This window comes from Rhamphochromis sp. 'chilingali' (genome assembly GCF_963969265.1).
Source record: "Rhamphochromis sp. 'chilingali' genome assembly, chromosome: 12".
Taxonomy (NCBI): Eukaryota; Metazoa; Chordata; class Actinopteri; order Cichliformes; family Cichlidae; genus Rhamphochromis; species Rhamphochromis sp. 'chilingali'.
The window spans coordinates 7,553,370-7,665,766 of record NC_137939.1 but is presented as its reverse complement, the minus strand read 5'-3'; the positions used below and the strand labels follow the sequence as shown (position 1 = coordinate 7,665,766).

At 40.5% G+C, this 112,397-nt stretch overlaps 7 protein-coding genes and 1 long non-coding RNA gene across 11 annotated transcripts; 5 read left to right on the top strand and 3 right to left on the bottom strand.

Moving 5' to 3' along the window:
* Positions 1-3,643: 3,643 nt before the first annotated feature.
* On the top strand, positions 3,644-9,747 carry actr5 (actin related protein 5). The gene is made up of 9 exons (XM_080899140.1): positions 3,644-4,029; positions 4,225-4,463; positions 4,578-4,747; positions 5,001-5,218; positions 5,815-5,979; positions 6,390-6,494; positions 6,723-6,862; positions 7,076-7,208; positions 8,304-9,747. The coding sequence occupies exons 1-9, from the start codon at positions 3,646-3,648 to the stop codon at positions 8,622-8,624; spliced, it is 1,875 nt and encodes a 624-aa protein (XP_080755266.1). The 5' UTR covers positions 3,644-3,645; the 3' UTR covers positions 8,625-9,747.
* Positions 9,748-18,706: 8,959 nt separating this feature from the next.
* On the top strand, positions 18,707-24,340 carry ndufa4l2a (NDUFA4 mitochondrial complex associated like 2a). Its single transcript, XM_080898843.1, has 4 exons — positions 18,707-18,875; positions 22,183-22,268; positions 22,971-23,031; positions 23,133-24,340. The coding sequence occupies exons 1-4, from the start codon at positions 18,831-18,833 to the stop codon at positions 23,187-23,189; spliced, it is 249 nt and encodes an 82-aa protein (XP_080754969.1). The 5' UTR covers positions 18,707-18,830; the 3' UTR covers positions 23,190-24,340.
* Positions 24,341-29,953: 5,613 nt separating this feature from the next.
* On the bottom strand, positions 29,954-37,409 carry LOC308407284 (serine hydroxymethyltransferase, mitochondrial-like). The gene is made up of 13 exons (XM_080898849.1): positions 37,286-37,409; positions 36,114-36,317; positions 33,942-34,021; positions 33,118-33,318; positions 32,870-32,951; positions 32,641-32,763; positions 32,318-32,457; positions 32,021-32,183; positions 31,759-31,858; positions 31,321-31,347; positions 31,068-31,196; positions 30,625-30,732; positions 29,954-30,375 (listed from the first exon to the last, which is right to left on the bottom strand). Exons 1-13 carry the CDS (start codon positions 37,316-37,318, stop codon positions 30,248-30,250), a joined length of 1,518 nt encoding a protein of 505 aa, XP_080754975.1. The 5' UTR covers positions 37,319-37,409; the 3' UTR covers positions 29,954-30,247.
* A 120-nt stretch (positions 37,410-37,529) lies between these two features.
* On the bottom strand, positions 37,530-39,639 carry LOC308406604 (neurexophilin-4-like; the record flags this gene model as incomplete). The annotated part of the gene is made up of 2 exons (XM_080897684.1): positions 37,530-38,760; positions 39,622-39,639. 2 exons carry the CDS (start codon positions 39,637-39,639, stop codon positions 37,936-37,938), a joined length of 843 nt encoding a protein of 280 aa, XP_080753810.1. The 3' UTR covers positions 37,530-37,935.
* Positions 38,627-72,513, bottom strand: stac3 (SH3 and cysteine rich domain 3). 2 transcript variants are annotated; one of them, XR_013973598.1, is made up of 14 exons: positions 72,230-72,513; positions 71,533-71,573; positions 70,994-71,072; positions 70,420-70,573; positions 70,213-70,310; positions 70,019-70,079; positions 68,306-68,403; positions 67,889-67,958; positions 67,748-67,797; positions 67,534-67,616; positions 67,357-67,408; positions 67,132-67,269; positions 65,021-66,539; positions 38,627-38,760 (listed from the first exon to the last, which is right to left on the bottom strand). XR_013973598.1 is itself a non-coding variant. In XM_080898130.1 (13 exons), exons 2-13 carry the CDS (start codon positions 71,538-71,540, stop codon positions 66,432-66,434), a joined length of 999 nt encoding a protein of 332 aa, XP_080754256.1. In that variant the 5' UTR covers positions 71,541-71,573; positions 72,230-72,513; the 3' UTR covers positions 63,896-66,431. The 2 variants fall into 2 exon arrangements, 1 of the variants encoding a protein (XP_080754256.1); XM_080898130.1 differs by lacking the exon at positions 38,627-38,760 and having other exon boundaries at positions 63,896-66,539.
* LOC308407738 lies at positions 60,913-61,700 on the top strand. Its single transcript, XR_013973714.1, has 2 exons — positions 60,913-61,010; positions 61,147-61,700. It is a non-coding gene; the product is annotated as an uncharacterized lncRNA (long non-coding RNA).
* Positions 72,514-73,072: 559 nt separating the features above from the next.
* mbd6 (methyl-CpG binding domain protein 6) lies at positions 73,073-89,630 on the top strand. 3 transcript variants are annotated; one of them, XM_080899502.1, is made up of 13 exons: positions 73,073-73,295; positions 74,264-74,481; positions 75,477-75,610; positions 77,372-77,474; positions 77,931-78,111; positions 79,837-82,263; positions 82,948-83,957; positions 84,486-84,594; positions 84,742-84,887; positions 85,652-86,419; positions 86,611-86,663; positions 86,841-86,907; positions 88,944-89,630. In XM_080899502.1, exons 3-13 carry the CDS (start codon positions 75,495-75,497, stop codon positions 89,013-89,015), a joined length of 5,052 nt encoding a protein of 1,683 aa, XP_080755628.1. In that variant the 5' UTR covers positions 73,073-73,295; positions 74,264-74,481; positions 75,477-75,494; the 3' UTR covers positions 89,016-89,630. The 3 variants fall into 3 exon arrangements, with proteins under 3 accessions (XP_080755628.1, XP_080755629.1, XP_080755627.1); XM_080899503.1 differs by having other exon boundaries at positions 73,073-73,630; positions 77,931-78,102; XM_080899501.1 differs by having other exon boundaries at positions 73,073-73,630.
* Positions 89,631-91,414: 1,784 nt separating this feature from the next.
* On the top strand, positions 91,415-109,354 carry kif5aa (kinesin family member 5A, a). The gene is made up of 29 exons (XM_080897863.1): positions 91,415-91,996; positions 94,670-94,757; positions 94,848-94,921; positions 95,133-95,237; positions 95,433-95,481; positions 95,613-95,668; positions 95,759-95,846; positions 99,342-99,466; positions 99,622-99,726; positions 100,431-100,579; positions 101,269-101,417; positions 101,583-101,761; positions 101,979-102,047; positions 102,246-102,452; positions 103,732-103,878; positions 103,973-104,161; positions 104,358-104,475; positions 104,590-104,651; positions 105,216-105,325; positions 105,527-105,628; positions 105,760-105,820; positions 105,919-105,990; positions 106,519-106,623; positions 106,898-107,114; positions 107,207-107,381; positions 107,586-107,665; positions 107,834-107,873; positions 108,150-108,235; positions 108,699-109,354. Exons 1-28 carry the CDS (start codon positions 91,868-91,870, stop codon positions 108,226-108,228), a joined length of 3,129 nt encoding a protein of 1,042 aa, XP_080753989.1. The 5' UTR covers positions 91,415-91,867; the 3' UTR covers positions 108,229-108,235; positions 108,699-109,354.
* The last annotated feature ends 3,043 nt before the right edge of the window (positions 109,355-112,397 follow it).

The following is a 112,397-nucleotide window of genomic DNA, read 5'->3' as shown; positions in this document are numbered from 1 at the left end:
CTATTAAACAAATGACTAAGTAATTTAGATTTTAGTTTATTTCAGCCATATTCCATATAAATCAGGTAAAAATAAATAAATAAATAGAGTCATGACAATAAAAGAATATGACTTTAAGAACTTAACAACATTACTTCAGTTATACTGCACCAACATCTCTTACACATTAGCACTAAGGGAACACTGAATGACCTGCTGGTTTTTGTCCATAAAACCACCAGGTCTCTCAGCAGAATTACGCAACATTTTAGCCACACTATTGCCCCGATCAAATCAGTGAGCTGGGATTTTTTATTCTGAACATGAACTACTATTACAGCAACAGACATGGACTACTGGTGCCCCACACAACAACTCAATGTCCACTATGTGAAGGAGGCAAACACATGCCTGCTCCTCTCGTTAACTGAGATAAACTGCTGGCATACTTGTTTTACATCTATACTGTTCAGTCTCTCCTGGTGGACATGGCATACAGCAGCATTGTTTAATCTCATTTGAGTCATTGTTAACTTTAGCCATGCTTTTAGTCTTCTGAGAGCACTGAAGCTTCTTTAGCTTCAGTGCTCTCAGTCTCAGTACATGCGTTTTATCCTCAGATTAAAATTATTATTATGTGCTTGATGTGCCTCACCTTTGGCCCTGGCTCTTCCCCTCTGACTGCACTAGGACATACTGCCACCTGATAAAATAACACATTGATTCACCTGACAAATAGGACATACATGACAATAAGAGTAAAATGTGTAGCTGCTTCAGTGTTTCTGTCAATTTGTGCAGATCTTGACTCATCAGTAATGTTTGTACGGTGAGTGCATTTTTAAAACAATTTGTGCAAGCTGCACTACAAGGTGGAATATTTGACTACCTCATGATATTTTGTCTCAAAAATATGAATATGTCAGTACCACTAGGAGGAAATTATTGTGTCACCAACATTTTAACATTAGACATATAATTTTAACAGCCTCTGTAAACTAATATCCTGGCTTGCTCGAGGCTGCCGTTTTCCCAGACAGTTTCAATCAAAATTAGAAATGAGACTGAGAGAACTAATAGTGCTGCATGTTGTGCAGTTAGTTTCCAAAACACGTTATTCATGGTTACATACAATTTTAGACTGATGTGGGCCAAACCCTAGCATAGCCTGTAACGTTATTATGACGGACACATTTTATGAGTGAACTTGACTTTAAGTGACTTACAGGTTTCTTTGAAAATAACTTTCTTATACCCAGGTTCTTCCTTTTTGCTGCCATCCTCCTCTCTTCCTCCAGGTTCTCGCAGCGCAGGCTTGGCGCTGCTAAAACTAAACAGAGCTCCCTGAAAGGCACAGCCAATCACATTGGCCATATTTGTCACATGCGGTAGGACTCCAGTGGAGGACGTAATTTAACTCTTTCTGCACCGCTGGGTGAATGAGACGTTGACAGATCGTTTTTTTCTTTCTGTCTGGCTTGTTTTTCTTTACTCGAAGAGATCAAATTATTGGTGGGGACAATTCAATAATCGCCGGATATTGGTGAGGACATATCCCTTCCGTCCATGCCAAATCTACGCCCTTGCCCATTTCTCATTCCCAGCTGGAAATTAGGGATGGGACATAACAAATACAGCTTTACATATGCGGATTATTATCAATGATGAGGTCAAAAAGACTCTCCGCTCAGGGAGCATCGGTTACATTAGAAGACAGGACGTTTTGGAAGATGATGAAACGTTTCAGAACATGATCCCTTTTGGCTTTATTGGACAGGACAGTGCTGACAGGAGACAGGAGGGTGGGGAGAGAGCAAACGCGGGATGACATACAAGAAATGGCTAATAGATCTAATAGTAACAGAAGAGAAGACCTGTAGAGTGTGTGGACCCAAGAGGGATTGGAGGACACAGTAGACATAAAGTTAAAAATGCAACACAGAGAGCAAAATTGTGCAGTCTAAACCCGAAAACGTTAGCAGAACTTAAAAAATAATGCAAAAGATTGCCTCAGTTGCATTCGGTACTGCTAAATTTAAAAGCTTAAGTAGATTCGTTCAGTTCAACAGCATTTTCTTGGCCTTCACCAAAAACGCACTGCACTATTATATTCAAGAAATATTAAAAATAATTCTCTCAAAAAGAATATAAAATGCTAAAGACATGATATGTACTTTTGAATATCTCAGTTGCAGATTTGATTAATCAAACTGTAAACTGTTAAAACTGTAAAATTCTAAATTGTACATATACCACTGTCCTGGTTCTGTTGTTGTTAACGTTTATATTCCAAACAATGACTATCAGAAATTTCTTGTAGTCCAGTTATTGCATCAAAAAATGATATAAAACAACAGCCCAAAACAAAACTAGACACTGTGCTCTGATACAGTTATCCAGACTCTTGAGTTTCTAAGTTAGGGAACAGTTGACCAGCTCCAGACTTCTGTACTCTAAATGAATACAGTGTTATTCAGTCCTTTGCTAATAACTGAAGTAGCAGATGTAGAGCATAGATCACTCTAAATACTACCAAGAAGTTCATCAGCAGTTCTTGCGAGGTCACTTTAAAGGATTTCAAAAAGGAAGGAAGGAAGTCACATGATAGGGTGAGGCAAGGTCTCACCCGAAACCTCTGCTGATAATGATCCACACCCCTTTTCACACCTTGGCTCATGTCATGAGGCACATGGTCAATAGTGGGTCAATGACCATCTTAAGGGACAACTCCCACTAGGGCTTAAATACCTGGGAATCTCCATTATTTGTTCTTAGAGCTGAAGAAGCTGTTTGGATGAGAGGTGAAAATTCTTCAAGAAACTCAAAGAAGTCCAGTTTCTTTCCAAGCTCCTTAGATTACTGTGACCTGGAACTGAGAACCTACACAGATGTGATGGGTCTTGGTGTTTACCATACAGCTCTCTGAAACTCTATACGGGGTCTTTTTTGTAGATAAAATAACTGCATTTCAAAAATAAATTGGTGATCAGGAATTAAAAATAATTTAAATGTTTTAATTGTATTTTGTTTAAATTAGCTAGACAAGCCATTTTCAAAGTTAAGAGTGCTGGGGCTCACCCAATCTTAAATCTTCACTCTAAAAAGAAATACAAGAAAACGTGATGAATTTACTTGAACATTTTATTCAAAATATATAACTAATATAGGGTTTTGGCTATAAATTGCTCATACTACCCAGTCATATACACAGTTTTAAGGCTAAAGTGTGACCCACCTGCCACTGGGACACGAACTTCGAAACAAGAGCAGTAAATAAGAGTAAAGAGTAATATCGCAAACTAACCACGGCCTATTCTCAGATTTAATTAACTTTGTATATAAATACAATGGATAGATGGAATGTAACTGTACATAAATGGGGCCCACCTGCAGTACCTTGCTAGCCCACCAGGGGGGTCGTCTCATATTTAGGGAATCACTTAGCTGGAATATTAGTCTTATGCTTATGCTTTTCTCCATTCGGATTTGTCATGTATAGTGTGCGTGTGTGTGTGTGTTTTAATCAATGTTTGTTTCCAGTTCGTATTGCTAAAATCACACACATCAAGGTTATATGATAAAAGTGATTTAAAAATCTGTCAGGAACTGTAAATCTGCGACACCGAGCCTCCAGTCGGCTGTATTTTGCAGTTACACATTTTCAAAATGGCTTCCAAAGAAGGACCGGTGTGTCAGATTTTCTCGTTCCAGGACTGGAAAGCCTCCCCTGATCCAATTCTTGAGCTCCCCGTACAGTATCTGACCCATACACCCTCTCCTATAGTGATAGATAACGGCTCCTTCCAGACCCGGGCCGGCTGGGCGGCTCCGGGGGCCGAGCTCGACCCTCCGCGGCTCCTGTTCAAGTCTGTGGCGGCGCGAAGCAGAGGCGCTGCCCGCAGTGAGACCCAGATCGGTAACGACATCCCCAATTTGGAGCCGCTGCGGTGGCTGCTGAAGAGCCAGTTTGACCGAAACGTGGTGGTCAACTTTGAAATCCAAGAGCTCATCTTCGACTATGTGTTTACACACCTGGGCATCACGTCAGAGGTGAGCGGAAGTTAAATCAGTCATTTGTAAGTGAAACGTTGGTCGGTTTGAAGGTTTTGTATCTGGAGTTCAGGATTAATTGAACAACTTAACTCCCGGGATATTTTCTGCTAGCTGTTTATAGTCATGTAAGTCACCTGGACACCCAGACAATACATCAACACCACTTTATTATTATTATTATTATTTTTGCAGGGTAGTGTGGATCACCCCATTGTGCTGACAGAGGCGCCCTGCAACCCACTGCACTGCCGCCAGATGATGTCAGAGCTGCTTTTTGAGTGCTACAGCGTCCCATACGTCTCCTATGGTGTGGATTCCTTGTACAGTTTCTACCACAATAACAATCAAAGGAAGCTCCAGTCACCACACACGGGAATCATTCTGTCCTCAGGTTACCACTGCTCACACATCCTGCCGGTTATTAATGGCAGGTGAGGATCAACATGCACAAACGAATGATTTATATACAGCTTTTACCGTTTGCTCTGTTTTCCTGATTTTTATCACACACCGTAGTTTTAGTTCTTATCTGGTTTTTGTTCGAGGTTGGATGCTGTGAATTGTAAGCGTGTGAATGTGGCTGGGAGTCAGGCAGCGTCCTACCTGCAGCGCCTCCTGCAGCTGAAATACCCAGGTCACCTTGCTGCCATCACACTCAGCCGCATGGAGGAGCTGCTGCATGAGCACAGCTACACTGCTGTGGATTATCATGAAGGTACAAATATATCCATGGACATGTAACTACGCATTTGTTTTTTTTATGGGACAGCAATTAAATGCTTTAGATTTATGATAGCTGAAGAATATTTTAGTAACATCGGTAGATTGCACACAGTGAGTTCCTCCTCAGAACTACTAGAGAAACAGATGACTGTGAATAAAAGGAGTGAGGAGTCAGCACAGAGGTGCATGCATGTGCTCTCTCCTCCCCTTGACTTTGCATTTCCTCTATGCTGTGTTTTCCGCAGAGCTGGAAAAGTGGCGCAGCCCAGAGTTTTATGAGCGGGAAGTTCACCGTATGCAGCTTCCGTTTTCGAGTAAGGTGCCGGGCGGCTGTGTGAGTGTAGAGGAGCGGCAAGAGAGACGAGCTCAGCAACTTCGACGACTTCAAGAGATTAATGCTCGCCGCCGAGAGGAGAAGCTGCAGCAGGACCAAGAGAGGCTGGACAGACTCTTAGCAGTACAGGCAAGGACCTTATTGGACCTTTTAAAGTTCACAAGCACAAGAGTTGTCTCTCTGATGGCGGATTCCTGTCTTATCAGTTAGCCTGTTTGTTTCTCTCATCTTTTTCCATTTTTTTAAACGCCTACCTTTCTATATTTCAATGGAACTGTCATCAGGAGGTTTGGATCTTGTTTTTAGGCCGGTACATGCATGCATACTTATAGTAGTTGTAACGGTAGTGCAGTGTTGACAAACAACATGATTTCTAACATAGCACCTGATTGGCAGATAAAATTTAATTAATTTAATGCACTTCCACTGGGATTGCGGGAATCATTTGCAACACTATGGGTGACCAAGCAAGAGCGAAAGAGAGTCACAGAAAAGAAATGCATAATTTATATGTTGGCAGTTACACTGCGAGTCAAAGACGATTGATTGATTGTTCCAGCTGAGGACGGAAGACAAGATGGAAATTGGCACTCGGTAATAAACACATAAAACAGTATTTCACCTACTGATCATAGAGTTGTGTGTGTGTGTGTGTGTGTGTGTGTGTGTGTGTGTGTGTGTGTGTGTGTGTGTGTGTGTGTGTGTGTGTGTGTGCGCGCGTGCAGGAGCTGCTGGAGGACGGCCTGCTGGATCAGTTTCACAAGAGTCTGGTGGAGCTTAACATGGATTCAGCCGAGGAGCTGCAGTCGTACATCAACAAATTGCAGCTCGCTGTAGAGCAGGGTAGACAGAAACTGCTGCACAGTGATGGAGCAGAGGGAAAGGCGGAGGTAGGTGTTCTGCCATCAAGTTTAAAAAATAGAATTCGGTTGTACTGACTTATTTTTGCATGTGCTGTGCCCACATTTCCAGGCTCTGTGTCTGAATCAGTATTTGGATAAACAAATCTGCAACTGCTTTTTGGTAGAAAACAGTTAATAGAAGAATGCTGAGCATATGACAGTGTTAGCACTGTATCTATAATGAGATGGTTATCTAAATAATAAGAGCTCAAGTTGTCAAATTACAGTGAAAATGACTACAGAGCACAAGTGAAATTGAAATGATCCAATAATTAATTAGGTGTAAATGTCATTATCACGACTGTGCTGCGAGGCTCTACAGCATCTATGCTTGATTGCTGCGGTGGATGTAGTGCTCCTGACACAAAGCCTGAGGCTGTTCTGTGGCTCTCTGTCAGGTGTCAGAGCTGGAACAGCCGATGGACGAGACAGATGGAGTGGCACTGATGGATTCTGACTTCCCCGAGGACTCGCTGCCAGAAAAACCTGCTAATGTGGTTCAGGTAATGGCACAGGATACCTGAATGTCTCAGAGACATGTAGAGCCTCATTAATGCTGTGCAGGGAAATACCTGCTGCGGTCATGTGTGGCAAAATGTGTAGAAAAACTTCCAGTAGTTTTTGAGCATAACTTTGCTATTGCAACATTTGAAACATGTGGTGGTGTCAGTACTGTCATAACTTCACGTTAATGAAGGAGAACTTTTTTTTCCCCGCTCCTCCTCCTCCAGCCCGTGTTTAACATGGCGGAGTACCACCAGCTCTTTGTGGGGACGGAGCGTCTGCGGTGTCCAGAGATTTTGTTCCAGCCTTCGCTGACTGGAGAGGAGCAGATGGGACTGATGGAGACTCTGCAATATGTTTTGGCCAGGTAATGATGGGATGTAACGGTTGTACACAAAAGCACGAATATGCAGAGAAGTTGTATAAACACATAACCTCATCCTGATGAAGTTATTACAAGGAGCCAGAAAATGCTATGTTATATAAACATTCTTTTATTATTATTTTTTTATTAGTTTTTTACTGATGGTATTTATTTTTTTGTTAATGATGTGAACTTTGATGCTTTAATCACAAATAGGTACACTCCAGAGCAGCAGGAGGCGCTAGTGAGCAATGTATTTCTGACCGGAGGGAACATGCAGTATCCTGGGATGAAAGAGAGGGTAGAGCGAGAACTGCTGGCCATGAGACCCTTCCAGTCACAATTCAAGGTACAGCCTGTGCTCTCCTAAAACGCTGTTATGTTTACTTTGTCAAAAAATCTGAAATCTTTTTTTGATAAGGACAAAAAAATCTAATATAGTTCAAACAGTAACCACAAAAAACAGAAAACAAGAGCTTTCAGGTGGACGTAAAACCCTGGACTTTAAGCTTTTGTGTTTTCTCTGGAAAAAATCTTGAACATAGTAACGGAACGCAAAACGCCACAAAAAGGTTGTATCGTCTCTTTAAAGCACAGGTGTCGAACTCCAGGCCTCGAGGGCCGGTGTCCTGCAGGCTTTAGATGTGTCCTTGATCCAACACAGCTGATTTAAATGGCTAAATTACCTCCTCAATATGTCTTGAAGTTCTCCAGAGGCCTGGTAATGAACTAATCACTTGATTCAGGTGTGTTGACCCAGGGTGATATCTAAAACCTGCAGGAGACCGGCCCTCGAGGCCTGGAGTTCAACACTCCTGCTTTAAAGTCATCAGCTCAAATATTTTTCTAAAGTTCAACATGGGATGTGACATAAATATAAATGATCTAATGTACACTCACCATACACTTTGTTAGGTACACCTGTTCAACTGCTTGTTAGTGCAAATATCTAATCAGCCAATCACATGGCAGCTACTCGGTGCATGCAGGCACTGAAGTTCAAACCTAGAATTAGAATGGAGAAAAAAAGTTTAAGTGATTTTGAAGATTGTCCCACCCAGCCATCACTAGAGTTTACAGAGAATGGTCTGAAAAATAAAACATATCCAGTGAACGCCCCCACAGCCGACAAATCATGTCATTATGGACCAAACTGTCCTGAGGAATGTTTCCAGCACTTGGTTGAAGAATTAAGGCAGCTCTAAAGGGGAAAACGAATCCAACCCAGTACTAGCAAGGTGTACCTAATAAAGTGTCCAGTGAGTAGCCAGCCATGTAAATAGTGCATATAGTTAGATATGAAGCAACAGAGCTTGTTTCAAAATAAAGAAGTGAGTTATGGGAACCGTTATGGGATAAATGACTCCAGCTAAACTTTCCAGTCCTTTCAGATGTTTTGATTAGTGTTGATATCATCTGAAGGTAACCTAAAACTTCTTCATAGGTGACCATGGCGTCTTGTCCGGCCTTGGATGCCTGGCATGGAGCACGAGGCTGGGCGTTGGAGCACCCTCCTGGAGCAGTGTCGGAGGGATGGATCAGCAGACAGGACTACGAGGAGAAAGGAGGCGAGTATCTGAGCGAGCACTGCGCCTCCAACGCTTTCGTTCCCATGAAGATCGCTAAACCCGCTCGCCCTGCTGAGCCACCCGTTACAATGCAAGCATCTACAGAAGGTCCTGCTGCCATCACCATGGTTACGACAGATCCGACCCCCTCCTCCTCTACTAGTGCTGTTGCTGATGTTACCATGGTTACCACGTGAAGCAAAGCTCTCTGATATCCCCCCCCGACGTGTCCGAAGTTCAGGAATGATTTCAGGATGAAGTGAAGGGTTTCACTTTGTCCTCTTTCGTTCAGCTCGACTCGGATCGTGCTTTTTCAACAACCGCCAGAAAGCTGCTGTCACTCCTGCTGAACGCTTTGGTCTTTGAATTCCAGGCGCTGGGAAAAAACCCCTAAAATGAGCTTGAGAGAGACGGGAAATGCATAACTGTAACTGAATCAGGAGTATTGTACACTGCTGTTCTTGGTGAAATCACAAGAGTTCATATTGAACAGGGATCAAATGAATGTTGTTAAAGGCCAAGAGTATTTTTTTGTATTATTGTGTAAATATAATTTTATTTTGTATGTCTGTGTTTTTAAAAAACAAAACAAAAACATTTCCCCTCTTGGAGACCGTTGTCTGTCTTTTGATTGTCAAAGAAATCTGATATTTCGTGTCTTCTGTCCCTTCTTCTTCTCTCCTTTCTTTTCCTGTTTTCTAGTTAAATGTTCAGTTTGCTGAATGCTCACACACATTCCCTCAAACACCTCTAGTGCTATTTATACATGCAGCTAGCCTTTGTTTTCACTAAAGTTAGGGAAAAGAAACTTTCTTTCATGCCAGCTTTAATTCTTTGTCCTGTAGGTTTTTATCAGAGGAATCCTTTTTGAGCTCTAAGTCACAGGTTACAGAAAATCTGACCAGTAATTTGACCCTGGAACATGTAATTACTGTTGTGGGTGTTAAAGTGATTAGAGAGCATGAGACCACATAACATTCTTATTTTGAACTAATGCCCTCAGGAAGACTTCACAGGGCGCCTTTAGGTAGGCAAAAGGTGCATAAGGGATCATTTGTGCCAAAAGCAATTAGCATACTGAGTTATAAGACTCTGTGATGTATTTGTACTGAAGTTTTATGTATGCATTTGTGTGACTGTGGGCTGAGTGCTGCCAGTATTTTTTTTATGAATTGATTTATGACTTGATGACTCACACACAATTTTCTGCTAATGTGGAGAATAAAGTTATTCTGTTCTAAATGCCACCAGAACAATGTAATAAAATATTTTTGGGTAAAAGTAGATGGGCTCTTTAAATGTAAAAATAAATAAATAAATAAAATTGTGTGCTGCAGTATATCGTTCTACCACTAGATGGCACAAATGAACACAAAATCTTACTCTGGCTTCACTATTATTCAGTTACAAGCAGTATTTAGTGTTTTGTACTAATAGTTTATGTAAGTCGACTTATCAGCCAGACTGAAGGAGACATATTCTTACCACAGTTTTAGCATTCTTCCTTTAATGCTAAAACTGATTGGACTTTATTCTCATGGAGTCGTTGGACAGCAGGTGAATCTGGTCTGCTGTTGACAGAGTATACATCTATACCTCCACACTCATCTGAAAATTTTGAATCTTGTCTGACACACCGTGAGTTGCCTTGGAGGGTGTGTGCATTGCATTGTTTCTCAGTCCTCTGAAGTCTAATAGCATCATGTGGCGTTAAACTGTGCTCAAGGTTCAGAACGTTCTGCTTTTCCCAAAACAACTGTGTGGCGACCCCACTCATAAAATAGCCCCCGGTTTCCACAGCAGGGCTGCACTTGGCTAATCGGAGCCAACACAGGCCAGTGACTGCAGGTTAATTGGCTCAAATGTAACTAGAGGGATTAAAGGGCAAAAACAAGGCAATCTTTTATGTGTGAAAATTAGTAACCAGGATTTATTTCTATGGCTACGCTGCAGTCCAGCCAGGCTTTCCTAATGATTTTGAGGGGAAAAAACCCAGCAGATGTTCTCTACCTTCTCCTTACCATTCAGTGCACAGCATTCACAGCAGGTGAATAATGTCTGACTAAGTTGAGATTCTAAAAAATGCAAAAAACTCTTTAATCCTAACCGTTTTCTGAGGTCAGGATCTCCAGTGGCCTTATTCTTCTCGCTGCTGTGATGCAGTTATTGTACACCCTACACACAGCTGTGATGCACAAGTCAAGCACTGCTGCTGATACTGTAGGTACACCATGCAGATCTTGTGTATTCTTAAACAAGCCTGCTCTGTCTTGCACCCTGTTTGTGCCACCAAGTTGGCCAGTGTCCAATTAGGAGGATTTATTTGTGAGCTCCAGTGTTGTAGGTCAGCAGGAACGCCAGGCAGCTCAGAGCACATGTCACAGTCCTGTTGTAAAGGGGAGGAAAAAATAATGACCTGGAGTTGGAGCTGTGACAGATGCCCAAAAGGTATTATTTTTCTTAATGGATGGCCAATATCAGTTATGTTATTGCTTCTGTGTAAAACTTGTTGTATTGCAGACAGATCCTCAGTGAAATTATCCACTTCCCTGCCAGTTCAAAGTTCAAAGAGGTCTTCATGGTTGCGATATATGTAATAGCCTGTCAGCAGAGTGTCTTGTTGGCATAGTTACGGATGATGTAAACCGGGTTACAGTGAGTCTGGGATGCTTTCTTGCTCCTCCATCTCTCCTCCTGCCTTCTCTCTCGTCAGTCATGCCGTTTTTTTTTTTTAAACTGTAAACACACATGCAAACATGAAGGTGACTCCAGCTTTAAACCTGCTGATTTAGAGACACGTAATGACTGAAATCATTAAATGAATCTAAAAATATGGGATCTGATGGATTATTGTAAATAGAAGTTTCACATAATCATTACATGTTCATGTACTTCTTTATCATTTTAAAGTCCAACTACATTTAAATAGGGCTTGTTTTTTTTGCCTGCAAATGTCACTTCAGTATCTCATCCCCCTCCCGGAGCTCACCGTGCCAGCTGCTGTCAGTCTGACTCTGACATGCTGCTCCAGTGGCTGTCTTGAATAAGACTTCCCCTCCATTAATGCAAGCTCCTATAAGCACCCACAGTTACGGTTTACAATTAAAATTCACTTTGGTTTTCTGCAGAAACCTTTTAAAATTCAGTTAACATTGCAAAAGGTGATTTAAATGAGCCTAAAAGGGTAAAAAAAGAAGTGATATGATTGTTCCAACATGATGATCTAACCCTGGTTTTCTGGCTGATAGTTCAGAGGCTTCCCACAGATGCTTGATTAGATGTCACCTGGGCAGTTTGGAGTCAAAGTCTACAACCTGATTTTTGCCGTGTTCCTTGATCCTTTCTTGAGCACTTCCTGCAGTGTAACAGGATTCCCTAGTGGATCCCCGTCTACTTGATCTGCAAGTTTAGATGGTGTGTGTCAAAAATATTCAGTTCAGTTCAGTTCAGTTCATTTTTATTTCAAACATTTCAAACATGTGCCTTCACAATCATTACAAAATATCATTCCATTATTTGTTTGAAAAGGAGTAGGCTGAAGTATTTACTTATTTGTCCCTACCCCCTCAAGTTTTACCTCTCATTCATTTAATTTTTTTTTGTCTTAAATTAAACAAACAACATATGAAACATATAAACATATGAAGTAAAACAAAACATAACATACATAAATCAAAAACAAGAAATTAGCAAGCCCCACCACAGTATAGTTTCTTTCATATGAAAAATACAGAATGTGTATATTTGCAGATACACAAGTTATGGAAAAACAACAAACCAAAACAAAACAAAAAAACAAAAAAACAACCAAAAAAGAACCGCAACACCATTACCAGCAACATTACCGTCCTGGGTTAACCCCGTTTTCTTCATTCTTATACTTATTTAAAATTAGGTTTTTATATTTTACTTTAAACTGTTTTATGTTTTGACTGTCTTTTATTTCTTCTGTTAGACTGTTCCATAATTTAACTCCTGCAATTGAGATTGACATAGTTCTTAAAGTTGTTCTAGCACTTTGTATTTTTAAATTCCATTTCCCTCTTAAGTTATACCCACCTTCTCTTTCTATGAACAATTTACAGATTTCTTTGGGAAGCAATTTATTTCTGACTTTATACATTATTTGCGCTGTTTTAAGCTTCACCAAGTCTTGGAATTTAATAGCTTGCATTTTGACAAAGAGTGCATTTGTATGGTCCCTGTACCCTACATTATTTATTAATCTAATGGCCCTTTTCTGTATTATAGTTATTGTTTGTGTGTTACTTTTGTATGTGTTTCCCCAGACCTCTACACAGTAGCTCATATATGGCAGTAGTAAAGCACAGTATAAAATGTGCAGTGCTTTCTGATCCAACATATGCTTTGCTTTTCCCAGGACGGCAATGCCCCGTGCCAATTTCCCCCGAACATAAGTAATGTGTGGCTTCCAACAGAGCTTGTGGTCAATGATCACCCCAAGAAATTTTATTTCATTTACTCTTTCTAAATATACATTGTCAACACATATTTCTACTTCGATGTTTTTCTTTTGGTTTCCAAACAACATAAATTTGGTTTTATCGAGATTCAATGATAATTTATTTATATCAAACCACTTCTTTAATATCGTTAATTCCTGTGTGATCATTTCCAAAACCTGTGGCAATTCCCCACCTGCACACAGTATATTTGTGTCATCTGCAAATATTACAAACTTTAAAATCTCCGATACTCTGCAGATATCATTTAAGTACATAATAAACATTTTTGGACCCAGTACTGAACCTTGAGGTACTCCACAAGCTATATCCCTCAAATTAGATTTATATTCATTTATTTGTACATATTGTTGCCTATTCCCTACATAGCTTTTTAACCATTCCAAAACCACTCCCCTAAACCCGTACTTTTCCAGTTTTTTTAATAGAATTTCATGATTAACAGTATCAAACGCCTTCTTTAGATCTAAGAAAACTCCGAGCGCATACCTCTTATTATCCATACATTCCGTTATCTTTTCCATTAAATCTATCAGTGCCAAAGCTGTTGATCTGTTGTTTCTGAACCCATACTGACTATCTGTCATTAATTCATATTTTTCCACAAAACTGTCAAATCTTTTTATGAAGAGTTTTTCCAGTATCTTAGAGAACTGGGAGAGTATTGACACTGGTCTATAGTTTGTAAAATTATGTCTTTCACCGGTTTTGTAAATGGGAATAACTTTAGCAACTTTCATTTTTTGTGGAAAAACTCCTTTTTGAAACGACAAGTTGAATATATATTTTAATGGTTTTACGATACCATCAATAACTGTCTTTACCGTTACCATATCAATATCATTCCAGTCTGTACTGGTTTTGTTCTTAAGTCCTCTAACCATGTCATAAATCTCTTTCTCTTCCACTGCTCTTAAAAACATTGAGCTACTATTCCTTTCAATATTTTCACCAGTGTCCCTTTCTATTCCATCAACCTTTATTTCTTCTGCCAGTTTTGGCCCTATGTTTACGAAGAATTCATTAAAGCCATTTACTATCTCCTCCATGTTATTAATACTTCTTGTCCCTTCTATAAAGTACCCAGGGTAATCATTATTCCTTGATTCATTTTTGATTATTCTGTTTAATACATTCCATATATCTCTTGTGTTATCTTTATTGTGTTCTAACCTTTTAATGTAATACTCTCTTTTACAGGATCTCATTATATTAGTTAATTTATTTTTGTAAGTTTTATACTTCATTTCAGTTTCTATTGTTCTCTTTTTTATGAATTCTCGATATAAGGTATTCTTTTTTTTGCTGGCATTTTGTAGTCCTTTTGTCATCCATGGTCTTCCTGCATAGTTGTGTTTCCTATTGATTTCAATTACTGGGCAGTTTTTATCAAGTAATGTGTTAAATGTTCTTAAAAATCCTTCGTAAGCTTTATTAACTTCTGTTTGTTCATATACAATATTCCAATCTTGCTTTAAAAGTTCATTTCTAAGACAATTTAAGGTCTTCTCTGTTCTTATTCTTTTGTAAATAATCTTATGTCCATCGTTGTTCACTTTATAATGGCAATTATACGATGCAAAGACTGGTAAATGGTCACTTATATCATTGATTAACAGCCCACTTTTTATCTTTCCTTCTATTATATTTGTAAATATATTATCTAATAGAGTTGCACAATGAATGCAAAGACTCAAGGTTTCCCTGCAGACGATTGCACTATAAGAAAGTGACCTGTCTGCGCTTATAATCTGTGGGTATGACTCATATTTTTGCTAAATAAACATTTAATGTGGTCAATCAAAGTAAAAACACATTGACATCATGAATTTAAATCCATTACTCCATTAAAAATTCTATCATGTACCACTGTCTCGAGTTTCCTGACTCCCAGAACGGGACTTCAATGAGTCATCTTCAACGGACATGTTGGCTGCCGTCCAACCAGAGAAGCTTTATGTAGATGCTATACAATAACATCAACATTTGGAGCTGACTGACCCTGACACAGCTGGTATTTCCTGCACTGACAGAGAACATGGACAGTCTGTGAGTAGATAAAATTACTGTAAGGATAGTGTACTTAAAATCATTTGGAGTATTTATGCACAAGAACAGAGGCTATTGCAAGCTCATATTCATACTATTGACAAAGGAGCCATATAGTAACCGACTTCAAAAGCACAAATAAGTAACCTTTAAAGAAGATTCCAGCTGTTTAAGCCACTTCTCTGTTGCCCGTGAATATGTTATTCAAGGAACTGTGTGATGCAAAAGTAGAATTTTTATCTACTTAAAAATCTTAAAGGCTTTTTTTGTTTGAAAATACTATATATTTTTCACAGAGGAAAGTTGGCTGTGCTGCAGGAACACTTTGAGAAGTTTGTGGATGTTTTAAAACAGTTTTTTGCTCAGTGAAAACCTGTCACTTTTTTCACACCTTTGTAAGTGACTTGAACTGAACTACAAACTTTCCAGAGTCGCCTTTGAAGGCAAAAGTAGGCCATGCTTTTATACTAAAAAAGGTATTTGGAATCTGTCTCCTCATCAGCTGTAAAACGCTCGCTGGGTATATACTGATTATCGTTGTCATTTGCCTCTCTGACTGCGCAGCCTTGAAGGGAAATTTAAACACAGACATAAAAGCTTTATCTCAGTGCGAACACGTAATCTCACATGGATCAGAAAAGAGGTCAGAGACACACTTTTATCCCTCGGGGCTGTACCCTGCATCCTCGGGGTGTGGACGGCCAGAAAACTAGTTCCAGCTGATCCCTATAGCTGTTTATCTTTAAGAAACAGAAATGACAGTTACGGCTATACGTCAGCAACACTCAGCACTTTTACATCAGACAAGCACAACATGTCACAGAGTCACAAATGAAGTGTGAAAACAAAAATAGTGTGAGCCTCACTACTGAAGCAGTTTTTAACAGTTTTGAAAGTTTGCTCATCTGCAGCCATTATGTTTATTTTAACACAATGCCAAAGAGGAAAGGAGTCAACAACAATGTTTAAAAAGCAATTGTTGCTCATCAATCAGGAAAGGGTTTTAAGTCAATTTCCAAACAGTGGGAAGTCTGTCATTCTCCAGTGAGAATGCTCAGCATATTCTCCCCAAGGTCAGGCTGTTCAACCCCAAACCAAAACCAACCAACCAACCAACCAACCAACCAACCAACCAACCAACCAACCAACCAATACCAACCCAACCCAACCCAACCCAACCCAACCCAACCCAGCCAATCAATCAATCAATCAATCAATCAATCAATCAATCAATCAATCAATCAATCAATCAATCAATCAAACAGACCCAAGAGATACATCTCTGACTCTACAGGGCTCAGTTTGCATTTTAAATATTAAAGTTTGTGACAGCATAATTAGAAAAACACTGAATAAGTGTGGTTTGCTTGGAAGGGTTGTCAGGAGAAAGTCTCTACTCTCCAAATCAACAACTGGAACAATGTCTTAATAATAAACAGCACCATTTTTGTCAAAAACCAAATAACATGTCAGCACAAACACCTCATATCAACAGCCAAGCATGGTGGTGGAGGGGTGATGATTTAGGCTTGTTTTGCAGCCACTGGATCTTGGGCACCTTGCAGTCCAAATTGCACCTCTGTATACAATATATATATTGTATATAATATATAAGTATTCTACAGTCAGATGTGAGGCTATCTGTCCAACAGCTAAAGCTAAAGAAGCAATAAAGGTGCTGCAATGATCCAGTCAAAGTCCAGACCTCAACATGACTGAAATGCTGTACCGGGACCTTAAGAGAGATGTGTATAAAAGAATGAGGATATATTTAAAAAACCCAACACAGTCATATTTCTCATTTTTAACCCCCTTTTAGCATTTACAATTTAAAACCCCAAACCTAATTTAGACGCTTTCATTATTATAAAGCTGTTGTTGGAGAGTTTTTCAGATATTAGCCGTCTGGCTTCTCCTAATTATAACTCAACTAAAAGAGATTTGCATTGCGATACTCAAAACACCAAAAAATAAATAAATAAAAAATACATTTGATAAACTCTCTTCCAAATCTTGATGTGAGCAGATTTATACAGGTTCATTTGTTTTATACAGTCCAAATCAACTAGCTGGAGAACTGTGCTAGACACTAAAACCATTGAAGTTTTTTCAAAAATTATTTATTCATAATTAATTTATATTCTACAGTTTTTTGTTTGTTAACCACTTAACTTTTGCCCCCGAAAGGAAGACAAGTCCACAGAGTGTGAAAAGATTGATGTTTCCACAACATCAGCAGCACAGGCACTGAACGCACAGTCTCTTTGAGAGTAGTTCCAGGCACTCATTTGCAATTTGCAAAAGGTCTGACTACCACACACACACACACACACACACACACACACACACACACACACACACACACACACACACACACACACACACACACACACACACACACACACAGGAGGGACCATGGCCCTGTCTCACTCTGGGATTCATTACCTTTTGCAGGCACCTTGTCTGAGGCCGATGAAGTCATTATAATGAATCTCTGCTGTTATGAAAAACCTTGTCGGTCTAGCTGTGCAAATGATCCTTTTTCATTTGTAAGAAGAAAAAAAAGGCTAAAATAGTATTTAAAAAATTAAAACGTGTAGACAGAAAATTATTTAAACCTGTTTTAACCACAGCACTCATCATGTCGACTTTTATTATGCTGCTTTATTATCTAGCACAGACATCTGGGACAACACATCTGTGGAGTTGAAAGTGAGGCCATCGTTTATTAAATTGAGTTGTATTTGTTTTCACTTCTAATTAAATTGAAGTGCAGTGAATCAGAGACACGGGTCCATTAGGCAGACTGGGACTGGGACATTTTCTTTTGATGACCAAAGGCAGCGTGCATTTTACGCGAGCGAGCATGTACGTTAGCGGCTCTACTTCTATCATCGTCAATCAGTGCAATAACCCTTTAAAACGCAACAGTGTAGCTGATAAGCGTTGTCGCCCTGACCTCTGCTCATTGATGGTTTTACCTTTATTTAATCACAGCAACGGCCGTAATGTGAAGGGTACGTGTTACTTCTGGTGTTCAGACTAAACTGGGTTATGTTTGCTTTTTAGATTTTCCTTTTTTTTTTTAGATGGCTTAAACTGTGTTGCCACATTTCACACACTTGGTGTGCATCTAGCTCTCTGACTGTGCTGAAATAAAGCAAACATGCTGGTTGAGCATCCTTGACTTTGGTTGCCAAGTCAAGCCCAGAGAATCTGCTGCTAAAGAGCATGCAATATGGACACATCGCAAAAGCGCATTTCATTAAGATTGTGTAAATTGTATTTTAGCAACAATCAAACGAACATTTGGTTAACTTAATTATTCAGGCTCAAAACACGCTCACGCAAGAATGATCCTCATTCAGGACTTGGGTCTTCTCTTTGTGGATCTGACAAGGGTCCATATTCCCTAATGGCATTTAAAAGGACACAGCGTTCAAATGGTTTTCCATTTCCTTTAGTCAGCTCCCAAATGACCGACAAGTCTTTAAACACAGTGAGGGAAATGGTAGAGAAAACGCCTCTGAGGTCTGAGACAACCCTACTTCTTTTAATTGAATGGCCTGATAGCATCAAATGTCTCTTTTCTGGATATCAAATAACGGTTTACTGGGGCGAAACTTTTCCGTTTAAATACAAACTATTAACCAGTGTCCAGCACAGTGTAATTACCCAACAGGGGAACAGCAGTGGCTGTAATCAGATGTAAAACGACCTCCTCCTCTCTCTCCTCCTTCTCCCGCCTCTCCCAGCAACAGGTCTAAATCCCGTCTGTGCTCGGCTGTGCAAAGCTTGTGTTTGCTGTGAACAAAGGCCTGAATTCATTTCTTTTCATGCATTGTTCCTGATTTACTGTAAACTGGAGCAATGATGTTTCGGGCAGCAGTCGAGCATGCTAAGAAGCACCCCGGTGTAAGTAATCTTTTAAATTCTCGATCAGTTTTTAGGTGTTTCAAATTTTGATAAGCCATGTCCAGCTTCTTTTAACATGTAACTTACATTTTAATAGAAATCCATCAACTGCTCTGCATTTCTGAAATTTTGCTTAGTGTGTTGAAATTATTCAAACATGCTTCACTGAATGAAACAAAACCAAAGCTGCACTAGAAACTCAGTTTGTCACTAGCGAGGTTGGATAAACACTTGAATCCTAGGATGGTTCTTTTTTTTCAGCTCGTTAAAATAGTATTAAACCCACAGGTTTATATATATATTGGTTTAGACTATGCTCAAAGAAAATATTGCCCAATGTTAACAATTGCTGCACATAACTGATTTGATTCTAGTGCCTGTATTAACGCAAACTTCATGACATCCTAAGTAGTGTATGTATGTAACAGGTAAATGAACTGGTTAAAGCAGCAGGTCTGTTTAGAAGTCTAATTTTGTCTCATCTAATCTTATCTTAGCTCTGTTTCAGTCTGTTAAATTGCTCCAGTTGCTCGTTTCAAAATCAAGCTGAACTGAGAAGCTTAAGACATCAAAAACACATCAGCGACTTCCGCAAACCCCTTAAATCTAAACTGACAAAAATCTAAGCAGTTCACAAATGTTTAGTAAGAAATTTTTAAATTTGAGTTGTCCCTACAGGGCAGGGGATTATTTTTGCAGTTTTTAACCGGCTCTGCTGTCAGAGAGGGGAGTGACAGAGTTTTAACTTCTTCTCACTGGCCTCCCAGGAGAAGGGAAGAGAGAGAGAAGCAGCGGGGAAGAAATCCGTATGAGACTCTACCAGCGCTCCGTGATGTGGTCTATCATCCTGACAGGCAGAGATACTGAGAGACAGACTCTAAGGGAGAGCGGGAGTGAGGGAAGAGCTGCAGGAGGCAAATCCCTGTGAGACTCTACAACCCTCCTTGATCAAGTTACAACAAACAGAAAGAAGGAGAGACTGAAAGGCTGTTAGAGAGAGTCCGAAACTCTGAGCCCCACAGACAGAGAATGAGCCAGATGAATGCATCGTTGGTCAGATGGGAAAGTAGATCGAGAGTCAGGGAGACAGACAGAGAGGAGATGGAACCAGTGATTAAAACCAGAATGAGACAGACAGATAGGTGGTGGCAGCACTAAGACAAAGACAGACTGAGGGTCAGTTATACAGACTGTGTCCAAAAATACACTTTTCACAAGTGTGTGAATGTCAGAAAATTCTTGTACCCGAAAAAAAAATGGCACATGGAAATCCAGCATGTGAAGTTCCTTAGAATCAGTGATCACTAACCTCTTAAAAAATACCTTTGTGCATCTGTGGCTTCGTAAAAATGAAAAACACTTGCAGCAGTGCTAATGTGGACCAGGAAGACAAGGCACAGTTGCCATATTGGAAATAAATAATATGGCATGCTGCACACTATTTCTTTCAACTATCCAAAAAATAAGCAGGCAAGTGCTTCTTACTTGGCACAAAGATTAACTGTGAAAATTGGTGTTTCAGTGACGGCTCAGGCAGTGTAAAGCTCATTGCATAAAGTCAGTCTCCACAGGGGATGTCAGAGCAGAAAAATCGCTGCTTGCAAAGTAAAGCTTTTCCAGAGGACTTGGAATTAGGTCTAATCAACAGTGGCAGCACATTGTTTTGGTGGAGTGAACCAAAACACATTGTTTTATTGGACCAGATGGAGTTCAGCAGGTTTGGTGTGCCAGCTGTAAAACACGGAGGTGAGGGTGGGTTTATGTAGTACTAAATCACACATTATGAAAATAATAATAAAAAAATACAGAAACTTTTCTTCTTTTACTGTATTTTTTGTGTTGTTTTACACTCAGTGCATCAAATTTGAATTTTATTTACAGCATTAAACTAGAATTAAACAGTTTTATCTTAAACAAATATTTATTTGTTTGTCATTTTATTTACGTCATATAATTTGAAATAACAAGAAAATTCTGTAAAAGCAGCAGCAAAAGTTTTTTTTTTAAAGAAGTTACTGACAGAGAAGTCAGAAGTACAAAATTTCCCTCTGAGATTTAATTATATAAAACACGCACAGACATGCGCCAGATGTGTGTCAGCACGTTCACTGGGATGATGCAGGGTGACGGAGCAACAGCAGGCCAAGACTCAATCCCCTGAGCTTCAGTGGGCCAGCTGCTCAGATCACCTCTGTTACAGCAGATATTAAGTATAGACTCAGTTTTAAATCGAGTGTCTGTTTTTGAATAAATGATGCTATTGCTTAAGGCTGACAGCTAATTTAGAAGAAAGTTTCTCACAGCTGAATAAGTTGGCTCACATCGCGCCTCACTTTAGCTTAAAAAAAAGATGTGCCGCATCTGTCTTGAAATTCAAGGAATGTGCTTTTTCTTACTGAGACATTCGACTTGCAGACTGTCAGGAGTCACGAGGCTGAAGATGATGCAGTGCTGGAAAGGACTAACAGCTTCCCATCGTGATAATAGTTATTTAACAACCTTTAACATTTCTGTTTTTTGTGACCGACAAATCTGGATTTTCTTTTTTATTCTCAGTCATGGAGGTGGGGATTTAACACACTTGGATGCTGTGATGACAAATCTGAAAATGACAGGTTAGCTGAAGTGTAAAATAAATAAATAAATGAATAAGAAGATTTGGCTTCACCAAGAAGAATCATCAAGCGTCACCAGTGAACTTCTATGCCAAAAGAAAGAACAACGCAGCCCACATGTTCCCTAAAAGTAACATACAAAGAGACAAGTTATACTACCCTTCCTGTTATTGTGCACATGGTAACAATGGATTTTTGTGAATATATTCAGGGTGGTATGAGTTTATCTTGAATAAGGACTGCAGAATGACAAATAAATAAAAATGAAAAATCAGCCGAAATAGAAATAATGCTCCAAACGATCATTTGAAGGGAGTAAATGCCAGCTCTGTTTTTCTAAATCACATAAGACAAACAAACTGCTGCTGGCAGAAAAATATCCAGATTACTTCTCTGTATATCAGCCCTGGATGTGGCAGTCCCTGGGGTCTTCATCTGTCTTCAGGGTGGTCTACGATGCATCTGGCTGAAATGTATTTTATCAGCTTTCCTGAGTTTCCTGAGCTCTTTCTTTTTAAGTCAAACGTCCATTATGTTAAAACAAAACAGCATCTTGGCCTTGCAGCAAAAGGTACAGCTGCCAATACACCAGTGAAGAGTGTGGTGCAGATTAGCATGTAGGCGTAAATGTGTTGTCTTTTATGGTTTAAGTGTAAAATATGTGTAGAAGCCTAATTCTTATTTTTCTGTAGCTCATCCCCCAGTTCTTCTTCATTTGTTTGGGAATGGGCGGAGCATCCTTGTATCTGATCCGGCTGGCCAGAGGACCCCATGTTACGTAAGCACACATAAATTTCTGACTTTTGATCACGTGTGAGAACTTTTTAAAAACATAATTTAATTGTTCGTTATCATTACTGTTTTTCAACTGACAAAAAACAACAAGCTAAAAGTCATTATCCCACCATCTTTTAATGAAATGTGTCACAGCTGGGAGACCCTGTGTTTCCTCAGGTTCGCACATCTGTTTAGTTTTGTTTTCACTTTAATTGCATGCAACTTCCAAAGAGCAACCAGTCCCCACCTACTGGATGATCACAGATGGACTCCAAACAGAGAAAGGACTTAGCCGTCCTTCTGTGATAGGCTTGATTTCACCCTGAAATGCACATTTGTTAAAATTTATTCAAAGGCGTGCGGAGAGGAGATGAATAAATGTTTCACATTCTAAGTGGAGGGATTTGTTTCAGGATGGTTTCTGTCACACGGAGTCCTGCCTACTCTTATCCTTTTTGCTTGGACTTTCTCTTCTCCTGCTGTTTCCCAAGCGCTTGATATAAGAAACTCCAACAACAGCAGACATGGCTAAATGCTTTTTACAAGACCTCACGGGATGGAGCACTGTCTTGTTGTTTCTTTAGCTTCTTTCTTATTCTATTTACCAGTTGAACAAAGCGGGGATGAAACAAAAAAGCTCTCAGGAGAGAGCTTGATTAACTTTTCATCAGATTTAATCATTTAATTTTCTCTGTGTCTTCAGCTGGGACAAGACCAACAACCCAGAGCCATGGAATAAACTTGACCCGACTTACCAGTACAAGGTAAGGCAGCACATGAACTCTAATCTGACTGTGTTTTACTGTCGATTGATTGTTAAATCAACGTACACAAACACAGTCTTTTTCTACTTTCCCCCCCCCAGTTTGTGGCCATCACCACAGACTACAAAAACCTGAAGAAAGAGGGACCTGACTTCTGAGTCTCACAAACCAGAGTGTAATTAAAAAACAAAAAAACCCCATAAAGGATGACAGATCCTGATCTTGGGTCAGACTCATCCCCCCTGCCCTTCCTATACTCAAGAAAAAAAAATTCTTTGGCCTCATAAAAATGAATAATTTTGTGTAAAATGCATCTGAAATAATCATTAAGAAAACATACTTGGTATAAACTGATAAACTGAATGTAAATAAATCAAGAATCCAGAAATAATTACTTGTGTAATAAAATCACATGGAATATTTACATCTAGTCAAGTTACTTATAGTTAGCATTTTGGACATAAATATTATAAATACGCTGCAGACGGGGGAAACAGAGTCCAGATCAGGATGCGCCTTTAGTGTCTCTGATTCTGTGTGATGTTTGCAGAGCTGCTGGTGACCTGGTTAATGTGACCGGGATTGTCGGTCAATCAATCCTGAAGGCCCATATGCATGATAGAAAAACAGGCTTGTTTCCACATATATGCACAAACTCAGCCTTTATCATATGTCTGGCAACACATTGCTGGCACCGGAACAATGGTTTTGCATGTTCAGACAATTGTAATCACAAATACAAGCCCATCATATTGGTCTGTTTGAGAAGGTTTCATGGTATTCAAATATTTATATGTAAACACACGAGTAGTATATGAAAATATAGTCAGGGTTGGGTAGATCTGTTTTATGTGTTGGACAGAAATCAACTGAGTTGCCTTTAATAAGAAGAAAAAGTCAACTATTCTATATCTAGAAATGATTGATCATAAAAGTAAAATGAGGAGATGAAGCCTGTAAATGCTTTGTACTGCTTTTTGCTGTGGTTTTCACTTCCTGAAGGTTGTATTTCAAACTTCTGTATACACTCTTCCTCTGTTGCTGATTTTTTTGTTTTCCTCATTATTTGTGCAAGTGAGGAGCTTTAATTGCACCAGCTTTTCATAACATGACACTGGCCTGCTGTGCTGCATCACAGTGAAGGTCATGTTAGTGTGACCAGACTGCATGTATTCCTTCATAACTGTCACATGATTGTAGGTTTAGCAGCCACTAAATTCAGCGATGACTGTGTAAGTTGTGAAAAAAGATGAGATGCATCAACTTTGCTGAATTCTTTCAATAAATAAAGTGTTATTTGTGTTTAGAAGAGCCTTTGTTGTCACTCTGCACTTTCCAGCGCATACACAGGTGACTTTCCTCAAACACCTGCACCGAACGGAGCCAGATACCGATCTTTTTCCACACCTACGCATTCAGTAACTCTGATGGAACCGATCCATCTGTTGGCAATGCAGCTGTCACTCTGCAGCCTGATTAGTGTTTTTACAACTGCATTTAATGTGTGTGGTTGCATTTTGTATTTGTGTTTATCCGTGTGTACCAGTGTGTGTGACAGGAGCTCACCGTCTTTGATGAATGACAGCCAAGGCAGGACGCTCAACAGTCCTCCCCCTGAAAGACTTTGATGTATAACCTGTGCACGTGTCCTACACACACCATCTTATTTTCCATTAATATATAGGACATGAAAAAGTCTTAATTTACCTCTCGTTTCTTTGTGTTTTGCTGGGAATAGGTGCAAACATACATAAAATATAAAAACAGTCTGCACAGTTCTTCCAAGCTAGTCAATATCTGGTATGACCACCTTTGTTCTTCAACACAGACTGAACTGTTTTAGGCAGCTTTCCAATAATTTCTTTTAGTAGTCTTCAGGAATCGTTCTCTCCTTCTCTTGAAGGGCATCCAAAGCTCTTCTTTGGATGGTTGGTCCCTTTTGGTTTGTTCTCTGTCAAGATGATTGGCCTCCCCAGATACCTTCAGTAATGTTGAGGTCAATGGGGAGGCCAATACATTGTGTGTTTTTCTATCCAGGTATGCTTTTACTGTACTGGCAACATATTTGGGATCATGCTGAAAAATGAAGCTGCTGACAATCAGGTGGGTTCTACATTGTACTGCATGATAGACCAAAATCTGACGATACCTTTCTTGTACAAGATCCCCCAAAACTCTGACTGATATGCATCTCCAAACTATAACAGAGCTCCACTGTTTTTTACAGATGGCTGTAAACACTCACTGTTGTCGTTCAGGTCCTGTGCCAGGTCTTTGCTGGATTTACTTTCCTGTTTTTTAAGGACATGACTATCAGATACTGTTTACCTGCCGACCACTTCTTCTTTTGTCCTCCTCTTGTCCATTTCCTTCACAATTTTGAAGGCATATCGCACAGCAGGCTGAGATATTCCAAGTTTTCAGCTAATAGCTATTTTGAATCACCTCGTTGGTGCAGAAATACTATTTTATGCCTGTCAAACTTTGAGAAATGGGAACAAATTAGTTGTTTCTGAGACAGGCTGCTAGTAAAGTTCCTAACAATTGCCAAGTTTCCTGTTATGTGTAGATACAACATTGGTTCATCCTGTGAGTTAGGTGCATTTTTTACACATGAATAATTCATATGTCAGTATTAAGTCACTTAATAAATAGAAGACTGGACTAAAACTGAGTGAAAAAGCAGCCAATGTCCAAAGAAAAAATCTGAAAGACCTTCAGAAAGCTTGGAGCACTGTTGCTCAAGACAACTTTAAAAGATTACAGGAAAGCCTGGCTCTTTGGAAGCAAAATATAAAGAAATTAAATTACATTAGCTTACACATAAATCACAATGACTTAATCTAAAACAAGGTAATACATTTAGTATGCTTTCCATATTGCAAACAGAAGCAATTTTTGTTCAGTTAAATAAACTTTCTTGGGCTTCTGCATCACCGAATATGCTAAATATGCTAAAACAAAACCAAGTAATCTTACAATCAACAAGAACAATGAAAAAAAAGGAATAAACACACAATAAAACCACAATTTTCACATTTAATTGGAATATTGGATGTTTTTGCACAGTGTAAAGTGCAGCATTAAAGTATTAAGAATATTCATATTCACATCTGTCTCCTAAAGTAGTGGATGGTGGGTGAACAAACATACAGACTGAAATATAAACAGGAAAAAAACAAATTCAGATTTTAGGCTCATGCGGAACGCCTCTTCATCTCTACTTTATGTATGTTTGTTGTTTTTTATAAGCAGAGAAAAGTAAAATGAACACAAACTGAAGGAACGTTTAGGAGAACGCCCTTCTTACTCAAGCGTACACGAATTACAAACGTGATCGTTTTTGGGGGCGGATCTCTTGGTGTTTTGGCTGAAGGTCAGTCTCATTTATAAAAAAGATAATTTTACAAACAGTCAAACAAACAAAAAAATACCATCTGAAAGAAGAATAGTGAACATCAAAAAATTCTCCTCCTTGTGAACATCACAAGGACGGCTGTGGCAGTAAGGAGAGCTAGGACGACAGAACATGAGGGGGTCAAACGGTTTCGCGCAAACCCACAGGAGCTGTCAGGTCATGAGAAAGAGGCACGGAGATGAAGCAGATGAGCTGTTATTTTTGTGTTGTGGTCCTCCGTGTGTGCATGTGTCTGTGCGTCCTTGGGTTTGTTTGTGTGTCTTTTCTGACGACAGAGCTGAGAACATCCCTGACCTTTAACCTGTGAATCTGCTGCCTGGTCTCTGTGGAGGGCACACATTCCTCTGGCAGAAACTGAAGCAATGAACTTCATCCAAAACACTGGAAGACACGACTGACTCAAAACAAAAGTCCATTCAGTTTGTTGGTAAATTAAATATTTAATGCTCCAATAGGCAGCAGCAGCGCTTCGTGTTTGATGCTAATTTAGTGCTGCTTTACAAAGCACTCAGTGTCTCAGGGGAAATCCTCACAGAATAATAAATAAATACATCAAAAATGAAATATCCTCTCAGCCCAGAGAGACAGAAAGAGGAGGCAAGCTCTTTTTATGTGTCTATGGGGGGTAAAGATGTTACTGCAGAGAAACAGTGGGAGAGGAAGCTTTTAAATAAACAAAAATGGAAGGTCTGAAGGTTTAATAAAGATAGTCAAGGATTCTGGTGTTACATAATGCTCTCATCTTGTCAAGTATTTTATAAGGTGTCAGTGTTTACTAGAATTATGCAACGACATAAGGCAACAGTATTTCTAAAATAAATAACAATGATAATAATATATATTTTTATAGGTGCCTTTAAAACACTCAATGACGCCTTAATATAAATTAAATAACAACTTTTATGTTTATCTATGTTAACATCCTGGTTGCTTTTGTCACGAGCAGCTATGGTGATGTGTCCAGCACCTTGTGAGTCTGTGTGTAACGCTGTTAAACACGGTTCTGTGGGAATACAAAAAGTAAAAGGAACTACTAGTTTTGGATGCTGTGGCAGGGGTTAATGGACACAGACCGTGTGTAAAAACTGGATGTAGTGTCTGATTCGAAGAGGCTGCATACCTGAGGGATGCTGCTCTACTGCTCCTTTGATCCATGTCCTCAGTAAATAATTTCCTGATGAGTTTATGGTTTCAACTGCTAATTTCAGGTCTTAATTATTAAAACATAAACTTTCTTTTTTAATTCACGGTCCCACAATAAGGCTTTTAGGATAACCCTAATCTGTAATTCACCTGTCACTGTCATATAGGCCTACAGTTTCACTCAGTTTCCCAGTCACGTTCCGTGCCATGCTCATTATGTCAAATTTCCAAAAGCTAGGATAGGACTTCAAAATTGCTGCTTTACTGCAAGATCTGTTGAACCAAGAAATCACTTAAATAGAAACTGTTTGACAAAGTGAAGTAAGCTAAAAGATTTTGCAGATTTCTTTTTTTTTTTGACGATTCATCCAGGAGGTCAAAAAAGAACCTAGAACAACATCTAAAGATCTGCAGGCCTCACTTGTCTGAGTTAAGATCAGAGTGCATGATTCAACAATAAGAAAAAGACTGGGGACAACAAATTAGGTGAAAATCCAGGCTCAAATTGAGATGCTTTTGCCAACTTCCAAAAGGCGTGACGTGAACAGGGCTATACTTGCTGCTCAAGTGCTGCAAAACTGATGGCACAGCACCTCACGGTGCAAATGGATAATGATCCAAAGCAAGAAGCTGCACAGGTTTCACAAAATAAATAAATGGGATATTCTTCAATGACCAAGTCAGTCACCTGAAGACAAAGCTGAAGGCAGAGAAACCCTCAAACTAGCTGTCGCTGAAGGCAGCTGCAGTAAACACGTAGGAGAGCATCTCAAGGGAGGAAACACAGTATTCTGTGATGTCAGCTTCAAGACTTCATGCAGTCACTGACTGCAAAAGATTTTCATCCCAATATATAAAACAATTCTTGTATTTAAAATTATGTTAGTTTGTCCTAGTACTTTTGAGCTTCAGAAAATGGGCTGTAATGTTCTATAAAAATAGTAGCATGTTAATGTGATACTTCTGTTATTTATTTGAAAGTCTGAACTGCACAGTCAAACCTTAATTTGCTCAGTTGTGGTTTACGGAGACAAAACTACAAAAATAATTTTTGTTCCTCCAACAAATTTTGGACCCAATCATATCATGAAATACCTTATTCAATAGAAAAAAATATCAACGTCCAACTGAGAGAGGAAGTCAAACCAAACAATTCAGACATCTAAAGTACTACGGAAACAAATCAAATGATCCAAAGTTGTTTTTTCCTTTTGTGAACCTGAAGCTGTGATCCGCTGACACTGTTTGGGGACTACTTTTTATTTTCTTTTTCTTGACTATTCCCAGAAGTAAACAGTGAGAGCACATGAGCAGAGGAAATTCCAGCAGCTTAACATGGATCAGTGTTTACAGAATCTGAAGATGCTCCTCCCTCTTGGGATAACACACATAAATCATCAACTGCTCGGTGACATGCAACTCAGCAGCAGGTAAAAAAAATACATGCAAAAAAAACCCATAGAAAATTTAACATGTAAATATTCAGCATCAGTTTTATTGCAGTTTAAAAGATGCATATTCATGTTATACATTCCTCAGAAATTATTTCTATAGAAGTCAAAGTAAAACTACAAAAGCTACTATTACATTAGACACACACACATACACACAAATCTGAAGCCTTGTTTTGAAACGCCTGTGCTACTTTACTGTTTTCTATTCATGTTAGTGGATCTGTGGATGTAAACTGAACCTGTGCTCAATTCCCAACACAGCTGCTGCAAGTTTCCCAGAGTGCAGAACAAAGCCTGAAGTCAGTAAAAGCTCTAAAGCAGACTTAGCAACCAAATGCCAAAAATACCCGAAAGCACATAAGGGTCCTTCTTGTGTTTGGGCAGCAAACAACAGTCCTGACAAGAAGGCGAAAGCAAATTCCAGAGTGCTGTTAACTCACAATTTAGGTCCATTGCTGTGTACCATTTACACTCTAGTCCTATTGAATACCATTTTTATGAATATAATCACTACTATCCACCTATCGCTGCAAGCTAGTAACAAATCAAATCACTTTAGATCCTTTATAGTCAATGTATATAATAAATTGTTCCACTAAATTGATCGCTGATACAATGAAACAGAAGTTAATAGTATCCACTTGAATGTAACTTAGCACAGATTAGCTATAAACTGCAGTGTATGTAGTAGTTATTTATAACACTCTATAAGAACACTGCAGTAGTTTACATTACCTTTTAAAACATACACATTCTCCTATGAAGACATTTTAAATGTCTGCATTAGTACAATGTTATACATAATGAATGTTTACATGCTACTTAGAAATGCAGAGTTAGAACTGAAGAAGTCTCTTGGAGCTGAGCTGAGAAGCTGAGTTGCTTTCTTTCCAACCTCCTTAGAGTCATTTTTTAACGAGTTGTGACTTTTATCATTTATTTTTAATGCATTCACCTCACCTGGCATTTCTGTCCATATCAATATCTGTTACTATGTTACATTTTTCAGCTCAGCTGGTAATTTTAATGCTTCCAGTTAATGTAGAAATGCCATGCTGTATTGTTGCACTCTGATCAATTTAAACTGATGTTTGTTTGTTTTTTTACCAAATTATTATATTATTATATGCATTATATGTATGTCTAAAAAACAAAACAAAGTGTAGCACTCTGCATTACAGCTTGTTTGTCTGAGTTTTTTCTAATGGTCAGTAAATCCCGGCATGGGGAAGGGCCTGGCGAATAGCTCCACCCGCTGGCGGAGCTCTGTGATGCGTGACACTGTATCTTGGTCCTCCAGCAGAAATGACTTGAAGCTAGCCAGGTTTCCTGTTTGGAGACAGAAAGGCAAAAAAATTGCATTTATTCTTTTTGCTTGTTTCCTGAACCCTACTCACAGCTAATAAATGATCCACAGTCCTTAGCTGCAAGAGAAATAATGAATGCTGAACACATATTCGAGCACTAGTAATCTATGTAAGCAAACAACATGTCAGCATGGTGAATCTGCTGTACACAAAACCCCAAACACCACCACTCCCACTGGATGAATCACAGGTTTAGACGAAACTCCCTCACCGGTCTTCTTCTTCACGTCCAGTGCAATCTGAATCCCTTCATCAATCAACTCCACAACTTTTTCAAAATCTGCCTCCTTAAACTGCCGAGAGGTCAGAGCTGGAGCTCCTGTAAGAAAGTGACAGATAAAACAATCGTTAGATTAAATGGTTTGATTGTTGTCAATAGTTCATAAAGAGAGGGTTGGTTTGAGGTACATGGTGACATACTGAATGATGGTCTGGTGATAAGAACTACAGATACAGTGACATGTAGCAGGAAACACAGACACATCACAGAGTCAGACACTCCGAGAGAGAAGAAAGGGTCTGCTGCCATACGGGCAGAATGACAGAGTGGCTGACAGAGTCTGTCCAAAGTAGCTCCACTCCTGTAACTCTTTCCTAGATTACTAAATTTTGCAACACATTCTGCACAAGCTGCACTTCTATTAAAGCGAGTACCAAGTCGAAGTCCTCCTGGAGTGAGGGCGCTCTTATCTCCAGGACAGGTGTTCTTGTTGGCCGTGATTGACACCAGCTCTAGGACCCTCTCAGCTCGAGCACCATCCATACCACGAGGTCGAAGATTGATTGATTGATTGATTGGTAATTTATTTCAACATGTGAACAATATACAAGTACATTTAGAAAAGAAATGAGAGAAAAAAAATATACTATACAAATTACATACAAAAAAACATTCTGATTAATTTACATGTTGAAAGGTGGTTGTCTGTTCCACCTGAGAAACGGAAGAGGAGGATAGATCTATAAGATCTGTATTTGAGGAAATGTTTCTGATGGTGAAATTCTCATCAAGTCTTTCCTGGAGACAATGAGGAGACGTGCAGCTGCTACAGTAAAATATTACTCACTGTTTTTTTTCCATTCAACTGTCAAGTGAAGCTTAAGTGAACTTTTCCAAAGTTTTAAAAACAGAATGCAAATGAGGCTGAAGCAAATGCAAAGTGATCCAAAAGCAATTGCATCAGGCACTGGAGAGGTAGAAATGCACTGCTCGTATAAATGCTGAGTCTAATTTCATAGTCAGAGAAAGAAAACAAAAGCATTTGTCGTTTATTTTAATTTGTATGAAATAATTTGTTTTTAATGCAAAAATATACAATTTCAACATCATAGACTCACTCAGCACCTGACACCAAAGTGTAGCCTTTCTTAAACAAAGCATTGGCCATGGCTTTGGTGTTCAGCAGCACTTGATGGATGTATCTCTTGAACATGGGAGTGGAAGCCTGCAGAAGCAGAAATCATGTCGTGTGAGAGAATAAGATTGTATTCAGATACTCCAAATCCAGACCTACTCGACCTACGCTGATGTTCTGTCTGAGGATTTCCCCTTTAATTGAATTTGTGGGCTATTATTGAACATTAAAGATTAAAATACACATCTTGACCTGTTTGAGGGCGACAGCCACCCCAGCAATGGCATGGTTGTGAGGTCCTCCCTGAAGTGATGGAAACACAGCAAAGTTCACTCTGTCCTGGAGGTCATAAAGGACTTCCCTGCCTTTCTTATCCACGGACCTCACACCTTTCCAGTAGAAGATCAGGCCAGCCCTGCAGAGCAGAGAAAGGACACCAAATGTGCTTAGCTGGACATGTGCAGAATCACATGTATAAAGCTCTTACCTGAATAGGCAACTATCAACACACTTATTAAAATTAATTCATATTAGGGCTCAGATCCTAACCTTGCTCCACGCAAGGACTTATGGGTGGTGGAAGTCACAAGGTCAGCGTGCTCAAAAGGAGAGGGAACAGCTCCTGCAGCCACCAGGCCACTAATATGAGCCATATCTGCCAGCAGGTAGGCACTCAGCTCCGCACACAACTACAAGACACACAGCTCAACATGAACCCCACAAACCTGAAATCCTGTTACTTTCTCAGCTTTTCTTTAAATGTCCAAGTATCTCATCACGCTTCAGTAACTCAGTAATCTGATTTGTGGTAGAGTTAACAGCTGTTGGAAGTTTCTGAGACACCTTCTCGTAAACATTATTAAATGAAGCACCTTCTTCATGCGAGAGTAGTCGATGAGACGAGCGTAGGCGCTGGTTCCTGCTATGATAAGTCTGGGTCTAAAAAGGCGAGCAGTCTTCTCCAGCTGGTCATAATCTATGAGACCTGTTTGGGGCTGAGGGGGATTCAGGAACAGGGGGTAGAGAGAACAGCTTACACTTTCTTATGTCTTTAAATGGATCACAGGTTTGAAACCTTAATTCTGTTTGAATACTACTTACATCCACTTTGTAAGGCATCGATTCAAAGTAAATAGAGGTGGCTGAGACTCTTTTGTTGTCTGACATGTAGCCGTGGGTAAGGCTGAAATGTGAAGGACAAAATATATAATTATAACAGAGCGCACGTGGGCAGAAGATGAGCAGGTGCAGGGTGGACAAAAAGCTCTGTATAAAATGTTATTATGGGAATGGAAATATCCTCTGCTTGAGCATGTCTAGCATGAATGAACTTTGACATATTGACTCACTGTCCCCCATCAGGCAGATCCAGGCCCATGATGCGGTCATGAGGCTGCAGCACAGAGGTGTAGGCTGCAAAGTTAGCAGGGGATCCAGAGTATGGCTGAACATTAACGCCCCACAGATTGGGATCCAGACCAAAGACCGAGAGCGCTCGCTTCTGACACAGCAGCTCGATCTGGTCGACAATCTCTGCACCTCCGTAGTATCTGACAAAAACAAAAAAAGAAACATAGAATCATCTCATGTTATTGTAACGCACACACTTCATATTGTAATTTATCATATTGTACGATAACTGTATAATTTTGCAACAAATCATGTGTACTGAATCATGCAGTACCCTTATGTATCCTATCACATCTTCAAACTTTGTATTCTGTCATATCATGGGGTGTCGTAATGTATTGTTCCATTTATTTGGCTATATGTTATTGTTTCTTACTGAAACTGTACTATGATGGATAACACTGATCACTGTTGTGTATCACATCAGATTTTATTACATCGTATAGTATCATAGTATTGCTTTCTTTTGCATTCAATCATATCATATTCAACAGACTGTATTGCATCGTATGCTGTCATATCACTCTATATCATGTCACTGTCCTTTAATATACTTTGTGCACTTTTAGTTTGTGTTGAGCTGGATTATATTGCTATATGCTATGTGAACAGCCCTGAATTATGCTGGGAAAAGAAATGCAAACCTTTTTGTTTTAAAGTCCATTTGCCTTTAAATGAAATTTTATAAGCTTCATGTGCTGGCTTCTGAAAATAGTTTTAATGACTAAATCAATATATGTTTAAAGTAGGCGATGCTTATTACCTTTGTCCTGGGTATCCCTCAGAGTATTTGTTGTTCAGACAGGAGCCCTGTGCCTCCAAAGCTGCACGACTGCAGAAGTTCTGGAGGGACAAACAAAAAAGCATCAAAACCTGCAGTAAATTTTTATCTTACTTATATTTTCAGAAGTCTGTCACCAAATATAACCTGGTTTTTTTTTAACCAGATATAGCTTTTATTTATCTTCAGAAGGACGACTGTTTTGCAAATACTTATTGCAACAAAAATGGAGCAGATGCTTTTAACAGCCTATTGTATAAGCTACAAATGAGCCATATTTGATTATTTAAAGAAATCAGAGTGCATTAGAGGTACTATAGTGATGCTGAGGGCTGAATATAGAAGAATCTAACTAGTACTGAATCCTTGCAAAGTTCAGCACGGTGTCAAATGTCAGAAAAGAGATGGAGCTGCGGAAAAAGGAAATGAATGTAAATGAATTTTTTTCCCTGTCTCAGTCTTTTTTTCTCCCACTCACATTTCAGCTTATCTTCTCTCACTGTCTTTCGCTTTCTCTTTCTCTGTCCTCCTCAGCCGCCCCCTCTGGGTTGTTATTTTACTAAACCTGTCACTGTTCAGGGATCCCTCAATCATTCCAGTGGGGTTTAAAACTAGTCCCCCAAGTGACATAAATCTCTTTCCATGACATTTTGAAACACTATCTTGACACACACAAACACACACAGACACACACATACACGATCGCTCCTCCTTCTCTGTCTCAGCTTTAAATGTGGGGATCAGTGAAAGAAATCAGTGGGGGGAACCTAATGGGATCATTTGACTATGTTCCTGAAGATGAAAAAAAAGCAGGGTCTCTCCTCTGGGAGTTGGCTCAGAGCGGCAAATGACTGATAGCACATGTAAAAGAAGATTAAACCTTTCAGATGTCATCGTGAGTGATAGTTCTGTGGATGCATAATTGGTGGAGAATAAAAGAATAAAAGCTCCCGTCTTTTCCCACAGCTTCCACTTAGTCAAAATAACTGACTTAAAAGGAGTTGGTGGGGTGCATCGGAAATCTCGGTGAATGCTGAAGAAAACAGTAAAATTCTGGAAACTACAACTCTGATGACTTGAGATTTCACTGCTGACAAATGTGCTCCTCTGTGAAGAACAAAACATCTTTCAGCCCAAACTCAGTGGAGTATTTTACTGTAAGTCTGTGGAGTCTGCAGCTCTTTCATGAATTTTGCGTCGCAAAACCGATTTTTATCCTGGCTGACCAAAAAATGAGGTCTTAACGTTAAATGTAAGCCTATAGACTCATTACCCCAGTATTTATTTTTGGCTGACATCATCTATTGAACAATCAAGTAGGAGGAAAATTAAAATTCTTATTTTTTAAATATTGTTCACTATATAAAAAAAGCTGTAAAAATACAGGAAATTCGCATATGACTGTAGTGTTCTTTGAGCTCTGTAAATGCCGGTGCCTTTGATGCCGGTGCCGGTGCTAAACTAGATTATCACCACTAATTTTTTGTCTCTGTTGAACATAAATACACACAGGACTTTTAATATTTTAGTTCATATCAATAAGTTATATTTTGATTGCTGGCTGTGCATGAGTAATGTGGTTATTGAGCCACCATGACCAAAACTCTAGCAGTGAGTGATTTTCTGGGTGTTTTGAGATTTTTTAACGCACCAGGATTTTTATAAATGTGTTTCTAGGAGTAGAATAGCAACAAGTTACATAATAATTTTATGCTAGTCAAACAGCTGACAGTATTTCACTGTAAAGCTTGTATTTTACAGTGAACAGCACATTTCCATAAGACTTGCACTTGAAACTGTCATTCTAGATTACAGCAGGTACTCTGTGAAATCACAGTTTAATGCCGGCAATTCTAGTTGCTTTTATTTTATTTTAATTTAACAATGAACAGCACAGTTTACCTGTCACACCTCTTTTTCCAGAACTAATTTTGCACAGAGATTATGTGTGACGCAATACACAGAGCAAACATTTAAACAGCCACTTTTGATTCCCCTCAGCAGCAGGCTGCTGAGGGGAATCATACATATAACGTGTTGTTTTTCCAATCAAGATTTACTGAAGATTTAGCTTTCATGTTTTTCCTCTTTTATTTAATCTCCTTATGGTACTTTGATCACATTTTCTTCTCTTTCATCTAAATGGGGTCTGACCTCTGATGCGATGAGCTCCACTCCCCGACACTGCCTGTCCTTCTCCTGCTGCAGGAGTCTCCACATCTCTGGGTCATCCTGAGCCAGGCTCTCCTGTCCTGTCCACCCATCGCTGCTGCTGCTGTTGCTGAGGTGTCTTCTGCAAGATTTTGCAGTCATCTGCCTCTGTTGGCCCAAACATGCTGAAGCACTGAGAAAAAGGGGCTGCAGCGTGGGGGGTAGTGGATGAACACACAGGAATGATTTCAGTCACTGAATAAATGTACACTTTTTGAATAATGATTTTAAAGCTGTTCACTAGTAAGCAGCCTGGGGCGACTGTGTTACATTTCTTGCGACCTGCTGTTCTAAACTGCTCAGAGAAGTTAATAAAAACCTCTTGAAGGCACAAATACCAAGTCACGGGGTGCGATGCAACTCTCCCTTTTGTGCTTTAAATGCTCTGCAGAGTGTAAAAAAAAAAGTTTCTGGTGGGGGGTTCTTTTTCATCCTTTGGTGTCTTTTGAAACCCTGATGAAGAGTAAGCCTGTGCACAAATACTTTCATCCCTCAAAATGATAATACTTTGCACTTGGGGTTTGTAAACAAGGGAGTTAGAATAATGTGGCTTTTGATGTTCTAAACAACCCATTAAATGAAAGGCAGTAAAAAAAACCCCCACAAAACCCCCCCAAATGTGTTATTCAATGGAGCAGTTATGGAAAACCTTGGACTTGAAAAATGTACTGCGTGTGGGCTGGTCAGACATGGAGGGGCTTGTTTGTTGAAACCAGCTTGTGCCTGCATGATAGTTATGCAACTATGTGTTACTTTGGCCTAATAGACAGATTACTGTTGAAGCATAAATATATGTTAAAGTAAGTCTCCTTTCATCTTTTGTATTCGCTGTGTTGAGTATAGTAAGTCTTGCATAAAGTGCAGACTGTGCAGTCAACTTTCTTTCAGCAAAATAAATAAATAAACTGGGACAGCAGTGTGTGTTTCTCTTTTGGACCGAAAAATACAAAGAAAAAATCTTCAAACCAGACATTTTTATCAGGGTTGACGTTTAGTGACAAGCTGGCCTACTTACAGTTATAAGTGACTTATTTACAACTACTCTTACATGCAGAAAAAGGGTCTCCTGAAGCAGATATAAGTGCACGTAATTTAAAAAAACAAAACGTACTCACCTGTAATCTTTGCCTTAACGTCAGAGAGAGCATGTCTGCAACAGCTGAGGGAAAAACAGAAAACTTCCCAGGTGCAAAGGGTGAAAGTAAAATCAGTACTGGATGTAGCCAGATACCGGACGTGTACTTTGTGTCACTGATAATAATGACTACAGTAAATAATCCCTTTCATCTCGCTCTGTGAGTTCTTTGAATAGGAAACTTCCATAAAACAAACAGGCATAGAAACATTTTCATAGTAAAAACATTAGCTGAAGTCAGTCTGTGCTTTAAAAGAAAACCTACATGTGATTCTGTCCTTAAACATAGATACATATACAATATTATCATTATTTTTTAAGTAAAAAAAAATAAGAATACAAGTCAAATTTTGGATGGAAACCTTAATTAATGCATAATCGTGAGGCAAAAGTTTTAAACACAAATTCAAAATCAGCGTTAATGTTTTAATGAGTGTGCTTTCAGACAACACAAAGCTTACACAAAACTTAAATCCTTAAAAAAGACAATACAAGTTTTGACTCAATCTGCATTCACTGACAGGCTGACGATGTATCTTTATGTTGAAGGTGTTTGGAAAACTGAACATATGATTCTGAAGGATGTTTGAAGGACGAGTGAGAAGTCAGTGTATCATATCTCAGAATTTGTCACCCAAAGTGTTGCTGGTTCTGCTCAGGGCAAACTTTCTGCACCAGTCTGTAATCTGTGCCAGTGAAGGCGATGAAGATGCATATAACCTTAAATGGTTTGGCACAGATCCAGGCTGCCTGGGACTGGGTGTTTTCTGAGTAGCATGTCTGGCCTGGGTCGTACATGCAGGGCTTGGTCTTCTTGGACCGGTTGGTTCTCTGGTACTCGATCCGGCAGTTGAGTTCAGTCACCATCATCATGTCCTGCTGCTGCTTCTGCTGTTCGGGAGGAGTGGAGCTGGTGGACTGAGGAGGGCTTGGCAACTGGGACATCAGATCTGGGAGCAGTACTGAGTTTTTAGTGTGAACACTCTGAGATGCAGGATCAAGAACCTCCCATCCCACAGCTTTGGAAGGTGGAACGATGCTGACAGATATGTTCCCCAGACGGGATGAATTGTGGCGGAAGTAGACGCTGAATGTTCCATTGATGTGATCCACAATCTTCCCTGTCACCAAGAGGCTAAATTTCACTGTTTTCACATTAAAGTAAAAATCCCCCCAGCCCAGGATCTTTTTGGCCTTTGGGGAAGTTTTAGCTGGAGGTTTGGATTTGGGAGGAGGACGATACAGATACTGATCCAGGGCTTGTGAGAAGTTCTGAGGCCAACCGTATGGGCCAAGCGAGCCATAAGCAGGTGTTTTATGTTTGGTGGAGATGATCTGTAAATCTTTGGAGATATGTTTAACTTTCAGTGCTGCTCCACCAGCACCTTCTCTTCCTCCTTCCGCCTCACCCCACTCTTGGCTTTGGAATTCCAGTTTCTTGGATATCTCTTGGACCTGTGGAAAAAAAGTATAAAATAGTGAATTTTGAAAATGTTCTTCATCCATTGTTGCAAGATATAGCTTATTTGTCAGCTTATATACAGCTGTGCTCAGAAGTTAACAGTCACTATGGGCATAAATGTCATGGGGCTTTGGGGTTTTAGTGAACTGTTCTTTTTCCAGGGATTGTACAACATACATATTTAATGACTTAAAAAAATAAAACAAGAATTAGCTTCACAAGTCTGAAATGTTTTGGATTTTATCTAAGCTCAAAAGCATGCATAAACCCCACTAACATTTGGTTAAATGTCTTAGTAAGTTTCACCTAGACCAAACACTATTGGTAGCCACCAACATGTATCTGGCATCATTCTTGCAGGATATTTGAACACTCTACTTGGCTTCTTTGAAGCATAGTCCACAAATTCCCAATAGGATTGAGATTTGTACTTTGGGAATGCCATTCCAGAAGCTTATTGTTAGCCTGCTTTATCATGTTTTTGAGATGTTTGAAATCATTGTCCAACTCGGACATGCAGTTGTGTCCAAGCTGTTGATTTGAGGTGAAGTTGAAGTATTTGGAGAGACCCCTTCTTCATTATTCCATCTACCGTGTGCAATATACCAGTACCAATGGGAGCAGAACAGACCCAGGGCATTATGTGACCACCACCATGCTTGACAACAGGTACAGTGGTCTTAGAACCTCGCCCTTACTCCTCCAACAACCTCTTGTCATTGTAACCACACAGGTCAATCTTTGAATTATCGACCATTAAAATTTTCTCCAGAAGCCATTTGACTTGTCTGTGTGAGTATCTGCAATCTTAGTCAAGCCTAAAAGTGGAAATGTAAAATTTCCATGGTGGTTACCTGGTTATTCCTGAACATCCTAACCAATTTCATCTCATCTGAGGGGACAGCTTGGGTGTTCTTTCACACTTTGACAAAGTGGTAACACATCCTAATAATTTTTCTTACATTAAACCGATTATCCTCAAATTTGTAGCTGTTTAGAAATGGCCCATTATGTTTCTGGAATGGCCGTGCCAAAGCCACAACCTCAGTCCCGTTTAAAATGTGTAGACCCTGCTTAAAAGCTCCATGCCATTAAACAACCTTGTTTAAATGAAGATTGGTCAAATATCCAGCCAGAATTATGCTAGAAGCTTGTTGTCCAAAATAAATTAAAACTTGTGTACATACTTATTTATTTTTCTTAAACCATTACAGATGTTTGCTGTACAATCATTCCACCCTGGAAAAAGAACAGTTCAAAGAAATCATTACAAGCCCCACATTACCATGACATTTATGCCCATGATGAGTCTAAACATCTCACCACAACTGTGTATCCACACGGGTAATATATATATATATGTATGTGTGTGTTTATATATATATATATATATGCATTTTACTTTGCATTAAACACTGAGATGCCAGTTTTTGAGATCTCCGGTGCAGTTTCAAAACAATGGAGACAAATGGAATTTGGCCACAGTGTTGTGCTTTTGCACACCATTTTTCCATAAACACTACAGAATATAACATTTTGTAGATTGTTTTAACTGAAGAAACAGTCCCTGTTAGGAAAAAAATCCCCCAAATTTGTGTTGTAATTGGCCGATTTGCCAAGTAGTGAAAAGACACGTTGCCTTGTTTTTTATTTATCTTTTTATTTATTTTGAATTCAGTAAGCACCACATGTAAAATTTCATCCAGCTTTTTGATACTGGCGTAGATACTGATATATCAAAGAGAGGCAGAAAAAGAAAGAGAGACCCAAATCCTAAAATCGAACCTCTTTGATTAGCCGCAAACTACTTTTGTGTTTTGTTATACTAATAAAACAACTCTTAAAAGCACCAAATGAAACTCATATCCACCAATGCTCACAGACAACTACAAGAACTTTATAATATTGACTGTAACCCAAAACAACTCTGGGGTTGTCAACATTGTCACCATTAACTACAGTAAAAAAAACGACAGTAAAAAAGTCACACGATTTTGTTGTTGGACTGCAGAAAGTGACAAGAAAGACGAAGAGCAAAACTGCCCTTGACCACCTGAATGACCACAAAGGAAGGACAGCTTGACTGTAGCTGCACTATAAGGCAGCACATAATCGATTTAAATAATTATTCTTGAGTGTTGCGGGCCCTCGCACTGAGAACGTCTTGAAATTGACTGTGATCAATAGGTTATCTCCTTCAGGCAAGGACTACAGTAATGAGGAACATGCACACACCCACACCACAAACAAACACAGTCCCGTTCTTGTTGCCATTAACACGTTTTAATTTGCCCGTCCGTTCGTCCTCTCTCACTCCCCCTTTAAAACTTTCAATCGTCGTTTCTGCACGACCTTGGTAATGGACCGTCTATAGGCTGATTAATCAATATGCTTGAGATAGAGAGAAACGTGGCTGCTGAAGAATCAATAAAATAATAAATGTATGAAAATATGAAAAATATGCATCTGTTTCAGGCACATTTCCATATTGAGCTCCTTCTGTGCCAAATATGTCTCAGTGGTCTCAAAAAGACTAAAAAATCTTTAACCTTTTTCCTCCTCCTCCTCTTCATTACCTTAAATATCCCAGCTTCTAATCTTGGATTGATTTGGACAGCTTCTTGAAATGAATAAGGGATTAAGTTTTCACCTGAATGCATCTTGTTAGGTAAGAGCTTACGACTTCATGTTTTGTTCGTTGTATTCATCACTTCCACCCACATTGTCCTCCTTCCTTCTACTGTCCTATTTTGTCCCTTTTTCGGGAAATAGATTGTATAAAGGTATCTACGCTCCCTGGCCTTTCCCCTGAAGTCAAATCTGATGAAACAGTATGGGTGAACAGCCTGCAGATTATATGAAAAAAATCCACCACATCAAAATGATACATTAAGCTGCCTCTTACAGTGTTGACTCCACTGTACCGGAGAAACACTCCAAATATATTTTACAGGAACTAAAAACCAATCTGTTGCCACTAATTGCTTTAATGTTAAATATTTTGGCTTCTGTGATAGCGCCACATTTCATGCACAGCTCACGCAGAACTGAAGACATCATTAACACAGAGAAATACGGTAATTAACTCCACTTGAATGTCCCTCTTGGGTTTAAAAAAGAAATAGCACTCCAAAAATATAAGAGTGTGACCATGAAAACTAAATACGTCTTCATACTGATGAAGCAGCTTATCATAAGCCAAGCAACCACCTGCTGTTGTGTCTATTAAAATACACAAATCCCAATAAATCAAGTGATGTTTATGTAACACATTTGCTCTGCATGGCTGACACGTGAAGCTACGTCTCAGTATGCAAACTGTATATACAAAAAGTATATAACACCAATTTTGCACAATGAGTTTAGGATAAAAACTAATTGGACACTTCTCTTTTTATATAAACACTTACTTTAGCTTAGGTGTAATGGTGGATGCTCTGTGGGTGATGGGACAAGATTTTTTTACGCCTCTAGGGACATGAGTTGTTCACATTCACTGTTTAGGACTTGATTTCTGTTTTTGCCATAATGTGTCAGAGGCAGATGGAGGTTTAGGGCTAATCTCACCTAGATTTCTGAATAAACAGCTCCCAGGATATCATTATTTTACTCAAACAAGCAGGATTCTCATCCCCCCCCCCCCCCCCCCCCCCCAACCACCTCATCCCTGTGTGCCAATCTCTGCCTTCCTCCCCTAACCAAGTGCGCTCCAGCTGCGCCTATTGTTACAAACCCAAAGCTCCAGCTACGTGCTGTTCTCACCTGCCCTAATTGGAGCCCACAGTGTGACAGCAATGTCACTGGCTCAGTGTCAAGATGCTAGCACAGTGACTGCAACTGAGCAACAGCAGTGGAGGGGATACAAGCACAACACGTAAAAGTACCTGCAGAAGCAAAAAAAAAAGTAAAAACTGAAAAGCAACTGAAAAGCCTGGGAGGAGTGTTTGCTTTTTTTAAGGACAGAGAGATAGAATTCTTGCCACTGGCTAAAAAGTTCCTTAATGTGTCAGTTTTTTGGGTTGTTTTTTTTTAACGGCTTAACCAAGAAGAAAAAAAGAAAAGAAAAATAAGTTTGAATGTTTTTAAGCCCCAGGGTGATGAAACTTCTTCAGACTGACAAAGCCCGTGCACTCATTTAGTTCAAGCAATAAAGCACAAAATGAGGTTGCTTTGAGGGTTTGCACTTGACATCTTAAATACCAGAGATGCAGATGATGCAGTCTGCTGCTCGTGCAGCATGAGAAAGTTGAATTAAAGAAAGGGGCGCAGATTAAATTACAACTACGCTTGAAAGAGAATTAGACACCATGGGACTGGAACAAATTTCAAATGTGAAAGCGGTATATATATTCATCCTTCCTGAACTTTATCTAACAAAAGATTCCACTTTAATCAAGTCCTAGTACAATTTCACACAATGAAAACGTCTTCGGTCTTAAGTTTGAAAGTAACAAAGCGAATCACATCAGAGCAAGACACCGTTTCTCATTCCTAAAAATGAACAGGTCTCTGATTTTTTTTTTCTCACAATATTCTCAAAACAGCAAATCCCATGAAGTCTTTACCAAGTCATTTAAACTCTTTTCTACTTCTTAAAATCTCATGGCAAGTTACTTGTTACCTTTTAAAACTACAGTGATGTTTGGGATAATTTTGACAGTCCATGTCTTATTCTGCAACAGTGCTGTAATCTCAGAATGAGTGGCAGAAATCAAGCAGCACATAAATTTGATTATAACGTACTGATCGCTAATAATCAATGGTACACATTTACAGGAAATCTGAATGGAAGTAACTCTTCATGCACTTGGTGCAAAGGCTGTCTGCAGTCTACTCACTGACGAAGGAAGAAGCCACAGACAGGTGATGGCAAAGTTCAAACACAAAGCCCTCATTTTGCAGCAGCCTTTCTCCATCCAGAGAGTGGGACTTTGTTACAGGCAATCTGCCCGAATGATTAACGGAGTTAAAGTCGACTTTCACTTCTAAAGAAGAGGAGACAATCCGCAGTGAGAGACTCGAAAATCCCCAAGAAATGGAGTGAACACTCCGCTCTGCTCGCCTCTCCTCTCCCTCCCACTGACTCCTGTTCTCTCTCTCTCTCTTACTCTGTTTTTCCTTCTCTCTCTAGCCCCCAAGACACACACACACATACGTACAACTGACTTGACGTGATCAAAAATTTATAATAAAGTATAGCATCCATAAGAGGAGAACAAATTTATTGTACTGTAAATGTACACACACACACACACACACACACACACTCACACAGCCTCATTTTCACCACCTGGACAGCCCTTATTATGACTCATCAACCCAGGCGCTCTCGGGCAGGCACAGTTTGACAGCCCTCCCTGTCCCCGCACAGCCACAGGGAGGCCGACAGAAATGACGAGGGCGCTCTCCGGGGATTGTGAAAAATTACTGACAACTGATGAGATTCAGTGCCGCAGTGAAACTTTAAGCCACAGAATCACTGCGAGCAGTAACCAGCTACCTAAACTGAATAAAGAACCAAAATTAGATTTTGTATAAATGCACAAACCCACCGCGCTCCATCTGTTCGAGCACCTCCACACTAGTTCTTCCACTTGACAGATAACGATGAGTGTGAAAGAGCACCTGCATTTTAAACTGGTTTAACTTTGAAAGCATATGTTCGCTTGCTGCTTTGAGTGTGAGTTAAATCAACTTAGGTTTAATAGTTAGTTTAAAGTAATTTTGTGATTTGACATAAAAATCTCACTAAAGCAGGTAGGATTAGAGAAAATGTAAGACATGAAGATTGAGCCACTGCTTTCCTTGAGGGCATTTCTACAGCCGGTGTTTGTGTCGTATTCACAGTTAGTGAGTTTTTACATGTGGTCAGTGTTTCTGTGGCAGCAAAAAATGTGGTAATGTGAAGGGGATTAGCATTCTGAAGTATTTTAAATATAGTCCCTAAGCTGACCTTTACATGTATCTTTTTGTTTTGTAGACAAAGATAAGAAGTTACAATTGCTCACAAAACACACACACACACACACACACACACACACACACACACACACACACACACACACACACACACACACACACACACACACACACACACACACACACACACACACATGCAAATAGGCTTTGCATGACATAAAACTCATCATAGGTAAAATGTGTTTTTCAGCAACATGTTCTCCACAAATTAAAGCCACATTTTTCTTTCTTTCTTTTTCCTCAAAATCCATTTACCGGAAATAATCTGCTAACTATCAGCATTTTAATGACTTCAAAATTTACAAGTGAGATATTTACTTACTAGATAAGTGAAAGAAAATGGAAGGATGGATATTTAATGATTTACCGCACCAATGTATTTTATTTTGTAGGAGATAAAGTTTGTGTTAACCACAGGCATCTAACTGAAAATCCAGTGACTTTGGACCAATGTAACCAGAAGTGCCAATTCTTAGTAGTTTTATGACTCCAAGTCTGAAAAATAAAACAATAAATCAGCTTTGGGGGTGTCAAACATAAGGCCCGGGGGCTAAACTTGGCCAGGTGAAGAATCTGGCCCAACTTTAGAAAATGTGAAGGAGAGCATACATTGTTAAACTTTAACTACAATTTCATTCATTTGTACAGCTTTTTCTATTGATAAAGACTGCCCACCCCCACTACCTTCCATTCTACATCAAAGCAATAATTAACAGATAAATTATTAAATGAATGGTCAGAAAGTTTTTCAGCTATACTATTAATAACTATGCTTGGCTATTTATCATCGTAATTATAGCATAGTCTGTTATTTTTAAACTTTAAAGTAAATTAACAATTTTTCTAACTGTAATTTTACACATTGATCATGCAGTTTAGCTCACTTTAGCTCAAAGTGAACTGTATGTGGCCCACTATGCAAAATGACCCTGATCTACCTTCTTTATAACGGCCAGCAGGGGGCGAATTCACTGGTTGCAAAAGAAGTTTGATTGTATTGAAGTCGACGAGAAAATGTCCCGATTTCACATTTGATTTCGGATCGATCAGAATAAAAACTTTGCCGGAGAGCTCATGGGGACAGTCACTGTTCTCAAGTGTTGTTCAGCGCAGGATGATTTGACATATGATGGTCCCACGTGCATGTAAAATGAGCATGCAATCAGTTCCCTTTCAGTCGATTCACTCGGTACAACACATAAGTATGGGATATCACGCCCTCGCGTGTCCTGGCTGAAGAAACCTTTATTCACGCCTTTACGGCAGATGACGTGTGATGACACGCGCAAGGCCCCGCCCGCACATATAGCCGCTGCCATCACCGTCATCCCTCAGTTCTTACGCTCTTCACCTCGCTGAGAACACCTCTGCTGAGTTGGGCTAGCTAGCTACTGCTAGTTAGCTCCGTTGTCTGCCAACTTGAACCTAGCTTAACTGCCCCTGTTGGTGTTAGCCTCCACCGCCCAGCTGGTGCGTAGGCTGCCCGCGGAGCGCTATTTTCAAGTTTTTCTTGTGCAGCGTTTCGCTTTGCGTTTTGGGAATGGACTCCAAACCGAAGCGAGCAAAGCAGAAATCTTCTGTTCGCCCCTGTCCTCAGGGATGTGGTTTCTCTTTGCACGACAGCGACCAGCACGATGCCTGCCCTGTCTGCCTGGGGATCGTCCACGCTAGGAGAGCGTTGACGGAGCCCGAAGCTTGTGCGTTTTGTCGCCAGCTCCGACGCTCGACCCTGGAAAGACGGGTGACGTTTGTGGAAAGAGTGCTGGGACGCTCGGCTGTCGCACGGCATGACCCTCTTCTTTCCGAGTCTGGAGCCCCGGCTTCGTCCGAGTCCGAAGACGAAAATTTTCAGGTCGATGTCCCCGCGATTAGCTGGGCTGACCACATGGAATACGTTGACGGGTTAGCCGATGACGGACCGGAACCATGCAGGAGCGCTGACGGGCTTCAGCCTGGGTTGAAGCCCGCCAGCGCTCCCCAGGAAGACGATGACGTGCTGGACATCGGCCTGGACATCCATGGTTTGTCGGAGGATGAGCAGGAGAGCTCATTGTCGACCCAATATGCCGCCGCTGCTGCGCCGGTCGGCCACGATGACACCTCTCTTTTCTCCCTGTTTCACCGTGCCGCTGAGAAGCTGCAGGTGGACTGGCCCTCTCCTCCACCAGCTCGGAAGCCGTCGCGGTTTGCGGGTTTTTTCCTTCCACCGGAGCCCGCAACGGCCAAAAACTGCCTCCCCATGTTCCCAGACTTTCTCTGCGAGCTAACAGCGTCATGGGACAAACCTCTGTCTACCCGCGTCACTGTGCCCGGCTATGGACAGTACATGGAATTGGACGGCGCCGAGGGAGCTGGTTTAGCTAACCCACCCCCTATGGAGCCGTCTCTGGCTGCTTATCTGGCCCCGTCCCATAACCATGGTGTCGGTGGCCCCGCAACTCTGCCGTCCAAGCACTGCAGATTCTCGGCCTCGCAGCTGGAGAAGATTTATCGGGCTCAGGCCGGCACCGCTCGAGCCATGAGCTCCGTCACCATGCTCCAGACGTACCAAGCAATGTGCCTGGCGGAGCTTGGATCGCTGGTTCCGGAGGACAGCCCGCTGTCACCTCTTCTTAACGAGGTTAGAGTCACCACGGATTACATCCTCCGTGCGTCTCGCTGTGCAGCGCTCTCCCTGGGCAGAGGGATGGCTTCGACAGTGGTGGCGCAGAGGCACCTGTGGCTGACCCTCTCCGACGTCCCTGATAGAGACAGAGCTGTGTATCTGGACGCACCAGTGTCTGCGGCTGGGTTATTCGGACATTCACTTGAAGCCATTCAGGCTAGATTCGATCTGAGGAAGAAGCAGACGGAAGCTCTGCGCGACATCATCCCCAGACGCCAGCCCCAGCCCAAGCCCACTGCTAGCTCTCACAGGCCCGCCGCTCCTCTGACAGCTGGCAAGAGACCGGCGCCCACTGCTGGAGTGGGAGGGCCGCCGGCGAGAGCACGTACTCCGGCCCGAGCTCCACGCCAGTCGGCCTGGGGCAAAGGCCCTCCCCCGGGCCCCCGACGGGACCCGACGCCCAGGAGGAAGAAGCCTCAGCCCTCCTAGCTGTGATTGCGAGTGGGGAAGGGATCCGGCAGCAGGGAGACGCTGCTCTTACTCCTCTGTTGCCGCACAAGAGGTGCCGCTTAAGTTCTGTTCAGGTTGTCAGCCCCAGAAGGCGCTGCACTTCCCTATCGCGGTCTCCCAAGCACATAACCCCTGCACACGGTTCAGATGTGTTGAATGTTCAAGCGACCACATCGAGTGTTCCCGCTGTTTTTCATTGTTATGCCCCGGAAAAGGTGCACCCAACAAAATGTATAAATGTACATGTTCCCATGTTGCAATCACTAAAGAGTGTTGTTTACTCTCAAACAATCTCAAATGCTCAACCTGCAGGCGAAATGAGCCAGGTCAGGCAGGGGATGCAGTCCCCTGCAGACACACTGGGGGGCGACGGCGCCCCGCCGTCAGTGCTGCAGGCCAGCCGGCTGGCTGCTCACTTCCCTCAGTGGCGCGCTTGCGCCCCCTCTCCGTGGGTGCTGCAAACCGTTGCCATGGGTTACCGGTTGCAGTTCCGGGTCAAGCCGCCTCGTTTCCAAAGAGTCGTGAACACGATTGTCAACCCCGAGGCAGCCTTGGTACTCAGAGAGGAAATACAGGCGCTATTACAGAAGAGAGCAATACGGGTGGTCCCCGCTTCGGAGACGGACAAAGGTTGGTACAGCCGTTATTTTGTCATTCCGAAGAAAGGGGGAGGGCTTCGTCCCATCCTCGACCTGCGAGTCTTGAACACGTACCTGCGAACGTACAGGTTCAAGATGCTAACACTCAGACAGCTCCTGAGTGCAGTCGGCCCGGGAGATTGGTTTGCGACAATCGATCTAACAGATGCTTATTTTCATGTCGCTATACACCCGAAACACAGGCAGTTTCTGAGGTTTGCATTCGAGGGCGTAGCCTACGAATACCTAGTGCTGCCGTTCGGGCTGTCGCTCGCTCCCCGCACCTTTACGAAATGTGCCGAGGCAGCGCTAGCGCCCCTCAGGAAGAGGGGCATCCGCATCTTGGCCTACCTGGACGACTGGGCTCTCGTGGCTTGCTCCAGAGAACAGGCGGAGACGCAGCTGTCGAGGGTTCTGTCACACATTCAGACACTGGGGTTCTCTGTGAACTTTCAGAAGAGCTCGCTAATCCCAGGTCAACAGATCGCTTTTCTCGGTCTGGAAATATGCTCTCTTTCCAGCCGCGCACGGTTGTCAGAGCACAGAGTGGCCGCGTTTCATCGCTGCCTCGCTCAATTTCAGCTGGGACGCAGACTGCGTTTCCAGACGATATTGCGCTTGTTGGGCATGATGGCATCTATGATCGCCGTAGTGCCGCTTGGGCTGTTGAAAATGAGAGCGTTTCAACGCTGGACTCTCTCTCACCGTTTGTGTGCTTCGCGTCACCTCCGGAGGAGGCTGCCGGTAACTGCGTCTTGCATGCTAGCTCTCCGTCCTTGGAGGGAGCCCGGGCTACTGCACCAGGGCTCTCGGATTGGGAGGGTGTTGTTTCGCAAGGTGGTGTCCACAGATGCTTCCCTAAGTGGGTGGGGAGCGCTGTGCGAGGGTGCGTCAGTGAGAGGGATCTGGTCCGCGGCTCAGCGCCAGCTGCACATCAACCACTTAGAGCTGTTAGCAGTGTTCTTAGCTCTAAAGCGTTTCCGTCCAGTCCTGCAGGGCCAGCATGTCTTAGTCAGGACGGACAATTCAACAGTGGTGTCTTATATAAACAGGCAGGGAGGAACACGCTCTCTTCCCCTGTTGCAGCTGTCTCGCTCTCTGCTGTTATGGTGCAGTGTTCATTTTCTGACTCTAAGAGCCACCCATGTCCCGGGCCACCTGAACCTGGGGCCGGACCTTCTCTCCAGGGGGGGTCCTCTGGTGAGAGAATGGAGGTTACACCCTTCAATAGTGGCTCAGATTTGGGATCTATTTGGCGAGGCGCAAATAGATCTTTTTGCTTCCAGGGTGAATGCTCACTGCCCCCTGTACTTCTCCATAATCGACCACGATGCACCCTTGGGCTTGGACGCGCTAGCGCACCAATGGCCAGACGTGCTCCTGTATGCATTTCCCCCAGTGGAAATGATATCTCCAATTCTGGAGAGGGTGCGTCGGCATTCCCTCTCTCTGATCCTGGTGGCCCCTTGGTGGCCCGCGAAGTCGTGGTATGCAGAAATAATCAGCCTGCTTGCAGCAAGTCCTTGGCAGCTTCCTCTCCGCAGGGATCTCCTCTCTCAGGCGGGGGGGGAAGTGTTTCATCCGCGCCCGGATCTGTGGCACCTTCATGCTTACCTGCTGAGAGGTTAAACTTGGTTGCTAAGGGTCTGCCACCTAGTGTGGTAGCGACGATTCAGAGCGCCAGGGCCTCGTCTACTAGAGGCTTGTACGCTTACAAATGGCGAGCCTTCGAGCGATGGTGCCAGGACCGCCACACTCTCCCATTTCAGTGCTCTATTGTGGATGTTTTGACATTCCTGCAGGAGCTGTTGGATAAAGGCCTTTCGTTTTCGACGATCAAGGTTTATTTAGCGGCTATATCTGCTTGTCATATCGGTTTTGACGGGGTGACACCAGGTGCGCATCCCCTCGCCGTGCGTTTTCTGAAAGGGGTTCGCCGGCTGAGGCCCGTGCTTAAGTCCAGTGTCCCGGCTTGGGACTTGTCTTTGGTGCTGGAGGCCCTTTGTGGCCCTCCGTTTGAACCCGTTGAGTCGGTAGATATGAAACTTCTTTCATATAAGACCGCATTACTTCTCGCTTTGGCCTCGGCGAAGCGAGTGGGGGACCTTCATGCGCTGTCTGTGCATCCTGCCTGCACACAGTTTTCTCCTGATGGCCGCAAGGTCGTATTGCGTCCGAATGCCGCCTATCTTCCCAAGGTCATGCCTGCATCTTATAGTTCAATGGAGTTTGAGTTGCTGAGCTTTTGCTCCCCTCCTTTTGAATCTGAGGAGCAGAGGAGGGTGCATTCTCTTTGTCCGGTGCGTGCGCTACGCACCTACATTGAGCGCACTCGGGATGTGCGTTTGTGTGACCAGTTGTTTGTCTGCTTCGCTAATCCGAATAGAGGTAGAGCTCTGTCCAGACAGAGGCTGTCCCACTGGATTGTAGAAGCTATCTCGCTGGCATACAGCACCGGAGGTTTTGCGTTGCCCCACGGGGTGGGAGCTCATTCCACCAGGGGGATGGCGACCTCATGGGCTCTTTTTAGAGGGGTGCCTGTGGCTGATATTTGTGCAGCGGCTAATTGGGCGTCGCCGCACACTTTTGTGCGGTTTTATCGGTTGGACGTTACAGCCCCTTCGGTGGCTCATGCTGTCCTTTCTGCTGGGTCTACCACTCACTAAGGAGGTGGTGGTCCCGTTCCGGTTCGGTGGCTGCTCTGCGGGGCGTGTATATAGGTCCCATACTTATGTGTTGTACCGAGTGAATCGACTGAAAGGGAACGGTTAGTTATGTCTATAACTTCTGTTCCCTGAAGGAGAGGAACGAGGTACAACACAGGGTGGCCCCACTGAGCAGTTGGCTCGGTGAAGAGCGGCTATCGAACTGAGGGATGACGGTGATGGCAGCGGCTATATGTGCGGGCGGGGCCTTGCGCGTGTCATCACACGTCATCTGCCGTAAAGGCGTGAATAAAGGTTTCTTCAGCCAGGACACGCGAGGGCGTGATATCCCATACTTATGTGTTGTACCTCGTTCCTCTCCTTCAGGGAACAGAAGTTATAGACATAACTAATCGTTTTATATCTCTGTCGATCATCACGTCCAGTTTTAAAAACCCAAGATGGAAGCCAAAGAGTTGAACTCAGGGCTTCAAAACAGTTTGTGACATAGGCTATGTTTTTATCTTTTAAAAAAATATATACAGTATATGGCTGCTAGAAAATATGTATGTGTATTACTTTTGAAGTGTTGAGGATTAAAGTAGCTGTTTTGTTTTAATTATAATGTCTATGAGAGATCCCTTCTCTCACTGACCACGTGAGATCGAAGTCATCATTGCTCCTTAGAGACAAGCAAAAGGTTTGGGGAAAAATGTTGGAAAAAACATTTCTGATGCTGTCTGTTACAGGGATGTTTCTGTGTGCACTGATTGCCAAGACTTGGAAGGGTCAACTTTAGATAAACAAACAAATAAATAAATAGGTTATAGGTTCGGGTTAGCGTTAGGATCATGTAGATGATAACATAGATGTCTTAAAAATGTGGATGCCGTCAAAATGAGATATCATACCGCCATCTAGTGGACAATTCAGAGATTGCTCTTATTGCTTGCCCTGTAACAAAATGTTTGTCCATATTTCCCACAATGCCATGCGCGCAAAGCTACTTTAAAATAAGTAGTTCACATTTATCTGTGACCCACAACAGCTTTGTGGTGCATATGTCAGTGATGTTTGTAGTAAAACTTTACCTTTTTTCATCAAATAAAATGTCGGGTTTTTGGGTTGTTTTTTTTGCGTAAACCATAAGTGATCATACCAGTGGGAGAAATGGGGTCATTCTCTTAGCCATGCACTCGCCAGCACTCTTGTTTCTCTTCAGATCGTATAAATCTTTCGCCTTTTACTAAAGATTTCCGTGGAGCGGAACAACAAGAGTTTTACTCAATTTTTTGATGCCCCATATTTGTGGGGCTTCTTTTTCAATGTTAAAAGAAGTAAATGTAATATCTGAAACTTGTTGCATTACTCCCAATGTAAACTGTCAGTAAGGCCTTTTATCGTGTGCCTCTTTATGCCGACCGTATTTATGTACCAATCCTCCAATATGGACTTTATTGAAACTCGGCAGCAGTTTCACGATGGACTAAGATAAACATGGAAATTCGTGTTACACCATTCAGAGACTGCTGATTCTTTTATTCAAGAGTCACGTCATGTTTTAAAGGAAAACCCAGATAAATTTTCACCGTTGAGGCGTCTAACAAAACGCAGGAGGCGGGGTCTCCGTATTCCCACAATGCCATGCGCGCAAAGCAGTTAGTGTAAGTAGTTCACATGCATCTTGTCTTCCACAACACCTATGTGCTGCTTGTGCTGGTGATATTTGTAGTAAAAGTTTATCTTCGCGTATCAATGATAAAGTCAACTTTTTATTCTTTTTTTTTTTTGCGTAAACCGTAAGTGATCATACCAGTGGGAGAAATGGGGTCATTCTCTTAGCCATGTACTCGCCAGCACTCTTGTTTCTCTTCAGACCGTATAAATCTTTCGCCTTTTACTAAAGATTTCCGTGGAGAGGAACAACAAGAGTTTTACTCAATTTTTTGATGCCCTGCGTTTGTGGGGCTTGTGATCTGTTTAAAAAACAAATAATTAATTGCACCGTAGACAGAGAATTCTTGGCTAGTGCACTGTTGTGATTTCTGAGAATAGGTGCATGCATTATATACTTATGACATTTTAATACATTTAGCAGCTTTTCTGACTTATTGAGACTGCCAAACCTCATTGCCTTTCATACCACATCAAAGTGATTAATTAGCAGATAAACAATCAGGAAAGTTGATATTTTTCAAATATTAAGTAAATTAAGCAAGTACTTATTATATTTTACAACTACAGAACAATCTGTGCAATGAGCATGTAAAAGTTTTGAGTTAAAGTTTTGACATTCATCAGTCACCCAAACGTTTTATGCACTTTTTTGATCTTAAGTGGGCTGTATGTGGCCCACAATCTAAAACGAGTTTGAATCTCTGATATATAACACTGAAGCAAACAGCAGTATCTAGTGCAGTGAAGTATGCTAGATCGGGCTTGGTTGTCACAATTTTCACTCTTTGTGTGAACTAATGATCACTGAAACATCTTTCAATAACCACTCCTTCATTAAATTGAAGTTGAAGGTATAGCTCAAAACACCTATACCTTCTATTTTTGCAGTTAATTGTTACAAAAATAATTAACTATTAACAACACACTGACACTTTGTGACAGGCCATGTTGGTGGTCCCTATAATTATCAGTTGGGTTTCAGTAGAGATTGAAGAGAAATTATGCGTAACTTTGTATTTCATTTTTTCAGATAGAGACATCAGAAAGTTTAGAAATGGACTCCACCTAATGTTACTTAAATTAAACTATGACTATAAATCAGTGAATTATTCGATGTATGAGCAGTGAAATTAGGAATTTACAGTGCTTTAAAATGCAGTTACAAATTCTACTGAGAAGCGATTCCACATTCATGTCTCAGTGTTGATGAGATGTATCACTGACATCATTAAAAATAGAGAGAGGTTTCCTGCATCTTTAAGAAGACAAGCAGTGTTTTGTGCAAGATTTTCTAACTTGAGCAATAGCCAGCAAGCCAGTGCAAACAGATCAGTCTAAAAATCCACGACATCAATATCAAACTGACTCTGAACTCTTGTACTTTTTAAGGTTGATCCATGCTCGATCATCCAGGTAAGGAAACTAACTGAGATTTCCATTTTGAGGTTGCGAGTCTTTAGCTAGCAGTCCTATACCTCAGAGTCACACAAGTCAGTTATGTATGCCCCTGAAATGCCAGAGATACAGAGATAAGTAACTTAAAGAAGTCCAGACACTTTTCTTTGCAAGCTCCTTTGACTACGATGACCTGGATGACTGAGAACCTTCACAGACACAAGCTTTGTGAGCTTAGTTTGGGCAGACAACACAACTAAACCATACTTTCTTGAGCTGGCTATTGATGAATGACTCAAAACAAACCATTCAGAGAACAAAGAAACAAAAATATCACTGCTTTTAAATGCCTACCCGCAAAATCATTTGTCATGCTCAGAGGCTTGTTAGTCACGTGTGACAACCAATCCAAAAACTAGTAAGACAACTATCCCAGACTGACCTCTTGTTAAACATTACCACATGGCTTTAACCAGATAGTGAGAGGTAGATTAATATCAAAGCAATTAATATCAGCTTTTTAATAAGTGTCTATATTTTAAAGGACTAAAATTGTGTCTTGTCTTTCGATAGAAAAACAGCATGAAATTTTTTTTTCACCCATCAAAAAAACAAAATACTTCCTTCCTCCAAAGTTTTGTCTGTTTTCCACAAATTGACCACTGCAAACGTGTGTGAAATCCACAACAACAAGCAATGTGACAGCCAACCCTGGTCTACACTATCGGTCCAATCGTGCTAGTATTAGTCTGATACTATAACAGTGTTGTTATAGTATGCCCCTCAAAATGTATTTTATATATACAATTGACTCAACCATCAACACAAAAAGGTTATTATGTCCAGACACTTTTCATATTTAATTTCTGAGGTAGCCTATATTTCGTGTCATTTCCAATAAAATTAAAATTGAACACAATTCAGTGGGCTGGCCATAAAGCATCTGTCCTCTCATGCATGCATGCATTGATCGGACACCGATTCCAGCATTGGTTTTAAAATTCTCAGGATTTGGATTGATTCCCTCCAGCTCTACTTGGTGAGTGTTAGACATTTGCATCCATAAGAAAATGATAAATACAACAGGGACTGGAATATTGGATAAATATGTAATTTTAAGTGAAAAATCCTCATATTTTTTAAATTCCTCATTAGTTATTTGTGGGACCCAGATAAATATAGAAATCTACTTTACACTATTCAGAGACTGTTGATTCACGCTTTTATTCAAGAATCACGTCATGTTTTAATTTTTTTTTTTTTAAAAGCTGCCTACTTATCTGGGGTACAGCTCCACAGACCTCCATTCATTTTTGCAACAGTGAGAGACAGCTCTGTCCTAGTTAACAAGTCTCCCAAGTTTCCCACAATGCCATGCGCACATAGCAGTTTTAGAATAAGTAGTTCACATTTATCTGTCACGCACAACAGCTTTGTGGTGCATATGTTAGTGATGTTTGTAGTAAAACTTTACCTTTTTTCATCAAATAAAATGTCGGGTTTTTGGGTTGTTTTTTTGCGTAAACCATAAGTGATCATACCAGTGGGAGAAATGGGGTCATTCTCTTAGCCATGCACTCGCCAGCACTCTTGTTTCTCTTCAGATCGTATAAATCTTTCGCCTTTTACTAAAGATTTCCGTGGAGAGGAACAACAAGAGTTTTACTCAATTTTTTGATGCCCCATATTTGTGGGGCTTCTTTTTCAATGTTAAAAGAAGTAAATGTAATATCTGAAACTTGTTGCATTACTCCCAATGTAAACTGTCAGTAAGGCCTTTTATCGTGTGCCTCTTTATGCCGACCGTATTTATGTACCAATCCTCCAATATGGACTTTATTGAAACTCGGCAGCAGTTTCACGATGGACTAAGATAAACATGGAAATTCGTGTTACACCATTCAGAGACTGCTGATTCTTTTATTCAAGAGTCACGTCATGTTTTAAAGGAAAACCCAGATAAATTTTCACCGTTGAGGCGTCTAACAAAACGCAGGAGGCGGGGGTCTCCGTATTCCCACAATGCCATGCGCGCAAAGCAGTTAGTGTAAGTAGTTCACATGTATCTTGTCTTCCACAACACCTATGTGCTGCTTGTGCTGGTGATATTTGTAGTAAAAGTTTATCTTCGCGTATCAATGATAAAGTCAACTTTTTATTCTTTTTTTTTTTTTTGCGTAAACCGTAAGTGATCATACCAGTGGGAGAAATGGGGTCATTCTCTTAGCCATGTACTCGCCAGCACTCTTGTTTCTCTTCAGATCGTATAAATCTTTCGCCTTTTACTAAAGATTTCCGTGGAGAGGAACAACAAGAGTTTTACTCAATTTTTTGATGCCCTGCGTTTGTGGGGCTTGTGATCTGCTTAAAAAACAAATAATTAATTGCACTGTAGACAGAGAATTCTTGGCTAGTGCACTGTTGTGATTTCTGAGAATAGGTGCATGCATTATATACTTATGACATTTTAATACATTTAGCAGCTTTTCTGACTTATTGAGACTGCCAAACCTCATTGCCTTTCATACCACATCAAAGTGATTAATTAGCAGATAAACAATCAGGAAAGTTGATATTTTTCAAATATTAAGTAAATTAAGCAAGTACTTATTATATTTTACAACTACAGAACAATCTGTGCAATGAGCATGTAAAAGTTTTGAGTTAAAGTTTTGACATTCATCAGTCACCCAAACGTTTTATGCACTTTTTTGATCTTAAGTGGGCTGTATGTGGCCCACAATCTAAAACGAGTTTGAATCTCTGATATATAACACTGAAGCAAACAGCAGTATCTAGTGCAGTGAAGTATGCTAGATTGGGCTTGGTTGTCACAATTTTCACTCTTTGTGTGAACTAATGATCACTGAAACATCTTTCAATAACCACTCCTTCATTAAATTGAAGTTGAAGGTATATCTCAAAATACCTATACCTTCTATTTTTGCAGTTAATTGTTACAAAAATAATTAACTATTAACAACACACTGACACTTTGTGACAGGCCATGTTGGTGGTCCCTATAATTATCAGTTGGGTTTCAGTAGAGATTGAAGAGAAATTATGCGTAACTTTGTATTTCATTTTTTCAGATAGAGACATCAGAAAGTTTAGAAATGGACTCCACCTAATGTTACTTAAATTAAACTATGACTATAAATCAGTGAATTATTCGATGTATGAGCAGTGAAATTAGGAATTTACAGTGCTTTAAAATGCAGTTACAAATTCTACTGAGAAGCGATTCCACATTCATGTCTCAGTGTTGATGAGATGTATCACTGACATCATTAAAAATAGAGAGAGGTTTCCTGCATCTTTAAGAAGACAAGCAGTGTTTTGTGCAAGATTTTCTAACTTGAGCAATAGCCAGCAAGCCAGTGCAAACAGATCAGTCTAAAAATCCACGACATCAATATCAAACTGACTCTGAACTCTTGTACTTTTTAAGGTTGATCCATGCTCGATCATCCAGGTAAGGAAACTAACTGAGATTTCCATTTTGAGGTTGCAAGTCTTTAGCTAGCAGTCCTATACCTCAGAGTCACACAAGTCAGTTATGTATGCCCCTGAAATGCCAGAGATACAGAGATAAGTAACTTAAAGAAGTCCAGACACTTTTCTTTGCAAGCTCCTTTGACTACGATGACCTGGATGACTGAGAACCTTCACAGACACAAGCTTTGTGAGCTTAGTTTGGGCAGACAACACAACAAAACCATACTTTCTTGAGCTGGCTATTGATGAATGACTCAAAACAAACCATTCAGAGAACAAAGAAACAAAAATATCACTGCTTTTAAATGCCTACCCGCAAAATCATTTGTCATGCTCAGAGGCTTGTTAGTCACGTGTGACAACCAATCCAAAAACTAGTAAGACAACTATCTCAGACTGACCTCTTGTTAAACATTACCACATGGCTTTAACCAGATAGTGAGAGGTAGATTAATATCAAAGCAATTAATATCAGCTTTTTAATAAGTGTCTATATTTTAAAGGACTAAAATTGTGTCTTGTCTTTCGATAGAAAAACAGCATGAAATTTTTTTTTCACCCATCAAAATAACAAAATACTTCCTTCCTCCAAAGTTTTGTCTGTTTTCCACAAATTGACCACTGCAAACGTGTGTGAAATCCACAAAAACAAGCAATGTGACAGCCAACCCTGGTCTACACTATCGGTCCAATCGTGCTAGTATTAGTCTGATACTATAACAGTGTTGTTATAGTATGCCCCTCAAAATGTATTTTATATATACAATTGACTCAACCATCAACACAAAAAGGTTATTATGTCCAGACACTTTTCATATTTAATTTCTGAGGTAGCCTATATTTAGTTTCATTTCCAATAAAATTAAAATTGAACACAATTCAGTGGGCTGGCCATAAAGCATCTGTCCTCTCATGCATGCATGCATTGATCGGACACCGATTCCAGCATTGGTTTTAAAATTCTCAGGATTTGGATTGATTCCCTCCAGCTCTACTTGGTGAGTGTTAGACATTTGCATCCATAAGAAAATGATAAATACAACAGGGACTGGAATATTGGATAAATATGTAATTTTAAGTGAAAAATCCTCATATTTTTTAAATTCCTCATTAGTTATTTGTGGGACCCAGATAAATATAGAAATCTACTTTACACTATTCAGAGACTGTTGATTCACGCTTTTATTCAAGAATCACGTCATGTTTTAATTTTTTTTTTTTAAAAAGCTGCCTACTTATCTGGGGTACAGCTCCACAGACCTCCATTCATTTTTGCAACAGTGAGAGACAGCTCTGTCCTAGTTAACAAGTCTCCCAAGTTTCCCACAATGCCATGCGCACATAGCAGTTTTAGAATAAGTAGTTCACATTTATCTGTCACGCACAACAGCTTTGTGGTGCATATGTTAGTGATGTTTGTAGTAAAACTTTACATTTTTTCATCAAATAAAATGTCGGATTTTTGGGTTGTTTTTTGCGTAAACCATAAGTGATCATACCAGTGGGAGAAATGGGGTCATTCTCTTAGCCATGCACTCGCCAGCACTCTTGTTTCTCTTCAGATCGTATAAATCTTTCGCCTTTTACTAAAGATTTCCGTGGAGCGGAACAACAAGAGTTTTACTCAATTTTTTGATGCCCCATATTTGTGGGGCTTCTTTTTCAATGTTAAAAGAAGTAAATGTAATATCTGAAACTTGTTGCATTACTCCCAATGTAAACTGTCAGTAAGGCCTTTTATCGTGTGCCTCTTTATGCCGACCGTATTTATGTACCAATCCTCCAATATGGACTTTATTGAAACTCAGCAGCAGTTTCACGATGGACTAAAATAAACATGGAAATTCGTGTTACACCATTCAGAGACTGCTGATTCTTTTATTCAAGAGTCACGTCATGTTTTAAAGGAAAACCCAGATAAATTTTCACCGTTGAGGCGTCTAACAAAACGCAGGAGGCGGGGTCTCCGTATTCCCACAATGCCATGCGCGCAAAGCAGTTAGTGTAAGTAGTTCACATGCATCTTGTCTTCCACAACACCTATGTGCTGCTTGTGCTGGTGATATTTGTAGTAAAAGTTTATCTTCGCGTATCAATGATAAAGTCAACTCTTTTTTTTTTTTTTTTGCGTAAACCGTAAGTGATCATACCAGTGGGAGAAATGGGGTCATTCTCTTAGCCATGTACTCGCCAGCACTCTTGTTTCTCTTCAGATCGTATAAATCTTTCGCCTTTTACTAAAGATTTCCGTGGAGAGGAACAACAAGAGTTTCACTCAATTTTTTGATGCCCTGCGTTTGTGGGGCTTGTTTTCCATGTAAAAAAAAAAGTAAATGCTACATAAGTAAGATTTGGGTTTCTACAGTAGTTGGACGAAGGTCATTCCCAGGAACGCCCACGTGATACAGGAAGTAACGACAACGGTAGCTCTCCTCTATTTATAAAACTTGAAACTCGGTAGCAGTTTCACGATAGTCAGACAAACATGGAACTCAATATTACACCATTCAGAGACCGTTGATTATTTTATTCAAGTGTCCCATCATGTTTTAAACTGAAGAAGCGTTTAAAAGACACAGGGGGCGGGGTCTCCATATTCCCACAATGCCATGCACGCAGAGCAGCTTTATTTGTCACCCCCAATAACTTTGTAGTGCATGTATTATGGATATTTGTAGTAAAGGTTTGTCTTTACGTATCAAAGATAAACTCAATTTTTTTGAGTAAACTTTAAGTGATCATACCATTGCGCGAAATGGCGTCATTCTCTTAGCCGTGGTTTTGTTGGCAATTTTATTTATCTTCAGATTGTGTAGATATTTTGCGTATTATTAAAATTTTCTGTGCAGTGGAACAATAACAGTCCGAATTAATTTAACGATGCTTTGCATTAGTGCGATTCTCTTATAATGTTAAAGGAGAGAGCCATAGTTATAAGGTTAAGCAGTCACTGTGTCAGCTGTAATGCACCACTATGACCACTAGGATAAACACTAAGTAAAGCAATGATGTGGCATAATGCACACACTGCACAGTTTTGCAAGTATGCGTCTGTCAGAGCCGACACAAAGCCCTGTTCGCTCCGTGTCTACGGTAGCGCAAAGTCTACAGTGGCTGTAGACGGTTACGTCTTTTCATTGGCCCGGGGTCTGAGGTGAAGCGCTGAATCCCACTGTAGACTACCAATCTTCTGTCGACGGAAGTTGCGTCACCAAAATAACAACCCGCAGCGGGATAGCGAAGCAGCCGGCAACTCCGGAGTTTTTCTGGAAACTGGCATTTCTTTTACGTTTACGGTGAATTATTAACTCTAAGACGCTACTGGATTTAACTGAAATTACACGAGGCTGAATAGCTCATTTAAGCCTTTTACTTTATGGTAAATGTTAGCTGCGCGCTAACCAACATCTAATGTATTACGCCCATTTCTAGTCTTTTCAGTGGCTACAACTGATGATGGCGACACTAGAATATCGTGTTATAAATCCACATGCCCCTGCACCTCGTCAGCAGGCCGGGTGAGAAGTATGGTCTTCACCAAACCTCCACAGGACCTGCTCAGCCGAGTCGCTGCCTTCACTCACGCACAAAAGCTTCTTCGAGCAGAGGGTGGTGCTTTCGGCGTCTCGTTACAAACGATGTGAGATATATGAAGTAGTAAGTGTATCGTATATTTAATGTCATACTAGGCAGGTTTACTGCATTTCCATTTACAACACATTTACCCGTGTATGGCTATTGTCAGTATATGTTGCTCGTTGTAAAGTTTCTTTAAGTGACATTCATTTAACATTCACAATGATATTGTTGATGGTAACGTGTATGATTACAGCATATCTGACAGGCACTTTTGACTGTACACAGTTGATTTTGTAAAGCCCCTTGCATTGCGTTCATAATCAAGTTCACTGATTGACTGTCCTGCAGTGCTGTTTTCATGTATTCCTGTTTCATCCACTTTAATAAAGTGTCATGTGTTACAGTAACAGTGAGTTGTGGAATCACTTAAAGAATCCCTAAGTTGGGCTTTAATCTGCCTTCAGCATCACAATAGTCCTAAGGTCACTGACAAAACATACAAGTACAAATAAATAAATCAGTTGGTCACCCCCAGAAACGCCCCTGTGATACAGGAAGTTGTGTCAAGGGCAGCTCTTCTCTATTTATAAAACTGTACTTTATTGAAACTCAGCAGCAGTTTCATAATAGACTCCGATAAACATATAAATAAATGTTACACCATTCAGAGACTATTGATTCTTTTATTCAAGAGTCACCTCATGTTTTAAAAGAAAAACAAGATATTTAGCCATTGTTGAGATGCTTAACAAAACACAGGGGGCGGGGTCTCCACAATGCGCGTGGCATTGTGGGAATACCACAATGCCACGCGCAAAGCAGCTTTAGAATAAGTATTTCACATTTATCTGTCGCCCTCAATAACTTTCTGGTGCATGTATTAGGGATATTTACAGTAAAGGTTTATCTTTGCGCATCAAAGATAAACTCAGTAGTTTGTTTGAGTAAACCGTAAGTGATTATGCCAGTGGGAGAAATGAGGTCATTCACGTAGCCGAAATCTCGTCAGCACTCTTGTTTCTCTTCAGATCGTATAAATCTTTCGCCTTTTACTAAAGATTTCCGTGGAGAGGAACAACAAGAGTTTTACTCAATTTTTTTGATGTCCTGCGTTTGCGGGGCTTCTTCTATATGTTAAAAATAATACTTTGTCACTTCAGCGTAATGTTCCAGAAACTCAAAGCATGTCTTCAGAATTACCAATATGCAACGAATGCACCAATTACAGAGTTTGTTTGTCGCGCACACAACCTCACATTGTGACATGTGGTGAAATGCTTATTACTGTGCAATGCCCGATTATTAAACGACAGTAGAGTTTACAGTTTACATTTTATGATAAAATGTAATGATTAGAAACAACAAATTCTAAGAACAATAAAACAAAAGCACAAGATAAAATTAACAGTAAAAAAGAATGTGCAATTAACTATTTAAGAGATAAATTATAATCAGTGTGCAAATAACAGGGTGCGTGCAGTGACCGTGTGTATGAGAGACCAGTCCTACACCTGGTACAGGGCCCAAATAGCCTGGGGGAAGAAGCTCCTCTTCATTCTCTCTGGTTTGGCCTTAAGGGAGCAGAAGCGCTTCCCAGACCTCAACAGTGAGAAAAGTCCATTGTTGGGATGGGAGAGGTGCATCATAATCTTCCTGGTTTTGTTCTTGCACCGCTTGGTGTAGACGGACAGCAGGTCAGTAAGATCTGATCGGCCGAGCGCACCACTCTTTGCAGATCTCGTCTGTCCTGCTTGCTGCTGTTTCCAAACCAGGTGCAAATGCTTCCCGTCAGGATGCTCTCGATGGAAGTTCTTAAGCACCCTCAGTGGCAGATGGAAGTCTCCAAGCCTTCTGAGGAGAGGCTCGTGAGATTTCTTAAACAGGGTGTTAATGTGACAGGACCATGACAGATCCTGAGTTATGTGTACACCTAGGTACCGGAAACTGTCCACTCTCTCCACTCCCAATATGAACACACACGAAGTAAAAGAATGATGTGACACAATGCAATCACTGCACAGCTTTGCTAGTATCTGCTTACGATATTTTCTAACTATCGCCTCACAGTGGATGTTAGAGCTTTAAAAAAAATTTAACCTGTGGACATCACATTTTGGGTTGTCTAGACCACAATACTAAATTTTACACACATAGGTGTAAACATGTTCCCACGGGGGGGAGTTTTAAGTAGCAGTTTTGGAACGAAATGTTTCGTGTTCCATGTTCAGAAGTCTTTTACTGTTCATTTTTTCACCTTTGTAACAGACATACGTCTTCCTGCAACTGTTAGCGGCACTTCAAATAAGCCATATTGCTGAAAGGGGCACAGTTGTTGTTTCTCATTTTGTTTTTGTACTCAGGAAAATAAAGAGTTTTGCACTTTTGTGACTTAGTGTTCTATCAAAATTTAAAAAGAATGTCCTCATATGTGGATATCATTTTTCTCAGAAACTATATCAGGTGAAAGATAATTCTTTGTTTTTCCATTCATCGGGTCCCAATCAGCACAAATAGCAACGAGAAATTAAAAATGCATGCCATGAAAGAGTTCGGAAGAGAAAAAACAAACTATCCGCTTCTTTCTCTCTCCGTCCGCTGGTCGGCAGCAGTGCGCATAGAAGCGGGTTTCCAACAACAAATAAAATCCGAAGAAAGGGGACGGCAAACGGAACTAAATGGCTGCTCCCTTATAAGCACAAGTTAACGAGAGTACATTTATTTAAATCTGTTTGTAGATTAAATGTAAACAGTACGCGACGTAAAAGAGCGCGAGCGTCTGCACGCGGACCTTTATTCCTGCTGTTGAGAAGTTTGAATCCCTCAACCGAGGACAGTCATGGTTGCAACTGATACTGTAAAAGCTGAAGTTTTTAATGACTGTGACAGTTGTGCTGATTTCACACACAGCACGCGGGGCAGCGGAATAATGAGAGCGCCATCTGGAAAGATTTTACTAGAACTAATGTTGATGCAGGGTTTATAAGAGGACTGAGCAGAGGTGAGGGAGTCACAGTGTTGTGCAAAACGTGACTTCCGGTGTTTGTTTTTACGTCTCATATAGCTGCTTACATTGGTAGATAGGCTGTACTCAAGCGGGGATTTACGAAGGTATCAACTATAAAGTAAGGAAATTACCTGTTACGCAAATATCATCTAGGTTATAAAATATCTTTATAGACCTAGTATGTTATATTTCTTGCGATTTCTGCTGCCGTATTGGCTGGATCTCTCCTAAAAACAGACATTTTTAATGTCAAAGAGACTTTTTAGCTGGGTAAATAAAGGATATGTAAAAGTCACGTTGCCACAAACTTGCAGTTTCTACCTTGTGACAATAGTGTTGTTTGCTATATCATATATCACATGATATCATTCATGAGCCATATGTTTGACATATGTTTGAGAAATTATACACCAACAAGTCACAACAGTTTAAATACAGTCAGTCAATTTTTGCCAATTACAGAAATCACTTTTCTGGCACTATATCAGCATCTCTGATGATGCTTTGCACAGACCTTTTCCATATCCATTTGTGGAGAACAAATGATTATGCAAACTCACACCTCACTAAATGCTCCACACATGCATTCACTTCAGATACAAAGTCTCAAGAGAACTGCACCAGAGTGTAAACAAAAAGGAAAGCGGACCCTGGGAGCACCGAAGGCAGTTTTGTGAGTTGCACATTAATAATTGGAAGATAAAATTCTCAGCTGACTCCTACCTGTCTTGGATTGTCAGGGGGTGGATATGGTATACACAAGCCTATCAGTGCATTGCTCAGTATGAAGGTTCCTCAAAGAGTTCACACTCCTATAGAAGTCTTGCAACAGCTGCAGGACATTTGTTGAATAGTGGCAGAGCATGGCTCCACGCAGATTTACTGTTGAGCTCTTCGTCCCTAATAATGGATGCATCAGAATAGTGACAGGTGCTACTGAAGGGTGTCATGTTGTGGTTAGTGTAGACAGTGCTGCCAGGCAAATTACCAATACTGACAAACTGACAAGCTAAACTCAGAGATACAGGAGCAGAGTGTGCACAGATGGATCTTTGTGGGTATGTCTTAGCATCAGTTGATTTAACAGAGGCTATAGTCAAAATCCTGGAGCAAACTGAGGAAGTAACACATTCAGGATGCCAAGATGACCCATCTCTTTCGTCTGTGATTATGTGCACCCAGGCCCTTAGCGCTGCACTGACCAAACTTACAGTAAACAAGGGTGTGAGAGGTCTGTAGGAGACATGTTAGGTCATATTAAGAGCACTTCTTTATCTGGATTTGGTAATCCCATAAAAGTCTTTATCTGTAAAAATATTTATTTTTATATGTAAAAGTTAGGCTTTCTGTCTTGAAGTGTAACGCTCTCTTTAACTTATGTGCCACCAAAAAGCTTCCTTTTAGTAATTGTGATTAAATGATATGATGCAGTAAATATAAATAAAAAAATAATATTTTCACTGAGGAAAAAAGTTTCTTTATGAAACTGCTTATAAAAAATTTTGATTGATGGATTTTTAATGGCACATGACTTCAGGGAAGAGTCATTGCTGCTGACTACCCCTTGTTTTCGGAAATGGTCACTTCACGGCAAACTAATACAGAATACAAGCCATAGAAAAAATAAATATACCATTTATTCTCAGATGAGGTTTTATTTTCTACATTTTAAAGAAAGCATCACAGACAGTTCTTAAGAGCATTTTTGGTTTAATTCTTTAGGCACTACAAGCATTACACCCACTTAATTGTATTAAATGGTGCAAACACACTAAACAATTTAATGTATAGCACTGATGTTTTTTTACACAGATTTTTTTCTTATCTTGGTTAAGGTTTTCAGAGTCATACATGTGAAATTATTTACAAATCCAATCAAAGAAAATTTTGCTCTTTTCATACTTTAAATTAAATCAAACACTTGCATAACTACGCCGTTCACAGCAAAACCAATAAATCAGCTAAATGTTTCTTCATTGCAGGCATTAGTGAAAATGACTTTTAAACCATTATGTCAAAGGCACAGCTATATTTAGCTTTTCTATTAGTAGTAAATGTAGAAAATCAGGACCTCCAGTTCTCGCTAATACTTTTCGTTATTATGCAATGGATTTTCCATTTCATATCAGGTTGATTAAGTCACAGTGATCTCCTGCAGCAGATCGGCAGGGAAGTAGCCCAGCTTGCGTCCAGTGCTGACCTTCAAGTAGCCGCCTTTCTCATCTCCTTTCTTCACCACAATCTGAAACACAGAGTGACAACAGATTAAGCAACCTTTTTATTATAAAGACAAAGAACTTTGATTTACAATTTGGGTCATAATTTATAAAAGACACATCTTTGTACAAAAACACAGTGGATTTCAAATCAAACAATAGAAATGTATTGAAGTGCAGACTTTTGACTTTAATTCAAGTGGTTTTACACACTTTTTTGCAGAAAAGAAAATGCACTATCTTATGTGTGTGCGCGCACGCACGCACACACACACACACACACACACACACACACACACACACACACACACACACACACACACACACACACACACACACCTGTCTGTGAAGGTTCTCAGTCATCCAGGTCATCGTAGTCTAAAGAGGTTGGAAAGGAAAGCGTTCCAGATTTTAAGCCCTATGGGAGTGTCCCCAAGAGGGTCACAGACCCCCTGTTGATCCTAAAATCTGGGACTCCATACCAATTGCTCTTAGAACTGAAGAAGCTTCTCAGATGAGAGGTGTAACATCTTCAAGGAAACTTAAAGATCCCAGATGCTTTTCTTTCCAAGCTCCTTAAACCACACACACACACACACACACACATACTGAAGTTACCTGGTCTTTCTTAAGTGTAATTTGTCCCATCTCTCTGTTTCCCACAAAGGAGCGCGTCACCTTGTAAACTCTTTCTGATGCTCGGACTTTTATGAGGTAGTTGGCGGGGAAGTAGCCGGACTTCTCTCCCATCTTTCCCTGACAACACAGAGCAGAATTTGTGTACTCATCATCAATAGCACAAACTGAAACAGCATTTGTAAACCTCTAAGAACTTTAACTCACTCTCCACCACTCTTCATTGGAGTCATCCAACACTGTGATCCGATCACCAGGGCTAGTAAACACATTCTCAGTAAGTGCTTTTGTCACTGGCTTTATATTAAAACTGAAAGTTGATTAAATTTAACAAAATAGAAATAATTATTCATTAGTGTTCAGATTTGATTGTGATTTTCTTACTGAAAGTCAAGGTCATCTTTCTCAATGGCCTTGAAGCGGTAGAGAGCCAGGTAATAGTGGGACTGGGAGAAAGTGCCTTTAGTCTAGGGACAAAAAAAGCATGGATGCTAATTTATATGGCAAATGTTATTAAATTTAAATTAAAAACAAAACATGCACGTATGGTGCTACTTAGCAACAAAGCGTTACATGTATGAAATAATCGACTGCTTACCTTGTCATCTGCTTTGTCTCCTCCTTTCTCTTTTTTATCATCAGGCTTCCCTGTTTGAGTATCAGACATCACACAATCATATCTTTTATGACTAACTTGCATATTTTACACCACAGAGATAAGCTCTTGCTTTAACTTTACCTTCTCCTCCCTCCTCATTCTCTTTGGGCTGTTGGTTCTCCTCTTCCTCCTCTTCCATCATCATCATCATCTAGAGGACACAGCAGTGTTAAAACAGCACTGATCACTGATTCCCCTCTTCCACAGATTAGGTGTCCTTTATTTCTTTTAGTTTGTTTCTTTTGTGTTCTTTTTTCATATTTTTGTTTGCATGTACTATAAAATTGGAAATAGTACAAAATAAAAAGTTAAAAAAAAAACCAGCACTGATCTCATATTTTATATATAAAACATGAAATCTGTTCTTAAAATGATTTCAAACACTGCATTTTCTTGATTACATAAATTGTATTTATTTTGTTTGCAGTGAGTCAGTCCCTGAAAACTGTTGAAATTCATAGATTTTATGTTTTGATTAAGATTATTATAAATGCTTACATTTTTCTTATCATTTTCATTCTTCTTACGCTCCTTATTTGCCATGATGACGCCAACCCGCAGGGTGTCGAAAACTGGGTCGTTCCGGTTTGGGTTGTCTGGTTAAGGACAGGGATAAACACAAAATCAACATGGAGTATAAGAATTGCTACACTGCACTAGATTGACTAGTCTATGTTTTCAAGATCCCGAAGAGTTAATCTAAAAAGGAAAACTATATTTACTCATTCAGATATTTCTAAACATCTGCAGATTCCAAGATCATCAGTTCAAACAATTGTACATAAGTTATTCAAATGTGTCACCAGATTGCCGAGATCTGGAAGAAGACTCGAATGTCACCTGCAGAAGAGTGAAGGAACCCAGGAACCACTAAGATTCAAGCCTGCCATGAACTTGAAACTGTTCAAATACCAGTGTCACTGTCCACAGTGTAGTAACTTTTACATCACTCTGGACGGAGTGGGTGTTGACCAAGAAAGAAACCTCTGCTCCAAAAACACCACTTTCAAGCTTGGTCAAGATTTGCAGCAGCCCACATGGACAAGTCAAATGCCTCCTGGAGAAAAATGTTATGATCAGACAAGACAAAGATATAACTATTTGGCCACAATGACAAGTGGTATTTTTGGAGGAGTAAAGGTGAAGCTTTCAGACCTAAGGACACTGTACCAACTGTTAAGCATGGTGGTAGTAGCATCATGCTTTGGGGCTGTTTTGCTGCCAGTGGTACTGTTATAGTGTACAAAGCGGCCGGAATAATGAACAAGGAGGACTACCTACAAATTCTTCAAATTCACCTCAAATCAACAGCTAGATGGTTGAAACATGGCTGGTTGGATAGCAGGAAGCCAACAAATTTATACTAATTCTGCCAAGATGAATGGTCAAGTGTATCATTATGTCAGAAGCTCGTTGATGACTACCATTTTTTCTGGTCAGGTTATACCTTGCTGAGAGACACTGAACCAATTTTTAGTGGGGTTGTATGTATATATTTGAGACCACATGTATACTTTTGACCCCTGTATAGATTATAGATTATAAACTTGTGTACACAATTATTGTTTTTTTCAAGTCACTAAGGGTGTATACTGTACAATCATTTCCCCCTGGAACAAGAACAAACCAAAGAATTAAAATGCTAAAATTACCGTGACCATCGTGATAAATTCTTCTTCTTATTAAATCACTGATATTTAGTAGTTGGAGCCACTTCAGTTGCTGCACGGAGGACCAGGGGAAATAACAAAGTGAAGGTAAGTGAATGTGAATTATGGAGGGAAAATAACCAAACAAGTGTTTGCTGTTTCACTTTACTTGTTTTTTTTATTTTATTTTAGTGTTAACTAAATGTATGACGCACTGGGATAAAAGGATCAGGGTTATAGTGACACAACACATTCTGCTGTTTTTCTAAGAAATATTATTTCCCAACACAAAGGTCAGAATGTTGCTTGAACGTCTGCTTTGCACTGTCCTTTAAAAATGTTTTTCTTTTTAAATTTTGCTGTCATTAAATTAATCATTTCAAGCACATTTAAGTTTAAAAATCTTTAAATGCAGCTTGTTAAATATAATGACTGCAAGTGTTGCTAAAGAGAAAATGCAGACACCGTGCTTAGTTTCCTTTGCGATAGCAGCCTTGAATTTAAGGTTAAGAAATTTATATACACAAGAGATATATTGCCGTTCCAGATTCAGTGGACTCACTTGGGTCTGGTTGGTCACTGCTGTACAGAGGGGAGCTGTAGGCCCTTCTGAATCCAGGCGGCTACAGGAAAGAAGAAAAAAAGTTTTTTAAAAAAGTTTTAAAAAATATATCTCTCTCACTCTCAAGGGCAGTAAAAGGAAACTGCAGATGTTACAAATATAGTTTCATATTCAGTGCACATCAGCAAACTCACAATTTTGCCAAAACACCTCTGAAACTCAACATACGACTGACATGAGTGGTGGATGTTGGTCTTACAGTTTTTGCATCTCAGGCAAAATTTGTTGTTCACTGAAAGATGAGGAACCAAAATTAACAGTCTCAATTTTTAGAACAAATACCTATGGGATTATATGATGATTGATTATTTATATCATTAATATAAAAAAACAGCACTTACAGACTATCATGCGAGCGCAGACGTCACAAAACTTGGGCTTCTTGCAGTAGTGGTCCTTGAATTTGTGGGGTTTGTCATTGACCCGGACAAGCTCTGAAGGAGGTTCTGGTTCCTTCTCCTCCACCTCCACTTCCTCCTCATATATGAAATAGACCTACAGACCCAAGGGACATATGTCAGACAAAAAAACCCAACAACAAAGATGTGATAGAGTTGTTATATAAGTTGTTATTAAAGTTTTTAAATGTTAAACATACTGAGCTGCCAGTGTCAATGTCACACAGTGTTGTAAAGTATTACATTAGTGTCTTGCCTTGTTTGTTTATCAGCTGGTACCTGATCTCTGTCTTACATTTAGCTTTTCAGGACCTAGTGAATAACATTTCGATGACTAATCCAGATCAGCCAGCAGTGCTCAGTTTTTTTCCATAAGGTTGTATAAGACAGGGACACTTAAGCTCATATTGTTTCCAGCTGATGCTGCACTGCAACCATGTCCCAGTTGGTGGCTATTTTAAACAGCCCAAGAATTGCACTGCTAATGGCGGGGGGTTGACATGGTGCTGTCACTCACAGTGTCTCCGTCCTCCCTCACTACATTGTCAGGAGCTGGGGGGTTGTCATGGATATCCACAGAGTTTTTGTCATCGTCCCTAACACACACACACACACAAAGAAAAAACACACTCAGCCATGAGTGAGGTTAACTGGTGCGGCTATAGATAGTTATTTTGTTTATTCTCAACATTATGATCACTTTTAATTCTAAAGGAACATGTAAGCATATAAAGTGAGGAACAAGGTTTTGCATATAAACAATCTTTAAAAAAACCAAACACAAGTAAAAGTGAAACTGCCATTCCACCTTAAAATAGTAGAATCATGGCAATATAAGACTCAATTTGTTTAAGGATATCCTTGCCGCACATTCTTTCAAGTGGACATAGAGCTGCTTTAGACATGATGCTCTAGAATATTTTTATGGCATGGGCTAGTGCAGTATTTAGTAAACAGGAAATGGAATTAAGACTTAAATGGTAAACAAGTGCTACAACTAAGCCAATAAAATGAGTATCAAGAGGCGAGTATATTGATTTTAAGAATTATACTTACGGCTCCATGGTTTGATGTAGACAGCGTTAGTTCACCTCCACCTAGAAAGTAAAGAGTTAGGTGTTGTTTTTTCCCCCCAAAAGATTATGAGACAATTTAATAAAAGTTATATCATGAGAGAATGTATTACTAATTATTTGTTTACTCAAAACTTTGAAATACTTAGCCCATATCCACTATTATGTCAAATTGTTTTCAAAGTAGGTGCTACTGAAAAGTTAAATACACATTTCTGAACTTCTTAGAGGGAAGTTGAAAGAAATATCAGAAAATAAGCCTGCATTTGGTTTTGATTAAAAATGTATTTAAGAAGTATCAAATGTGGTAATACAATAGAAAATATATTCCTGTGTCTGTGTGAACGCTACATGCACTTGCATATCCACGCAGTGTTAGAATGTGCTCGTCTTCTATACTATTCTAGGGTTGTGAAATTTAATCTCATCACAGCTAAATTTGGCTGCCTCTGTCAGCCTGGAAAAAAGCAACAAAAAATAAAAAAAATGTTATGGAAATAAAAAAAATCTGAGTTTGTAAAGTGACAGAGATAATCTCAGAGTTGGGGTTGTTTAGCTCGTGTTTTAAAACTAATGGAACTTCACTCAAATTAATTCAAATAAACTGAGTGATTATAACACAGGTCATGCACAAACATTTTTTCATTAAAAACATTCTTTAAACTACAGTATTGGCCTACCTTTTGTCTAAATTTGTACAGATCGCACTGAAGAAATCATAAATCCGTTGTGCTGGCAAAATCTCAGTGAATGGGTTTTCACCTGCTGGCAATGACCAGAGCCCTGTATGGTCAGTATGTTACAAAGCAGCTTCACTTCAGGCCCTCGGGATGCTGGGCTGTCAAAAAGTCTGGTCCCTCTGTGTTTTTTAGATATTTTCCAAAGTGACTTTAGGTTGTAGTTTGAGTGTATATCTGGAGATGTGTATCTATGATTTTGGGTGTGTGCTTGTGTGCATGCCAGGCTTAGCGGTCCTATGTCAAGCTGACACTTTGCAACAGCTGAGGACCTTGGACTGAGCACCGATGACGGGGGGAAATCAGATATAATTTCTCCTTCTGTCTTCAATACATCTCTTTCCCCTTGTCCCACTTGTTCAAATTAACAATGCCGGTGGCCTTTATAATAAACATATTTTTTCCATATCATGCTGTATCTGTGTGCATATGAATTATTATCGTTGTGCTATACAGTTATGATATGCCCCTTACTATGTTTTACTATATATATATATATATATATATATATATATATATATATATATATATATATATATATATATATATATATATATATATATATGCCTAGAGTATGTTTAACTTTTCATATAAAATTCGTGATGTGGGCCACAAATGCAGTGTAGACAGGCGGAAGTGAATCCACTATTGTCAAGTGAACACATGTTATTATTCTGTCATTATCATGTCCTCTGTCAAGGAGCTGAACACAGCTTCATTCAGGTCTGTCTGGAACACTACAAAGGTCCCGTTGCATGTCGGGTACAATATTCCTTAAGCGTCTAATGCGCATGCTCAACAGTAAAAACTCCATTATTTTTTGCTCGGAATTTGTGAGAAAAAAAAAACAGTGGGCAACTGTGAATTGGGGATTACATGGGCCGTTATGGTTGTGGGAATATACCTGAAAGCTCCACGGTTTAGCAGAAGAGAAAGCAAAGCAACGGCTGGATAGCTGCAGACCGGGAGCGGGACAGCCTTCAGTCTTGTCGGGACACTCCACAATCAAGTAAATTTCAGTCAGTTAGCTGACTGGCTAGCTAGCCTAGCTGGTTGCAGCGTTAGCTCCGAGATCCCAGGCGCAGTAAAATGAAGCGTTATTGCCCTTTGTTTTTAAGTCGGACTGGCAGACGTTGTATGAATGCTGAGAGCTGAATGCGCACACCGCTACGGGAATTGGATTACACAGTGACTTATTTTGCGCTCATTTATTAAAGTATCAGCCGTTTTCAAAACATTATCTGGCTAGCCCGTTTGCTAGCCAGCTAACTCTTGATTCTCCCGCGAGCCAGAAAAGCCAAGACTCCAAAACTTCGCCAACACAGAGCCTGACGCAGAGAAAAGGTTGGTAGGACCTGCTAATATTGACGTTAGCTAACGGATATCAATAAGTAAAGTGTGATGTAGGTATCCGATTTATAAGAGGTTTTTTCACAACGCGGTATTGTGCATGGGTCGTGTGTTGTTACTGCAGCTAACGGGCAAGAGTTTTGTATTGGAGTGTTTTGTGCGCCTGACAGCTGTCACGACAACACAGTACAAAGTAGGGTAGCTTGCTAGCTTAGCTGTTAGCCTGGACGCTAGCTGCCGTGTATGAGCCGTGTACTTTGTGGGATGTTTTTTTTTCATACTTTACGCTATTTATGATACAAAATTAAGAAAAAAAGGATACTTCAGTTCAGAGCTATATTAATTGCTCTTTCATGTGCCAGCGTGTTCGCTTCGGAGTTGGTTGTTGCAGCTGCTTATACTGTCGCTAAACACTGAGTAAACTACGGGCCTAGGCAAACACACCCTTCTACTTCAAAGCAGCCAGAGCTTACTCTGAAGTTCTTCTGGGGAAGACTAATACATCTGATGTCGTCGTTTTTCAAACACGCTTAGATCATATCAGTTACAGAATAGGTTTGTTGCACGATGTCTTTACCGCGGGGGTCGCTGCCAGATTACATAATCCACCTCCACCTTTCTTTGCAGGCTCTCCACCTTCACCCACATCCCTACTCTGATGTGAACTGAACTAATAAATCTGCAGAAGTCATCCTTCAAGAGAGGGATCTGCCTCATAGCTGAAGAAAGTCGAGGTGTTTGGGCAAGTCAGGTTTTACTGGCAGTGTGCTTCTAACCCACCAGCATGTACACTGGACAGTGGATACTCTAGCCAAAACAGATCCTGGCTTCCCAAAGATGACAAGGTATGCAACTTTCTTTTTGTTTGTCTTGGTATTACTTTTACATTGATAATAAACCAAAAACCGTTCTTTTGCTGTGGCCACTCCCCCTTTTCAACATGTTTACATCACATTCATTCTCTAGGGGCTTGTATTATCTTCATCACAGGCATAAGAAAAGAAACTGCTGGGTACTTTCCCAGAACTTTTCGACACACAGATGACAGCTAAAAAGTAAAGGAAATGATGCTGAATTAGTAGAGTGGAATTAATTTGCAGTGCTTCCCATGTTCATGCTGCTTACTTTAGTTCAGATCTTGGCTGATTTCATCACCATGCATAGGGTACATTTTGTAATGTTTGATATCCGAGATTGATATTTGATGTTGTGTAATAAGCTGAATGTGACCTCAACATTAAGCATGCAGGTTGCTTGAAATAAAACATTAATGATTGCAAAATCTTTACTGCAGAAAGATTCACTCATCTTTTGTGTGTTTACTTTTTTCAGTGACTCACTCAGGCTTAGTGAACTTCCCTGATACGTGCACAATATACAGTTAAATGAGGAAAGCTCTTTCAGAAGAGATGAGCAAAATCTATTGTAGCATAAGCATGAAAAATTGAACTATTTTTCTGGTTAGACTCCAACAAGTCCCAGATGAAAGGGTTGGGGATGAGTAAGCATCTGGTTCATAGAGGCTTTAGTATAGACACCCTTGACAACCCGTATAATGTAGAGATAGCAGGATGAGGGGGGAGGATAGATGGCTTGAAACCTAAAGTAGATGCTGAGACTAAACAACTGTTTCCCCCCTATAAGAGTATTTAGCATTGGATTTCTCTTTGTGTTTAAGTAAAGTTGTGCAGTAGGGGATACCACAATGGTTAAAATTTCGTTAGCAGCACAGTCCCTGGGTCCACTCTCGACAGGCTGAACTGTTACTACATGATACCTTCATGTTACCCCCCTCCTTATGTTAAAAGACAAGATGTGTTAACACTTCCTGCTTTTCAAGGTGCTGGCAGGCTACAAAATGATGGGAGGCAGTGATACTGTCAGTGGGGACAAGGATGGGGTCCACACCACTGCAATACACGTCCCCATCGGCTGGCAGAGGAGAGTGGAAGGAGGGCAGGTACTCTATGTCAGGTACGTTGGTTCCACACACATGAACTTGCTGATTTTTAATAGTTGGGCAACAGGTTTTGAAAGCACACCACTGAATAATTGTTACATAATGTATTCTTGAAAAATGACAGTACTGGTTTTGCAAACATATTTTGGGGGATGTTACCTGGCAGGATGACTGCGGTTTTGGATTAGTTTTTTTGAAGTTTGTTTCTAGCTATAGACAACAAAGAAGACAAGAAAATGTTTTATGCACTTTTAGGCAGTGCAAAGTGAGTAAAATTAAATGTGTTAATTATAATGTTCTATTTATTCTGGTGAGCACTTATTCTGGTTCTATTTATTCTTATTCTGGTGGTTTTAAATACTTGTGTTTTCAAGCATACTAGGTCTTAGTGGGGGCTCAAAAGCAAGTGACAGATTTAGGCTTTTTATATATATTATGTTGTTTCTACCAAAGAGAAACATACTTTTTTCTTTGTTATCAGTCGTTCATCCTGAAGATCACCTAAAGACTTCTTAGATTTACTGCAGTTGTGCTCCACTCCACACTTGCCCTCTTCTTTTGCTGTGAAAGGATTCCCTTTGCCTTAAAATACTGGGCAGCTGAGGCAGAGAAAAAAGTATTTCCATTTGGATAACAATATTTTTGTTGAGCAGTGGTTTGGATCATGCTTGAATTTAGACATAAAATGTGACGTTGTAAATATGAAATTTTGTATTACTCATTATTAGCCACTGAGTTGGAAAGAAACTTGGCTGAAATTAACTGTTCATTTTTTATTTATTTTTTAAACTGTTCATTTTAATGTTAGCCATAACCTGCATTACTAACTAGTAACCTATCTAATGCCAGACACCCCAGCCCTGGAGCAAGACTCTGAAACTTTGCTTTTTGTTAGATATACCCTGATTGAGACTTAACGCTTCAGAGGAGGTTGTGCTATATGTTGCCAATTCTCCATGGAATATTTTTTAATTATTGGGCCAGTTTGTGCATTTTACAGGTGTAGAAGCACCACAGGAGTGGATTTGTGTCCTTCAGACTCTCGTATGGGTCAGCAGTGTTTGCAAATGACACTAGTGGTTTCTCTCATTGAACTGGATTGAATCAAACCTTTTTTCATAATTATCTTCTGCACATTTGTACAGTCAGCAGGGAAACTTTTACTCATGACTGGGAGTCTCAAGCATGTAGCTCTCTTGCCCTTCTCCATTAGCTCCCCATGGCTCTAACCAGGAAAAAAAACACAAACTGCATGAATGTTATGATGGAATTGAAAAATGCACAAGTAGTTTATGTTTATCAGCTGAGACCTTACTCCTAGTTTTGCTGAACCTCACTACCAGTGGCTAGTATGGATGTAGACCCATAAATGGCTGGTCTCCCATAAGTTGTTCATGAATGACTTTGTTGATATTAAAGGTTGGCAAACGCTTTCCTAGAATGAACAGTATACATGTCTCTGCTCTGAGAGCTGCAGCTTTAGCTTGAGCTCAAATTGATTTGGCTCAGTTGTACCATAATGCTGCCTACAAATGATTCTTGAAAGGAAAAATTCCTTCTGTGGCTGCTATGCCTTGCGATTATGTGTCACACTCAATTTTCTTCTGGCCTTGAACAACTCCTGTCATACATCATTGTCCACCCCTTTACACCCTACGCATAGTTGCATTTTTCTGACATTTTGCACTGGCTGGTGTTAGGTTCAGAGCCAGGGCAGAGTTTGTGCTTTAACTGTGTCTCATTTGTTACAGTTTCTCTCTGCCTTCTTCCTGTAGTCCCAGTGGCACAACCCTGTCCAATCTGGAAGAGGTCAAGACCTATCTGATGACTGATGGCACCTGCAAATGTGGCCTCGAGTGTCCTCTCATCATCAACAAGGTGTTGTCAGTCTGTCAGTTTGTTTGTGCTGTTGATTTGTGTGTTTCTAGTAAGGTTTGGCAATACACAACAGAGTTTTAGATTCAGTAAGCTCTGTGGTGTTAATCTCACTCTCATTCTTGTGTCACAAATATACTTGTGGATCACAGCTAAGCAGCTGTTGTACATTTTTCCTAGTCGGCATGGAGAATACTTATAGGAAGCATGTCTAGTTAGATTTGTCTGTTCAAGTAGTCACAACAAATTGATTGGGACACAGATGTCTGCACAGGGTCTCGCTTTCACCCTCTGATAACAAAATTTACGTCATCCTGACCAAAACAGAACCTCACATACTTAAGAGAAGCAAAAACTACTGTGTAACAGTTACATAAAAGTACAGAGAAAATCTATTTACATATTCTCCATAAAGTTTTGTCTGAATTTGTTCTAATCCTCCTTTTTGCTGTTGTGCAGGTTTTCAACTTCACAGTGGGTGTGAAGGTGGAACAGCACAGCCAGCCACTGGGCAAAGCAGAGCAGGACATGACCAAACTCTGTAATCATCGCAGGAAAGTGGTGGCAATGGCTGCCCTGTGTCGGAGTATGCAGGCTTCACAGCTGCCCTTTGCCAGCTTTCATCATCCAGGTAACCAAGGTGAGCAATGACATGCAGTAGGTTTGAGACATGGTACTCATTTATCAGTTTGCTCTTAGATAATATCTAATAAAAAAACATAAACATTTGAGTGATACTTTTTTCTTAATTTCTACATATTTCCTTAAAAAGAAAAGCTGAAAATCAGAAAATGCTGGGTTTTAATTTTTCTTTGAATAAAGTCTCTATGGACGATGTTGACAGGTTCCCCTCACAGCCTTTAATGTTGACAGTGTTGTGTGCACGGCAGTAACATCAGGTAAAGGACTTTGCACACATTTCTACATGAGAATACATGATAAGTATTACCATGATCGTAGAACCAATTAAAGATGAAATTTCATTTATGAAATTAAGAGGCTGTTATTAATAAAGTGTCTTCAAGTCAGTCTTCAAATCCAGTTCCTTCTAGCTCACCATTCTACTCTCTTGCACTCTGTTTCGATTAGTAGAATATCAGAGAAACTCTAACAGAATCCACAATGTTTCGATGCAATTTATTACACTTTAAGCCACAGACTTACACACATAATTTTGCATCCATATTATGGATCACATGTGTTTGACTGTGAGATGCATGTGGGAGTGGATTTGACCATCTGCATGAGTAGCCAGTGACTGCCGGAAATCCTGTGGGGGCTGGTAGGTGTAGTTTGAAAGGAAATTTGTTTCTTGTAGATCTGCATTTGTGTTGTTGAATGCAGCAGCTGTCAGCCACACAGAATTCAAACTGCTGTAGTATTGATGTCCTTTCACCCTAAGAACAGAAGAGATTTAGGAAAATGAAGATTTCCAGTTCTGGCGTGCTTTGTTTCCTCGAGTTTATTGTATCTTATTTCCACCCAAAAACTGTTTGTATTTTGGTAAAAATCAGTGTTGAGACACAACTCTCTTCAATTCTGTTAAAAATTTGGGTAAAATAGGAATTATTTGAATGGGTAGAGCTGCTCTGACTCAAGTCATGTGAACTGGATATTTTAGTATGGTGTTATTAGTGTTACCACTCCTTGTATACACGACAAGTTGGAGAGCCACATGGGGTGGTGAGGAGCAACTGTTGAACCAGGCCTTTCCTATGCACTCTGTGCAGTTATATTCCTTCATTAATGCACATCTGTGCATAATTCTCTCATTTTGGTTGGTTAGATAACTGCTCGCTTTTCTCTAGATTATTATTAATTTTAATTGGTTTTGGGATATTTTTGTATTGCATAGCTTGGCCTCCATTCCGATTATTCAGCAACCATTGGATAACAAAAGTAAAATGTTCTTTTTCACATATTAGTTATAATTTCAATGTTTGATTTTTAGAAAAAAACAAATTTCACACCATTTACCTCAATTACTAAAAATTGGTTGTTTAAATGCTTCTTACAGCCTTTAACAACAAATGTATCAAAAAACCTAAATAAATCTCACAATACTTTTTTAAGCAATTAAATTGCACAAAATTGACAGATGTAAAAAATTTACGAATTAAAAGTGATGCAAATTTATATATATATATATATATATATATATATATATATATATATATATATATATTGTCAGACTGTTCAATAAACATTCCTTAAAAAAGAATTTTCTGGCAATTATATCACAGTTCAGACATTAAAGGGACAAGAAATTATGCCAGACTTGTCTTTCACAATAATTACTCTGTAAACCATTTAGTGGGCTCGGGAAAATTGAGTAACAAGCTGTATTTTTTGTTCCCACTTCCAGAGATGAGCAATCGGGTGGACGGTCGTGATACAAAGGGCGAATCCACAGAGCGTGAAGAAGAGGACCGTGGCATTTTCTGTCCCAAACTCCATCCAGTCCCAGCTCGACCCCAGAACAACCTTCACCCAAACCCCTGCACCAGTCCTAAATCCTCTCACCATTTTATTTATCCTTACAATGGCTCCTCCTCTGTCCTTCACCCAGCCACAAACTCTCACTATCCACTAGATGCCTTGAGAAGACTTCACCATCCTGCTTTCTCAGCATCCTCCAGTTCTTCCTCCAGCTCATTTCCAGCGTACAGCACCCCCCAGAGGTCACCCTGTACTCCCACTCCTCAAAGCAAAAGTCAAAGTCAAAGAACACCTAAAACCCCAGAGACTCCTGTTTCTCCTCGGCTAGGACCCCTCTCTTCACCTCCCCCCTCGTCCCCTGTTACCCTTGGTGGAGGAGGAAGAGGAACACAGACTCACCCTCATCATCCTCATGTTGTAATTGTGGGAGGTTCTACCCCACCCTCCCTCTCTCCCTCTGTCCATAACATGTCTATGTCTCCACACCAGCGCTCCTGCCACCCATCAGCTTCTCCATCCTCTCTGTCTGAGCAGGGAGGAGGCTTACCAGCAGCAGGAGGAACGCTGATGGGAAATAACTTGCCTCAGAGAAGGAAATCCACCTCTTCCTCTCCACACTCCCCACTTCCCAGTGGCTCTCCAAACCCCAGCCCCCAGCTTCCCAAATACAAGCTGGAAGACATCTTGGAGCAGTTCAAGAACTCAGGCAATAGCAGCACTAATAATCACCACCTCCTAAACCCTAATAATCCCTCCTTACTGACCAACCAAAGCAGTAGTAACCCTCATGGTCTTTCCTCAAAGTCCTCAAAGACTCCAACCTCCACTGCAGGATCACAAGTGTTTGGGTTGAACTCTGCAGGGCCCTCTAGTTTACCTCTGGGGCCATATCTGAACCACCACCATAGCCATCAGGGCAAGCTGCCACATCCAGCTTCTTTCCCTGCGAGTAGCCTCCTCTCTGCAGCTGCCAAGGCTCAGCTGGCTAACCAGATAACCCAGGGCCAGAGGTCAAATGTGGCCAGCAATGCAGTGAGCTTGGCCTCTTCTCTGGAGGTCCTGAAAGAGGCACAGCAGCAACAGGCATCAAAGGTAACAAACAGCACTTTACATAACAGCCACTCTCCCTCCTCCATTGCTTCTTCTAGGCTTCCCCATCCCTCCCTTGCAGCAGCCTCGACTGTTTTCTTTCCTCCATCCCACTCTCTGGTCCAGTCCCTGGCTTCCTCCTCGTCCCATCTGCCACAATCAGCAGAGCGTAACACATCGTATAGGAAGCGGCAGCGTCGATCTCCCACAGTCCTCAGCATGCTAACAGACACCAAGCAGCTCTGTAATGGGCTGCGGAAGACCCCACCAGAAGATGCTGTTTCTGCTACAGTTATCAATCTTTCCTCCTCGTCCACTTCATTCCCCTCCTCCTCCTTGCATTCTTCCTCTACCTCAGCTGTGCAGAATCAGAATGCCATCATGTTGGATAACCATCATCAACTCCTCTCTGGGCAGATGCCCAGGTTCCCTGCTCCTCGACAGACGGCACAGCTTTCCAGGCCTCTGCGCCCAAATGAGGCCCTGGACTTCACTACAGGACCGACACCCACAGCCACCCCTCTTGGCTTGGATCCTCCAACCCAGCCTTTGTCTGCCCTGTTACACCTGCTCAGTTTGCAGAATGCGCAGGCCACAGTCTCAGCATCCAGCTCTGCCTTAGCTCAGTCTGGATCTGTGTCTGTTGAAGGAGGTGGACACACTAATAAACAGAGCCCCAAGCAGTCACCTTCATCTCCAACCCATCAGTCTAATGTCAGGGACTCGTCGACTCGGTCACCTTGCCGAACAGATAACACTAATTCTCCCCCGTTGAGTCCACAGCCACTGTCTCCTCCTCCCCCCTCCTCTCAGTTCACATCAGCGCAGTCTCATCTTCATCGTCAGTCCACTAAGTCAACTCCTCTTCAAAAAGATTCTTCGTGCACAGTGTTACCAAACTCAGATTTCCACAACAGCAGCAGCCCATCTCAGCAGACACCCCCATCTCCCTTTGGCAAGCATCAACGAACCGATAATCACATTCCTTCAGTAGATCCTGCTTCCCATTCATCTTTACAGGTTGCCTCACCTCAGGGCACTGTCACAAGAGAGATTATTAGTAAGAACGAACCTATGTCAGTGGACCTTAGTCATCCTCAAGGCAGTGTTCCTGTAGGGGTATCCACTTCCCCAAAGCCTCTAGATCTTAGCAACCACGTCCTGGCCATTCTCGCAGCATCTTCTAATGTTCCCCAAGGGGAGGGCAACTCTTCCAGCCATACCTCTGATGTTGAGACGTCTTCCCCAGGAAATCAAACTGCAGGTGAGGATGTTATTCATGGTTTTAGTTTTACAAGTACAGCCTAAACTTGTAATTTTTATTGAATTAATTTGGTTGTCTACACATATAGACATCAGCTTTGTTTTTGTCATTCTTATTTTTAATGTGAGTTGTATTTGTAGCTGAATTCCCCCTTTAAATGGGCTTTACAGATTATTCTACACAAGATAATAAATACACAAATAAGGGAGCATCACAGTAAAACATGCCGGTTAAACTTCAGGAATATCAATCTGTCCAGTTAAGAAGTGGCAACCATTGTGAAAAGAAAATGGCACCAGTGGCAGGTCTGCCAGTTGTCGTGTTCTCTGGTGGTCCTGCTAAAGGATGGTAGGGACCTCATGCTTCTAGAGTCTCTTTCTGACAGTCTGTGGGGCACTGGACTCGGTCCTTTTGTTCCTCCATTGGTTTATGCTGTCTAACTGGAGAGATTGATATCCCTAAATTTTAACCGCTTGGTTATACTGTGATAAACAAATGGTTCCTTATTTTTTTGAGCAATATATGTCAAGAACAAGGGGTGCATTATTTTTTTTTCTTGTTGCTCTGAATCAGAGTGATAACTGATATAACTGATGCATACCATCCAGCACGAGATCCATATAAAAATGTGTTGAATGATTAGTCACTTTAAACAGATTTAAATAATTGTTGTTTTTCCCACAGGAACGGAGGAGTCTGAATTTGGGGACCCAAAGATCTTCACATTGACCAAACCTCCAGCCACCAGTCCCGGGCTCACTAGCTCCTCTCGTCAAGGAGAGAATCACAGTCCTCCTAACCCTTCAGCTGTAGGTGACTCAGCCACTCCTTTAAGTCTGGCAGAGGCCTTTCCCTTCATGAACCAAGAGCAGCTGCTCCAGCTGCTGTCGTCTACAGGAGGAGTACCATCTGTCCTGGACCCCACAGTCCTGGCTTCATTGCCCCTAGGGGGCCTTTGGTTGGGAGGACAACATGCACAAGTACCTCCTGCCAGTGTTGCACCGCAGCCACCACATAATCTGTCAGACCAGCAGTCAGAGCAGCAACAGCAGCAGTTACTGATAACACAGCAAGAAGATGCACAGCAGCAACACCAAGACCAACAACAAAAGCAACTGCAGATTAACAACAATCATCTGTTTCCCTTGTTGCCCCTGTTGAGTGGTGCCCAAGGGGAGTTCCCTCTGAACCTTTTAGGGCTGCTGAATCCACTTCCAGCCCCAGCGTCAGCCCCTTCTGCAGTGCAGGAGGCTGATTTGACAGAAAAACCCAACCTTCATGCTCTGCTAATGGCCTCCTTGTTGCAACAGCAGGCTTCCTTGTTACCTCTATCTGCGCTGGGTCAGTTGAGCCAGGTCAGCTTGGAAGTTCCTATTCAGCAGTCACAGCAGATCTCTACTACATTAGAGGGCCTCAGTCTGGATAAGACCTCTGGCCTGCTGGACCCATCAACCCTAACTGGGCCAGGGCTCTTGGAGGTCACTCAGGGCCTCCTTCCTATTCCTGCAGGAGCTGAAGGCTCTATCCAAGCCCTTCAGTCTCTACTCATTCCCGCCACTCTTCCTCCTCCCTCTGCAGCCTTCCTGCCCCTCAGCCCTGCCTTGCTCACTGCTGCCCTGAGCTCTGCTGAGCTCCACCCGCCTCCCAATACCCAATTAGCTCCTGCACAGCAAACCCAACATACCCAACCTCAGGTACGCTCCCGATTTCCTATAGCTCTTTCCTCTGAGGTCATCCTAGTTTCCCTTGGAAAAACTAAACTCATTTCCTTAACTCCTCCATTGGTTTTTACTGTATTAGTTTCCCAAATTTCTTTCCTTTTTTGCTACCCTGCTTTATAATAAAACCCTCACACTTTACAATTGGTTTTGGTTACTGTTTTAATGTACCCATTGGCATGTGGCATGAATGGATAGTTTTTCATCCTCTTTATAGTTCAAATATATGAACATAGAAAAAACACTCAACAGTAACTAAAAGAAGAAACGCAATAATGATGATGATGATGATGATAATGTGTGAGGAGTGGGAGGTGTTCCTTTCAGCCTTTGCAAAAATGCAATGTGTGCATTCTCCAAAACTTTTTTTGTTTAGTTTTTTTTTTATACTGAAATACTAAGTTAATATATGTGAAGAATTTATGTCTCCTGGTTTTTTCAGCCATACTTTATTTATTTTATAATTCATTGTCTGAAACCCCCAAACCTTTATATTCACTTCAGGTACCCACAGATGCTGGTGTTGACACGCTCATACCCGTATCTCTTCAAAGCAAGGACAACCCCATCCTCCAACAGTTACTCCCCACTTTGCTGAACTCTGCTATATTAGGTGAGTTCGCACACACCCTGTGTTATGTCTTTCTCATTGTTTTAGGAATAAATATTATTTGCCTTTCAGTGTTAAACTTTAAACTCTGCAGGGACTCTATTGCAGTATTTTTATACACTGTGTATTAGTGTATTTTTTGCTTTATAGGAGATCTTCCTGGCCTCACAGGCCTCCATAACATTGTGGGGATTGGAGCTGGTTCCATTCTTCTACCACCAGTCCAGGCCTCTGCTTTGGGGATGCCACTGCTACAGGGCCATGATGGAGCAATCAACTTACTCAACAACATACAGGTACATACCTAGCATGAAGTCTGGAGAACACAGCATTTTTATCCTTTCTTTACTGTACATACTAGTGTTAAGGATTTGCTGTTTTCCATAATAACCTTCCTCTGGCTGCAAACACCATGTTGCATTTGTTAAGAAAATCCTAAGTGGGTGAATGTGAATGCATATGTGCTGCACAAAATAATGTGCCACAATTTGAGAAATGGTGTTTCCTAGATTCACTAAAAATATGTTGTTGTTTTTTTCTTTTCTTCAGTGAACTATGGTGTCCAAAAAGTTAAGACACTAACTTTTCTCTGGGAATGGCTGTAATGTTTCAGTTATAGCAGCTGCAGATTATATCCGCTGCAACATCTGTGTCATAAAGCTTCACATCTGAGTTCTTCTCATATTGCATCAATACTTTACAGATGTTATCATTTATTTTAAAAAAGCCCTGTTGTGTTTTGATCTGGAAGCGTGTAAAAATAGTTTGTTTTTTTGGGGGGGGGGGGTTGTAAGTGAAAAATTAAATCCACGCTCAGACAAGTGTTACATTGTACTGACTGAATTCAGCATCATCAGATGTTGAAAGATTTAGATTTGTTTTCCTCCTGGATGCTTTAAGGAAATATAAAGACAATCTAAAGTTGAATGTTCATATATAAATGGAGGATTATATAATTTTAGGCAATTTTGCAACAAAGAGAAAACACATTTTTAATTCTCTAATACTTTCTGGATCTTTGAAAGTTACTTAACATATCTTTTTCTTTTTGCTCCTCTAGCTGAACCTTGCTCCAGCCTCAGAGGGAGAGAAGCCAGTATCCTTGCAGGAAGTGCAAAGCCCTGCCCCACAGGAAGACATACCAGCCAGTCAAATCACTCCTGAAGTGATCCCAAGTCCTGTTCCAGCTCTAGCTCCAGCTCCTGCCCAAGAATCCACTCCAGGCTCTCAGCGAGGATCTGAGGGCAGATCTGTCATTGATCCTTATACTTCTTTTATGGACACGATTTATACCTCTTTTCTTCAAGTCAGTGCTAAAGAGCAGGAAGATGGGGCCCATTTGGGGCCATCTGACCCCACTTCACCCTTCTGTGCCTTACCTCCAGTTTCTTTTCCTGTGGAGCACCATACACCGTCCACAACTGTCCCAACTCTGCCACAGGCAAGTGCCCCAGTTTCCCTTAGCCCACGGCGGGCTTGTTCCCTACGCAACCCAGACTTATCCCGACTTAGTCTGGAAGCAGCAGCCCATTCTCCAGCCCAAGGGACACCCAAACCCACTGAAGATGGGTCTGTGTCCCCCTTACAAAGGAAACCAGTTATGGTAGAGGGACATACTCACCCAGAACCTCCTCTTCCACCTATATACTTGGAGGAGGCCAAGACAGACTGTGCTGGGCCTGCTGCATCTATGTGCCCTTATGTAGATCCAGGTGTGGATAGGCAGGGGCATCTTCCCCAAGTAGGGTATCTCAGTCCTGGGGATGGATGCAATAGTAGGCCCACTGAAGAGACAACTGGGACATTGCTGCACTCTGAACAGGGAATGGTGAGTGCCCAAGTCTTCTGTTTCCTTTATACTCAAAGGCAAAAATGTTTTTGCTTCTTTTAGACACCAGAATGTGGACTTTAACAATGGTTGGTTATAGGCTTTTGATGAATTTAAGTAGCTGAAATGTAAAACAATGATGCATGATTTAATCATAATAACCTTGTAACATGATTTCTGGTTACACAAAGGACCAAGCAGGAGCAGCAGCTGGAGCCAGAAGAGGAAGGAAAAGGAAACAAACGTAAGACTCCTTTTAAGATGGTTAATTTCTCAGTTGTACTCGATACAGAAAGTTGCCTGGATAATTCAATTTCCAGTAAAAATCAGAGTGTCTCCCACATGCAGTTCTATAATAACTGTCCTGTCAGGTGTATTTGGCATACTGTAGTGCATACTAATGCGTTTCTTACTTTATCAGGCTTCAGAATGTGTTAGAAGACTTCAGAGACGTGGATGCTACAGCACTAGAGGAAACCAAGGCTACAGTAAGACTTGTCTCCCTCTCGATGACTTATGGATTTATTGTTCTTTAGCAGAAGGGCTGGTTGTTGTTTACCTCTCACCAGTTCTATTCAAATGTTCTTAGTCAGACTCTTTGCAGTCTTAAAGACGGCCCTTGTTTTCCCCCAGCTGTTGGTATTTGCTGTTGCTGTTACTTTTCCACAGTTTGGCATGTTTTAATTGACTATATGTGACTTGCATGTTAACACACTTTGAGGTTAACATGCATGGCTTCTGGTGAAAATCCATCAACAGCTGTTGAGTTGGCAGCACTGACACATGTACTTGTTAAAACAGTCTGTAGGGAAACCTGAAACCGGGTAACAAGTGGGTCCAGAGGCCTAATCAGACCCAAGTATCAACAAGGTGTTATATTTTTATTTCTTCTCTGAGTACTGCAGAAACAAAGTAATGGATTTCCTGTTTATTGATGCTATCTTAGACATTTGATCTCACAAACTGATCTCCACGAACATTAAGTCATTTACTTTGAAGTGAGATTTGACTTCAATAGAGTTTATGGTAACAGTGCTCGTTGCCAAACATCATTTGTATGTAAGGCTGGAAACACAAACAATCTTTCGACACCTCGAATAAAACTTAATCATACACTATATCTTTTCTTGCCTAAAGTCTGTATACTGTGGAATAGGCACTCAAAACCACACAGAAGAAATGGCATAAAAGTAAATCATGTATTCAGTTTTGTTTTGTTAGGTAAAGAATGGAAGAGAGGCACTATAATATGAGTGAATACAAAATGTAATAAAGTAAAACTATATAATGAGTAAAGAACCATTGATCGATAAGCATTCATCACAGAGTCATGGTACCCAGGGCTGTTCGATATAACGATATATCGGATGACAATATGAAAATCTTTCATATTACGCTATTGTTTGTTTCGTGGTGTCGCAAAATAAGCTGTTTACGACAATGTTTTTTCATCGTTTTGATAGTCACTGTAGTGGCTATATTAATTTCGTCAAATGCTCTCTTTCTCTTATATTTAATATAACCACACTACGGACAGACAGGCAACTGTTTTTATGCGTTGTTGTTAGCAACAACAACGGTAAAACCATCGCGTGGCTCCGCCGTCCGCTTGTTTATTTTCCACATAAACCTTTCACAATAAAGCTCAAGATCCTGTTGAGACGTTTCAATATAAAGTGAATCATGTGAAAGAGTATGCAAAGTGTTTACGGATGAGAAGCAACAAAGAGCCGTCAGGTGCTAAAAAATAAACCTTAGACTCAAACGTTAGAACAGGCTTTTCCCCGCAGCACGCTGTGTAATAAATACACAGAACTTATGTCTAAAAATGTATAGATTCATGCATTGGTTCAAACATTTGACTTCAGGTACATGACTCCCAGCTAAAAACACTTTACGTAAGTCGAGCTGCCCGAGATTCACAGACTTTACAGAAAATTTTTACATTTTTGTGATTTATATCGTTGTCGGAACAATAGATGTGTTAAATCGGGATATGAGATTTTGGTCATATCACACAGACCTAATGGTACCGTTAAAATCCTTTGACTCCTCTCAAAGCTGCTAGCATGGGTGTAAAGAACAATGAAGCTAATATAATGCTATTTGACATCTTCATAGCATCAGATAGGTGGTGTGCAGTGAATCGAAGTATTTTAATTTTTTCATCCTTGAAGTGTAGAAATACCACATTAATGACAATGCGGCACAAGAAATGCCACTAACAACCAGCATTTAAGAAAAATATTCAGCACTCTGGTGTTAGGGCCTTTTAATGATATCACATTATGTCATATAATATCAGATAATATAATGTCAAGACATGAGGGGGGCTTGGGTTGTGCAAGCTTGCTGTGCAGGATTCAGTGTAAAGGATTTGCTGAAGGGAGCAGTTTCTGTTTGGGGCTGTGAGTCTTCTCAATGATTGTGCAGTTCTGTCTGCAGTGCAAAGTCATTCCACCACTGGCAGCTGCAAAGATATGAGCCTGATGTGACTCTTCTCTCACACTCTCTCTCGTTCCAGACAGCACTGCTGAAGCCTGAGAGGTCAGTGCGCGGCAGGCGGCGACGAGGCGCCAGGTCTCAAAGGCAGTGATTGGTGGAGGGTGCCATCATTCAGAGCTGTTCACCAATGAAAGGCAACCAGATGCCTCTGTATACCCCTCCATCTCTCCAACCTCATCACTACTGTTTTAGACCTTAAAAAAAAAATCAACTGCACTAATATGATGCTGTCATGTCAACCATTGTTATGGCAACCACTATGAACAGATAGGAGAAAGATCTAGTCTGAGTTTATTTCAAAAGGTGAAAAACATGAAGAGAGATTTTGTGGATACTTTTTTCACTTGTGTTTTCTCTTAGGTCACAAAATAATGGTTGCGTTACATTGTGAACAATGATCTTTCAATTAGGTTTGTGTTAGAATTATATTAATGAGAAAACATGAAAATAACAAACGAGTAATGTTTTCTTCTCATCAGTGTGTTACTGTGAGTCAGGACGAAGCCCATCTACTTGAACGATGCTCTCTGTTGAAAGTGTGCGTGTGTGTGTGTGTGTGTGTTGGACAACAGTGCTGTTGCTGAGCCCCCCACTGTCAGGACGTTTTTCATTTCAGTGAGACTTTGTCTTTTTAGTAAGATGAACGTCTCTTTGTGCTTGTATTTTAGAGAAATGTTCCAGGTTTTCAGGCGGTGCTGAAAGAGACTACAGGGAGGAAAGAAACTTGACTTTTTCTCCCCCTTTTTTCAAAGTATGATATAATCTTTATGTGGGATAAACCAAGGAACTAGTGTGGTTTACTCAATCAGGTTTCTTAGGTAGTTTATATCAGTGGCTGATTACAAACAGGAAAGTTTTTCATTGAATATAATTTCACATATCATGTGAGATGTATTGGTTTCCATGTTAAACCAACAGAAAACGTTAATTTGAAGTTGTTTTGTACAACCTTGAATCATTTTGCAATGCTCCAGGGTTCCCAGTGACTAACCATACTGATGTTTGTAAAAATTGCAAAACCGGCAACAAATCTAGTGCAACTCACGAGTGTCGTTTGTCATAATTTGACAACCCATTTACATTTCAGATGCTGTGTTACTTGACGCTGTGAAGAATTACATGTAGCTCTGGTGACTTACATGGGATGAGACCCAGGCAAGAGATAAGTCTATTTAAAAAAATAAAGAGGCTTAATTTTGAAGTTCAACAGGAACCAGGTGTTTACAGAAAGTACTGTATGTCCTTTGATTGGATGAATGGATGGCTGGAATACTTATAACACAGAGAGCGATAATGTCTTATGTGGATCTGTTGAGTCCGTGTGTTACTGTGGATTTGGAGTGATATCCTTGCTCTGTCTCCCCCGTCACTGTTTGAACTCTCCTCCACACACTGCCCTGCCCCTGAGAGTACTGGCATCTCTAGCTGTATTTAAAATAAAATAACAAAAAAAGAATAAAGAAAAGTGAAAAAGAAAGCAGATTATGCAATTTCTACACTTGGAGATTTGTACATATGTACAGTTAATGTGTTTTATTTTGATTTTATATTGTTAGAGACAGATGAGAGAAAACAATGAATTGTGAATTTTTTCTGGGAATTGTAATTAAGTATTTTTCTCATTCTACCCCTTGCTTTCAATACTTATGTTAAAAAAAGACGATTAAATTGTGGACTGTAGCTTTCTTTTTTTTATATGGGAGTCGTTTTTTATTTAATATTAAACTATTTACAAAAAATACATGTACCTTGTGCTGATTTGTGTTCTGAATATTTGAATATGATATGTGTTTAAATATTCCTTCAGGTCGCACACACAGTCCTGCCCTCGTTATAGTGAGAAATCAGAATTTTTTGCTGAATTTTTTGGAAAGACTTTCTTAATGTCCTTTAAAAAATTCTAGAGATAGATAGATGTAACATAAACATAGAAAAAAAAATATATATATATATACATAAGCAACATACGTGACCACTCTAAAAGAAAACCCACAGTTCAATTTCAGTCTGTTTGCACAATACCAGAACCCTGCAAATAGCTCATATAGATGGTTCCTGTGTTTCTGCAGACAGCCCATATTTTATGATACTAAAACCCAACTCCATAGTAGTTGTATTTTCAGTGTTAATTACAGGTTTCTGACATTCAATGTGCTGTCTTGACATATTGCTGCATCACCCTGGCCTGTAATGCCACTTTAAGCTGAAGCCTAATCATCCCTTAATCAATAATCTCTCTTCCCCAAATGGTTTCATATGGCTTTCCAAGCAGTACAGTCATTCCTTGGATGAGAGCCAACGACTATTTGTGATGTATATGATAACAAAGTTATTCCTCGATCCTCTGTTCAGATGTGACGCCTCACCTTGGGCCTTGGTGATGCTGAGGCTGTGGGTACCACTTTAAAGAGGCGGATGCAGACCACGCCCTTCCTCGGATTACAGATAGGAGGCGCTGTGGCGACCAAAGGAGGGCGATCAAGCAGCAGCTTTACCTCACTGCCCTTCCAGCAGCATCTCACCTTCAACCGGCCAGACGCACACCCACCGCCGCCCCTGCACGGGAAAGGACGAAACAACACAAAAGGAACCGACGAGCGAGAAACAAACAAGCAGGGGCAATCGATTCGCTTCAGAGCTCATTGTTTTAATGATGTAGGGGGTTGTTTTGCGCCTTGACATCCAATTTAGCTTGGCCGCCTCACTGCGACACGAAAACCCGTCCAGCTGCGCATAAATTTATTATCGTCTCTCTGAGGGTAAGAAACAGGCCGACCTATCCGCCATCCTCAGAGCCGCCTCGATATAAAAGGACCGGATCCTGCGCGCATCACTCAGAGCTTATTCAGACGCACAGATCAGGCCCAAGATCTAATCGCCTCCAGCGTCAGTAGCATCTTTCCTCTCAGCAGAAAGCAGCATCCTCCACCTTGAATCTGCGCAATGGCCGATGCCCCAGCGGAATGCAACATAAAAGTGCTGTGTCGCTTTCGTCCTCTAAATCAGTCGGAGATTTTACGTGGGGACCAGTTCCTACCCAAATTCCAAGGAGATGACACCGTCGTCGTCGGGGTGAGTAAAAAGAAGCCGCTTTGTTGTGCAGGAAGGCCCTCCATCAATAAATCATCAGCCCGGCCCATCTGTTTGGGTTGTAGATCAGCAGGAAAACACAATATTCAGGGGAGGAACGCCCCCCCCCCCCCCCCCCCTCCTTTTTTACCCTTAAATTGTCTTTTCACCTAGCATAACAAGTACACATGGCTTTTATGTAGCTAATATTGATTAAATGCGCACTCTGGCCTCCTACATCAGCTGACTGAGGACTGCACCGTGCAGCTTATGAATGACACACATCAGGCCCATCATCATGCTTACTTTAGTTTACCATCATTAAACATTTTATGGTACATTTATAAAGAGGCATAGATGGTTATATGACATGTTCCAAACTGTATATGACATACACATTTTAGTTATTTTCCTATATACCGGTAGTTATTTTCCTGCATGGGAGATATAAGAGCCCTTAATTGTTAAACTGTTACCTGTATATAAATGGGAAATAAATGTAAAGTATTGCCCAGAATCATCTTTGCTTTTCATTTTATTTATTGATTTAAAATGTTTCTATTCTTATTTTTTATCATTTTTTTCTTTTGCTGTGCTGAAGTAGAAAACGTGGCCTGTTTATATGCAAAACACAAGACTGAATTAATTTCTGTTGTGTTTATTACTCAGCAGATGCTCGAAGCAGTAGATGTTTCAGCTTAGAAGACAGATGAAGGGTTGTTGGGTGGAACCAAACCTGAACAAGCCGCATATCTCTCATTTGCTGTTTTCAATTTTTTTTTATTGAGGTTAAACAAACAAAAAATATGTCCTAAAATTATTTTTTATATCCAACAATGTCATCTTATGCCTTGTGCCCGCAACAACACTGCTTGAATGTCTAATGAAAATTACATAGTTTAAAGAAACCACTGGAAACTAGAAAGTTAACTGTCTGCCATATTCAGTATACGAGACGCTGACTTCAAAGAAATATTTGTGCTTTTTCAATGTATTTATGTAGTTTTAGTATTTTAATTAAAGTACAAATGACGTATCTAATATGCAGAGGGAGGAATCATGTTGAAATCATGTCTACCAGTAATGGAAATATCTCATCCTGACCTTCCTCTCTCCCCTCAGCATGATGCAGTAGAGCCAGAAACTGATCCCTCTAATTGCCCATAGAGATGATCAATAATCATTCAGTGAGCTCAGGCATCTCTGACTGACCTGCTTTATCTCCTTTCTGGCTGCACCTTTTTTTGTGCCTCCCATTCTGGCTTTATCAACTATCTCATCCCGCTTTGGTGTTTTTCTCTCAGTCTTTTGTCGTTACTGTCTCAATGCTCATCTCCATTTGTCCTCCCATCTCCATTTTTATGCCTCTTTGTGTGCCTCCTTCATCCCTCCCAACCTCCCTCATCCCGGGACTGAATTGTCTCTCTGTTCAATCATGCTGGCGTGGGGGTGGTCTGCAGATGAGTCAATTTGTTAATGACATTTTCTACGGCTCATGTTCTGGCAGCATCATTCTGCGTTGCTTTGTGGACTCTGCCTCAGATGGGATGGTGACATTCAGGGTTTTATTAGCCTGGTTTCTGCAGCCGTGCCTGTCTGGGCTGAGTCACTCGTCAGTGTCTCACACAGTGACTGTGGATTTTAGGAGGAACCGATCTATCATGAGGACAACATTTAAAAAATACAAAATACAGACTCAATTTTAGACTTGTATAAACAGGATATGAGCTTCATTTGGATGATTTTTGTCCCTTGTTTTTTTTACATTGTGTCCAGCTACCTGTTCATCATTAGATTTTATGCTTGCATTTATTTAATACCTTTATAATAAGCCATAAGATATGCTCCTGTTTTCTGTTTCAGAGTGTGATGAATCTCTGTTACCGGGCAGCAAACTCTGAGCATTTATCACTTTCAGCAATTAAACTGGAATTATTAACTAGAGTTTTGTTCCATTTAGCAGGTCGATGCTGAGGCTGGAGGCGAAACAGCTAGCCTTGGTCTGTTCAAACATTAAACTGTCAACTGTAATCGTCAGCTGTTAAGAAATTTGCTGTATCCAACCAAGAATTAATTTAGTACTTAACCCACTTAGAAGTTTTCATATTTACATTTTAGTTTTCGTATGTAGTACAATATACAGCATGATGCTAGAAATGAAGCATTTCAGTACGCCCAGCCAGTAATATGAAGATGCTACATCAAGGATGAAATATGTCTCTGACTATTTTACATCCACCAAGAGGCATTTTTACACAATTGCATTTCAGACTCTGTTTCACCTTTGATTTACACACGTACACCTACAGGACCTGATCGGCCAATGGAAACCCACGAAGCTCCTGGCACACAGTTTTGTGCTGATATTAATGACTTAGTAACTGCTCCAAACCTCCAGAGTGTTAGAGACTTTTAAGCACTATGCACCTCAGCACTCAGTGACTCTGTTATCTAATTTGTACGTGAGTAATTTAGAACATTCCTTCACAGATGTGGCCCAGTTATAGTATGGATAATGTCATGGAAAAAGCAACTCTTATTAAAGTTTTGATGTTTTAATGCACCATCATTCTTCCTTAATGCTTGGTCGGGAACAAAGGATGCATTCATTTGAACCATTAGTTGTACTTCAGTAGGATTTTATGATCTGTTTGTTCTTGTTCCTTGTCTATGCAGGGAAAGTCCTATGCCTTTGATCGGGTGTTTCCAACCAACACCACCCAGGAGCAAGTCTACAACACCTGTGCCAAGCAGATCGTGAAAGGTATGGATGAGCTGCTAAATAAATTACAATTCTTCAAATTAGTGAACGCATGTTGCGTAACCTCATTTTCTTGTTTTTTCTTGCTTATAGATGTGCTGTGTGGATACAATGGCACTATCTTCGCATATGGACAAACCTCCTCCGGGAAGACTCACACTATGGAGGTAAATTTTCTTTTAATGTTCATTTTTTTTTAGCATTGGGCTATTATGCTGATTCTTTGTTACATACCCATTTTCCCTCTTATGGATGGTGATTTACCAGAGAATTTATGGAAATTTAAAGGCATTATTATAATGAAGGAAATATATCAAACTAGAATTTACTGTGTGGCTGTGTCTCACATGTAATTACATGCACAATTTCCTGTTGCAGGGCAAGCTGCACGACCCTCACCAGATGGGTATCATTCCTCGCATCGCCGAGGACATTTTCAATCACATCTTTGCCATGGATGAAAACCTTGAATTCCACATCAAGGTGTCACATTTGTTACATGCGTTGATGTCTTATCTTGTATTATGTTTATGTTTTTGTTTCACTGTGCTATGCTTTGTTTGGACATGCCTTCTTTTAATAAGTGATTTTCTGCAGGGTGAAAACCCGCTTCAAACAATAATTCACTTAAAGGTTTTTTTTTCCCATATGAGGAAACTTTTTTTTCTTCTCCAACAGGTTTCCTACTTTGAGATCTATATGGATAAAATCCGTGATCTCCTGGACGGTTAGTATTAGAATAAATAACTCACGTCAATTTATTTTGATTTACCACTGTGATTAACCAGTGCAGCATTTTTTGTTTGCTCTAAAAGATCCTCCAAAAAAGTCATTGATTTTCCTTTATTTACTTTTTAGTGACAAAGACCAACCTGTCTGTTCATGAGGATAAGAACAGGGTGCCATATGTGAAGGTAGGTGTCCTACCTGAATATCTGTTCATGGGCTGCATCAGGTAAATGATAATATGCTTGTCTCCTATTCCTCTCCTCTCCTGTCCTTAGGGATGCACTGAGCGCTTCGTTTCAAGCCCTGATGAAGTTATGGATGTGATTGATGAGGGCAAAAATAACCGCCACGTTGCTGTGACTAGTGAGTCTTTATCTTTGCGTTACAGATGAGTAGTACAGTCCTGACTGATGTTTTCCCCCCATAATTTTTATATATAATACTGTAACAAAAAGACAAATCTGAATGTTTACTCTGTAACGTTTCTGATTTCTTTCTTTCTGTTAGTGATGCATGAGATGGCAGCTGAGTTCATGTGGCCTGTTAATGTGTTATGAAATCAGCATGTTATTGTGCATTATCACAAAAAGCCTCACTCATTTTCGCAGAAATGAGGTTCTGTTATATGCATTTCATAATGTGATGCAATTGTGAGAGATGAAGTGGTTTGTATGACAATAACAAATTGGGAAAGAAAAAATTTATTTTAATAAAGTCATAACAAGCATCAGGAGCTGCTGCACTTTGCTCCTCCTGTAAATTTAATTGGTTTTCTGCAGGATTGTAAGTATGTCTTAAATATTTAGCAGTATAGATTTTTACCGAGCAATATTACAATAATAAAGAAACCCTGCTGATAAATATCGCTCCAAAAAATCACAACTGTGTGTTTGTGTGTGTGTGTGTGTGTGTGTGTGTGTGTGTGTGTGTGTGTGTTTTGCTTTTCTGTGGGTTGTGTGCTGACTCAGAGCTGAACTCCACTGCAGACTAAAAAAAAAGAATGAGGTCAGATCTGCTTTGGGATTCTGTGTCAAACAAAAAACATCAGCACTGCTTCACACTTATAAATCTCAGCCTGCACAGATCTCCGCCATTCAGAGTTAATGCATTTCGTGCCTCAGTGTGTGTGTGTGTGTGTGTGTGTGTGTGTGTGTGTGTGTGTGTGTGTGTGTGTGTGTGTGTTAGTACACACAAAGTCTTTCTGTGAAATCTTTTGAAAATGGGCTTTTCTGCAAAGTGATTGAAATGGATTTTTAAGCTACCACCTACTGCAGATCGTCTGTAGTTCAGAAATAAAGCAGTACCTTTGTATGTTGATCCATTAGTTTGCTGTAAATGTGAAAAAATCTGGGAGACAGCGTGGACTAAAAAAGCAGCCATCTTGTCTTGTTAAAATGGAATACTTGAAGTTTAGAAGTGATCATTTCCAACTTTTCAGGAGAACATTTGCCAACATTTTTCCAATCTTAGTGCTTTTTTTTTTTAAAACAGAGAATATCAGTTAAACCGATATTATAAAGTTAATTGAGCTGTACTCTGGTCAAAAACACTTTATCTAGTGATGTGGAAGAATACAAATTCGTTCACATTTTAATCTGCTGTTCTGTCTTTTTTTAACATTCCTCCTTCCTAGTGTGTGCCTTTAATTAACTGCAGTCAGCCTTCTTTTAAATAGTAATCTGATGATCTCAGCATGTAGGTAGTGTAGCAAGAATATGAAAATAGGTCAGAGTAAAAAGTCCCATTCATCATAAAATAAATTAAATATGCCATGTGATAAAACAAATGAAAAAAAGGGTAAAAAAAAACAGACTTTCTATCATCTAACTGAAAAAATTCAGTTAAATGATAATTCCTGTAAAAACAGTAATATAAGAGGTCTGTGTATGCAGTTATCACAGATTGCAAACATGGTAAAATATTCCAGAAATCTAATTCACTCATTTTCAATGCTAATACAGAGGTAAGCATCTTGGGCCACTTTATAGAGCCCTGAGACGTCCAAAGCTTCTGGAAAGTCAATAAAGCTGAAGGCTGTTTGTTGGGGTGATAATGTAGCAAATGGACTTAAAAACCTCCATGAAAAAACAAATCAATAGTCTGATGCAGAACAAAAAGTTGTGCTGCCCTGCTCTATAAGCCTTTTCTCATCCTTTGTTTCAAAATGCAAAGTCTCTCCATTCAAACGGTTTAAATCATTTTAAGCTGCCAATATAAAAACAGGGAGTACATGTCAAAAAGCTAGTTTCTTGCTTTTTCCATAGTATCGACGGCTTCAGTCATCCATCCTTTGAGCTGATCTGTGAGCAGTCTCTTAGCAGACAGGCTAATAAAACACTGTCTGACCCGACACACACACTTTCCACTGACCTGCAGCTTGCGCTCTGTCAGAAGAGTTCCTCCACTCAAACAAAAAGTGACAAAAACTTGTTTTTTCCTCATTTTTTAAATCTTATCTATGTAGCATCCTCAAGCAGCTTAATAACAGCAGTACATAGTACAAGTTAAAATAGTGTGTGGACTTTCTATTGTTGTTTATTATTGGTTGTTTGAGGGAGAGATAATCAGCAAATTTCCTTATGAGGCACTTTAAATGAAAAGAATGTAGACATCAGTCATAGCAAAATATAGTGTGTCCACTAGTCTTAAAGGGTAAAAATGATCATTTATACCAATTTGTCCTGTAAAACAGCCTGGGTGGAAACAGCAGTGGACAGGACTTACTATAGCCTGTGATGCTGAGCACCACAGTGTTGTCTGCTTCCTGTCGATGGCTGCTGACTCACTGTGCTGCAGAACGGTGTGCTGATAACAGTTGGATGGGCCGACACTCAGCACTGCGCTGAGCTCATGCCCTCAGATATCATCTGCAGAGAAACCTGAACTCCGTCTGAGAGGCGAGAAGCTTTTAGATCAATGCTGTTTGATGCCTGTTCTCTGTGAAATGCTGATACCACTGTCCTGCAGTGATGGCTGGTCTGGTTGACAAAATGTGAAAGATTTAAGATCCACCCCTGAATTACTCTTTATTGATTGGTTATTTAAAAAATAAAGAGATGAGCCCTAGAGAATGAAATGCATTGAAATGCCTGAAGCGAAGTCAGCCTGAGAAGACAATATACAAATTTAGTATACAGTATACAAAATTACCAGAACTTTTTTGCCCATTGTTTGTAAATTCGGGCTATATTAATTATCACCAACAAATTCTTGACTCAGCAGTCAGTGATGAGCTTGGGTTCTGGGTCATGCTTAGTTTTGACAAGGTAGTTTTTAAATAACTGTTCATTCTTAGTCCTGCAGTGTTACTGATGGGTTCCTTTGCGGTGACTTTAGTGGCACTCAGTTGTCTAAAATGGGGTTTATATCATAGTAGCCATCGTGTAAAACACAAAAGTATTATTCCTTGACTGAGTTGCTGTGTTATAATAACATATAGCACATAATACACATTTTTTCTTGGTACAAAGACAACTTTTGAACAAAATGTTGGATAAAAATCTAGAAGCCACATTTTTTAAATTCATGTTGTTGGTCATTAAAGCATGATTAGGACTGAAGTGTAATAGTCTTCCATCAGCAGAAAGGATGAGTCACAGTATTGTAGTTATTAAATAGATAAAAAAAATCAATTCTAGGACCTTTGTTTATTCCATTTTCTGCATTTCTACTTAATAGACTCAGTTAGTTGTAGTTAGTGTAGTTTGGTTAACTGTTGATTCTCAGTTGGTCGTAGTTGTGAGTGTGACTGGTTGGCTGTCTCTCTGTGTTAGGCTCTAGCCCTCCTGTGACTCTGAATTGGATAAGCGGAAGAAAATGGATGTTTCTCTGAATGTTGTGTTGTCGTTGTTTGTGTAGACATGAATGAGCACAGCTCTCGTAGCCACAGCATCTTCCTGATCAACATCAAGCAGGAGCACGTGGAGACGGAGCAGAAGCTGTGTGGAAAACTGTACCTGGTGGATCTGGCTGGCAGTGAGAAGGTATGAAAGACTTGTAAATGCTTGTAATGACTATTGTGTGATTATTTTACATTATTCTTTGTTTACATTGCAGTTTTAGGTAATGAGTAAGCCTGTTTTTCCATCACATTCTCCGTTCTTTGATTTCATTCGCTCCCTGTTTTTCTTTAATCCAGGTCAGTAAGACCGGAGCTGCAGGTGCCGTCCTGGATGAGGCTAAAAACATCAACAAGTCTCTCTCGGCTCTCGGAAATGTCATCTCTGCCTTGGCTGAGGGCACGGTGAGCTACTTTCACTCTTTCCACTATCTCCATGGGACGGTGTGCCTCAAAAATAACAGTTTGTGATTTACAGTAAAGGATTTGTATTTTTAAGCTGGGCTCCTGCTCCTTTGACTTCGATGTTAAACTTTTTTAGGAACATAGAAGAACGATTTATATTTAAGGAGTAAATTAAACTGAAATTTAAATACAGAGAAGAATAATTAGGTTTTCCACCAGTGAACCTTATTTTTATTCTAGAATTTAGTGACTTTAAATAAACTGAAACATGTGTAATTCACTCTCTACATTATAAAGTGTTTTGTTTACCTCATTTCTAACACACATGGACACCAACTGTCTGCCTGTTGACCTGCTCAGTACCCACACTCATGATTTTTCTCTTTCATTCCTGCCAGCTCACCAGATTTGGCCATGAAATGCCAAAACTATGCCTGCTAATTTTCAGAGTAGTTGGATATGGCACAACCAATCTGGCACGTTAAAAAGCAGTTCCAGTCCTGGTTAAGAATCCAAAAGCTGAGGGGCAATGTTTGCTGAATTTATGCTGATGAATTTTTGCACGATTAAAATTAAATCAAGAAACAAAAGTAAATGAAGCAGTGTTCTGGCAGTTCCTTTGCTTTATGTTGCTCGGTTTTCTCTTGATCTTTTTCTCTTTTCTTCTAATCACCCTTTCTCATCATCCCTACTCTGTCCTGTAGAAAACTCACGTGCCGTACCGTGACAGCAAAATGACCCGCATCCTGCAGGACTCCCTCGGCGGTAACTGTCGCACCACCATGTTCATCTGCTGCTCTCCCTCCAGCTACAACGATACTGAGACCAAGTCAACTCTGATGTTTGGACAACGGTAGATGCCTCTGTGGATTTAAATCACACGTCATGTTAGATGTTTATTTCTAAACCACTAAAATGTGTTTTGCTTCTTCACATGCAGACATATTTTTTAGCATGAAGTAGTGTAGTTATACAACATTAACCCTTCAAAAGCAGCGCTGGAAAACATGATTTCAGCAACATGTTTTTATCTTAACCTACTTGATATGATATTCATGCTTGACTTCAAATGTAGATTTACACATGATAGTTAAATAGTCCAATCTCAGGTTCAGCAAGGAGTAGAGGGACAGATAAAATAACAGGTAAATATGATAATTTAACTCCTAAAATAGCAGGTAAACTAGGAAATGTGTTTATACTGTGTTTATGTGTTGTCACATTTTTCAGCAGGGAAGATTATCCTTTAAAATCAGGGCAACAAACTATTTTGAGCATGACCTAAAAAAACAATACAGTCTCAGATACCTACTGATGTGGCTCTTGTACATTTGTTTTTATTCCACAAAGCCAAGGAAGGATCTGAAGACCAAATTATTACCTGATATTTTAAAAAAATGTGAAGCATTATTTGCTTTTTGTGACTGTTAAGTTTCATGTTACCTTGGGGTCATATTACAACGGTAAAGCTGAGTTTTTGGACAGTTTTTGGACTCAGTAGGACTGTTGAACATAACATAATCAGCCCTTTCTTTCTCACAGTGCCAAGACCATCAGGAACACCGCCTCAATCAACCTGGAGCTGACAGCAGAGCAGTGGAAGAGGAAATATGAGAAGGAGAAGGAGAAGAACAAGACCCTGAAGGAGACCATTCAGAAGCTCGAGTCGGAGCTCAACCGCTGGAGAAACGGTTAGAACAAATATAGGTGTTGGTGGGTCACGGGTGGGGTGTGGGGGTGTGTGTGTGGGGTGGGGACTTCAAGGCTGCGTACCTCCAACTCTTCTGTGCTGACATTACAAACTAAAGTGCAACATTGTAATGTGTCTTCTTTGTTCACTTTTTCCTACCATTTAGGAGAAGATGTGCCCGAGACTGAGAGGACTACATCGGAAATAGTGACCCGTATCGAGTCTGTGGAGGAGCGTCCCATTTTGGACAATGACACCTCCTCCATTGTGGTTCGCATTTCTGAGGAGGAGCGGCAGAAGTATGAGGAGGAGATACGCAAGCTGTATAAGCAGCTGGATGATAAGGTTCTTGCATACATTCCTCACACAGTGCCTTCATTCTGTTGCTTGTTGTTACTACCTGCATGGTAAAAACAATGGTGTACATTTTATAATTGAAACAAAATGTTTTCGGGGTCCTGTTCACTTCCATTTAATGTTTAATTATTGATTTATATATTGGAGACATCCAAGTGACAGAGTATGGACTTTTTGTGTTTATGATACCATCATGTGTGTGCAGGATGATGAGATCAACCTTCAGTGCCAGCTGGTGGAGAAACTGAAGCAGCAGATGCTGGACCAGGATGAGGTGAGATCACACAAACTCAGTCACACAAACATATCCACACTGTATGAGTGCGCATGCTGTGAGTGTGAGGATACTTGTTAATTCTAAAATTTAAGCTTTAAGCAGCTTGTTTTCTTTCTAAGATCTTACCTTAATGCCCACATTTGCCTCTATCTTCCTTGTTATCTCCCATTCTTTTTATTACCTCCCATTCTTCAGCTTCTGGCCTCATCCAGGGGTGATGGGGACAAAGTCCAGGCTGAACTCGGCAGGCTGCAGGTGGAGAGCGACTGCGCCAAGGCTGAGGTGAAGGAGGTGCTGCAAGCTCTGGAGGAACTAGCCATCAACTATGACCAGAAGAGCCAGGAAGTGGAGGAGAAGGGGCTGCAAAACCAGCTGCTGGCTGAGCAACTGTCCCAGAAAATGGTAAATGTTTGGAGTGCGACAGATTTACTGAGACAAATAGAACGGTGTCTGAATTCAGAGACAGGAGGTGGACCAGAAGGATCCGCTTGCTTCCTCATTGCACTGCAGAGACAAGCACCTGTTGTAGCAGCACTGTGAGGGGAAAACACTGCAGTTGTATAGGAGTCAAAAATGGTTTGATTTCTAAATCTAAAAGATTTTGAACAGTGAAATAATTTTTGTAATTATTCTCTGTACATCACCATAGTAGATGTAAAATTAAATAACCTAGTTGGCACTAAAGTGCAGACTTTCAACTTCAATGCCAAGAGTTTAAAAAAACTAACAGTACCCCCTTTTCAAAGCCTAGTCCCTCATTATTCACTTTTCTGATTAAATATATGGCGCTGATTCCAAGTGTTGAATTACATTTTATAGCTTTTCACTGGAACTCTCAATACGAGGTCCCGAGAGCTTTTAGTGCAAGTAAAGAAGGCCATAATTAGGCTGAAAACCCATGAAATTAACCATCAGTTAAAGTATGAAGGAGAGAAACAAACTTGTGATTCAGGCCACATCATATTCTCTCTGAGGCCAATGCTATGACTGCCAGTGGAACCAGGTCGCTAGTGTTTATTGATCATGTGACTGCTGATATCTGTAGCAGAATGAATCCAAAAGTCTACAGGCCTATACTCTCTGGTGATTGGACAGCCTTTCACAATACAAATGGATAATGACCCGAAGCAGCAGCTGAAGGTGAAGCTGCAGTAAAGACCTGACAGAGCATCTCAAGGAAGGAAACACAGCATTTGGTGATTGGCTGGAAATGATTTTCATCCAATTATTAAAAACAATGCTTTGGTTTAAAATGATTTTAGTTTGTCCAATTACTTCTGAGCCTCTGAAAGTGGGGGACTGGATAAAAATGGCTGTAATTCCTAAAAAGTAAACGCAATGCTTTTGTTGAACTAGGTAAATTTAAGCTGAAAGCCTGCACTTCAATCACATCCTGATCATAATAACATTGAGTCATTATCCAAGTATTTATGGACCTTAATATATCTCACACTAAACGGTAGGCGGCACCACAGCAATACGATAAGTTTAGAGCTCTGTGGTCTTGAGTATGACTCATTAGTATTCCTCTCCTACAGTAAATCTTAATCTTAATCTTGACTTTCTCCCAAAGTTTTTCAGCCAGTCTGCTGATTTTTCATTTGTGTATTTTTAATGAAGGTCCAGATGCAATTAAAAGGCTTTAGTTCTCCTTAGGTGCTCACCTTCTTTTATTTTACAGGCCAGTCTGATGGAGCTGGAGGCAGAGCTGTCTCGTATGCAGGAGGTGAGCGGTCAGCAGCGCAAACGCATAGCTGAGGTCCTCAACGGGCTGATGAGGGACCTCAGCGAGTTCAGCTCCATCGTGGGTAATGGGGAGATAAAGCTGGTGAGCACGATCACAGAGGTTTCATTTAGAGTATCAAGCACCGATGGAGAAATTCTTGTTAACAAAAAAATATTGCTTTCATTTTCACTCTTAGCCAGTGGAGATCAGTGGTGCAATCGAGGAGGAGTTCACTGTGGCCCGCCTCTACATCAGCAAGATCAAGTCGGAGGTGAAGAGCATGGTGAAGCGTTGCCGTCAGCTGGAGAACATGCAGCTGGAGTGCCACCGCAAGATGGAAGAGACTGGAAGGGAGCTTTCCTCCTGCCAGCTCCTTATCTCTCAGGTAAGAGATAGGCTATGATGAGGCATCACAAAATAGAATGAAATTGATGATTTATGAGAACATATGTGGGCGTGAGATAAAAAGAAACAGACAGAATGTAGAAAATAATATATCTAAGATATCTGTTCTTGTTAGCAGAGATTGAGTTATTATGTCTCTGATGTCCTGGGGTGGGGCGACACTTGTCTTTTTACAGCATGAGGCAAAGATCCGCTCTCTGACAGAGTACATGCAGAGTGTGGAGCAGAAGAAGAGACAGCTGGAGGAGAGCCACGACTCCCTGAGCGAGGAGCTGGCCAAGCTGCAAGACCAGGGTAACACAGAAACACACACACAGAAAATCATGGTGTAAAAATATTAATATGTGACTAAAACCTTTGCTGAAATTGCTCATACTGGTTGAATTTGTTATTTTATGCTTCTATAAGATAACTCCCTGCTTGAGGAGAAGGATGGAGAGAAGGGTGAGACTGAGGATGGAAATGTGAAGGTAAGAAGCCTCCTTAGAAAAGAATTTAATGCAGAGCAGTGAGTACATTTCTGACATTGGGTCCAGTACACATTCAAAGTATTATTCCAGTCTGACCTGGTATTTTGGGACTTTTAGTGGGATCTATTATGGTGACCGCGCTCACTGTGCTTAACAGAGACTTTTTGCTCATTTTCAGTTTTTAATGCAAAGGTGATTGAAGTAAATATTGCACTCTCAGAACAGATGTGTTACTTTTTGTCCTTAATCATCAGCATATCTAGTTAAGGGCAATGATGTCCCAATTGAAGACAGCAGCACAATAATGACAATATAACACATGTTGTTTGTCAGTGGTCTCATTTCCTTCTTTCTTTCTTTCTTTCTTTCTTTCTTTCTTTCTTTCTTTCTTTCTTTCTTTCTGTCTTTTATTTAAACCATATTTAGGGCACAGTTTAACACAACATGTGTGAATGACACAAACAGTGTGTGCAGGATTTTAACACATTCTTTTTGAAAGTGTGAGATTTTATAGGTCAGCATCTTTAAAGAGGCGCTCTTCCTTTTTTGTTTTTCCTTTTCCAGAAAGCTCCTCGTCATCAGGGAGAGTCCCACCGTGGTCTCCACCACAAGCAGCTGGCCCGCCTGCGGGATGAGATCAATGAGAAGCAGAGGATTATTGATGATCTCAATGAGTCTGTAGTCCTCTTTATTTGTTTTACATACATGTTTTTTATTTCTTATTCCTTACATGCTAACACTGTTAAAGATGACAGTTAAAACAATTCAGTTTGGTGTGTATTGATGAAGTATTTTAATGCTGTTTCCTGTTTGTCTTGCTGTCTCTGAACATGTGTTTTTTTTCTTGTTTGTGTTTTTATACCTCATGCATGCAGTCGTAACTCCAAACTGGAACTGGAGCTGGCTCAGATCCGCGCTGACTTCGAACGCCTGAAGAGCCAGGACAGTACCAAGAGCGAACGCCTGGAGGAGCTCTCGTAAGTGTTCAGGGGTCATTTTGTTCTCAGATTCCTATAAAGTGCACTCAAAACAATACATCAATATGATTTGTTATGATAAAGATAAGACTTATTCTTATCTTTAATGATGCTTCTGCTTTTTCTGTCAGATTCCTGCACGAGCGCCATGAGCAGACCAAACAGGACTTGAAGGGTCTGGAGGAGACTGTCGTGAGTAAAACAGACTATCACTACCTCTCTGCTTCATATTTCACATCATCCACAGATGTCTACCTATCTAACCTCCTCTCCATCTGTCTGTCATCCAGGCCCGCGAACTCCAGACCCTCCACAACCTGCGCAAGCTGTTCGTTCAAGACCTCACGTCGCGAGTTAAAAAAGTAAGGCATCGAGTAATAAATGAAAGGAATTCTTTTTTTAAAAACACGCTAAGAGGGTTTTAAGAGGTCTGTGACCTTAATATTGCCTGCTAAACCTGAGTAGGAAAAACAATAGCATCCTTAATCCCTCTAATCCCCTTCAATATTTGATATGTTGCATGAAGAAATGTCCTTTCTGGGTAAAACTAGACACAAGCATTTAGTCAAACAATCAATATTGGGTGTCGCCATACGGAATGAACTGTTCATGTTTTTGGTCAGATCATGTAAATTTTCCGACTAAAGTTTGTACTGATTAAAAAAAATTCTTAAGCTTTTAAAAAAGCAGAACAGCTGGGACAAAAGGCCTGCAGAGAGCTGAGATCAGACAGCTTCAAACCCAATTTTAAGCTCTTCTTTTAGCAGTAGATTAACTAAAATTTAAATGAAAAACTTCTGTCAGCCTGCCTTAACCCCTGCAGGTATTACAGCCATTTGGGACAAAATAAAATCTCACCCTTTGCCTCCATTTTTTGTTTTCCTCTGCAGAGTTCCGAAATGGAACCTGATGATAGCGGGGGGTCTTGCACCCAGAAGCAGAAGATTTCCTTTCTTGAGAATAACTTGGACCAGCTTACAAAGGTTCACAAACAGGTGAATGACCCAGAAATGAGAGCAGTTACAAGTTTTACTGATGCAAACCTGCGCTGCAGACAGGCTTGGATTAGATCTCAGTTGCGGTTGTGGTGGTTTGATTCTTAGCCACAAAGCAGTTTTGGAAGATAATTAAAATCCTGCACAAGCTGCACATTCTTGTACAGAAACTTAATGCATATAGCATAGAATGCGATTTTGAATACACAGAACTGTGTTATGTCCAAAAGGCACAGTTTGTGAATGAATTAATCAGACTGAAAATTCTCTCCAGCTGGTTCGTGACAATGCAGATCTGCGCTGTGAGCTTCCAAAGCTGGAGAAACGTCTTCGGTCTACTGCTGAGAGAGTTAAGGCCCTGGAGACTGCACTGAGGGATGCCAAAGAGGGCGCCATGATGGACCGCCGTCGCTACCAGCAGGAGGTTGACCGCATCAAAGATGCAATGAGGGCAAAGAATGCCATGAGGCGTCCCCATGCAGCACAGATCGGTACTGCACTTCTTGATGCTTAATTCTGCAGCCCAGTGACCCAGTTTCCTTGCAGCTGTACCCTGTCTTACATCGTTTTTTCATCCCGACAGCTAAGCCAGTGAGACCAAAACAGCTGACCGTTTGCTCTCCCACCAACCCGTTCTACGCCTACATCCGTGCTACTGAACACGCCAACACCTACAGCAATGCCCTCTTCCAGAGTAACGTGACACCACAGCAGTCCACCAGTGTCAGCTGCAATCCCAACTCTGTCCAGAACAACACGTGGGTTTAAATCAGTTTTCTTCATCTTTTCCAGGCAGATAGTAGATAGTAAACACACATTATTATGATTGATTTTTAAGGTCACTGAGAATCTGCATTGATCTTAAAAATGAAGCATCCTGTTTTGTTCAAGTTTGCTGCTGAATGTGTGGCCAAATGTATAATTGTGCATCTCTATGGTTTCTTCTGTGGGGTTTTCCACAGAGTTTCCACAGCACTGGGCTACAGAGCAGGAAGATATAATGGGGACATACTGGAATCCTACCCACTCAACATTGACAACGGTAAGTACAATCTAAATGTGTGTGTGTGTGTGTGTGTTTGCCTGCACCTACTATGGCACTTCTGGTAGTTGTGCTTTAACACAATACAAATATTGTCAGCAGCTCAGTTTTTCTTATTTTTTATGCTACTGCAAACAAACTGATAAAACTATGTCTTGTTTCCAACAGGTAACAGCATCAGTGAAGGCAGAGACATTAATGATAACAGGTGAGGACATCAGTCGCAGTTTCTCTTGTTAGTTTGGCTGCTTTACTTATTTTTATTTAATTGTGTGTGCAGTTTGAGTGCAATCCATTTTCTTAACCTCTTATCGAGTACAGGATGGCTACTGTGCATCCCAGCTTTACACTGGGCCAGAATCACAAATTAACTTAATGTGGATTTTTGTGGATTGTTGGATGAACCAGTTGGAGTGATAAATGGTACATAAGGATGATATATATTTGGTTATGCAGTGTTGTTTTTGTGTATCTGCGTTAACAGGAGTGAAGTTCACTGTGGCAGCGAGGTGGATGATTCAAACAGGCACTACATGATTCAGCAGGAGACTGCTGCAAGTTAATACCTTGGTAACTAACAAAGTCTACTGAGTCATAAACACAATTTTCTGCAGACACTCGCTGACACTTCATTCTCAAATCCCCTACCTTAACAGTCATAACTCAAAGCCTCATCAGTATACTGTATTTTTGAGGGATTATGATAAAATAATCCTAGAAAAAGGAGGAAATGTCAGCATATGGCCTCCTTGCTACAACTGCACGTGCTTCCTAACTAGTCCACCACTGTAGATAGGGTAAAACCTGAGTATCATAGCTGAGAAAATCAGTCTACAAGTTTATTTTACTGTTTGTATAATAGGTTGCAGATGCACAATAGATGATAATCATATTGATCTAATGTGTTCAAACAAACACAACAAATGTGCTTTAATGGCAAAAATTCCTAAAAGTTAGTTCCTAATCATCAGTAGAGCTTTGAATTGACTTCTGTTTCTCTGAACTCTAACTTCCTGTTACTGTCTCTTTGCAGAAGATGACCAAACACTGTACCCGTCCACCGGACCCTCCCCCTCCCATTTGCATGCAGCCTGGCCCCCTCAACCCTGCACTGCATCACCGATAATGATGACAACCAAGATCTGTAGCCCTGTAGTCTTCTAATTAGTTGAAGCCCTTTCCTGCTCCAATGGTGAACACTTGCCCTCAGGTTTGGGGTCCGGTCCTTTTCAGTTCAATCAGGATTAAATCCGATATTTTTAATCAAGGAACGCCCCCAGGCAATCAATTTTTCAACACATGCCACTGATGCTGATCACCTCTCGGGGTGGTTGAACTGAAACGGGGCTGACCCCATATCTGATCAGTTAGTACACACATGTTGTAAATAATAGTGCCGTATACTCCAGTAGAGGTTTTTGACCAGCAACTGTTTGTGTGAATGCACAGCCTTCCCCACTCCCTGCACACATCTTCTTAAGGGCATCATATGGATGACATACTGTAGGCAGACATGACCTTTTTCTCTGTCATAAATAAGAGTATAGTATGCAACACCAGCTTGTAACAGAAGACTCACACACTGCGTGCATGTCACTTAGCGGGTTAGCTTTCCAATCTTTGCCTGTGTCATGAGTCCATTCGGGGAGCTGGTATGCTGCGAGTCAAGTCTGATCGACTTCGACAGATGAGAGAGCGGGTTTCCATTAATCCTGATTGTGGTTTCAGAGCTTTAGGTTATCTTTTGATAACAAAATCTGAGTCCAAGACGTTTTTTTGATGTTGTCATTGTGTTTTAAACACATTATATTGCAAAAATGATACCTGGATCCTTTCTTTTAAGGTAAGAGATGAGTAGAGAAAAAATACGTGAGGGGAAACCCAGCTCAATCAAACCGTCTGTAGTGAGAAATCCTTTTGTAAATGCTTGGATACAATGAGGTTGGAGTCTTTTGATGCACTTTTTCATTCTGGATAATGATGCCCACGTTCCATTTAATGTGGCCCCTTCCCCACGTCAAACTTTATGAGTCTTCTAACCAAGCCTTAATATGAATTGACTTCTCATGATCAAACTCACACACATTCTCTGCAAACATTTGTAACTACTACCTCTAGAGCTGCTTATTATATAAACTTATAACTTTATGATAAGATATCATCCTTGCAAATGCAGAATGAGGACGGATCTTAGAGTTTCTACAGAAAGTTGCAACTTTAGAAAACCCCACCTGTAAGTAGATTGAAATGTCTGATCAGAGCTGTCGTTATCTCTTCCATTCATGCCCATTTTCTGTCTCCATCTTGTCACAGGATCAGAGCTGGGCTAAAATAGGGGCTCGCAAAAATCATTTAGATTAAGATGCTGTTTACATCTTCTAATTTAAAGTTCTACAGGCCTTGTTTGAATTCGGATCTCTAAACGTGATGTGAAAACATATCAACATTTGGCAAATCCATGGATTCTATTTAGTGGTTCATTTTTGTTTCAAAAATCCAGCGGTTGGGGAGGTTTTGCAGGTGAGTCTCCAGCTGAGCAGCCACCAGTCTGGAGCACTTTGACAGGTTGTGCTGTTAGTCTTCTGTGAGAAATCCTGACCAGCCAATCAGGATGGAAGAAAGCAGCGTTGCTTTGGCGTGTAACGGACAAGTGGATGTTTTTGCATGAAGGTGAATCGCTGAATAAAACCAGTAAAAACTGAAAATGTTAGTTTGATTTTATGCTTTTAGCAGAATAAAAGGGATTAAAGTGAATCTGGTGTCACACTTTACAGGGTAATTTATCCTACATTTTATTTTAATTTATTTATGTTTTTTTTGTGTTTTTTTTTAATATAACCAGATTTATTCCCAATGTAAAATATCCAAGCAGGAGTGTTCTCATTTATGCGATCCCTAATCTTTCTCATGTTTGTAATCATTCGTGACAGCACCACTCAGCCTGATGCTTTTACCGGCATTAACAACATCTCAGGGCTTCACATTCCCAATCATAGCTACCGTGGTCCAGCCCCATTGTCTTCCTCCTAACCCTAGACTTAAAACTATATGACTGCTGATAAACAATCAGATCCGTTTGTCCTAGTGAAAGCTAAGCAAAGGAAGGGGATTAAAAGATAAATCTTACTCTAACATAACAGAATTGTACATACAACATCTCTTTTCTCACACATTACATTCAAAATGTAATAATCTCCTGGTCAGACCCTACTGTGGACCCTCTATTGGACATCATGTTTTAAGTGTAATAAATCAGAATTTAGAGGGGAGTGTGTACTATATTGTTACCTGTTATCTGATTTGAACATATCTAAATACATGTGCTATATATTGTTAATCCTGTAAGTACAATAGCGTGCAGATGACATAGTAAGATGCAAAAGAAATGCGCACGCTCTTTGTTCAGACAAATGTTTGTTTTATTTATTTCTGTATGCCTATAGTGTAGCGTCAACATGAATATGTGAAGAATCACCGGGCAAACATCTCTGTATATATCGACTCATCACTATGCTATATTGTATGTGTTGTAGTAAAAAGTTCAATAAACTTGTAGAAAGGAGTGTGTCGGAGCGAGTCATTTGGGTTTGGGAAGCGTGTGAGGCAGTCCCACACTGACAGACGAAAATGGCGCCACCTAGTGGGTGGAAACGGATCTTTAAAGGGGAATGAAAAGCAACTTGTTTTTTCACTGTTCTGTGTGAAAACTGAGATGGGTTGATGTGACTTTGAGTTGTTTCTGACCTGAAGAGGAAATGAAGTCACTGTGGAAGGATCCTCTGCCAAAAACAATGATATGAAAATGACGTTTGGAAGTTGGAAAAAAGTGGAGAAGCACTGATATCCTCTAACACCAAAACCATGCTCAGTGGAGTCATGGTAAAGTCAGTATAGATCAATTCGCTAACGACTGTATTGTCGTTTAGATGATATTCTCCGTATGAACCCGGCTTCACACACATTTGTCAAATTCTGTTCAAGTGATGGAAGCTCACTGTGCAGAGAAACTTCCTTTGTGGACTCCTATAATAAGCTGCTGTTCATCTTTCCCACGAGAAAGGAAGCAGTGATGTAAACAGCAGTGGCATGTGAAGCATCTTCAGACTGTACTGCGGGGTGCGTGAGAGAGAGAGAGAGAGAGAGAGAGAGAGAGATGTCCTTATAATAACACACCTTCAGTTGATGGTGAAGTGACTTTTATCTGCACCAGATCACATAAGATTAAAGTGCACTTTAATCTGGGAAATCCAATGGTAAACAATTACTCAGTGCGCTTTTTACTTGTTTCAGTTTGTGGAATAAAGGTTTTTTTTTATTGTTATTATCATTTGTGATATTTTCACCGTTTAGTGGGAAAACTAATGGGTGAATGACTGAATGTAGTGTAAAGCGCTTTGGGGTCCTTAGGGACTGAGTAAAGCGCTATACAAATGCAGGCCATTTACCAAAACTGTGGGGGGAGTGCTGCTGTTGGTGTGTGCATGCGTGCTGGGTCCTCTACAACCTCTGACCTAAAGAGGAAATGAATTTTCAAATGACATCACGAAAGGGACTTACCACAGCACATAGTGGGATAAGGGAGAGAGAGAGAGAAAAGATCGGGATTAGCATTATATACGATCTATAAATCGCCTTGTGAAATAAAAAGATAAATTCTCATGTTAATTGAAGGTATTTCATTAAATGCTTGTTTTGCATTTCATTTCTCTTTTTTGACGACTGCTTGTGTGCA

Coding starts and splice junctions, on each gene's coding strand:
- ndufa4l2a (XM_080898843.1), top strand. CDS start 18,831: ATGATGTTTCGGGCAGCAGTCGAGCATGCTAAGAAGCACCCCGGT. Junction 18,876..22,182: donor ATGCTAAGAAGCACCCCGGT/GTAAGTAATCTT, acceptor ATTTTTCTGTAG/CTCATCCCCCAGTTCTTCTT. Junction 23,032..23,132: donor ACCCGACTTACCAGTACAAG/GTAAGGCAGCAC, acceptor TCCCCCCCCCAG/TTTGTGGCCATCACCACAGA.
- LOC308407284 (XM_080898849.1), bottom strand. CDS start 37,318: ATGCTCTCTCTGACGTTAAGGCAAAGATTACAG. Junction 34,022..36,113: donor TGGAGCTCATCGCATCAGAG/GTCAGACCCCAT, acceptor TTGTCCCTCCAG/AACTTCTGCAGTCGTGCAGC. Junction 31,859..32,020: donor TGGCTGTCGCCCTCAAACAG/GTCAAGATGTGT, acceptor CTGCTTCTGCAG/GCTTCCACTCCCATGTTCAA.
- actr5 (XM_080899140.1), top strand. CDS start 3,646: ATGGCTTCCAAAGAAGGACCGGTGTGTCAGATTTTCTCGTTCCAGGAC. Junction 4,030..4,224: donor ACCTGGGCATCACGTCAGAG/GTGAGCGGAAGT, acceptor TTATTTTTGCAG/GGTAGTGTGGATCACCCCAT. Junction 5,219..5,814: donor ACAGACTCTTAGCAGTACAG/GCAAGGACCTTA, acceptor GCGCGCGTGCAG/GAGCTGCTGGAGGACGGCCT.
- stac3 (XM_080898130.1), bottom strand. Junction 67,798..67,888: donor GAATGAGGAGGGAGGAGAAG/GTAAAGTTAAAG, acceptor ATACTCAAACAG/GGAAGCCTGATGATAAAAAA. Junction 67,270..67,356: donor CCAATGAAGAGTGGTGGAGA/GTGAGTTAAAGT, acceptor CTGTGTTGTCAG/GGAAAGATGGGAGAGAAGTC.
- kif5aa (XM_080897863.1), top strand. CDS start 91,868: ATGGCCGATGCCCCAGCGGAATGCAACATAAAAGTGCTGTGTCGCTTT. Junction 95,482..95,612: donor AATCCGTGATCTCCTGGACG/GTTAGTATTAGA, acceptor TTTACTTTTTAG/TGACAAAGACCAACCTGTCT. Junction 102,048..102,245: donor AGATGCTGGACCAGGATGAG/GTGAGATCACAC, acceptor CCCATTCTTCAG/CTTCTGGCCTCATCCAGGGG.
- mbd6 (XM_080899502.1), top strand. CDS start 75,495: ATGATGGGAGGCAGTGATACTGTCAGTGGGGACAAGGATGGGGTCCAC. Junction 82,264..82,947: donor CCCAGGAAATCAAACTGCAG/GTGAGGATGTTA, acceptor TTTTTCCCACAG/GAACGGAGGAGTCTGAATTT. Junction 86,908..88,943: donor TAGAGGAAACCAAGGCTACA/GTAAGACTTGTC, acceptor CTCTCGTTCCAG/ACAGCACTGCTGAAGCCTGA.